Genomic DNA, 144,179 nt, shown 5'->3' with positions numbered 1-144,179 from the left:
CACTCCCCCGATCTTGTTTTAAATACATTAATGAAAAGGACATGAATATTTCAATCTTTTAAATCTTTCAGTAGTAGTATTTAAGTATCATGTTTTCTTTACCATCCTATATATATTTAAAAACATCTTCCTGGGAACGGGTCCACAGATGTCATCAGCGAGACTGATGGCATTTGCACACGCACGAGTGCACACTCATATTGAGAGAACTAGTCTAGAGGTGATCATTGACTTTGGTGCCTGAGATGCAAGACTGAAGTCAGAAAGTCCTTCTGGAGACACGCCCACTCTTGTTTTATAGTGAGGGACAGGGGAAGAATTCTGCTTCCAACTGCTTTTAGAGGATGGCTATTCCCCGAGACCTGGTGGCATTTTGCCCTTGTACCCTGCCCAGCCGCTTTCATCTCTGTCACTGCTACAGGGACAGAGGGGCTTGTCTTAGCTATGGATGTATCCTCATTTTCTAGGACAGGGCCTGACACAGAGCGGGTTCTCGAGAAAGTTTGCAGAGTACATGGAAATATGAACTAGAAATAAATCCTTGTTGAAACAGACACACAAGTAGTGGTGCTGGATGAAGTGGGCTCGTGTGAGGGTGTGTGAGAAAACAGGCCCGGGGATACAGGGACTGTGTTGGGGGGTGTGGGCTGCGGGAAGTGGGGCATTCTTTTTTAAAAGAAATTCAAAACAGACTTCTAGAAGGTCATTTTTTAAGAATCTTGCTGGCAGTGTGAAAACACACCCCCCCCACCCCGCCTATGCCTGGCCCCACCCGGCCTCACGTGGCCACCTCATTCTCCCCCTTTCACGCAGGGCTGGCTCCCGGCATATATGAGTCTCTGTGGAGCTGGGGCAGGAACCAGCAAGGCCCATCCAGACACCTCTCGGCGAGGGGAGAGTGTCTGAAGAGCCTCACCCAGGCTCTGCACTGAGGGCCTCCGAACACATCGCTGCCACCACAGTCCCAAGATGCTAGCAGTCCAGCTGCTACTGCTGGCCTGCCTGGTGGGGGGTGTGGGGGCCAGGACAGCCCAGTTCCAGAAGGCCAACGACCAGAGTGGCCGATGCCAGTACACCTTCCGGGTGGCCAGCCCCACTGAGTCCAGCTGCCCTGTGCAGGACCAGGCCATGTCAGCCATCCAGGAGCTGCAGAGAGACAGCAGCGATCAGCGCGCCACCCTGGAGGCCACCAAGGCCCGCCTCAGCTCCCTAGAGGCCGTCCTCCACCGCCTGACATCCGGCCAGCCCGCTGGGCCCTTGGAGACCCAGCAGGGGCTGCAGAGGGAGCTGGAAGCCCTGAGGAGAGAGCGAGAACAGCTGGAAACCCAAACCCGGGAGCTGGAGTCAGCCTTCAGCAACCTCATCCGTGACAAGTCGGCTCTGGAGGAGGAGAAGAGGCGGCTGCAGGCGGAGAACGAGGATCTGGCCAGGAGGCTGGAAAGCAGCAGCCAGGAGGTTGCAAGCCTGAGGAGGGGCCAGTGTCCCCAGGCCCACAGCAGCTCTCAGGACGTGCCATCAGGCTCCAGGGAAGGTAAAGACGTGGGGTGAAGGTGACAGGATTCATGGTGACCTGTTACAGGTGGCCCAGGCCTATCCTTCCTACCCTATCCTTTCTCCCAGAGACCACACATGTAGCATGAGGCAGACAAATAAAGGAGGGCAAAGCAACTACTTTCACATATTCCTAGTACATTAGTTCCTGAAAATTCTGTTGAGGTTAGTGGTTCTGGGTTCTTGTGCTCACCCGTGACAGTTTTCACTATTCACACCAAAATAAGAAGTAGAAGGACCAGATGAGGTTCAGAGGTTATTGATTCTTGCCTTCTGTTGTTAAAATGACCTCTATTTATGAAATGATTATAGGTGATAGGGTTTTTTTATGTCCTTCCTTAGCAAAATAAAGAGGCAGCAATCCTTTTGTGTGTTCCTTCACTATGTTGTTTTGGAAGTTTTCCTGCTCTTTGGGTAATCTGATAGGGATTGACTATTTAAGTCAATCTGACTATTACAGATTTCTGTAGATTGCTTTGGGTAGTATTGCCATTTTAACAGGACTGATGCTGGAAGTTTTCCTGCTCTTGATTCAGTCTGAGAACCTCTGCCTTTAAGTCACTTTGAGGTGGCTTTTGCTACCTCAGATGCTGTTCTGTTCATCCTGCCCCTGCCAAAAGGTGAGCCCCTGAGTGTCTGGGCTAGGGGCGGGGGCACTCTTCCCAGTAGCTGGGAAGACAGTATCTTTGTTACTTTTTGTGAAATTGTGCTCCCAAATATTTGCTGTTTAATAAATTTTCCAGTCATGAGGAAATAAACAAGCAAATCCAATTATGGGACAACTACCCTAGTGTCTTCAAAGATGTTGACATCAAGAAAGAAAAAAAGGGAGGTGGGGAACTTTGTTTTCGATTAAAGGGGACGTTAGAGATGTGGTGACCAAGTGCAGTGCGTGACCCTGGAGGGGCTCCTGCATCCAGGGACACAAGGCTGCAGAGATCAGGTTTGGGATCCTTGAAGAAATTTGAATATAGACTACTTATCAGATTCAGTTCAGTTCAGGTTCAGTTTCTTGGATGAGAGATGGTAGTGTGGTTATGAAGAATAGCCCTGTTCTAAGGAGATACATACTCAAGGACTTAGGCGTGAGGTGTCAGAATGTCTACAGTTTACTTTAAAATGGTCTGACAAAGATTATGAATATATAGAGAGAGAAAGAAAAAGAATACAAATTGACAAATTCTGAACAATTGGTAAATCTAAGTGAACAGTACATAGGGGTTTATTGTATTAATACTATTCTTTCAACTTTTCTAAAGGTTTGAAAATCTTCAAAATAAGATGACGGGAAACTGTTTTCTAAAGAGAGGCAGGTGTGAGATCAGAAAACCCAAGGGTTGATGCCTGGGTATGATCTCGAGCAAGTCATCTAGTCTCTGCATCGTGGTTTCTCACCTATAACGTGGCAATGAAAAGTCCTATGATAAATAATGATTTTTGTGGGGTTCAAGTGGAATGACTCTAAGGTATAAAGGACTTTAAAAAATTTTATATTGCTAGAGTTGGAAGAGATTCAGTTATAAATTTTCCTTTTAAAAATGTATATTTATTTAGCTACTTTGGGTCCTGTTTGCAGTGCACGGGATCTTTGGTTGTGGCATGTGGGATCTAGTTCCCTGACCAGGGATCGAACCCAGACACCCTGCACTGGGAGTCTTAGCCACTGGACCACCAAGGAAGTCCCCTAAATTTTACAGTGAAGGAAAGTAAGATGCCAAGGGACCCCATGTTGAAGAGCTGATCAGTGATAGAGCTAAGATTTGTTGAACTTGAGACTTTGAGCACTAATGAAAGAATCATTATAAATACAAGTGTTAATGAGGCACTATGTATTTCAGACTGTTTACTGAATGAACAAAAGCAGTGTGTGTTTATGAAAATAGAGGCAACTTTTTTTTATTGTCTTGTGGTCATTTAACAAATCTTTGGAAATTTATTCTATGTTTTCTCTAATTTTATATTTCTTTTTGTCCTTTCCAGTCGCTGTACTTTTGAAATAAAGACAACAGCCTATTAGAGTGAAGTCCAGACTTGGAAGCTCTTTTCTAGCAGTGGGATTTTCGTGAGCAGGAAATTACATTAATACAAGAATGTAGAGCTGGAAAGGGGGCCTCGAGAGCATCTGGCATCTCTGGCTCATTTGAGCAGACGTGGAAACTGAGGCCCACAGAGGTCATTCAGTGGTCCCCAGTTGCCAGCCAACTGGTGGCAGAGCTGGGACTAGAATTCAGCCCTACCTCGAGGTTCAGTGGCTCCTAGGACCCTGACAGGACCTCTAGTTTGTAGAACCTAAAGATGAAAGAGAGAAGGCAATGGCACCCCACTCCACTACTCTTGCCTGGAAAAATCCCCTGGTAGGCTGCAGTCCCTGGGGTCGCTAAGAGTCGGACACGACTGAGCGACTTCACTTTCATTTTTTACTTTCATGCATTGGAGAAGGAAATGGCAACCCACTCCAGTGTTCTTGCCTGGAGAATCCCAGGGACGGGGGAGCCTGGTGGGCTGCTGTCTATGGGGTCGCACAGAGTTGGACACGACTGAAGTGACTTAGCAGTAGCAGCAGCAAAGATGAAAGACAAGGGTTACACTGAAGTGACAGGGAAAGGAACACTTGGAACAGGAGATGTGTTTCATGGTCCTAGATTTGAGAGTAAAGGGCTGCTTTGAGTCCTGGGCCTCAGGTGTGGGTGTACCATATGCAGGGGAGGCAATACCTGGGGAATGGAGGGTGGAGGGGGTGAGAGCTTACTGAGTGAGCAGGGGAAAGGCCTAAGTAGGTGGACTTTTTCTTACTCCACCTATAATTCAAACTCACCACCACTTTATTGGGTAATTGTTACATAGGGAAAAAAGTCTCCATAGAATTACGGAAGACACTTGCTTTTGTGTGTGTGTGTGTGTGTGTGTGTGTGTGTGTGTGTGTGTGAGTTGAAATAAAATACACATATAAAATGTTGTAGTAATAGTTTTGTAGTGAGATGTCTGGAGGGACCTCCGAAGTGGTCCAGTAGTTGAGACTCCCTGCTTCCTACTGCAGGGGGCATGGATTCAATCCCTAGTTAGGGAATTAGATCCCACATGCCTCACAACCCAGCCCAAAAGCTAAAAAAATGTCTAGAAATCTTTTAAATAACCCCTAAGTAGAAAACACAGATTACTAGAGAAAAATTAGAGTTGCTTGTAGAGTCACAAGAGAAGCCCTACTTCCCCCTTTATTTCTCCTCTGCTTTGGACTGGTCGTCTCAAACAGAGTCCAGCATGTGGGCTTGTGGCAGCGTTTGTATGGCCACATCCCAGGGAGGAGCATCGGGGGTGGGGGGAATGTGACAGGGAAGAAAAGAGAACCAACAAGGGGTGGCGATGAGGGGTGTTCTCCAGCGGGTCCCCATGGTGGGCAGCAAAGGTTCGACCCCACAGGAATTGAGGAGCGGAATGCAGCAGAGGAAGGGAGCACTCCTCCCTGGATCCCATGCTCTGTTGGCCAAGGATCATTCTATGGGATGTATTGCATTTCCCTGACCCACAGATGGAGGCACCAGGCTAGTTCTTGCAGAGCCCTCCAGGCTCCTCTGTCCATGGAATTCTCCAGGCAAGAATACTGGAGTGGGTTGCCATGCCCTCCTCCAGGGGATCTTCCCGACCCAGGGATTGAACCCAGGTCTCCTGCATTGCAGGATGCAGAGGATGACCGTCAACTGGAGGTAAAATGGAAAGCACGCACCGAGGTGTCTGGCACACAGTGACCAGCCAGGGGATGGACTCTAACTACGAAGGGCTTCTTTTGCTTGAGTTAAAAATGTCATTTATAGATCAAAACGTCAAAACGTATGTATCGTTTCTGTAACATGCTTTGATTCCAGAGACAATAGGTGTTGGAGCAGCACTCAGGATAGTAGTCTGCTAGCAAATCTTCAGTTTCCTAGAGTATTCATGACAACCTGTGGCTTTGTCAGCACCCTTCTTTTCCTCATCTTCTTCATGACCTAACTTTTTAGGCAGATAGAAAATAGCTACAATAATTATTATAATGTCATTTGCATATACATGTTATGCAACCTTATGTACCATATATATATATATATATATATATATATATATATATATTGCCTGTGTGTATGTGTGTGTGTGTGTGCATGGTATATAAGCAAGTTAATCAATTCAGGTTAAGCTCTCTAGCATGTGTCTATAAAGCAGCGGTGAGGGAGTCAGGACAGAGCATGGAGAAAATATTTCCAAAATTTTGTAACCGATATGAACTTTTCAACCACAGAAAGACTGGATTTTCATAGAAACAACCCCGTAAAATTTTTTAGCTGTCCGATACAATATAGTTCTTAATCTTTTCATAACCTCTTTTTGTTTCCCCCTACACACATTCAGAATGAAATTTGAGTGATTCTGAAACATTCCAGAGAAACTTTAGCTTTTTGTTATGTTTTTTATTGAGGACCATTTCATTTTCAGTTTGAGCTAAGACTTCTGAGGCTCAGAGAGTTTGAGGAACTTGTCCAAAGTCACACAGTTGGTACATGGCTGGACAGAATTAGGAAAGTATGACTTCTGGCCCTGCCAGGCCCCTTCACACAACAGCTTCTCTGCCTTTTGGACTCTGTATCCTCTCCCACAGGCTTCAGTTCTCATGCCCGGCTCTGCTCTGGGAATCTGACTGTTGCCAGATGCTTCTGGCTGACACAGCCACGCAGCAGCCAGCAGGCTTGCAAGCCAGCCATCCCACCTGCCAAGTGAGAACTGGCCTTGCAGTCATTCTGGAAGCTATTCCCTGACATTATGTTTTATTGTGATTCTTGTTTACTCCAAAGAAAGCCATGAGGCGTGGTTCCTGCAAAAAGTGATTAAAGGGGTTGGATTGGGGGGAGGCAGGCAGAAAGGCCCCTGGTCAGAGCCCTGAGAGCCTTGGTGAGACCAGGGAAGGAACTGGGAACCAGTCAGGCACATGTAGGGGGAGAAGAGTTGATGGCAAGATAGCTCTTTGGGTGCACCACCTGGGAGCTGTGTATGTGTGAGTCACCCACTGGAATCTGAGTCAGCTCCAGGAGTGGGTCACTGCCCCTATCCAAAGAGCTAAGCAGCACCTCCCAGGCTCTTGTAGAGCTTCTGGTAGCAGTCTGGGTTCAACCTGGAGTCAGAAACCACACAGCAGACTAAGTCAGGGATGCTTCACATAAGAATAACTGATGAAAGATAAGCAACTATGAGACAAAGTAAACTCCGCGTGGCACCCTAGGTCTGCGTGAGGGGAACCAGAGGGAGCACAGTCTTGGAATGGTCCTGGCTTCATGGAAACCCTGGCGGGTTTCAACCCATGAGACAGCAGAGAGGTTGGCTGGTTAGCCTGAGCTGGAGCTGGAAAGGCCACCTCTTGAGGCTGAGCCAGGCTGCAGGGGCTTGCAGAGGTCCAGAGTAGGGGGGTCCCTGTGCAGGGACTTGGGGTGCCATGTAGCAAGGGCTGTGGAAATGTTATAGTCAATCTTAGGTGGCAAGGTCACAGAGGAACCAAGCCCTGGGCTCGTGCCTGGGCAGGCTCCACCAGCTGTCCTCACCCTGGTGCCCACCAGCCCAGCCCCGGCAGGAGACCCACTCACCTCCTCTGCAGTGTCCCTCCAGCACCCTCTACTGAGAAAGCTCAGCATCGTGCTCACTTTAGAAGAAATGCCTTGTGTTTTAGAGAGCATCTATGAAAGGGTGCATCATCTATGCGTTCAGTGCTGACAGGCAACACATTTGTAACTGACACACAACCCCACCATAGGGTGGAAAGGTTCACAGCTGCCATGACCATGACAGATGTGGGTTCAAGTCCCAGTCCCACCACTTACCAACTGGGTGACCTTGGGCAAGTAACTTAACCTCTCTGAGCCTGTTTCCTCTGCTGCGAAGTGAGGATCATAACATTCCCTTTGAGGACTGCTATGTGGAATACAAGAGCCTAGGATGGTACCTGGCTCATAGGAGACACTGAGTAAGTGGCCATAGTTACATTAGGTGCAGACTGCAGTTCTAAAGCCTTATTCTATTTCTCTAAAACTTGTGAAGGCAACAGATCACATAAATAATTTATATAAAACTGCTTTGAAATGTGGAAAGAGCTATAAATACTTCTTAATCATCTCTTTTCACAAATAAACTGTTTTTCAGTATTTCAGTGCTAGTACTTTAGCTGTCTTCAAGGAAGTTACCTGGGAAAATGCCTGTAACTTTGGGTTCCTCCCCCTTCACATTTCTTTATTCCCTGTGGCTAAAGATGGGGTTTTTCTTTTTTATTTCTCTCTCTCTTTTTTGGCTGAACTACACAGCTTGTGGGATCTAAGTTCCTCAACCAGAGACTGAACCTGAGTCCCCCTTGCATTGAAAGCACAGAGTCTTAACCACTGAACCACCAGGAAAGCCCCCATTTTTCTTAACTTTCTTCTCACTGACTGGCAGGTATATGCCTCTACTTTTCTCACTATACATCTTTTTTTTTTTTTCAGTAAAATTTCTCACTGAATTATATGACCATCCTAGTTACATTCAGAGAGTGAAATAATTTGTATCAGATGCACAGAGGAAGGAGCTGGGTGCAGGGGAGGGCGGGTTCACAGTGACCCTCGATGGATGGCAACTGTGGGTCACGGAGCTGGCGAGCCGGGAGCTAGAGAGGGGCGAGGGAACGCTCTAGCTTTGCACAGATGCCACTGCAATAATATTTCTCACTCACCTGAAACCTCACCTCCACAGCTCTGCAGACAGGGAGGCGATTCAGGGAACAGAATTAATGTCCCAAGACTCCCCAGGAACCATTTGGATCGAATGTTTCAGATTCCCAAAACGAACCCATGTTACTTCTTGGCCAAGAAGATTTGCCAAGACTGTGAATTTCTCTGGGAATTCTGAAGGGAACCAGGAAACCAACTGTATCTTATTCACCCTTTTTCTCCATATCTAGCCTTGCATGTCTGGAGAAGGAAATGGCAATCCACTCCAGTGTTCTTGCCTGGAGTATCCCAGGGATGGCGGAGCCTGGTGGGCTGCCGTCTATGGGGTCGCACAGAGTCGGACACGACTGAAGCCACTTGGCAGCAGCAGCAGCCTTGCACATCAGAGGTGCTCCAGAGGGGCTGGCTGACGGGATGGGTCAACAGCTTGCCCAGGCTGCAGACAAGGAAGACCTTCCACACCCCTAGGGGTGCTCCCAGTTACCCCTGGAGTTTGGGTGTATAACCAGGATGACCTCAGTTGGTTACACATTTTGATTTAGAGCTTTTAACTGCTCAGGCAACCCAGCCTAGGAACATTCCCAGGTGTGAGGATGGCGCCCCCCGACTCCCCCACCCCCCACCCCCCGGCAGTCACACTTTCCAGGAGGTCAGCTGAACAGATGCACTCAAGGCAGGGTGGAGGCTGCGTTGGGGATCAGGATGAGTCAGGGCTGGCTGTGCTGCCGGGCCACACAAAAATACCACCCCCGGAGCCCTGGCCCAGCCCAAGCCTCAGGGCTTCTTAGCTGGGTGCTTTTCCTGCCTCCTTCCAGGGAGAAACATTTCCAGTACTGTAGTTCACCGAAGCTAAACTCCATAGACTGTAGCCCACGGGGCTCCTCTGTCCATGGAATTCTCAGGCAAGAACCCTGGAGTAGGTTTCCATTTCCTTTTCCAGGGGATCTTTCCAATCCAGGTATTGAACTCCTGCATTGCAGGCAGATTCTTTACCATCTGAGACACCAGGAAAGTGCTTCATTGAAGCTAAATACCAATAACCATGAGAGGGCGCCTTGATTCCAGACATGAGAAAATGTGAAAGAATGTGTGGCTTAAGATTACTGAAATGTGGGCACATCCAGGAGGGTTGAGTTCCCTTACCTGAGAGGTCAATTTAGAAGGGTTAAGCTAACAAGTGATGGAAGACAGAGAATGTCTTCCTGACTCTCTGGCCTGTAGCCTCAGGCGTTGCACTGGCCACCCTCCCCCGCCGGCCTGCACACCGGGGAACTCTGGGCTGGGAGCCAGGTCCGACTGCCTGACGTGGTCTGCAAGAGGAAAGGCCGATGATTTAAGCATATCTTTTTTATTCCAATACTTTGACATTTTGGCCTTGCTGCTACAGAAGGGACTGCCTCTCAAAGGGCAGTATTTCTAAAGATAATATATGACTCAACTGTAAGCACATCTCTCAGATGCAAACCAACCAATCCAGAGCCCACAACCTCTCTTCCTTCAAACTCACACTTAGGGCCACTATTCCTCCACCATCAATGGGGGCCAGGTACCAGACAACTGGGGACAACTCCTAGGGACAGCTTCAAAACCTTGCAGAAATTATCCAAAGTAACTAATCCTAAACCTGCTTATCCTGCCTCACTCATTCCTTCCCTTGGAAATCACAGTAAAGTGCTCGCCCATGTTCCCCCTCCCTCCTGACCAATGCTGGTGCTTCCCTGGGTGGCCCCCTGTGGAGTTGTGTGCCCTTCCTCTAGAGATCAGTGAGTCTAACAACTGTCTTTTCAATGGCAACGTCTCCTGATCTGTTGGCCTCACCATTGTCGTTGTTAGTCTGAGTCACTGACTGTAATTGACCCCATGGACTGTTTGTGACCCCATGGACTGTAATCCACCAGGCTCCTCTGTCCATGGGATTTCCCAGGCAAGAATACTGGAGTGGGTTGCCATTTCCTCCTCCAGGGAATCTTCCCAACCCAAGGATCAAACTCTCATCTCCTGTATTGCAGGTGGATTCTTTACCACTGAGCCACCCGGGAAGCCTGTTGACCTCACCATATGTGAACCATAATCCATCCTACATTTTAAAACAGCTGCTCCTGTTATATTCAAGGGCTGCTATATGCCATAATGCTGATCAAAGTAGTAATAGCAGTGACTGAATATCTAACCAATGTCATCCACACCTGTCCCCTTCTCCATGGTTCAAACCCCTACCAAATTCCTATAGGAATCCTTCCTTGTCCAAAGCTAGCTTTGGAAAGGGATCTGACAGAATATGTTACTTCTTACAGACACATCTGTATTGTGATAAGGGGGAAAAAAAGCAAGTCATGCAGGGAATTTGTTCATTGTTGAATTTCAGACATCCCAGAAGATGCTAAGGATCTTCCCAATATCCTAGCATCAGACCTCACCTACTCATAAATCAAACCTTCTAATGGGAACCATCTTAACTGTGTACAAGCTTACTTTACTTTGAATACTATACTCTGTGCTAGGCATGTTGCTATCCAATTTATTATTTGTGAGCTTTTTATTATGGGCTTCCCAGGAGACGCAGGGAATGGGGGTTCAATCCTGAGCCAGGAAGAGCCCCTGGAGAAGGAAATGGCAACCCACTGCAGTATTACTGTCTGGGAAATCCCATGGACAGAAGAGCCTGGCGGGCTACAGTCCGTGGGGTCACAAGAAGTTGGACATGACTTAGCGATTGAGTACACATGCACAGGTTTTTTATTATGGAATTTTTCAAACATTCACAAAAGTAGAGAGAATAACACAAACCCTAACATGCCCATCACCCAGCTCTGACAGCTGTCAGCCCAGCCCAGTCTTGTTTCACTGTCCTTCCCCCTCCCCAACCCCACTTATTATCTTGAAACAAATCTCAAACATGGTCATATCTTTGAAACCCTATTTAAATCCCATCCTCAATATAGTCTAGCTTTAGACCTTCTTCCTCACAGTACAGTGTTGTCTCTTTTTTTAAATACAGTTGCTAAATGGAATCTGGAGAATGTGGACTTCCAGGAACTGAAGTCAGAGTTAACAGAGGTTCCTGCTTCCCAAATCTTGAAGGAGAGCCTGTCCGGTCATCCCAGGAATGAAGAGGAAGGCACTGGTATGGAGTTAAGTTTCTCCTCTTCTGTACCCACATGGTCTAGTTCTGTGCTCAGAGTTGGTCAGTTCACTATGCGGGAGGTGGGTGGACAAGTAACCTCCCTGGGGGCAGAGGTAGGAAAGGGGAAAAAGAACAGAACCCCTTTTCTGCTCCCTTTCCAGGGTATACTGGCAGGGAGTCGGTCTTTCCTAGCATAGCTCTGTATTTTGTCACTTACACTTTTCATGGAGACTGCACTGCCCCAGGGGAAGATGAGAGATGTATCCGTTTTTCCCACTTGGTTGTCATGTAGAATGGATTGTGTCTGAAAAATGACATTTTTCAAGTAGATCCTTTATATCTTTATCTTGGGGCCAGACAGACACCATGTACCATCCCAGCATATTGTTAACTGAAGGTATCCTTCTTTAATTTTGGGTACTGAGGGAAAGGAGCATTGGCCCTCTCCAAGGTGTTCCCTGAAAGCCTGACTTTAAGATGATGAAGACTCTGTCTTTCAGAAACAGGGACTATCGGTGATATTGACAGTTATTGCTAGCACAGAAAGGCATGCAGGAGGATGGGGAGTTTTAAAATATTCAAAATAAGGTTCCTTGAGATATGGGCAACAAAGAGCTTCCACTTTCTCTAAGAAAACTGAGATACCCATTATAATACAGAGATGTGTTGTGATTCAAATAGTTCTCAAACATCTCATTTTAAAAATCATATTCAGATTTTATTGTATTAAAATGATGGCTGAAGTATGTGGTCCATTGGGGCAGGGCTTGAAAAACTTTGTTTTATTGAGATTATTATAATGATTTGATTTTATCTCATTGTTTAAAATAATAAAATAAACCAGACATGAAAATCATAAAGAGTAATATAATGAACGCCATGAGAACTTGCCCAGGTTTAGAAAAATATACAAATATAGTGTGAAGCACTCTGTGCAGCCTTTATCTTTACAACCAATACCAAGTTGAAGTATTTATTGAAAACAATCCACATATAAGTGGACTCATATAATTCAAGCCTGTGTTGTTCAAAGGTCAGCTGTTGTTGGATTCACTTTACATGGTGATCAAATAATATTTCCTGGTCATTTACTTTATACCAAGCACTTAACATGTATAATTACTTGTAAAATTTACAACCCTACTACCCAAAACGTTACTCTTATCTCCCTTTACAAATGAGAATACTGAATCTTAGAGAGTTAAGTAACTTATTGAAAGTCATACAAGTGGCAGATGGCAAAGCCCAGGGTTTTTTTGTGTGTTTTTTTTGGCATTTTATTTACTAGTGTTGAGGCTTCCCTAGTGGCTCAGATGCTAAAGAATGCCTGCAGTGCAGGAGACCTGGGTTCAATCCCTGGGTCAGGAAGCTCCCCTGGAGGAGAGAATGGAACCCACTCCAATATTCTTGCCTGAAGAATTCCATGGACAGAGGAACCTGAAGGGCTACAGTCCATGGGGTCAGAGAGAGTCAGACTAGACTGAGCGACTAACACTTTGACTAACACTTTACGAGTGTTAGCTTTTAATGTCATTCACTAGCCAGGATAAAGTCTGAGGAAAATTTTTGAGGACAGTTTGGAGTATTGTGGAAAATGATATTTCATAATCTGAAACCACCCATTTGTGCTTCTCTGGCCTGGCAAATAGAGGCCTGGGGTGGGGGGCAGTGTGCCTCAGTTTCCTCCCCAACAACTGAATTTTTATAATATCTCAAAATCGAGGGGGCTTCACTGGTGGCTCAGACAGTAAAAAAAATCTGCCTGCAATGCTAGGAGATGTGGGTTTGATCCCTGGGTCAGGAAGATCCCCTGGAGAAGAGAATGGCAACCCAATCCAGTATTCTTGCCTGGAGAATCCCTTGGACAGAAGAGCCTGGCAGGCTGCAGTCAATGGGGTCAGAGAGTTGGACATGACCGAGCCACTGACACACCCACCCACCCACCCCACACACACAGAAAAAAGCTTAGGTTTAAACCTGGACTGCCTGCCTCTGGGGTTCTCACTTGTGCGGGCTCTGCCATGCTCGACATCCTGGAAGGATGGTGAATACACAGCTGTTGCTTTGTTTTCATTCACCAGGATGCGGAGAGCTGGTTTGGGTAGGAGAACCCGTCACTCTGAGAAGGGCTGAAACCATCACCGGCAAGTACGGCGTGTGGATGAGAGACCCGCAGGCCGCCGACCCCTACACCGCGGAGACCACCTGGAGAATCGACACGGTGGGCACGGACATCCGCCAGGTGTTTGAGTACGACCTCCGCAGGCAGTTCGCGCAGGGCTACCCGTCCAAGGTGCACGTGCTGCCCCGGCCGGTGGAGAGCACCGGCGCCGTGGTCTACCGGGGCAGCCTCTACTTCCAGGCGGCCGAGTCCAGGACGCTGCTCCGCTACGACCTGCGCGCCGAGACGCTGAGGGCGGAGAAGGAGATCCCCGGGGCCGGCTACCACGGGCAGTTCCCCTATTCCTGGGGCGGCTACACCGACATCGACCTGGCCGTGGACGAGACAGGCCTCTGGGTCATCTACAGCACCGAGGCGGCCAAAGGCGCCATCGTCCTCTCCAAGCTGAACCCGGAGACGCTGGAGCTCGAACAGACCTGGGAGACCAACATCCGCAAGCAGTCTGTCGCCAACGCCTTCGTCATCTGTGGCACCTTGTACACGGTCAGCAGTTACTCCTCGCCCGACGCCACTGTCAACTTCGCCTACGACACGGGCACGGGGAGCAGCAAGGCCCTGACCGTCCCGTTCAAGAACCGCTACAAGTATAGCAGCATGATCGACTACAACCCCCTGGAGAGGAAGCTCTTTGCCTGGGACAACTTCAACATGGTCACCTATGACATCAAGCTCTCCCGGGTGTGAAAAGCTGCCAAGCTGTCAGAAAAGGCAGGAGATGATGTTCAGGGCTCTTGAAGGGAGAGCCAGTCAGCCAAGGCCCGCACAGCTTTCCTCTGCCCTCCAAGCTTGCATTAACCCAGAAGAACGTGCATGGTCACCAGGTCTGACTGGGCGGGAAGAGCCTTCTGGGGATTGAGACGATTCCATGTTATCATAGATATTCTTTGCCTCTGTCTGCTCTTAAACGGATACTTAATCAAAATAGTGTGACTTTTCTGGTGATTTGAGGCAAAAGCTATAATGTGTAGGGTTTCTTCATGAAACCATAAGACTTCTGATAAATGGGCCTCACTGGCTAAAGAATGTATGTTTGGAGAGGAGGTTGGGAAAAACAGGTTGCCCCACAGGGAACCCAGGGCCAAGGCCTGCCCTTGCATGTTGCCTGGTTACCATGAACTATAATAACAAACAGCACTTCTAAAGGAAAGGGGATAGTTCTTGTGGCAGCATGAACATGCATAAGATGTATTTACCATAGTTGGCTTCTAATGCTTCAGGTGGATCCAGTTGTGTATGACAGAATCTTTGCCCCATGAAATAAAATAATCTTACACAATGTTCTCTTTGAACTTTGTGTGATAATTTGTGGAAGAGAAGAGTACAGATTCTAACCATCAGAAAATTCCTTTGGGTTGGGAATGGTGATTGCAGGATGCTAAAGTTATGTAGTATGTGTGTGTGTGTGTGTGTAACTGAAAGGTTTGTGCCTGGTTTTGAGGTCTTGCCCATGATGACACCAGGCAAACTGAGGAGTTCATTCCTTCCCACCCCCATTCTCCTTTTGCTTTTGGTCCTTCTCAAACAATGTTTCCATCTTTTCTCCAACTTACCCTCTTTCACCCTAGCTGTAATTTGGTTTTTATTTGCTGTCATGGGTATAACTTCCAAAAGTGAAGACCTCAGGTGAGCAGACCTAAGGAATTCAATGACCTCTTTACCTAAATTTAATTCTCTCTTTACAGGTCTGTTTCCAAAGACATCAAAATATGAGGTACTGGGGGCTAAGACTTTAACATATGAATGGGTGGGAATGACAATTCAACCCATATCAACTGGGTATTACCACTCTACTCCACTGGTAGCAAACTCTTAAAGACTAGAAAATCCAGAAGTCAGTGCATGAACTCATTCACCTCTAAGCACCTTTAGCTGCCAGGTGTTTAATAAAAAGTGGAGGGTGAGGAGACCCCTTTGGGCGGTGAGTGATCACAGCACACACACAGGGGAGGCAAACCCTGCTAGCACAGCCCTGTCCATGTCTATTTCCTTCCACCAGCTACTGCTTCCACTTTGGGATGGAAGAGAGTGAAGAAAGGAGAAACAGAAAGGAGAAGGAAAGGGCATTAGACTACTCCTCCACTGTGGACTGTTCCTTCTGGGGTTTTGTTTGTTTTGCTGGTTCCTCCTTCTAGTCTGTATTAGTCAGGGTTCACCAAAGAAATATAACTAATAGGAGATATATAGGTATAAGTACAAATGTAAAAAAGAGATTTATTATGAGGAATTGACTCATGTAACTGGGGAGAAGTCCCACAGTCTGCCACCTGCAAGCTGAAAACCCGAGAAAACTGGTAGTATAATTCCATCCAAGTTCAAAAACCTGGAAATTAGGGGAACCAATGGGGTAAGTCCCAGAGCAAGGGCAGAAGACCAATGGGAGGCCAGCAGGAAGCAAAAGGGGTGAATTCCTCCTTCCTCTGCCTTTTTGTTCTTTTCAGGCCCTACATGGATTGTATGATGCTCACCCTCCCTGGGAAAGGTGATCTACTTTAGTGAATCCACCAATTCAAATGCTAATCTCATTCAGAAACACCCACTCACAAACATACGCAGAAAGGTTTAATCTGGCCACCCCTTGGTCCAGTCAAGTTACATGAAACTGACTATCATAAAGTCCCAACCTCTTGAGACTGCAGCTCCCCAGGCCTTACTTTAGGGTTTATCTACTCATTGCTCTGGTGATCTTACCCAGCCTCATGGTTTTAAATGCCACCTCTATGATGATAATCCTTCAAATTTATATCCTCAGCCCAGACTGCTCCTGAAATCCAGATTCATGTATTAATTAGTGATTAATAATTAGATTATTAGATTTTTAATACATGCATCTGGATTTCAGGAGCAGTCTGGGCTGAGGATATAAATTTGAAGAATCTACCTGCAATGCAGGAGACCCAGGTTTGATCCCTGGGTTTGGAAGATCCCCAGGAGAAAGGAATGGCAACCCACTCCAATATCCTTGCCTGGAAAATTCTATGGACAGAGGAGCCTAGTGGGATACAGTACATGGAACCGCAAAGAGTCAGACACGACTGAATGACTAACACACACCCATACCACCATATTCAAAATTCCACTCACCTGGTGCTTCTATGCCACTTCTATTCTTACTCTTATTATTTTTAAATTTTTAATTGGAGAATAATTACTTTACAATGTTGTGTTGGTTTCTGCCACACAACAGTGCGAATCAGCCATAGGTATACACATATCCAGGAACCTCCCTCCCACCCCCACGCCACCCCACCCCTCTAGCTTGTCATAGGGCACCAGGTTGAGCTCCCGGTGTCATAGAGCAACTTCCCACTAGCTAACTATTTTACACATGGTCGTATGTATGTTTCAGTGCTACTCTTTCAATTCATTCACTCTCTCCTTCCTCCACTGTGTCCACAAGTCTGTTTTCTATATCTGTGTGTCTACTCCTACCCTGAAAATAGGTTCATCAGTGCTATTTTTTTAGATTCCATATATATGCTTTAATACATGACGTTTGCTTTTCTCTTGCTGACTTACTTCACTCTATATAACAGGCTCTGTTTCATCCACCTCACTAGAACTGACTCAAACTTTTTTCCTTTTTATGGCTGAGGAACATTCCATTGTGTATATGTACCACGACTTCTTCATCCATTCATCTGTCAGTGAACGTCAAAGTTGCTTCCATGTCCTGTTGATTGTAAATAGTGCTGAAATCAACACTGGGGTACATGCATCTTTTTGAATTATGAGTTTCTCAGAGTATATGCCCAGTAGTAATTGCCCTGTCTTATCATTTTAACTGTCTCTTTCTTTACATTTATCATCTCCTAACATATAATTCCATTATTTTAAAATATTTTTTTCTGTCTTCTCCCACTGGAACATAAATTCCATGAGGGCAGGTATTGTTTTGTTCAATAATATGTCCCTAGAGCAGTGCTCAGCTCACATAGTAGGTACTTGATATTTTTTGAACAAAGAAACAAACAGAAAAAATATCCTGGAACTTGCTCAGAAAAAAACTGAAAATAAAGCTACCACAAGGGGTACCCCTTCCCACCCTTTCCCCTCCTTGATTCTACTCTTAGCTGGTTGTGTGACCTTAGACAAGTCACTTAATCCCTGTTCCAGAGCTAATAGAACTTTCTGTATTGATAGTCATGCTATCTTAACACCCAATATGGTAGCCACCAGTCACATGAAGCTATTGAACACCTAAAATATGACTAGTGCAAGGAACTGAATTTTATATTTTATGTAATTTTGATGAATTTATGTTTAAGCAGCCACATGTGGCTAAAGGCTACCCTATTGGAGTGTCTAAGTGTGTTCTCTCATCTGACTGAGGATGAGGTGATGTGTGTTGAGTCCCCAGCTGGCGAGGACGGGAGCTCCAGGCATTCTCCCCCCACCCCACGCTGCTACAGCGGACACAAGGGGAGGAAGCTGACTTCCACATCAATAGCAGAGCCCTCTGACTAGGTGGGGGGGTGGGGGGACATGAGCACACTTACAAGGGTGGACTTGGAGAGAGAACACCCATAGGGGCTCTATAAAGAAGTGAATGCAATAAAAGATGGCCTTATTGGGGCTCAGGGCAGTTTCCCCCAAAATGTGACTCAATGGAATATGGATTATCTTGAATTAAAGTTACTTAAAAAGGGGCCAGTGCAAGAGGAGTACTCTGACCCTCCTTTCTGTCTGACCCTAAAAGTAGTTATGAAATAAACCTCTCGTGTAAAAGGACACCCTTATGGTCAGAGAGAGAATTCAGGCTGAGAAGCCTATATAAACAAATCTTGGTGTTTTTTAAAATTTACTACTTGGAGCCCAAACTCCATTTAGATTCATTAATTGAGAACCCAAAACCTAAATTGTTTTATCCTGTCCACTCCTCACAAATGTATTGTTTCTTTGTTTGTCTAAAAAGAATAAAAACTTCTTGCTTTTGTCCCATTTCCATGATGTCCTCACATGCATGAATCAAAATTTGTTTCTCTTTTTTCTGTTCATCTGCCTGGCATCAATTTTATTATTAATCCAGTCACCAGAACTCAAGAGGGATAGAGGAGGGAATTTCCTTTTCCCCAACAGCACCTGAGGATGTTTCTCAGATGTGGACGTGGATGATCACCTCTTTGATGCTTTCAGGCTCTTCACAAGAGCCCTTGGGAGTCCTTAGAGGTGCTTTGGGGTGTCTTGAGCATGGGATCTGAGCAGTATTCTTCTCCTCCCTAACTAGGTCACTTTGCACTTGACTGCTTTTCCAGTTAAGTGTCTTCTGTTAGAGTTTGAAGTTTACTTAAACCTCCGAGAAATAAAATTTGAAAATGTTGTCCATAAATGTGAAATACAGCCCAGTCCCAGCCCAGAAGACAGGACGTAGCTACCAAAGAACACAAAACTATTGTGCCCCAGGCTGAGCTTTGAAAACCCAAACCCCTCAGAGTTCCCTGGAACTCAGACCTTTAAATTCACAGAGGCCTGGCCTTTTCATTCATCCAAATTTATTAACAAGCATTGGAGGCCTGATCACTTTTTTAAAAATTCAAATACAACTGACTACCATAACTGTTCTCTAGCACAACAAAAATTGACTCCTGAATATAAACATCAGAGACTTGGCTTGAGACCAAAGGTTAAGTGCCGGAGGAATGGTAAACGGTGCTCAATGGTGGTTGTAGAAGAAAACTAGGAAAGAAAGAATAAAGATTTTCCAAGACATTCTTCAAAATCAACTCCAATGACTTCGCCGAAACGGTTTTCTGGAGTTTCCTGTCAAAGTCCAGCTCAAAATGACCGATGTTTCAGGTGCTTAGGAAGTCTTCAGCTGGAGAGGGAGGTGGGGCTGGGGGGACTTTGGGGCTAGCTGCACTTGGAAGGGCTTGTCTGGATTCCACATCTGAGGGTATTTCCCCAGCGTCATCAATTTGCTTGGTAAATCCTTCTTCTCTGGGAGGAAAGGGACACTGAATGTCATTTAAATAAAACTGGGATTTTTAAACAGAAGGAAGAAAGAACACCCAGATCCCAGCCCCTGAAGGGAGCATTCAGCATTTGAGATGACATCCTGCCTCCCCTAAAATGACGTACTCTCTATTTACACTTTGCTTGTCATTTCTTCTCAAAGAGAGTCGCACCATCTCCTCTGGTCCCACGGAACCAACGTAGCTGGGGTTCACCCCTACCAGCCAGCTCTCTGTAGTTTCTCTAGGGCAGGCTCTCTCTCTCAAGATTTTATTTGCATCTGGCCACCTGAGTTCGGTCCCTGGGTTGGGAAGATCCCCTGGAGGAGGAAATGGCAACCCATTCCAGTATTCTTGCCTGGAGAATCCCATGGACAGAGGAACCTGGCGGGCTACACAGTCCAAACTGAATGACTTCCATTTTCATTCTCTGGCCAGTTCAGCCTAGGCTCACTTCAGCTCTTCTTTCTGCCTAGACCCTGTATTCACCCCTTCCCTGACCCACACCCAGTCTTCTGGTTCTCCTCCCCTTCTGCTAGAATGCACCATGCATCTCTTCTACTCAGGGCTGGGCAAACCCTGCCTTCAAGGGAATAGGACTAGCCAGTCAAGTGATTCCAGATTCAGATTTAACAGTTCCCGCAGTACCGGCTGTGGGCTAGGACTTGGAAATTAACTAGAAACTAACTACATTCAGATTCTCAATGACAGCTCACCCCTCCCAGTTTTTTTCAGCTGAGGAAGCTGAGACAGAAGGTGATTCACCCAGGTCATGTGGCCAGTAAAAGACAGAACTGGAATCCAAACTCAGATCTCTCCTGACCACAAGTTCAGTGCTGCATCTCCCAGTCAGAGCTGATCCCTAATGTTGCCGAGGGGGTGTGGGGTAATGGGGGAGCGGGTAACAGGGAAGGAAGCCAGGAGAGGCCCCAGAACTGTGAAATCTCTTTCTTCTTGAGTGGATGTTAAAGCACAGTAACCATAGGCCCCTGGAGACAATGCCCACTCTCACAGTCTAATCAGTCACATCAAATTTGCCATGTAACCCCATCAGTAAAATTTAACACCTCCATGATAGGGGTATTGCTCAGTCGTGTCTGACTCTTTGTGACCCCATGGACTATAATCTGCCAGGCTCCTCTGTCCATGGGATTTCCCAGGCAAGAATACTAGAGTGGGTTGCCATTTCCTTCTCCCAGGGATTGAACCCACATCTCCTGCATTGGCAGGTGGATTCTTTTTTTTTTTTTTTTTTTTTCTGAGATAGTGAGGTTTATTTGTTTATTTCCTCAAAAGTGGGTTCAGGAGTTACCTTGGCAGGGGGGCAACTGGGTGGTGTTGGGTCTAAGCCCGGGTCATCCATCCCTGACCCTTAATGTGCTCAAGCTGGAAAATGACCCCAAATGCTGTGGAGTGTGGCCCTGGCCAGCTTCAGGGCACCCCTCCTTGCGTGGAGAACCTGCTTTCCCCAGCAGCGCGTCTTCCTGCCCTACTCCTCAGCAGTAATGCACTAATTGGGGTGCTGGGGAGGAACAGCTAGCCCGTTTCTACCCCTCTCCCCAGTGCAAGCAGGAAAGGAGTCCTCTCACCCAGTTTCCAGGACTTGGAATACTGTGGAGGGTGGGGTAGGGAGTGGGTAACGGGGGCACCGTAAAGCCCAACGGGGCTGAAGTCCTCCCTTCCCTGGAGGAAGGAACTTCCAGGTTACAAGAAGCCAGACAGGCTGATCCTTAAAGTGAGGCTGTCCCTTGCCCTGCTGCTTAACATGGAAGACCCTGACCTCAGTACCTAGAGCGGCTGGTCACACAGCCTCTCCCTTGACAGGCACCTGCACCCATGCTGGCCTTCCCTTGCACCCGTAACCTCAACATGGCTACCCGCCACCCACCCACACACCCAGAGGGCCTTCCTCCACCTGCAGCAGTGCCGGGGAGCAGCTCACCAGCCAGGGGGTCATCTGTCCCCAAGGCCTTGAGACAGCACAGCCCCTAGCACTGCTAGGGCAACTGTTCGGCACTTCTGTCCCACTGCAGAGTGAGAGCAGTTCCACCTTAAATTATTAACATTTAGTGAAGAGCAATGTTTGGGGCGGGATGATGTTAATGCCCTATTCCCCCCCCCCCCCAAGTCTCCCTCCAGCAAACAAAGCTTTTTCTCCAGGTCATGGGAAGTGGGGCTCAGCAGTCTTAACTATGCCTCCTCCGTTCTAAGGCTGCTGGCTGTGGCTTGTGGAACAAAGCCTGGCCTCGGACAGACGGGTAGGGAAGTGTCCTGGGACCCAGACTGGTCAGCACAGACAGGCCCTGCCACCCCTTCTTCAGATGGCCCAACCATATCATCCCTTCTCAGTGTCTGGATAGTCTGGGTTTCAAGTCCTGCTCTTTTTTGGGTGAAGGGCAGTTCTGAAAGCCCTGGGGTGAGGACAGGGAGGGTGGGACCAGAGAAGAGACTGCCAGCTGGGGGAACATGGGGTCCCACCAGTTTCGGTTTCTAAGGATGAAGTTCCAGGCAAGGCCAGTAAACAAGTTAGTCTTTTATTTGCCCAAGGCCAGCTGTTGCAGGCACTGAGGCCCCAAGACTTCCAGAAGGGATGGGGGTGGGGGGAGTCACCCTGCCTCCCAGGTGCTGCCTGCCCCATCCTGCTTCTTGCAGGAGATGGGAGAGTAGATAAAGTGTGCCCTTGCATCATCAAGTATCTCAATTTTGTATGTGTGTCAGTCACTCAGTTGTATCCGACTCTTTCGACCCCATGGACTGTAGCCCACCAGGCTCCTCTGTCCAAGGGATTCTCCAGGCAAGAATACTGGAGAGGGCTGCCATTTCTTTCTTCAGGGGATCTTCCCAACCCAGGGATCGAACCCACATTTTTTGCATTGCAGGTGGATTCTTTACTGTCTGAGCCACCAGGGAAGTCCCCTCAGTTTTCAGATATAAAAATTCTGTTGACGTTGGGGAGGAAACTGAGGCACATAGATTCCCCCCCACCCCAGGCCTCTATTTGCCAGTCCAAGGCCTAGCTACACCCTCCCGCTCTCCACCCCCCCGCGGAATGAGCTGCACACAGGCAGCCCTTTGCCTTGGGGGTGGGGAGGGTCTCAGGAGCCCATCTGGTGGCCTGTGTGGGGGGAGGCTGGCCAGGGTCAAGGGCTGTGGGTGGGGGAGCAGGAGGAGGGGTGTGGTTGGAGGAGCAGCTGCTGTGTGTGTGTGTTGGGGGGGGGGGGGTCGGTGCTGAATAGGGGACCCCAGCTGGGGTTCCATAATGATATCAATGGGGGACAGGCAGAGCCCTCTGCTGTCCAGATGGGGAAACTGAGGCGGAGGCTCCTCCCTGCTTTGAGAGGGGAGGGGCCTGGCAGGTGGATTCTTTACTACTGCACCATCTGAGAAGCCCTTAGTACCTCCATATCTATGATAACTAAGAAATTGTACATGATTTCTAAAATCAATTCACTAAAATCTTACATTCCAATAAACACTGAAATCAAGAAGCACTGTGAACAAACTGGATGGAGGTCCCTATTTCAAATTTTTTACTTTTGGTCAAATTTGTCAGGTTTTATAAAATCACCATTTTTAAGCTATACTATATCCATAGAACTCAAAAGTGTCAACTCTGCTGATTGTTGTTTACCCATATTTGAATTATTAGAATTATTTCAACCCAGGTTTCTTGGCAGAAATTTATGTTAGGCCACTTGTCTCTACTGAGGGCTACATTCATTGAGACTAGATACTATAACTTTAAGACCACAGAAACCACCCAGACAAACTGCAACATGTTAGCGTGTGCTACAAGTGAGTGAAGCAGGCCAATGCAGCTGGACTTCCTCCAGCTTTTTATCTCCCATCCTTCCATCGGAATAGTCTCAGAATGTACACATGACCTCCTGACCCACAGCAAAGGTACAGCATCAAGTCAAGTCAAACAACAATTTCAAAAGAGCTCAGTTTTCATAGAAATTGGAGTCCTAATGTTTTTGTTGTAAACCTTTATATATGAGATGTCTTGGGCATCCTGATGGATCTGAGGATCTCAGACCAGAGAGAAGACAGAGCAGCCCACTGTGGACATTGTAGGCTTGCCAGATTTAGCAAAGTAAAACATAGGTTGTCCAGGTAAATTTCAGATAAACAACTAACATTTTTTACTTTATTTGATGTGTGTGCTCAGTCGTGTCCAACTCTTTGTGACCCCATGGACTATAGCCCACCAGTCTCCTCTGTCCACGGGATTTCCCAGGCAAGAATACTGGAGTGGTTGCCATTTCCTACTCCAGGGGATCTTTCTAACCCAGGAATCGAACCCGTGTCTCCTCCATTGGCAGAAGGACTCTTTTACCACTGAGTCACCTGGGAATTCCCCTCTTTTACTATATCACAAATCACACAGACTAACTTAGACCAAAAAAAACCTCCTTCTGTTGTTCACCTAAAACTCAAATTTAACGAGGCATCCTGTATTTTATCCACTGACCCTACCATCTGGGGAAGGTGTCAGGTGGGGGACTTTTTGAGAACTCCAACATGCAGTTCAGGCAGTTAGCTACTCCAAGGCAGGCAAACTGTCTTCTGTGGGCCAGACAACCTGCTGAGGTCTCCGCTATCTAAGGGCGTGCTAGCCCAGTCCTGAGCATCAGGCATAGAGTGGTGAAGAAGACAAACAGTCCTTGCCTTACAGGGAGCTGACTGTCTACTTTGGAGGGAGGACGAGATTCCGGGCGTCCATGCTCTCCCCAAACCTTGCAGCGTCGTACATTTTTACACTGGGAGGACACATCATAACTTCCATCTGATTGTCAAAGTGATCCTCACGCCTCAGTCAAGAGCCACTGATATGCAGTCCATCCCAGTACCCTTATCGTTGTCTACTGAAGGACCATGTGACAAAAGTCTGCTTCCCACCATGGGTGACAAAGTGTTTTCTCATCCATAACGTCTGCCCTGCTGCAATGGATGGATGCCCTTACATAAACCTGAATCTAGAGGCCGTCCTTGGCCCTTGGTGAGCATCAGCATGTGTGATCCATCCCCATCCCCACCGCAGATCCCGGGAGTACCTCCTGGTCATGGTGATCCTGCGCCTCATCACCTCGGAGGCCAGGTCTCTGTAGCGGAGGTTAATGCTGTAGCCCGTGGAGCCTTTCTCAGCCATGGCTTTGCACTCAGAGGATTGAGATTCCCCAGCACCCGTGAATCTAAAACAAAAGCACCAGCAAACCTGCTTCAGGGGTCGAAATGGCTGTGTCTGGGTCCAGCTTGGCAGGGTTTGCAGAGGATTCTCCCTGCCTGTGTTCTCCGTGGGTTCCCCCACAGCCCACCCCGCTCCCACTCCCTGCCCCACCCCTGTCCTGAGGCAGACGTTTTCTCATTCCAAGGCCTGCCCTGGGGAAGAGCCAGGTCTCCCCACAATGAGATAGAGCCGGTATTATCACCCCAATCTGGTGATATGGAAACCCAGGGCAGTTATGGCCCCCCCCCAGAGAGGAAACAGAGGCCCAGAGAGGTAAACTGTCTTTCCCGGGGTTGCACAGCTGAGCCCTGTCCTGGCTGCCCCCCGCTGTAGCGAGCACCACTCCCTCACAGCCCTTCCCTCACAGGGCTGTTTGGCATCACTGAGGCACACAGAGCCCTCTTCCTGGAACACTTCTAAACAACAGGAAAAGGGGGCTTCTCTGGTGACTCAGTGGCAAAGAATCCGCCTGCCAATGCAGGAGACACGGGTTTGGTCCCTGATCCGGGAGCATCCCACATGCTGCAGAGCAACTAAGTTTGTGCACTACAACTACTGAAGCCGTCAACCCCTAGAGGTGGTGCTCCGCAACAAGAGAAGCCACTGCAATGAGAAGCCCACACACCACAACTAGAGCAGCCCACTCAGCAACGAGGGCCCAGCACAGCCGAAAGAACAGAAGAGGGACGTGGGGTGGACAAGGCTACTTGTTCAAAGGCCCTGGGGGCTTAATACTGAGAAGGGAAACGGCAGCAGTGGGAGCTCTTAAGAGTCAGACGCTGTGGGATATCCTTTTACAGTATCCCACTTGATAACCATAGTAACTGCAATATAAGTTATTATGATCCCTACTGAACCGATTGATGGGGAAACTGAGCAGCAGAGAAGTTAGGCAGCTTCCCCAGGGGGCACAGAGCTACAATCCAAACCTAAGGTCAGTCCAGCTTCAAAGACACCACTGCAGAGCCAGGCGACTCTCCAGTTCTGCCTCAGTGCCAAGCCATTTCCTAAGGAATAAGAGGTGAGTCTCCATTCCTGCACACTCAGTCACACTCTTGAGGGGACATGGCTATTCTCAGAAGAGGAGTTGCAAGGGCCTGAACTCACCAGCCTGATGTTCTGTCTGCAAAAGTTTGTTCTCAGGAGAAAGCCCAACGGGCTCACCTTTGATGTCAGATCAGCTCAGGATATGACCCCTTCCACACCTCAGCTCATGGTCACTAAAGAAACACCCTTACTCTGCACAGACTCTGTTTCCACAGATCAGTTACTCCACAGCCTCCGTGAAGAAAAAGGCCCAAACCAGCTCACTGCTGCCAACTGCCTCCTGGACCTTTTTATCCTCCCGTAGTCAATCTTTCTCAGCAGCTTGTGTTAGTAGATTGATTCGTGCCCTTCGAAGGTAACAGCTGACACAGGTGTTCCCTGTGACCTTGATGAGAAATCCCCAAAGATGTTGCAGGGAGATGATGGGTCTTGAATGCAGAACAGGGGAAGGGATTTCAGCCACATGGGCAATGAGGAAGCACTGAGGCCAGAAAGCATGACATCTTGACCTGTTACCTACTGACATTTTAAAAACTAATTCATGTCCACCCCACTCCCAGCAGCATCATCATGATTGATTCCCCCTCCTTCCTGATGACTCAGCACTTCTGCTGAGGTGGCAGGTGCTTTGGCTTTCAAATAAAAGGGACTGATTGATTTCATGACTCTCACTTTTGAGCCAAAAGATATTAAGTAATTTTAGCTTTTTTATTTTTATTTTTTAAATTTATTTGGGTGCATCAGGCCTTAGTTGTGACACAGGGGCTTAGTTGCCCCATGACACGAGGGATCTTAGTTCCCCGAGCAGGGATTGAACCAGTGTTTTTCTGCATTGGGAGGCAGACTCTTTACCACTGGACTATCTGGGAAGTCCCTAATTTTAGCTTTTATGAGGCTGGGTTTTTCTACCTGTAAAAGAGGAGTAATATTCATAGCACCACTATTCATAATAACCAAGACATGTAAACAACCTAAGGGTCCATCGTGGGGCACACACACACAAACACAATGGAATACTACTCAGCCACAGAAAAGAATGAAATAATGCCATCTGCAGCAACATGGATGGACACAGAGATGGCCACACTAAGTCAGTCAGACAGAGATAGATACCATATGCTATTACTCTAATCTAAAATATGACACAAGCGAACCCATCTACGAAACAGACTCACAGACAGAGAGAACAGACTGTGGTTGCCAAGGGGGAGGTGGATGGGGAGGGAGGGGTCTGGAGTTTGGGGTGAGCAGATACAAAGCACTGTATAATATAAAGAATGGATAAACAATAAAGTCCTATTGTATAGCATATGAAACTATGTTCAATATCCTCTGATAAAACATAATGGAAAAGAATATATAGGTGTATAACTGAACCACTTTGCTGTATTGCAGAAATTAACACTATAAATCAAGTATATTGCAGTTACAAAAAGAAGCAATCTTCTCTCCCAGAGCAGTTGTGAGGATCGAGAAAATATTTGCAAAAATCCCTAATTTAACCCTATTTTGGTTTTAAGTATTTAAATGCATGTTTATATAAACATATCTATCTATATATATATATAAAACCGAGGATGAATATGAACATGTATGTATACTGCCCCTCCTGTACTACCGTGAATGTAAGCTTTTCCTCACAAACCCTCACAAATTCCTCACAAATTTAATGACTTGTTTTCCACTCACAATGTAGAATAAAACGAGAACATGTATTCTCTGTAACGTAATAGAAAAATGTACAACTATCAATATTATTACTAACTTTACAGCAAGGGCACTGAAATTTCTCTCTTAGGCTCCCTTAGTTGTGTGGAACACAGACCAAGGGTATCTCTCAGCCTTGCAAATAGCTGAGAAGAGAAGTGAAAAGCAAAGGGGAACGCAGAGTTCCAAAGACTAGCAGGGAGAAATAAGAAATCCTCCTTAAGTGAACAATGCAAAGAAATAGAGGAAAACAATAGAATGGGAAAGACTAGAGAGCCCTTCAAGAAAATTACAGATATCAAGGGAACATTTCTTGCAAAGATGGGCACAATAAATCACAGAAATGGCAAGGATCTAACAGAAGAAGAGAGTAAGAAGAGATGGAAAGAATATACAGAAAAACTGTACAAAAGAGGTCTTAACGACCTGGATAACCATGATGGTGTGATCACTCATCTAGAGCGTGTGGAGTGTGAAGACCACACACACGCTTCCTGGAGTATGAAGTCAAGCAGGCCTTAGGAAACATCACTATGACGAAAGCTAGTAGAGGTGATGAAATTCCAGCTATTTCAAATCCTAAAAGATGAAGCTGTAAAAGTTCTTCACTCAGTATGCCAGCAAATTTGGAAAACTCAGCGATGGCCACAAGACTGAGGTCAGTTTTCATTGCAATTCCAAAGATAGGCAATGCCAAAGAATGTTCAAACTACCCCCCAATTGTATTCATTTCACATGCTAGCAAAGTAATGCTCAAAATTCTCCAAGCTAGGCTTCAACAGTATGTGAACCGAGAACTTCCAGATGTTCAAGCTGGATTTAGAAAAGGCAGATTTTAGAAAAGAAACCAGAGATCAAATTGCCAAAACTTGTTGGATCATACAAAAAGCAAGATAATTCCAGAAAAACATCTACTTCTGCTTCATTGACTACCCTAAAGCCTTTGTGTGGATCAAAACAAACTGGAAAATTCTTAAAGAGATGGAAATATCAGATCACGTTACTTACCTCCTGAGAAACTTGTATGCAGATCAAGACCCAACAGTTAGAACCGAACATGGAACAAGACTGGTTCAAAATTGGGAAAGTACATCAAGGCTGTATATTGTCACCCTGCTTATTTAACTTAAATGCAGAGAACATCACGCAATATGTCTGGCTGGCTGAAGCACACGCTGGAATCAGGACTGCTGGGAGAAGTATCAACAACCTGATATGCAGATCAGTTCAGTCACTCAGTCATGGCTCTCCTTGCGACCCATGGACTGCAGCACACCAGTCTTCCCTGTCCATCACCAACTCCCGGAACTTGCTCAAACTTAAGTCCATCCAGTCGGTGATGCCATCCAACCATCTCATTCTCTATCATCCCCTTCTCCTACTGCCTTTAACCTTTCCCAGCATTAGGGTCTTTTCCAATGAATCAGTTCTTCACGTCAGGTGGCCAAAATATTGCAGATACTATCCTAATGGTACAAAGTGAAGAGGAATTAAAGAGTGTCTTGATGAAGGTGAAAGAGAAGAGTGAAGAAGCTGACTTAAAACAACATTAAAAATCCATGGCTGATTCATGTCAATGTATGACAAAAACCACTACAATATTGTAATTAGCCTCCAACTAACAAAAATAAATGAAAAAACAAAACAAAACAAAACGAAGATAATGGCATCTGGTTCCATCACTTCATGGCAAATAAATGGGGAAAAAATGGCAACAGTGGCAGACTTTTATTTTCCTGAGCTTACAAAATCACTGCAGATGGTGACTGCAGCCATGAAATTAAAAGATGCTTGCTTCTTGGAAGAAAGCTATGATAAACCTAGAGAGTGTATTAAAAAGCAGAGACATCGCTTTGCCAACAAAGCTATGGTTTTTCCAGTAGTCTTGCATGGATTTAAGAGTTGGACCATAAAGGAGGCTGGGCACCGAAGAATTGATGCTTTTGAATTGTGGTGCTCAAGAACTCTTGAGAGTCCCTTGGACAGCAAGGAGATCAAACTAGTCAATACTAAAGATCAGTCCTGAATATTCATTGAAAGAACTGATGATGATGCTCCAATACTTTCACCACCTGATGGGAAGAGCTGACTCATTGGGAAAGATCCTGATGCTGAAAAAGATTGAAGGCAGAAGTCGGTGACAGAGGAGGAGACCGTTGGATGGCATCACTGACTCAATGGATAGGAGTTTGAGCAACTCAAAGGATAGTGAAGGACAGTGAAGTCAGGCGTGCTGCGGTGCATATGGTCACAGAGTTGGACATGACTTACCGACTGAACAACACTACCAAGACCAAGATATAAAAAGATTGTGACTTCTGCCTTGGGTGCTTTTTTTTTGGATATTCCTGGAATACACAGGAATACCCATGTGCCTTTCCCTATGGCTAAGAAAGTGATTGCTTTGTGGGGGAGGCCTACTTGGCCATTCTATTCTTCCTAATTATACCTCAATGTACCTTTGGCAGGAAGGTTAAAAAAAAACAAAGCACATCATTCTGGGCTGCTGAAGAAAAGTTGGTAATATCTATGAGTAGTTGTTTTTCCCCCGTGAGACTTGAACACTCCCTCTTGGCAAGGGCTTCTCAGGTGGTTTAAGTGGTATAAAGAAACCGCCTGCCAATGCAGGAGACTTGGAAATTGGTTTTGATTCTTGGGTTGGGAAGATCCCCTGGAGTAGGAAATGGCAACTCACTCTAGTATTCTTGCCCGGATAATCCCCTGGACAGGGGATCCTAGCAGGATACAGTCCCTATGAGGCCACAAATAGTTGGACACAACTGAACACATCTCTTGGCAAAGAAGGGCCAGAATACACTGATCCATCCTTTCTGTCCCTCTACATCATCCTTGAACCTAGGATTTTCTCATCTGGAATCTCAAGCCTGATTAACGAAACTTCCTTCCTTTAACTCTCCACTGAATACTAATGCATTTGGGGGCTCCCTTTTCATTTCAGGTGAATAAATTGTTGACTTTGCTTTTTTTGCTCAGAAACCAGTAAGACCAAAATTTACATATAAATCTATTTATTAGCTAGCGTGTCAATAATTGATTAGTACTACCCAAATAATTTTAGAAGGTTTTAATCATACAATCAAGTTAAGCAGTATGGTCATATATAGGCAGGGGGAAGACAGAGTGACTGGAAAATGGTTACAGGAAACAAAGGTCAGGTATCAGTGACCGAAACCTCAAGACTTCAAGCCACCACAAGGCTATGCTCAGGTACGAACTGTCTTCTACATTCTCAGCACCTGACACATATATGAACCTGATCAGCTGACTAAATTATATCAAAGCCTCATCTCTTGCTTAAACTCTAGTTCAGGTAAAATATCCTTCTCCTTTGATATTTCTCTGTCGAGAGAAATGTGTTTTTGACAATAATTCTTTGGAGTAATTCTATGTTGGCATATGGAGTAAATTAGTGAGTTTTACCCAAACTTTACTGAGATTTATTTTGGGTCTTTCCATTTCCAGCCAGAAGAATGGTGATTCTATTGTCTACATTCAGCGGTTTACAACACCAAGATAGATGACTCTCCTCTTCCTTGACAGATTGTTTTCAAATGAACATGGCTACCTCGAGAACAGGGGCCATAAATACTATCCTCAAAAGACAGTCTTTACTTTGACTGAATAAGCTTTATTGTTCTTCAAAGTCAGGAATCAAGTTTTGGGGTGATATTTTTTCCCCCTAGAGTATAATGTACTCTGACTTCAGATTTTAGGAATGGATAGGAAGCGCCAAGACTCATTATTTAGAGAATACTTTATTAGTTTCTGTAATCAAACCCATGTAGATAAGACCTTACATATTTAATACAGTGCGTTACCCCTGTACAAATGGAAAAAATTATGTTTAATGTTTCTAGACCAATATGGCTGTTAATTTCTGTACAATGCCAACCCAACACGGTACAACTGGGATACTTTTTCCAAAGTTGACAGCACAGCTAAAGTTTCCAAAAATTCAAATTATATATATATATGTATATATATATAGATTTATTTATTTATATAAAAAGACCAATAGCAGTATGTTATGCATCAATAGCAGCAACAGCTTTTCCAAGTTCTGCAGTCATCTGAACAAAATTATAGAGACATCCAGCACACTCCATTAAAAAAAAAAAAGGTAAAAAACAAAACCTCAGAAAACAGCAAATTTCTGTTACTGTTGTGGTACCTGGCACCATTTTTTTTAAATTATATTTCTCAATCATCATCTGGAAAGAAAACATTCTAGAATAACGTCATTAAAAACAGATCTGATAAAGCACGGTCACTACTACATATCATAAAGCAGGTACAAGATATTTTACATTCACAGAGGTATGATACAGTACTGTCCTACATCTATAATACTAGAGGATGTAATTAAAAAGGCATTATTTGAGACTTGATTCTACTTTTCCAGCAGAGGGCCCAAAGGATGGTTATGACACAGCTCTGGTACATAAATGCACCTTCTTAGATAGGATTTCCTTTCTTTATTGGCATAGTTCTAGGTACTCACTGCTCTTCATGAACATCAGCTAAAAACCGTTTAAAAAAATAAACAAAAAACCACCACTGGATTCATACAAAGATGACTGAGGAGAGGCAAGTAGGACTCAACTTAAGTAGTATTTGACCAACTCCATCATATCTGAATGGTTAAGAGCTTCATGGAAGAAAGGAGATGCCAAGTAGCACTTCAAAGCTTTGGGCCACAACCAAAACACAGCATCATTTCAAACAGAAGCAGTAGCCAAACACTGCCCACTTGGATATGTTCAAGGATGTTGATGTCAGTATTTCATCATCTGCTCACTCATCCAGGAAGAAGGGGAGATCAGTTACTGTTCTTTGATTGTGTTCAACTCAATCACCATGTTACAAAAATAGCAAGCTGCCATAATAAAAAATAAGGCTCCTCTATCCAGCACCAGTTATCTTCTGTTCTTCACCACCAAGCCCCTAAATGCTATAACCATATCCCAAGAACATGAGGGAGCAAAGAAACCACATCTGATGTCTTAGCTGGGATCATCACATTGTTCAGGCTGAGCTATTACTCTGTGGTGTTATTTCCCTCATATTTCTGGTGTTTCATCTAACCATAAGGATATCAGTTCTACATTATATGCACTCAAGGAATGTGTGCACATATTCATGTACAAATTCTGACTGAAGATGCATGGCCGTCAACAGAGTGCACGTTATACAGTAGGTGCAAGCTGGCAAAGCCTCATTTTACTGGTGTAGCAGCTGTGTGTCAGTGTAAATTGCTCCTATGTCCCTTGTGCACCTCCAAGCTCTGGACAGGATAATGCCAGAGACCACTTTACCCCTTTGGCTGACGGCACTGTCTAACTTCATTCTCCCTCTTTCCCCTCTCCCTTCCCCTACCCCCTGCAATAACCCACAGCCTTTTAAGATTTTGTTTCTTCGGTTTTGATCGCCTGAGGTTTGATTGGTCCAGTTCTAATAGGTTTGGTGGCTATGGTGGGTGCAGGGGGTGGCTTTTCCTCTACTTTTTCCTGGCAGACACCAGGAGGGTCGGTCAGGGTTTCAGGAGGTTTACTTGAGTCACTGTCCACTTTCTGGGCTTTGCCTCCTATCTGTTTGTTCTGTTGCTGTTCAGAGAAGAACCGTTGCGTGGACTGAAGAACCTCTGCTCTCTGCTTTGCCTTAAAAAATGAGAAACAACAACTGAAAATGCTGCAGTATAACCAAAGCCTGTTAATCAATCTCAGTTCAAATTTTTTTACCAATCACAAATCAGTTTTCCCCATGTTGGTTTGGCCCCAAAGTACCTCATTGATCTGTCAGCTTTTAATGGATAGATTTCTTCCTATTTTTGAAAACATTCCATGTGATTAAAAAAAAAAAAAAAAACCAAAAAAAAAAAAAAAACCAACTGAAAAGAATAGGACCACCTCCCACCATCTTTCCAAAGTTTGCCCTTGTAAAAAAAATAATAAAATATAAATTGCTGTTGGTTTATATCTTTTCTGGAAGAAAACTTATTGATATCAAATTTTATTTAGGGAGCCTGCTTGCAAATTTGAAAACATATAAATTTAATACTTAAAACTTCTATTTATCAATATGTGGTCTACAATAAAATGAAAAGGAAGCACTTATATTGTGGCATTACCAACACCTAGGACCAAATGTCTTGTGGCTGAGTCCTCTTCCCACAGCTCTCTTCTGCAGGGGAAGAGCATCAGAAATTAGTAACTACAACTTCACTTGATCACTAAGTTCTGATAGCTCCTACCACATTCTGAGCTGGTAAAATAATTTCCTAGTTTTATTGACGCTGTGCCCCCAAAGAATATACTTACGTCAATCTGTAAATTATATCACCATAACATACACAATTAAGACTAAAAGTTTCTACACCTCTTGCATATAACAAAAGCTCTTCATGTTCCACAGGTAACCTGTACTATTTAAAGATCTGAAGCAATTTCATGACATCTGTATCCTTTTCCACCCCATTATTAAGCTCTAATGTCATTTCCAACATGCGGATGTAGGAAAATCAAGTGGCAAGGAGGCAACAGAACTGGAAACCAAGGCCAAATGGTTTCCAAAGATTTCTACACATATAGTATTTTTAATAGTTATGAATGGATGGAAATCCTAGGTACGCAGCCTTAATAAAAGTAGATAACATTCAACAAGTGTTTCACTGCAGGGCAATCTTTAAATCTGATTATTTAGGATCACAAACAAGGGACATCAACCCAGAAAGAAACTTTACTGAATCAACGGAATTTTCTAACAGGATTGTCCTAAACATGTTTCTAATTCAGAATAAAGCGTGACTATGGACATTTCCCATTTGAGAGCAGTAAGCTTTTCTTTGTTCTCATCTTGCCTGATATATATAGTGACAAAATTGGCAAAAGTACTAAGACTTCAAAAGTCAAGTCTAAGTAAATATAGAAACAGAAATAAATTATTCAGCTAGCTGTACTGGCAGACAGGTTAAGTTTATGCTGCAAGAACTGTCCCCACACAGACTCTTCAAGGCACCCTTCTGCGTTTAGCAAACCTCATGTTTATCAGTGCCTTTTATTATGAAGGATCCCAAAGTGCTTTTTGAGTTCTTCATTTACAACTACACAATCAGTTGTGGAATACAGAAGCCTCAGATGGCAGGCAAAAAAAAAAGTTATGAAACCAGTTTGAGAAGAAAACTATACTTGGATGCTTGGATGACTCATGAAGGAAGAAAAATCAAGATAACATGCCTTACCCATTCCAGAGTTTTCACATAACAATGATTTTTATCTTGGGATGGGGGTGGAGGTGGGAAGGGAAGGAAAAAAAGAAAGAAAACGGGGAATCCTGTAATAATACATATTATTTATTTGCTCTTCCCAAAAAATGTAGCAGCTAAACTCAGATCTCAAATATTTATTCTATAAACAATTCATTTGGCCACAGAGTTTAAAATGTTAACTTCTTTGCTGACTAGAGTTGCAAAAACAAGAAACAAACAAAAAACAAAAATATAAAAAAGAAAAAGAAAAGTGTGTGTGTGTGGGGGGGGGGGTGGGGGGAGTAAGAAGAAAAAAAATTAAATTAAAAAAAGGAGGTGGGGATGAACAAAAGTAGTTAGTCTGGTTAAGTCTGCTAAGACAATGAATGCCTGGATATGCAGTTATGGGTCCAGAGGCATCTTAAGACATGGTTCAGAGACAGATCCGTGCTCTGTTGGCTGTTAACACTGTACTAACCTTCATGTCTTGTTCAGCCTTCAGCGCAGCCTGGGCCTGATTACCTCTGACTCCAGACAGTGATCCACAAGGACCCCTGGCTACATGTGGCAAACGAGCATGGCTCATGAGGCCTGTGGTCAGCGGAGGAGGCATCTGACTGGCCAGTGCCATTGGCGGCCTCTGAACGGGCGCTGGGAAGGTGTTAGTATGTGGGGCTCTTACCAATGGAGGGACCAGGTTAGGTTGAGAGAGAATCTGAGTGAAAAAAACAAAACATACAACATTGAACTGTTAAAAAAAAAAAAAGCCAACTAGACTAGGTTGGCTTATCCCAGAGTAAATCTGTGCCCATTCTGTCAGTGAAAGGAAGTGTATGGGTTTGTGCCATTCTATTACGGGACCAAGAAGAAACATTCTCCATGCTTGGAGACTCTAACAAAAATTAGGCAAAGCTTGCTATGGCACTTCAGTTGGTTCAAGCATTTCAGCTACAAATTCTGAAGGGGAAATAGAAAGGCTATTAAATAGGATATCTTTTAAAAAAGATATAACTGCAGAAAAGGCACATATACCAAATATAATCTGAAGATAAATGAAAATAGTACTAATCAACAAATATATGAGTTCTTATCAACTTTAGTTAGTCCTTCCATACGATTATCAAAGGGAAGAGAAGCCAACACGTTTACATATATATTAGAACAGCTTTTAGAATTTCTACATCAATTGCATATAGTTACCTTTAGAAAACAAAAACCAAACCCCCCTCCCCAACTTTAAAACTAGAAAACGTTAAGCACTGGGACCCTTCTCTGAAAAGTCAGCTTCTTCAAAAGATAAAAGGTTTGGGAGTGAAATAAGTTTTTAGAGCTGTGTGGGGAATCTTTTGACTATATTTCAATTGTCTGCTTTAGAACTATATGGTTACTACTTGTGTCTAGCTAAAAATTGTACAGAATATATTTGAATGTCATAAACTTACTAAAAACTTTCTAAACTGGTTATAATATGGCAGGATTACAAAATCAGAGAATTAGCCAGATTAGCAATCACTTGCAATTAAGTAATACTCATTTCTCATTTATATCTGCCCACCTGGGGTGCAAACTGTGTAGGAAATGGTTGTGTCATTCTCACAGTGGCAGGGGCTGACTGGAACTGCTTCTGATAGACAATGCTGTTCATTTTGCTGGACTGGCTGTTCGGACTTGTGGAAGTAGCCCTTGGAAAGAAGCCATCACTGGTCAGTAACAGTAGTGCCACAAAAGTAATGCTGTTAGATTTTTAGAGACATTGTTTTTGGTAGATTCATCATACTTGGTAGTTGATGAAAATTTACTGGAGTTACCAAACATTATGCTGGGAATGAAAGTGCAGATGTGGGAAAGCATACTAGCTTGATTTTCCCAGGGTTAAAATTCTTTCCCCTCGAAAATATAGTATAACAAATACATTCCTTATTATAATTAAGCTTAAATAATAGCTTAACATTGAGGGTAAAACCATGAGAATGTCTTTTGCTTATATTAAGTAACTAACAGAAACAAGGTACCCAGCTATTTGGAAATTCTGTAAGCAAATTTAAATGCCCATTTTACCTGAAAGGACTAGATGTTGGTGTGGTGCTTCTGCCACTGATTGGAGGAGTGCCTGGTTTTATATCAATGCCACTTCCAAAGGCTTTTAGTTCCATTTCAGACATCTGAGGAAGAGCATAAAGTAAACTTAACATTTTTGCAATTCCATAAATTAAAGTGCTGTGTTTAGTATTTTATCTATGATAATTTCATCTGGCACAGAGCAAAGAACCTTAGAACAAGATTTTATGATTTCTTTGTTATCAGGTAAAAACAGAGGGGCCTAAACACATTAATAGTGAGTAGATTAAAAAATAAGTATACTGAGTCTGATATTTTTTGGGGAGTGGAAGAAGCTGATGGACTTGATTCTTATCGACTACACAGATACATAAATCTAAACTCATGGCCTTAAATTCTCAAAGAAACTACATACGTTTCTCTTCACTTACCTTTCCTGTGGTTGCGATCATGCTATGCTGTGTTCCAGCGGGGATCAACCCCCTGAAAGGCTGGCTTACTTGGGCAGTACGACTCATGCTCTGGGCCTGTGCTTGTGGGGCAGTATGCTGTAATGGGGGCTGAAGAGTCTGAGGCAGAGCAATTAAAGGCTGCCCCGTAGATCCAAAATTAGGCAAAGAAAGCTGGGATGCTGGCAAAGGTACTGTAACCTAGAAAATAAGCAAACAGAAACTGCAGCAATTTGCTTAATCTATTGTACAAATATCTCTTTAACTATATACATGACTCTTCAAATACTTCTGAGTAAGATTTTAAACAGAATACTTCAATCTATTAATATATTTCACAAGTAAATATCTTGATTAGTGACTACTTCCATTATTTTATTAAATGTGCAACAATAAAACAGATTAGCAGCAGTATGAAATAATTATGACTGTCTTTGAATTAATCCACAGTATGTCTTAATAACCCCAGAATACAATAAAATCATGAACATACACTTTAAGAAAGTAGTTACAACTTTCATTTTTACAATAAATGTTTTTTATATTGTTTTACGGTGTGGTCAAAATGAGCTTTGACCAAAAAAAAAAAAAAAACCCTTTCTGTTGTCATACGGTATTTAATTTGAATGTCAATATGGTGATATTTTCTTAATTTTCATCCCCTAAAATACCCACCAAAAATAGCTATGAGAAAATGACTAATGGCTTGCCTCTCTCCTCCAGCCCTCCACCAACCTTTTTAAAGAGTAAGCCAATTTATGAGATTGTCAGGACACAGTTTCATAAAAATATATATTTCATTGAAAATTATTATTACATTCACATACTTCAGAAATGTTTTTGTTATTTTTACCCTATCATACTCTGCTGCACAGTCCTATGTATTATATTAACCAGTGTGGGTGGTCTTTAGGGTCTTCCTTCACCTCTAGCATGAATGGGTAAAGCATTTACCACACTTACATGTAACTGCATGTCCTGGACAATGGTTTTCAAATCTTTAGATTTGAAACAAAAGGTGGAATCTTTTGCTAAAATAATTGATTATATAAAAATCCATTTTAGGGACTTCTCTGGTGAACCAGTGGCTAAGACTCCACGGAACTGAGGCTAAGTTCCCAATGCAGGGGGCCTAGGTTTGACACCTGGTCAGGAAACTAGATCTCACATGCCAAACTACTGATCTTGCATGCCACAATAAAGACCTTGTGTGCCGCAACTGATACGAAATAAATATTTATTAATAAATAAATTTTAAAAAGTCCCCTTTAAAAAGAGGTATTATCTAGGGTGAAACAGATCACCAGTCCAGGCTGGATGCATGAGACAAGTGCTCGGGCCTAGTGCACTGGGAAGACCCAGAGGAATCAGGTGGAGAGGGAGGTGGGAGGGGGGATCGGGATGGGGAATACTTGTAAATCCATGACTGATTCATGTCAATGTATGACAAAAACCACTACAATACTGTAAAGTAATTAGTCTCCAACTAATAAAAATAAATGGGAAAAAAAAAAGAGGTAAAGAGCATTACTGATTTTATGGGAAGTGGGGGTGGGAAGAGGGGTGGTGTAAGACTGAAACATGTCCCACTACCAGTGGACCCCAGAGAATTCCTAAATTCCTCAGAAAAAAAGCCTGAGGCCAGTGCACCATCTCCCCATCTTGGTTCTATTTAAATCCCCCAACAACAACAAAAGCAACAGCAACAACAATAATAATAAAGAAAATTGAGGAAATTTACCATGCCATAGTTTACCTGCTGGAGAGCACTTGGTGACTGGGCAGTGTTATAAAAATTTGTCTGACCAGGCTGTTGTACTTGTCCAGAATAAAGATTTGAAGCCTGGGTAAGATTCGCTCTAGCCTAGAAAATATTTTGTAAGAAGTAAGATTGAAATACTTTCCAATTCAGGTATCAAAGGTTATGACTTCAAAGTAATCTCAAAGAATCTTAGCATTAGACAGAAAGGAAGATCTTGTTTTTTTTCACTGTGTCTTTTAACACTTTTCTTTTTCTTTCAAAACTTTTTCTTAAATAATTTGCTGAACAGGAATACAAAAACAGTGCATGAATCTAGCTCTTGCCTTACCTGGAGAAGATGAGTATCGATCAGTTGAGAACCTCCTAGTCCTGATGCCTGACCCAGCTGATGTTCATACAATATGGGAATAGGTTGAGTATTTGAAGTTTGTTGGAAGGCAAGACCTGACTGTGCTTTAGCAAGTTCCTGGTGTTGGACAGCTGGAAAGTTGTGGATGGCAGTACCAGAAAGGACCATAGATGGCTGGGACAGACTGCTTTGCATAAAGGCTGGCTGAGATCTACAGAAGTATTAAAGAGAAAAGGCATGTTTTAATCTGGACTTTTAAGAATGAGTATCTCAAATGACCAAATACTCTACTTAGCATAACTAAAGAGGCAGAGAATACAGACTGTCTAAAGCACTTGTTTCAAGATTTATTGAGCCCTATATACAGTGAAGCTCCACACGTTAAACTTCTGGGAAAAGGTTTATTATTACTCTTGTTGAGAAAATGCTAAGATTTTTTTCTCTTTAACAATGGGAATAATTCTATTTTCCTGTGTTCATTAGCAAGCTCAGAACCAAATCTGTTGTTTTTCTCTTTGATATTACCAGTCTATTCGAATTTATAGCACCAACAGCTCTGATTTTTAATATCTGTACTTCATTACAGATAATATATACATAGTATACATATATAAACATATAGTACACATATTTCAAGACCTCTATGGAATAAAGCAGAGTAGTAGTTAACAATAGGAGGACCCACAAAATTCTGTTTTGTTAACTGAAGCATAACGGACTCATAACTAGTTTCAGGTGTACAATGTAATGATTTGGTGTTGGCATACATATGCAAAATAATCACCACAATGTGTCTAGTTAACATCAGTCACTATACATAGTTACACATTTTTTTTTCTTATGATGAGAGACTTTTTAAGATCTCTTAGCAATGTTCAAATATTCAAAACAGTATTACCCTTAAAGGGTATAAGACTCCCTTATAAAATAAATCATGGCGATGTAATGTGCAACATGGTGACTATAGTTAATAATACTGTATCGCATATTTGAAGGGTTTTTAAAAACATACAATGCTGAAATCTAACCCCAGACTACCCTATTATTTCTGGGATGGAGGCAGGAACAAAACCCACTAAGCAGGAACATCTTTCTAAGGACGCAATTAATTTTTACATCTACTTGTAATGCTTCAAACATAAAATGTGAAAACGTCAGGATACAGTTAAAACTACCCCATCCTGGCAGAAATTAATTCCAACGATTCCTTGTTAATAAATACTATGTTAATTAGGTTCAGAACATGAAACAGCAGAATGACGTGGAAGGGCTACAAACAACTACTTTCAAAGTTGAAACTGGTGCCTTCCAGGTAGCCATTTGTCACAATTACATATACATTTACACACACACATACACATACGCACTACATATATATACTTAAAAAGTTCATCTTCTAAGGCAATTGTTAAAATGAGAGTTACAAATACAGAATGTCAGTGCATTGCAAATCCATCTCCCATGACTACTGAAGACATTACTAATTACTGAAACTGTTTAACATAGTTCAAAGGTAGCGAACTTTTCAACATTGTTTCAAACAGCCAATTAAAAGGAGATTGGTTTTGATATTAAATCTATTTGCTATTTCTAAATCCACTAAAGCGTTTAATAAACACGTGTTTTCTGGATGTTTGCGCTTGTGGAGTCCGGGATTTTTGTCGCTGCTGTTTTGAGTGCAGTCTTAACCGCTGGAAGTCCCTCTGCTCAACTTTCAAGTTTTACTATAAATTTCAATAAAATCTCAAATTTAACAACATGAGAGACTGCCTATAGTTAGGGTAAATAATTTTACTTGTACTGAGAATTTTTTGGAATAACCAAACTAAATGACAAGAGTAATACCAGAATTATATAATTAGTATTAATTATACAGATGTACTCAATGCTACTGAATAATCTTTAATAAAAAACAAAAGCGAGAGCCACATTTTTTAAGTTTACTAATAATTCTGCTCCTTTGAGAAAGTGTGACTAGCTGAGACCACCTTCTTTAGGAATGAAATGTGATCTGTAGAAATGAGCTGTATCAATTGATGCCAATTTTAATCTATAAAGTATGGAAAGTCTACCTGAATCACTTAAAAGGCAAATCTCTAAAAGGAAATGCCTAATTTTGCAAGCCTATACACTAAATGTCCTGAAAGGGATTTCTTTTCCTTTTTGATGGTTCAGAGCCATTACCATGAGTACTGATGACAGGTGTACCATGATGATGAATGAGTTATGCCATGATCACTGCTATCATTCAACTCTTACCCCACCCTGCCAGTCTCATTAAGTTGGAGATGAGAGACACCTGGGTTAAATCCAGGACCTGCCACTTATTTGTACTGTAACATTAGGATAAAAACAAAACAAAACCAACAACCTCTTCAAATGTCAAATGGGGATGACTTAATCTACTTTATCTGGTTTTGGGAAAACTAAGTTAGTATATGTCAAGGGCTGAGTAATATATATAAAGTTCGATAAAGATCAGTTTTTATTATTTGCTTAATTTCAAAGATAACAGGATGAACCTTTAAAAAGAATGATTTCTTCTATACTATATTCATCACGACTACTTCTGCTTCCTGTTTTAAACACTTTACTTCTCTTGCTTTTATTACACTCCATCCTGGCCTCTGTCTCCTTACACACTGCTATCATCTGCTGTACCTAAGCTCTTACACACAGCAAGTCTGATTTACAGTTGTCAGCAGCGAGGTGGCACTTACACCGTTAGGTCCTTAAGTAGTTTTTCTCTGTGATTTCTAATTTTTATGGGGCTGATGTTAGCCTCTTCTTCAAGAAGCTTTGAAGCTTCACTTTGTTCAATAAAGTCTGAGAGAAATTACCAGAGGCTGAAGTTCATGACATACATGCAACAAAATTATATAATGAAGTTTATAAGAAGGTCATCTTGCTTTTGGGGGGAAGAAGGGGACAGACAGGATATGGCAAGAAGGTCCAGCAATTACATTGTTTCCAACATCATCACAAACATAATTTTAAAGCTTTACCTGTATGGCTGAAGTGAAGAACTGAATAGTTCCTGAGCCTGGGAAACAGCAGGCCCAGCACCCAAACTCAGCTGGGCCTGATGCTGTCCTTGTAGTGGGGCATAAATAGGGATTGGGATCTGCTGAACTGAAGTTGGCTGCAATGCAATGTAAAAACAGTATGTGAACACCATATACACAAGCGACACACTTGGAAAATAAAAATGTGAGACATAAAACAAAACATTAATGCTACATATCACTTCCTTTTGAAAACAAAACAAAATGTAAATATCTAAAATTCCTTTCCAATCCATTACTAGTTCTAAACTGAACCCCCAAATACTATTACACCATAAACATGATTGGGTGAAAGAAGGCTGTGATATTTACCTGAGAGAGACCCGGTTGGAAGCCTTGTTGCTGAGCCAAGGATGGTGGAGCCAGTCGTGCATGTTGGGTATTGAATAGATGACTTGTGTCCATGTAGAAAGCTGGGATCTGAGCTACAGATTAGCAGGAAAAACAAGAAGCAATGAGTGTCTCACCTTCAGAATCTTCCAAACAGTAACCCCAAACCAAACTTTAAAGCAGACTTCATATTAAGTGAGCCTTCTGAAAATTCATATAGCTAAGGAAAAACTAGAAATGTGAAAAGATGCAAAAGGAAAAAGATGCAACACTTCTACCTGACAGGTATATGCAAATTAAAACAATGACACTCTCGTACTTGTGGAAGGTAGGAAAAAAACACTCATATACTGCCACTGGGGTATAAACTAGCAAAATTTTATATAATCCACAAAAATTAAAAATGAACCAGCAAATCCACTCTAATTTTAAATCTACCAATTAGAACTTAGCAAAATATTTCAAAAGAATTATGCCAATTTATACGCTCCTTGGAAGAAAGCTATGACCAACCTAGATGCGTATTAAAAGGCAGAGACATTACTTTGCTGACAAAGGTTCGTCTAGTCAAAGCTATGGTTTTTTTTAGTAGTCATGTATGGATGTGAGAGTTGGATCATAAAGAAAGCTGAGCACCGAAGAATTGATGCTTTTGAACTGTGGAGAAGACTCTTGAGAGTCCCTTGGACTGCAAGAGATCCAACCAGTCAATCCTCAAGGAAGTCAGTCCTGAATATTCATTGGAAGGACTGCTGCTGAAGCTGAAATTCCAATACTTGGGCCACCTAATGCCAAGAACCAACTCACTGGAAAAGACCCTGATGCTGGGAAAGACTGAAGGCAGGAGAAAGGGACGACAGAGGATGAGATGGTTGGATGGCATCACTGACTCAATGGACATGAGTCTGAGCAATCTCCAGGAGCTGGTGATCGACAGGGAAGCCTGGCGTGCTGCAGTCCATGGGGTCGCAAAGAGTAGGACATGACTGAGTGACTGGACTGAACCAACTAGAATTTGGCAAAATATTTCAAAAGAATTATGCCAATTTATATGCTCAATAGCAATGTGCTTTAACAGCCTAATAATTGAAAGAATTTGGTATAGATTCTTAACAGATTTCTTCTCCATGTTGATACTCACTGCTTTGCGTTATGTTGTTTTTATATAACAGTATGTTTGGGAGAACTTTCCATGTTGCTTTCATTATCATTATAAACAGTCCTGCAATGAATGAACACCCTCATACATATATCTCTGATTAACAAGTAGGTTTATCTATATGGTAAGACTCCACGCTGGCTTCCCTGGTGGGCTCAGTGGTAAAGAAACCACCTGCCAAAGCAGGAGACTCGGGTTTGATCCCTGGTCTGGGAAGACCCCACATGCTGCAGAGCAGCTAAGCCTCTGTGTGCCACAACTACTGAGCCCAAGTGCCTAGAGCCTGTGCTCTGCAACAAAGGAAGGCATTGCAATGAGAAGCCTTCAAACCACAGACAGTGATGATGAACACAAAAAACATTCTGAGAGTGATGATGAACACACAAAACATTCTGAGATACTTTCCTAAAAGAATTATGCCAACTTAAACGCTCACTGGCAATGTGCTTTATTAAAGCCTAGGAAAATACCTAGGAAAAATACCTATGGATCCTTACAGATACTGGGTATTAAATATGCTAAGTATTATCAATCATCCTAGTATTTCCCAAATAGAAAGACAAAAAAGAGCCTCACTGTCCTTTATTCTGAACTTAAATCATGAGTGAGCCTGAATATTTTTCATTTATTTACAATTTAACTCTGCTTAACGTGTTCGTTTCTAAGGCAAACCATTCAGTATCACGGTAATGCAAGTTTATGCCCCAACCAGTAAGGCTGAAGAAGCTGAATGGTTCTATGAAGACCTACAAGACCTTCTAGAACTAACACCCCAAAAAATATATCCTTTTCACTATAGGGGACTGGAATGCAAAAGTAGGAAGTCAAGAAACACCTGGAATAACAGGGAAATTTGGCCTTGGAGTACAGAAAGAAGCAGGGCAAAGGCTAATAGAGTTTTGCCAAAAGAATGCACTGGTCAGCTCCGCTTCTGGTGGCAGGGTCTGGGGAAGGGGTGGCAGGCACCATGTCGGGCCGCGAAGGTTGCAAGAAAAGGCCCTGAAGCAGCCCAAGAAGCAAGTCAAGGAGATGGATGAGGAAGATAAGTCATTCAAGCAGAAGCAGAAAGAGGAGCAGAAGAAACTTGAGGAGCTAAAAGCAAAGGCCGTGGGGAAAGGCCCCCTGGCCACTGGTGGAATTAAGAAATCTGGCAAAAAGCAAGCTGTTCCTTGTGCCTGAGGCAATGATGACCCTTAGTTCCATTCCTGTTAAAACACCTGGATTCCCTGCCATGATATCTGATGCTGCCTATAGCTAAAATGAAGTGTTGTCTTGGAACCTATCGTACATTTAAGAATAAACTTCTGTAAAAAAAAAAAAAAAAAGAAAGAAAAAAAAGAACGCACTGGTCATAGCAAACACCCTCTTCCAACAACACAAGAGAAGACTCCACATGTGGACATCACCAGATGGCCAACACCGAATCAGGTTGATTAGACTCTTTGCAGCCAAAGACAGAGAAGCTCTATACAGTCAGCAAAAACGAGACCGGAAGCTGACTGTGGCTCAGATCATGAACTCCTCATTGCCAAATTCAGATTTAAATTGAAGAAAAGTAGGGAAACCACTAGACCATTCAGGTATGACCTAAATCAAATCCCTTATGACTATACAGTGGAAGTTTCAAATAGATTTAAGGGACTAGAACTGATAAGAGTGCCTGATGAACTATGGACGGAGGTTCGTGACACTGTACAGGAGACAGGGATCAAGACATTCCGCAAGAAAAAGAAATGCAAAAAAGCAAAATAGCTATCTGAAGAGGCCTTACCAATAGCTGTGAAAAGAAGAGAAGTGAAATGCAAAGCAGAAAAGATATACCCATTTGAATGCAGAGTTTCAAAGAATAGCACAGAGAGATGAGAAAGCCTTCCTCAGCGATCAGTGCAAAGAAATAAGAGGAAAAATATAGAATGGGAAAGACTAGACATCTCTTCAAGAAAATTAGAGATACCAAGGGAACATTTCATGCAAAGATGGGCTCAATAAAGGACAGAAACGGCATGGACCTAACAGAAGCAGAAGATATTAAGAAGTGGCAAGAATACACAGAAGAACTGTACAAAAAAGATCTTCATGACCCAGATAACCATGATGTTGTGATCACTCACCTAGAGGCAGACATCCTGGAATGTGAAGTCAAGTGGGCCTTAGGAAGCATCACTATGAACAAAGCTAGAAGAGGTGATGGAATTCCAATTGAGCTATTTCAAATCCTAAAAGATGCTGCTGTGGAAGTGCTGCACTCAATATGCCAGCAAATTTGGAAAACTCAGCAGTGGCCACAGGACTGGAAAAGGGCAGTTTTCATTCCAATCCCAAAGAAAGGCAATATCAAAGAATGCTTAAACTACTGCACAATTGCATTCATCTCACATGCTAGTAAGGTAATGCTTAAAATTCTCCAAGCTAGGCTTTAGCAATACGTGAACCATGAACTTCCAGATGTTCAAGCTGGTTTTAGAAAAGGCAGAGGAACCAGAGATCAAATTGCCAGCATCTGCTGGATCATCGAAAAAGCAAGAGAGTTCCAGAAAAACATCTATTTCTGCTTTATTGGCTATGCCAAAGCATTTGACTGTGTAGATCACAATAAACTGTGGAAAATTCTTAAAGAGATGGGAATACCAAACCACTGGACCTGCCTCTTGAGAAACCTGTATGGAGGTCAGGAAGCAACAGTTAGAACTGGACATGGAACAACAGACTGGTTCCAAATAGGAAAAGGAGTATGTCAAGGCTTTATATTGTCACTCTGCTTATTTAACTTATATGCAGAATACATCATGAGAAAGGCTGGGCTGGATGAAGCACAAGCTGGAATCAAGATTGCTGGCAGAAATATCAATAACCTCAGATATGCAGATGACACCACCCTTATGGCAGAAAGTGAAGAGGAAGTAAAGAGCCTCTTGATGAAAGTGAAAGAGGAGAGTGAAAAAATTGGTCTAAAGCTCAACGTTCAGAAAACTAAGATCAAGGCATCTGGTCCCATCACTTCATGGCAAATAGATGGGGAAACAGTGGAAACAGTAGCTGACTTTATTTTTGGGGGCTCCAAAATCACTGCAGATGGTGACTGCAGCCATGAAATTAAAAGACGCTTACTCCTTGGAAGAAAAGTTATGACCAACCTAGACAGCATATTAAAAAGCAGAGACATTACTTTGTCAACAAAGGTCTGTCTAGTCAAGGCTATGGTTTCTCCAGTAGTCAGGTATGGATGTGAGAGCTGGACTATAAAGAAAGCTTAGTGCCGAAGAATTGATGCTTTTGAACTGTGGTGTTGGAGAAGACTCTTGAGAGTCCCTTGGACTTCAAGGAGATCCAACTAGTCCATCCTAAAAGAGATCAGTCCTGGCTGTTCATTGGAAGGACTGATGTTGAAGCTGAAACTCCAATACTTTGGCCACCTGATGCGAAGAGCTGACTCATTTGAAAAGACCCTGATGCTGGCAAAGACTGAGGGCAGGAGGAGAAAGGGACGACAAAGGATGACATGGTTGGATGGCATCACCGACTCAATGGACATGAGTTTGGGTAAACTCCAGGAGTTAGTGATGGACACGAAGGCCTGGCGTGCTGTAGTCCATGGGGTCACAGAGTCAGCACAACTGAGCTCCTGAACTGAATGTTGTGGAATTTAGTAGGATGTTACCCCTCCTAATATATAAATTTCTTTCTTTGTTGTTCTTAGGTCAGATAACAAACTTTGGTTCTCTGTAGAGGGTTGGTTCCAGGATACCACCCTCACTGTCCCTGGCCCAGATACCAAAATCTGCAAATGCTCAAGTCTCTTATGTAAAATTGGGTACATTGTTTGCATATAACCCAAGCATATCCTTTCATATACTTTAAATCTCTAGGTTACTTATAATACCTAATACAATGTAAACACTACATAAATAGTTATCCATACGCAGACAATACAAGCTTTGTTTTTTGGAAATTTGTGAAATTTTTTTCAAATGCTTTCAATCCATAGCTGATTATATCTGCAGACTTGGAATCCACGGGTACACTAATTTGTCTTCTATCTATGTAACATATGTATAAGATAGAACTGTCACAAGCCCCTGAAGATTTACCAAAGAGAGACAGCATTCAATTCTATAAGCAAACAAATTTGCAAAGCAAATAAAAAAAAAACACAAACTTGAAAAGGGAAAGAGAAAAAGCAGAAGCATTAAAACATCTTCATTTTCTAAATTCCTTATATTCAAATCTTAAAAATCTTACCTGCTGCAGACTGAGACACATAGACCTGTGGACTCTGTTGTTGCTGAGCAATAAGGGAAGGCATACAGCTTAACTGTGAAAAATGACTTGCAGAAGGCAGGCTGCTTGTTTGTAATTGTTGGGGTTTCACTTTACAGATATTAGGAGGGTCTGATGTGGTTGTAGATTTTGTACTCAAAGAAGAAGTAGTATATGTACCAGCTCCTACATTGGGGAGAGGGATAAAATGAGAGAAGTGTAATATATTTAAGTAAATTCAAGCAAATTCAGGTAAATTCATCAATTGGAAACTGGAAAATTAATATTTATGCCGAGTAAGTACTTATTATGTACTTATATACTGCATCTCAGACCAAAAGTGGATATGAAGTGGCTTATAATAGGAAGAAACAATTATCAGATGCAACAGGACTACAAAATCTGGAGAAAGATAAATAGAAAATTTAAATATAAACTCATAAAACAAGAAGGCTGAGAGTCTATAACATTGTCATAGCTTAGTGTCAAATTAATACATAGTTTTCAATCATCACAAAGGATAATCAAGAATTTATTCATTTACGGTGAGACATAAATACAAGCACATAAATGGGCCTTGACAGACCACAACTGCTCCCCAAATGTCACAGAAACTTAAGGTTAGATTTTTTTCCTCTTTGTGGCAAAATACCTTAAGGAGCTTTAGAATGTCAAATAGATATTTGAACATCTATTAAAGGCTAGGCATAAACATAAGAAACACAGGAAAAAGTGCTGTACCTTAAGAATAATTATTACTAACGTAATATAAAAATTTAATGTAAACTGCTCCTAGAAAGACACACAAACTTAAGACTATTCTCTCCTTGTATTTAGTAATACTTTAAAAACAAAACTATTAATAATACTACAGTAAATAACAATACAGGTATTTGACTCAAAAGTCAGATGTAATAGTTATTATTATTTTCAGACATCAAATGATGTTCTAAGAGAGGACTAAGATTGAGGTATCTCTTTTCTTCCATTTGGATGACCAGGCAAGAAGGTCCTTGTTAAAAACTTATCCTAGTTGAGGGAAATGTAGGGAAACTAGCCCCAAGGAAAGGAAGTAGTTGGGTTCCAAAGAAAAAAGCAGAAAGTTTCTCAATCTCTTTATTTCTTAATCTTCCTACCGTACTCTCCTCCTGGTTCCTTTACAGCATCATTCCCTATCCCCAAGCAGTCTGGGGCCTAAGCTGTTAATATTTATATAATGAAGATGTCTTGCAAATGGGTCGTGGAAGAAGTACAGTTGGAATACTGTCTTTGATGTGAACCTCTGGGTTTGTCTTAATACATATGTCTGATTCCAGATAATATCAAATGACTGTAGTACAACCTGAAGTATAGTCCTTTTGGTGCTTAAAACTAGCACAGCAACTGGAATACTGAAAATCATTACTGCCATCACTAAATGAAAACTAGTCAGAGAAAGTAAATTCTGTGCTGTATACATTTTACATGTGTTGGAAAAGGACTTTCCCACTGTTTCGGAAATATAGACAGTATTAGGAAAGCTTAAAATGAAACTTCTATTTTCAGAAGAAACATGGTTATGCATATTGTAAAAGGCTGTACCTTCATAGAGTCAAATACTTCATCTCTGGTTCTTTAAGAATGATAAAGCCCCATATGAGATAAAGGATTACACACTAGTGAAACATTTAAGAAAAACAGCTTCTAACTTGGGGTGCTGACAGACTCTCCTTAAAAACAACATAACCCAAAACACCAAAGCCAATGGATATCATTTATTCAAATAACAGACTGGGAAGTCTCTACCCCGAACTCTTCCCCAGAAAATATGTCAAATCAATAGACTCACGCCAAGAGCTCCTTCAAATTAGATACAGATCACAGAAAACTTAAAGGCTTTGTGATTCTGTGTTATTTCTGAATGGGTCTAATTAGCTGTATGAGTTAAATAATAAAAATCAAAAGGTAAAATTTATTAAAAAAATTTAGAGGAAGAAGACAGGAAATTTCCCACCAATTACTTCTAGGTATCTGTATTGACAATTGGGGTGGGAAGAAAAGATTAATTGAAGTACTTTAGTAAGCCATCCTTAAATATTTACCAAACTAAAATTGGGATAGGGTAAAGAGAGGGGAAGAAGGCAAACTGGTAAGTTTATAAAAGAGCTGATAATTATTTCATGTACAATCTTACATCTTTTATAAATATATTTTTGGGGAGAGTAAATAGGAAAAGATCTTAAAGAAATTTTAAATAACTTAAGATAGTTAAAGAAAAGGTACACAAGGATTTCTACCTGATAGTGAAGTTGTGGGAGTGACTGAAGCAACAGGAATCTGAGGCATCGATGCACTTGAGAACGAATTGTAATTAGCAGTGCTTGGTCCACTGGCACTACTGCTGACACCACTTGCAATTGGAGGTGCTGTGGAAGTTACCGGGGATCCTTTTTCCCTTACATTTGGAGAATTCTCCCACGCCTTGCGAGCAGACTCCATCTGGAACAAAAAGAACATTTTTTAAAGCCAAAAAAAAAAAAAAAAAAAAAATCACTATCCTAACACAGAACTAATACACATACATAAACAAATAAATATACACAAGTGTATTCCAAATACAATCTTTCAGATTAGGACCACAAGGCTTTTAAACCTTTCACTTTCTCTCCGCTCTTTTACTCAAACTGCAATGGGTTTTAATTCTGTCTCTATAGAGTTTGTTAAAGGCTCTGGCAAATAGGTCAGTGAAACAGAGAGACAGCTTTAATCATCTAAATATGAGTCCCTATTCCTACCAGTGAATAAGGAAACAGAAATACCATGTCCTTTTGAACTGATTTAAGGATTCTAGTAAGCAAGACACTAAAGGTCCTCCATTAAATATCCATTCTCTCCAATCTTTCTTTTTAAGTCTTTAAGCCAACATTTCTTGAGGCAAGTGAGATGTATCTTCTGTTTGGCTATTTTATGTTCACAGTGTTTTATTTTTATTTATTTATTTTATTTTTTTTTATTTTATTTTATTAGTTGGAGGCCAATTACTTCACAACATTTCAGTGGGTTTTGTCATACATTGACACGAATCAGCCATATAGTTACACGTATTCCCCATCCCTCCCCCCTCCCACCTCCCTCTCCACCGGACTCCTCTGGGTCCTCCCAGTGCACCAGGCCCGAGCACTCGTCTCATGCATCTCACCTGGGCTAGTGTTAGGGTTTAGGGTTAGGGTTAGGTTCACAGTTTTAAAGGCAATGTAACCAGGCAGGCTTTAGGCTTGGTTACAGTAGAAATATTTCTTGCTTCATGTCCAGACCCCATTAAGCATTTCAGGTTCTTACTGCCACCATTTGTATTTGTAGGTGCTGATTTTACCTGTAGTCTTAGTTTCTTAAAAAGTAGAAATGGGTCTTATTTAATCTATTTAGAGCTGTTCAACAGACATAAATGTAAGCCATATGTAATTTTATATTTTCCAGTTGCCACACTTTAAAAAATAAAGAGGTAAAACTAATTCTGGTAACATATGCCATTCAACCCAATATATCTACAATAATAATTAAAACCTATAATCAATATAAAAATTGAGATGTTTTAATTTAAAAAGTAACATTTCAAATCCAGTATCTATTTGCTTTTACACTTACAGCACACACCTCATCTTGGATTAGCCACATTCAAGTGCTCAGTAACTACATGTGGTGTGTGGATAATGAATTGGAGAGCAAAGATGTAGATTCTCAACTATCCTGAGGCTCCTTGAACAGGAAAGGAACAGATAACAGAAATTTTGAAGTTTTTTGTTCTACTAGTCAAAATATTGAGTGGGAAGGAAAAATCCAAGATAATCTACAAAATTCAGCAGCAATGACTTACATGTGTATATGTATACTATGTGTTAGTTGTATCCAACTCTTTGCAACCGAATAGACTGTAGCCCACCAGGCTCATCTGTCCGTGGGATTTTCCAGGTAAGAATACTGGAGTGGATTGCCATTTCCTTCTCCAGGGGATCTTTCTCAACCAGGGATTGAACCTGGGTCTCCCATATTGCAGGCAAATTCTTTACCATCTGAGCCACCAGGTAAGCCCCATGAGAACATTTTTTACAAATAAGATTTTAAAATACCACTGTTGGGAAGTTTGTAGGTCCCTGAAGTATCAACTTTATAAAAAATTCAACCTGATTTTAACTTTAATAATTTGAGAAATATTACATATCTCCCTACTTCCCTATTAAAACACACACTATATACAATTTAACCTTGATGGCTAATATCATTACTACAAATTCAAATTATAAGACACTTTTAGGTTTGCTTCTTTCCTTTTCCTCACAGTCACCTTGGTGATTTCAAATGTGCTTTATTTTAAAATGGAAGTCTTAAGAGGGTAAGAAACAAAAGTAAAAAATCCCCACATACTACCACTTAAGAAGTCCAACAAAATGCAATTTGCGAGTATTGAGATTTTATGATTTAGAGCAATTTTAAAGACTACAATGCCTTTTATAACCAGTTTTGTCATATTGGAAATAAATTATAGCTTACCAATTTTACATGATATTTAAGCCATACACATTGGTTTCATTTCTTAAGCAGCAAGAAAATTTAGAATCTAATTTTAGAAATTCAAAGAACCTAAAAAGTATAATTACTTAACTATATTCATTTTTCCTTTTGACAAATATACTGTCAGTAATACCCATAATATTAATAGAGATTTCCATACTTTATAAATCTCTCAAATAGAGGCATTAAAAAAAAAAGTAAACACAGATAATCAGCAAGGACCTACTGTACTGCACAGAGAACTTTACTCACTATTCTGTAATAACCTATAAGGGAAAAATACCTGAAAAATAATGTATATATGCATATGTAGAACTGAATCACTTCACTGTACATCTGAAACTAACAAAACATTATAAATCGACTATATTTCAGTATAAAATAAAATTACACTAAAAAAATAAAAATAAAGAAACTAGAAAAAGTCTTAAGCTAATACAATTTAAATTTAGTTTAATTCAACTGTATTTTTTGGGGGTATTAAAAACATCCAGTGAAAGGCAATGTGAAGAATCAACACCTAGCCTAAAGAATAACTAATGATATTATATTTGCTTATTTGAGACAGCAAATATAAAAGTATGAAACACAGGTTGAGAGTCATTCAAGGGGAAAAACAACAAAAAAGGCTGAGTATGAGGTTCAGTTCAGTTCAGTGGCTCAGTTGTGCCCGAATTTTGCGACTTCATGGACTGTAGCACACCAGGCCTCCCTATCCATCACCAACTCCTGGAGCCTACTCGAATTCATGTCCATCAAGTCAGTGATGCCATCCAACCATCTCATCCTCTGTTGTCCCCTTCTCCTCCTGCCTTCAATCTTTCCTAGCATCAGGTCTTTTCCAGTGAGTTGGTTCTTCACATCAGTTGGCCAAAGTACTGGAGTTTCAGCTTCAGTATCAGTCCTTCCAATGAATATTCAGGACTAATTTCCTTTAGGATGGACTGGTTGGATCTCCTTGCAGTCCAAGGGACTCTCAAGAGTCTTCTCCAACACCACAGTTCAAAAGCATCAATTCTTCAGCGCTCAACTTTCTTTATAGTCCAACTCTCACATCCATACATGACTACTGGAAAAACCACAGCTTTGACTTTGAGTAGGAGGAACTGGCAGTAAACAGTAAGGACTGGGTAAAGATGGAGATGATACAAAGCAGAATGGCTGTCTTGTAAAAATTTTGTCTCAAACTTATATTTAAGCAGCTTCTCAAAAAGAAGTTGGGGGTATAAAAAAAAGAAGTTGGTGGGGGTCAAGGGGACAAGTGGTCAGGAGGCTGGAGAATCAAACACCAAGAGTCTAGAAACAAACATTGACCACATTATAAAACAACTTAGTTACTTCCTCTCTTGACCATCATCAAAAAGATTCACTGGCAACCAGTGCAGCATCAGAAAGTTCTGCTATAATAGAGGATAAATACTGGCCCAGGTTATAAAACTATAAATACATAGCACCAAAGAGATAAATAAATGCAGTTAAAAATAATCCTCACTTAATTCCATATCTGTGCATCTGTTCTTTTTAACCACTGACTACTCTTGGGGTGAACAACTGATATAAAATACTCTCAAATAACTCAATTGTACAAGAGTATTAGTAACATGTAGCATAGCTCAAAATATTAAGTGTAATAGGAGATGAAAAAAAATAAGACAATTTCTTGACAACAAAAAGCATGTGTTGTGTAAAATCTCTTTTGGACTCTTATTCAAAAATTATCCAACAAAAATCAAATAAAAAATTACTTGTTTTAATCAATTACATCTTCAGAACTACCACTTTGCATTCATTCAATTCACACATGACTTACAGAAAGACAAAAAAACAGCATTCTTAACCATTACTGGTACTTATGATAAAAAAAAAAAAAAATTTAACACCAGGTTAGTTGCTTTCTGCACAACTAATGTTTCCAGTAACTATTACAGTCTCTAAGAGGAACCCAACACAAACCAAATATAAAATGCTCTCTTGTATTTTTAAGACAAAATTCACACGCATAGGCCTCATTTTAAATATGAAGATATCAAGCTACTACTATGTGGTGTTAAAAACTAAGGTGTAATTTGACATCACTCCATTCCCTCAGCTTAGTATTGCTGATTATTGCACAAAACTAGCAAGAATACTGAGAGTATTAACTTATGACCCCTTGCATGCAATAATCAAGGACCTTTAGAGATGGATGTTGTACATACCTTGAAGGTGAGGCTGAAAGTAGTGGGAGGAACTGAAGTTAGGCTGGAGCTCTGCTGTATAGTCTCCCTCTTAGGGAGGGGGAGGGTGTTGGGCAGGGGCACCTGAAAAGGTAGGCAACACATATCACAATCTAACTAAGTCTGCCACAAAAGCCCCATTAAAGATAATGCTCATGTCTTCTAAGGTTATTTTCACTACAGCCAACAGGAATATTTGACTGAAGTTACATTGCACTTATACTAATTGATAACTCCGGACATCTTAGATCAAACTTTTGAAAAGAAACACTATCTGCTTGTTTATACATCACTGACAGAAAAAGAATCTGTCACATATATAAGGTATAAACTTAGAAGCCATGCTCCTATATTTTAATTTATATACAAACACTTGGGGTATTTGTTGAAATGCAGATTCAGACTCACTTGGTCTGGGGAAGGCACAAAATTCTGCCTTTCAACAAGCTCCCAGGTGATGCTGATGCTGCTGGTCCCTGGACCATACATTGTAAAGCAAAGCTCTAGGGAATATAATTTCTACCGTTTACAGAACCCACAGGTTCCATATGAAGCATTTAACATGATAGAGTAAATATAATAAAGTCTCTTTACAGCAACCTAGTCAACTCATAACTAGATTCAAGAACAAAAGTAATGTTGGGAGGAAAGGATATAATTATCACCTCCACCTTGTTACACTAAACAAATTGTGATAGCAATACATAATTGTGGTAAGTACTGTTATTTAATAGAAACTTGAAGATATTGGAAACTTGCTACCTTTATCTCTTTTTTCCTTCTAATTCTCTGGATCTTAAGATTTTATTATGTACTATTACATGACTGATTTTGATGGTTCACTCAGTTTAAATAAAATGAAATGCTGGGGAGGGGTTTAAGATGATCACTTTGTGATACTATGGGTAATCTAACGGAGATTATTTGATAAATCTTTAAAATAGCTGTGCTATAATGATCAAAAAGACCACCTGCATTTAAATCTTCAAGATTTAAATTGGTTTGAATCATTCAAGATTCAAAACAACTGTAATATTAGGTACTACAACCAATAAATCAGTTAAGATCCTTAAAAAAAGTGTGTTAAACCTCAACAAGGGAAATAAGCTATCTTTCAGTTTAATTTTAATTTTTTAGACACACCAAGTGGCTTGTGGGAATCCTAGCTCCCTGACCAGAGATTAAACTCATGCACTCTAGAAGTGCAGAGTCCCAACCACTGGACTGTCAAGGATTTCCCCAGTTTAATTTTTAAAGAGACCACAGTTTTATGTATAAAATGGAACCCCTAGCTTAATGAATAAAAAAGGGACATTTCAAAAAGTCCTAAAAATTTCCCCATATAGAATGTTTGTTTTTAACACTATCTTAAGCTCAGAATCACCACCAAACTTGGCACAAATAAGCAACACTGTGAAATCATTTAAAACTGATGACTTTTTATAAATGCTCCCTGACCCAAACTGAGCTTGTTTTCAAATATATTCCGAATACACTGCTAAAAATCAAACAGACTATTTATTTATACACAAGATTGGGCATCTTCCCTTCAGTAGTCCTTTGTATACAAGTCACTATGTTAATCAGCCTTGCAGATCAGACGGAAACAATTAAAATGTTCATGAGGATATTTTCAATGAGTTTTAAGGGTTTTGAGATTAATGATCTTTCCTTCCATATTCATATTTCATAAATTAAATTTTTAGAAAAGGGTAGTTTGGCAGAAGGCATCATAATACTCTGCAAAAGGTAACATATTCTATATTTTTCTAAAATGAGAAAGACACCACAATTAAAATATAATTAAATCTTACTGATTCAATTTCAGTTATCATTACTTGATAATCCACATAGTGACAATAGGAATTAAACTGACTAAGCCCTTTTGCCCTTCCCCAGTATTCCATTGCTTACTACAGAAAGTTAAATAAACCTTTCCTCACAAAGTCAGGGGAAGAGGAAATTGGACAAATTATATTCATCAGCTCCAAAAGTGCTCTCCTATCACAAAGACAAAATGTGTGACTTCTTCCTTTCTATACCTTTTCCTTCAGCCAGACTACAAAAGTTGGATTCAATGATCCCTAATGCATTTCACCTAAAAGCCTATATACCTGACACTAAAGAGAAAAACAGAAAACACAGCAGCAAAGACATTGTAATAAAACATAATTCAGAGTTTTTATTCTCAAAGTTATATAATTGAAGCCTTTTAAGAGCTCTCTAAATGTATCTGTAAAGGTTATTATTATTATTATTCTTATTTTAAAGAAAAACCTTTGTTTATAGAGGACTATATTTAAAAAAGAGAGCAGATGACCAAATTTCCACCTTTATCTGCTCTCCACAACAAGAGCCACACATGTAACTTCTAAATGCTTTTCTTTTCTTTTTTTTTTTGCTTACCCATTTTCCACCTGTCAGTCTGTGAACTAGGCAAAGTACTGGACTGGACCCATATTTAACAGATTCTTAAATTATAATATGGTTGCTTGGGAGGCGAGAGCTAGATTTGCATAACTTACTGTCATCTTTTAATAACGTATTCAAGGGTTTATGAAAATAAACCCTTCAGTCTTCACAAGAGGAATGAAGTTGTTAATGTTCAGTATCATTTTTCAAATTAAAAAAGAAACACATAAATCTTCAGTAATAATCTAATTGTCTTATTGTTTTAGGTGAACGACCTTTCACAGCATTATAAAAAGGTGTCATTTAAAAACAAAATTACCAACAAAATTAAATGCTGAATCAGTAGAATGTGAAAACTAAGAATAAATTTTTTTTTTTTTTACCAAAACCAGGTTAACAGGATTAGTAGATGTGAAACCAAGCCGAAGCATCACAAGCCTGGATATTAAATATAAAGTGATGACTTTCAGGGGAAAAACAACAACTCAGCTTTGACTATTTCCCCTAATTACATTAGTGTTCCTAAATACAAACTTACTGACAACTCTTACTCTGAGAAGAGTTAAATACTAATCATAAAGTGTGTTTTAGGTACAATAGCCAGGTTTCTATCCAAACCTGCCACGTCTCCAGTTGATTACTTACATTATTAACCAAAGTATCCTCCATCTTTGCATTATTAGTAGCCACAGTGTTAGGCAGAGAGGAAGAAGGTGTAGTATAGTCTGTTACAGACTCCTGTGAAGTGAAAAGAGAAAAAAAAAAAAGTTTTAAACTGGTCACTTTCTAACGACACAGCCTAACAGTCGTAAAGTTATTTTGGAAGAAAGCAGGAGAGGATAGCAAACCTTAACACTCAAATCTTAGAGACCAACAGTGGGATAAAACAAACATGAACCTACCACATTTCAACCACTGCTAGTGTCCTATACATTTAAAATATATACTGCAATATAGGAGGCTGTCAATAGTACCAAATATTTCTGTGGATTTCTAACATAACTCTGTGTGGTTCTTATACTCAAATCTACAGTTTACTTTCAACTATTGATTTTTTGTTTTCTTCAAAATAAAACATGGATAAATGAATGTCAAGATTTAGTTGTCACAATTAGATTTTAGGATAAACCCTGTTTATCATCATGAATCTCTCCTTTAAACATGGTAGAGTTAGATCACATGAGCTTTTCACCTCCATGAACTGAGCTGCATGGCAATTAAAAAGAGAAAATATTCAAGTAACATGAAAGGTTCCATCCACCTTTCTTTTCAGTGAGTACCAAATGGCAGATATAAATTTGCTACTCCCAAAGTGTCAGTCCCCATAAGTCACTCAGTGTTATCTTGCCTTAATGAGTATTTTTAAAGACACGCGTTATTCCATTCAATGTAGACCCTAAATGCAAGTCAGTCATTCCTCTGGTGCTCAACCAATAAAACAAGACTTGTTCCAACTCTGGAAGAAAACTGGCTATACTGGAGTTACTCTGGCTTGTGAAGTCACTCAGTCGTGTCCGACTCTTTGAAACCCCATAGTCTGTAGCTTACCAGGCTCCTCTGTCTATGGAATTTTCCAGGCAAGAGTACTAGAGTGGGCTGCCATTTCCTTTTCCTTCTCTTAGTAACTGGAGTTATGTTATTTCCTGACCTCAGAATCTCATTAGTGTGCAAGATAAGGAGGGGGTCCATTACAACCCCATTAACAAAATAAAAAGAAATATATAGCAATACTTTCAAAGTCTATAAACTCACTGAAAAGCATTCTAATCTTGTGTAAATAAATTTTCACTTTAAACTACCCAATAGTCCAGAATTAGGAGTTAGTTTCCACAGAAAGAAATAATTTACTGTAAGGAATTTTAGATCACATATGCACACCATGAAATAAAACCTCTGTAGAAATAATAACCCACATAAGCTACAGAACTACATGCCTCAACCAAAAAAAAAAAAAAAAAAAAAAAACCAAAACACAAACCTGTACTGCTGATGTTCTCCCCATTCATGGTAGACCTGGCTTGCATCAACTGACTTGGTAATCACTGCCTGTTGCTTACCTTCACATTAGTGCCATATTCTGTGGAGGAAACTGAAATCATTGTTCCTATTTCAGTAGACATTTCTGAAACTGCTTTGGTTTCCTTTGTTGTCACAGGATCTGTACTTCTGACTGTAGCAGGATTTGGTTTCTCTTGTCCTTCCGGCTCCACCTGTTGGGCGTCTTTTACTTTTCTATTTTTTAAAGAACGTTCCTTTCCAATAGGACCAGGTTTATGTTCTTTGTTTTCAACTGGACTCAAATCTGGAAGCTAAATTCAACGTTTATGACAAAAACATGTCATGATCAAAGACATTTCATCAAAAACTAAATCCAATTAAAAACTTTTTTATTCTCCTTATATGTTAGTGGCTTTCATACAATTATATCTGGAACACAAACGGTATTTACCTTCTGGGCTTTGATAGGGCCTGCCCGTGGCTGCTTCTGCCGTTGTTCTTTAGGTTCAGATATTTTGTCGGTAGTTTTTTCCGAAAGCACAGGAACAATTTCATTTTCATTCCCATTTGAAGCTGGAGCACCAAACTGAATTGTGTCAATTCCAATTTCAACTCCACTTTCTTGACTATTCTTTGTTCCCTAGTAAAAGTACATTTAAAAACTTGCTTCAAAGTAGAGTTTAAATTTGACTGAATGATTTATGTAATACTACAGATTTTAAAAAGTACAATAGAAGGTTTGAAGCAATCTACATCTAACTGAGATTAACTGATAATGCATGCATGCTAGTCGCTTCAGTAATGTCCGACTCTTTGCGATCCCATGGACTGTAGCCCACCAGGCTCCTCTGTCCATGGGATTCTCCAGGCAAGAATACTCGAGTGGGTTGCCATGGCCTCCTCCAGGGGATCCTTCCAACCCAGAGATTAAGTCCATGTCTCTCACATCTCCTGCACTGGCAGGCAAGTTCTTTACTATAGCGCCATCTGAAAAGTCCCATAACTGACATTGGTTACATTTTAACAAAGTATTCCTTTAACCACTACTGACCTGTATTAGAAAACAACTGATAAAATAAAAACTAGGGCAAGACTTAAGTTTTAAAGTTTTGGCTTTAATTGCCCTGAACTGTAGGACAAATCACATCTTCAACTTAAATGTAAAAAATCATTTAAAACAAATATAAAACAACAAATACAGCAACAAATAGATGAATGAATTAATGGAGGAGCAGAAAAAAGACAGGAATCCCAGTGTTACCCACTTCGGCTCTGAAAATAAAAATATACATGAAAGCACTTTGTGATTGGTAATGGAGTGCACACACCCTAGGAATTCATCAATTAAACTTCTAATTTATGTAACACCTTGCTTGTGCCAGGTGCTGATCCAGGCAGACACTACCAATCTAACTTGCAGAATTTGCATTATAATGGATAAAGAAAATAAGTAATAAGTTGAGATAAAAGATGTGCAACAATTAAAATATGGTTAAATCACTTAGAAAAAGGTCCCTAAGAGGTCACACTGAAACTGAATCTAAAATACAAGATTAGTGGAAGGTGTTTCTTGCAGAGCAAATATGTAGTCTGAGGATCAGGAATTAAGCTCTCCAGGTGATTCTGATACAGGCCAAAGTGTGAGTAACTGTTTTTAAGAAAACTGCCACAATAACCCCACAAAAGCCATTACTAAATCTGCTCCTACCTCTGATGAAGTAGCTGATCCAAATGATGTTAGGGGCTTATTCCACGCACTGACAGAAGGTGGCTGTGGTGGACTAATGGGACCTACTGAAAAGAAGTCACAGGAAATATGACCATTAAAATTGAGAGGTTAATAATTCATAATCCATTTAACCCTTTCTTTTAATGGTAGCTAGACAGTAAAAGAATGACTTTTCACATGGTATTTAAAGAGATTCTTGCACACCAAAATAAATGATTCCCCCAAAACACTGTACATTGTTTTATCAACAAAAAGTTTTGTCCATAAAATATGGCTGTTAAAAGTGTAACACACTTATCTTAGAAATAAGTTTTAAGAAAGGAAGCTAAAGATTACAGATTACTGTTACTGCTTCCTACCAAGAGAAAAAGAGATGGCTAGTTTATCTAGTTCATAGATAAAATTGAGAACAAACTCTCAACTGCCACACCATTCCCCACCACTCACTTCTCCGCTGCACACTTACACTTCTTAGAAATGTCATTCAGCACGGCTGCTGGGGCCACCTTGTTCTCCCACAATTCGGCCGTAAGAGCACTGTGTGACTGCGAGGGCGGGACGGGTTTTCCTGTGGCTCCATAATCCGTGCCATTAGGCGTCTGAGCGGAAGGGAGTCTGATTGAAGGAGGTGGCTGTTTTGAAGATTGTGTTGTAGTCTGTAGTGAACTCTGGACTGGTTTGTGAGTCTGTCCCTGCGTCTGACCTGGGGCAGTGGGAGCTGGGACTGGGACTTGGACTAGGGTGGGGGTTGAGGTTGGGGCTGGGGCTGGGGTTGGGGCTGTCGGGGCTGAGGCAGGGACAGTTGGGGCTGAGATGGCTGGAGGTGGAGCTGAAGCTGGTGCTAAGGCCGAAGCAAGGATGGGAATTGAGGCTGAGGTAAGGATGGGGACAGAGGTTGGAGAGGAAGCTGAGGCAAGGATTGGGGTTGGAGCCGGAGCTGGAGAAGAGGCAGTGGCTGTAGTTGGGGTGGAGGCTGGAATTGGAGCTGAGGCTGAGGCTAAGGTTGGGAGTGGAGCTGAGGTGGAGGTTAAGACTGGGACTGCAGCGGGGGCTGGAACAGAAGCTGCGGGTGATGCTAGAAGGGGAACTGGGGTCGAGGCCGGAACTGGAGCTGGGGTTGTGGCTGGAACTGGAGCTGAAGCTGACCCTGGACCCGGAGCTGAGGTTAGAGCTGAAGCTGGAGGCTGTACTTGCTGGGTTCCTGTAGCCTGTTTTTTGGCAAATCTTGGTGGGAGCTTAGAAGTCTGATTTCTTCCCTTTTCATTTGCATTCTTTTTATTCCAGACCTTAAAAAATTTGCAGGAATCGTTTGTGTCAATAACATAGTTGAAATGTAATAGTTCATGAACAGATCTTCCAACAAAGTTACCTACTGCTAATTCAGTTCCTTTACTTTACAAAATACCTTCTCAATAGAATAAAAACATCAAGGTTGCTAATGAGATTTTTAAATTATGAGAAGCCAATATGCTATAGAGGAAAAAACATATATTCTTGATACACAGGTCCACAAGCTCTTTTCCCCAATTCTGAAATTAAAGAAATTAAGTAAATTCTCACTAATTTCATTTGGCAGCAAAATCTGATTCTACCTGACAGAAAAATTATTGGTTCCACTCAATTGTTGTTTGCCATAGAAACATTAATTCTGGGAGTGTTGGTGGGTGTTATGTTAAATAGAATGCACACACCAATTTAAACACAGTAACAATAAATGACTTCTGAAGATACCTAGTTCAAGGACTATGCTCAATTAAACTCAGTATTATCACACACATAGGATTTTTACAGGGCTTCCTGTTTTAAAGCCTTCTAATCTATCAGGGCTCTTTATCACTGTGACCCACGTGCTCTATTTTTGTTTATACTGGTTCAGTATTTAGCAAAATGGGTGTTTGGGTTGATAAAAGGAAAAATTTAACTTACTGTTGATTCATACTATGCATTTAAATAAAGTAATTTAGATTATAAGAGAAACTGATATAGGTCAAGAATCTGCAAGTTATTAGAGATCATGGCAGTCGAGTTCATTAGATTTCTAAGATGATTTACAAACTTTAACACTGCAATGAAATAAGATGGGGCAAATAAGTTGCTCTGAAATAAAGTGATCTTCTCTAAGGCAAATAGTGAGATATAGTAATTACATTTTATTTAAAATTGATCTCACTGCAGTTAAAAACAGTTTAAAGTTGTGAAAAATCAGATCATTCTCAGCACTTGAATAATAAATACAGCCCTGACCTTATAGGTGGGAAGAAACCTCAACCATTTCCTAGTATATTTTGGGCAATAATCTAAATAACCAGCAACAAATTGAAACACTAAACCTGTATGATTTGTTCTTCCTTCTTTCGGCGTTCTTCGTCCTGTAAACGCTTCTGCTGTTTTTTGGATACCACTTCAGTAAAACCATCATCATTCAAATTTGACTGGGGGTCTTCAACCACTGTTACTTCAGGATGGTCATCAATTATCACAACACCTACAGGAATAGAATAAGATTTAAAGTGAAATTTTTTTCAACTGAAAAGATAAAACAGAAGTGCTTAATCTAATAGTGATTAAAAATAAAAGAAAAAAGGCAAAAATCTAATACCTATAATTAATAATAACCCATTTTCCACACCATAAAATAGCCAGTACTAAAATTTGAAGATTTCATAGATATATGAAAAAAAGATGTATATAATTCACAACAGGTAGTTTTGGGACTTTATTTTTAACCCTGTTTATGAGATCAAGTCCTAAACTACCTGCTGTGAATGATGTATGTTTTTTTTTTTCTTAAGCAATGAAGTGGTAATGCCTTTTTTTTAAAAAAAGAAAAATCAAAAAAATCTTTTATCTTACAGTCAAATCACTTTCCCTCTCCCAGTCTCAAGATGTGTATAGTGATGTAAAGATCTATGTTAGCACTTTTATCTTATTTGCATCTAACCATTCTAAAAGGTGGGCATTATTATTGTTTCCCCTTTTCAAAGGATGCAATAAGCTCTGAGAGGCTGATTTGCTAACAACATGCTGCTGACAAGCTAAGCTGCTTTTTGAGTCTTAATGCCTTTAGTTTACATAGACTATTGTCTACAGTGTGGAGCAGTTAAAAACATGAAATATATGTTAAAGTTCCATGGGAATGTAAAGTGATATAGACGTACATATATCATAATAACCCAGCAGAAGAATAATTTAAGATATACTTTCAATGCATTGTCTAACAATTATTCTACCTTGTTAAATTATCCTATACATTCTAGTGAGTATAAGAAATTTAGACCCATTAACATGAACTCATGTTCTCTGCATTGGCAGGCAGATTCCTATCCACTGTACCATTAGGAAAGTCCTATACTATGTTGTGATTGGGGAACACATAATTAAAAATTGCTTGGCAATGATATGCACACCATTCAGAATGGTGGTAACTTGCAGGGGTTGGCAAGAGAATATGACTCAGAGTAGATCAAAGGGAACCAACCTGCAAACAGTTCTTTATAAATAGCTAAAAATTCACATTCAGAGAAATACTGACAGGGAAAAAAAAAATACTAAGATTGGCTTTCACTCTTTACAAACCTATTACTGTTAGTCTGGTTACTAAAAATTTGATTTAAAAGGAAAAATATTGATTCTGATTTATCTACAGCACTTCTCCTTGTGTTTTAAATCCTTTAAGACATTAACTGTGTAAAACAGAGCATACGCTTATCTCAACGCAAGGTTTTAGTTCAACATTTTCAAAGGGGATATGCACTCTAAGAGATCTCTTCATAACTCTGAATTTGTCTTGGTTTTTCACTTAAACTAGAAAGTGTGTGTAAAGCTTGTCTTCATAGTCATACCATCACTATTTTCATTTTCTTGCCAAAGAGCTCCTTTAGAAACCTTTTGAATAGGTCACTCAACTACATGAAGCATTTATGGACAAGAGAACAATACTTTGTGATCAACACCCTGTTCTTGTCTGGTGCTATGTAACATTTGGAACTAATTTTAGGAAACTTAGATTATTTTAAAGAACCTAAAGATGACTCAAAATTAATGAAAGGACCTCCCTGGTGGTCTAGTGGCTGAGAGGTTGCCTGCCAAGGCAGGGCACACGTGTTTGACCCTTGGTTCAGGAAGATTCCACATGTTGTGGGGCAACAAAACTAGTGTCCCGCAACTACTGAAGCCCGTGTGCCTAGAGGCCGTGCTCCACAATAAGAGAAGTCATCACAACGAGAAGCTGGTGTCTGTAGCAATGAAGACACAGCACAGCCAAAAACAATTTTTTTAAATGTTGTAAAAAAAGAAATGCAAAACTTGAACAAGTTAAAACTAATAGCTCAATTTTCATTATCAAATCAGAAAAAATACTTATTTTTTATATTGTCTTAATAATACTTTGCAAACGTATTCCAGAAGTTGTTTGGAAAAACTAGTAAACAAATATTTGAGAAGACAAATCTGCCATGTTCTGTGGACTTTGTTATCTTCACTTGTCATTTTCCAACTGTGATGTCTAGATGGATGCTAGTCTCTCTTCTCATGGACCACACTAAGATAAGCATCCAAATTTCCTATGGACTTACTTTAACCACTTTAAATCAAAGCTTTCTAACTTTAGCACTATTAACATTGTGAGTTAGCCGTTCTGTGCACTATAAAACATCTCTGGGCCTAAACCCACGAATATGTCAGTAGGTGACTTTCGTGGAGGTCCAGTGGTTAAAAATTCACCTTCCAGTGCAGGGGGCGTGGTTCAATCTCTGGTCAGGGAACTAACATGCCACATGTCAGGGAGCAACGAAGCCTGTGCAGCACCAGTTACTGAGACCTCGAGCACTAGAGACCGTGCACCACAACCTGAGAGAAGCCCACGTGCTGCAGCGAAGACCTGAGGCTGACAAATATATATAAATATAAATATAAATGTCAGTGGCATCTAGCCACCAGCTGCAACACCAAAAATGTCTCTAGAAACTGTCACATGCCCCTGGGGAACAGAATCATCCCTATTAAGAACTACAGTTCTAAAGAATCTAAAAATTCTTAAAACATACAGCTAAGATTCTTTCTTTTCCATGTGAATCCTAAAATGGTAGTCCAGAATTAGCTCTCAAGTTTGCGTGCATTGGAATTATAATCCTCTGGAGAACTTGTTAAAGCACTGATTGCTTCACATGCCAAGAGTTTCTGATTCAGTAGACCTGGGGTAGGGCTCAAGATTTTGTTTTTCTCACAAACTTCCAGGTGATGTTGATGGTTTGAGGACCCCATTTTGAAAATCGCTGGTCTAGAAATAATAATGTCAAGGTCCTGGGACCAAATCAAATTGAATATGTATAAATAACCATTAAATACTGCTGCTGCTGCTAATTCACTTCAGTCATGTCTGACTCTGTGCGACCCCAAAGACGGCAGCCCACCAGGCTCCCCCGTCCCTGGGATGCTCCAGGCAAGAACACTGGAGTGGGTTGCCATTTCCTTTTCCAATGCATGAAAGTGAAAAGTGAAAGTGAAGTCGGCTTGGTTGTATCCGACTCTTAGCGACCCCATGGACTGCAGCCCACCAGGCGCCTTCATCCATGGGATTTTCCAGGCAACAGTACTGGAGTGGGTTGCTATTGCCTTCTCCGAACCATTAACTAGATGAAAGAAAACTCTCATCTACATCTCTCATACGCAATAACAACAGTACCTAACCAGTTTCCCATTACTACTATCTAGTCTCAACTTAGTAAATCTCTCAATCTTATTCAGTATTTCAAGCTTAAGTCTCATCTGAATGAATGGAAAATACCAATATTCGTCTGTGTTAAGTGTCTACTCTTAGAGATTCCTTGTTAATGTCTTCATCATATATTTCCTTCTGGCTGTGTTATCCTTCACATCTGACATCCTATCACTCCATGACTTTCTGAAAGTATTTATCCACAGCAACACTACCTCCCATCCTATTATTTATTCCCTATTTACCATATCTTAGATACCAATTTTCTCAAGATCATAATTCATTGAAGTTAACACGTCTCTCCTTTCAAACATATATACAAAGCATCTTCATTTGGTTTTCTGTGCGTCCCCCACATCTGTTTAGCAAGGAAGAGTGGTTAATTTACTTTCTTCAGAGAAGTGAAACTGTGGATTATCTTTAACAAGAATTTTATCAAGCACTCACAGGTATGGTAAAAGTTGGTGTTATTTCAGTTAAAGCTCTATCAGTGATTCATAATCAGTCTCTATCTCTACTTAAATCCAACTTTCTTTTTATGATGACTTGTTTATTCATAGTATCTACTTAAATGTAACAGGTGGACAGACAACAGACAGACAGACAGACAGACAGAGATGACCTGAAACCTACTTGCATAGTTGTTGAGATCAAACTGTGACAGCGCATCCACCTTCTCTTTGGGCTTTTTAGGGCCTGGTTTGGGGTCTTCTCTTTTTCTCCCAGTAGAATCTTTGGAGTTCTTCTGTCCTGTACCGTTAGGTGCTCCTTCTTGATGGTGTGCAGAGCTGCCACTGACAGGATCAGCACCACCTGTGCCTGCCGACTGGTCATCAAATGGCCTACAAAATAATAATCTGAGATTTTATTACTAGCTTCACATGTGTGCGTGGCGTGTGGCTTAGCTGCTCAAGTCATATCTGACTCTTTTTTGACTCAACAGACTGTAGCCTGCCAGGCTCATCTGTCAATGGAATTTTCCAGGCAAGAATACTGGAGTGAGTTGCCATTTTCTACTTCAGGGGATCTTCTCAAACCAGGGGTCAAACCTGTGTCTCTTGCATTTCCTGCATTGGCAGGTGAATTCTTTACCACTGAACAACCTGGTAAGCACTGTTTCCATATACTTGATCAAAAGAAAAATGCCCTTAGTAGCCATTTCTAAAGTTCAATCTAAGAATAAATAACAGTGGGATAGAAATGTCTTAGTGATTTTGTTGGGTACAACTTTACTAAGATGGAGCTTTCCAATAAAGGAAATAAGACTAGCTCCTCAGAGTTCTTTCCAGCAATTAAATTCTAGAATTCTAATTATTCCCGGAAGGTTCTTACTGTCTATTCTTACCACGTTCATTATGTTTATAAATGAGCTAATCGACATTGTTCATACCAGAAAATTTCTGTGATCTAAGCTAGTCCCAAGTATTCACTGGTGGATCTTCTCCACAAGAAGGTGGAATATGGAAAAAAAAAAAAAAGTGTAAAAAATTCTATGCTTACAAGTCTTTGTCTTAAAAGTTCAATCAGATTTATACATATACATACATATATATATATAAACATTTTAAAAACTAGTTTTAATATGGAAATGATTCACTTCACAAACCAAAAGTATTTCTACAGGGTTTTGTCCTGTTGACAAATTCTTTTCTTGTGTTCATTTTATAAAAACTTCAAGAACATATACCATGAAAAATGGGCTTATCAATTCATTTTCAGCTCAATCTATAGTATTACTCAAGCTAAAAGCTTATCAAGAGCCTTTCAAAAAGCATGATCTCAAACATGTGAACTATGAATTCATTTCTTCTAAATGTGATACTTAGAAAACATTCATCTATAGCCGGTAACTGCTATGTCTGCAGGTTCAAGTTGCTACCATCTCTATGGTACAAAAGAGCTGCTAAGTAGCTGAAACCTTGAGTATTACTACTTGAAATTCGAATAGCTTGGTTATAGTCAACAACTACATTGTTAATGTAACTATATATATTATCCTACTCTTTTGACTTTAAAAGGGAGGTTTAAATTCTGTGTTAAACTGGTACTCAATAAACACAACTAGTAGTATTAGTTCCTTGGAATCTTTTCTAAATTATCAGGAAGCGAAAGTAGTTTTTACTGACTGATATAGTAACCTGCCATGCTAAATGTAACTAACCAACGCAGATTAAGATAATATTTTGTCTGAATAAATTTTTTATCACCTCAGGCTGCAAATCTGGAGATTTGCTTTTTTAAAAAATGGGCACACCATAATGATAGTTGCTTACTCTACACCAGGTGTTACATTGTTTCAAAATGTGTCACTGAACCTTCACACATTTTTGAAGTTCTACTGCTTTCTCCTCATTTTACTGGTGAGGAAGCAGAGAATTTATAAACAGAAGGACCAGAGCCTAGACTTAAAACTAGAAATAATGCTACTTTATAATTTTCTTAGTATTAAAAAATAGTAATTTGCTATAACCAGCATTTTAATATTTAAAAAGAACAGACCAAATTTAGCACAGTTGAGAAAAAAAAATTTTTTTTTTTTGAGAAAAATTCTTTTATAAACACCAATGACATGCTATTTGTGTTACTGGAGGTGGGGCAAGACTTTGCTTCCTAGGCCTTTCTGTAAGCTAGATGGTTTATTGTAGGTTTGCAACTTGAGAGGGGAATATAATGTATCCTTCCTTAAGTTTCAACATTCACTCTCTAGAAACCAGTACAGAGTGACTGAATATGATTACAACATACTAATTTTAAGTCCCAGAGCACCTGTGAGCACCACAGGTTTCCAGAGAGAAATCAAGAAAGACAGGCTACTCATCATCAGTAAGATGGTCTACCAAACGGAAGACACTGTATATGTCCTGTCCTCCGGGGTGTGTCGATTTTCCCAAAGCTACAAATTTCTAACAGGACTCCTTTGGGAGATGTAACAAAACAATAGGCAAGGACTTCTGTGATCCACTAACCTCTTTCTCAAGCACTCTTACACTTTCAGAATAGAAAAAAAAACCCTACAGGAGAAGAATGTGACTGCTGCCTTTGCACAGTTCAACCAAGAAGTATACTTCTAGTTTCTCTAAAGGTGCAATAGCAGCCACTCACGGTCCAGTGGTTAGGACCCTGTGCTTCCACTGCCAAGAGCCTGGGTTCAATTCCTGGTTGGGGAATTAAGATCCCACAAGCTGAGTCACATGACCCACAACCTCCCCCCCAAAAGATGCAGATGTAATTATATGTAACATAAAATACTCACCCTCGCTTTCCACTTTTTGATGGTGGGCCACTTCTCCTTTCATTCCTAGGACCTGAGAAATTCCTTCCGGATTTGGGTGGACCATTGTTACCACGCCGATTCTGGCGATCTATGCCAGGTCGCTGACTAGAAAAACTTCTCTTTGCTATTTCCCTCTTTGGAGGTACAACATTCTCTCCTGTCTTTACCACCACTTGTGCATTCAAATCAGCATTTTTTTTTTCATCCCTCTCACGCCTCTCATTGAAATCACTGCTTTCAGAGGCTGTTTCCCATTCTTCATTTGCCTGATCTGAAGAGTTCTGGTTAGATAAGTCTGGTGTCTTATTCCCAGAAATATCCCCAGCAGTATTAACTGGTTCCTGAACCACATTATTAACTGTGCCATTTGTGGACACTGCCACCTCATTGGTTTTTGAAGCAGCCTCCCTCTCCCTTAGTCGTCTAAATCGGGGAGGTTTATCTTGCCTTGGTGGTCTCGTAGGACGCTGCCTTCGGGGCCTCTCTCTAGCTGGGTCAAATTTTCGCTCAAATTTTGGAGGCCGTTTATCTGCTGGGATAGGGATAAACTGCTCATGTCTCCTTAGTGGCTCCCCATTGTCTGGTTTAGGAGCTTCTGTCTGCCTTGGGTTCCACTGATTGTCCCGATAAGCAGGTCTTCGTAAGGTAGAAGGGCGTGATGGGCGACCTCCAGGATCTCTTCCACCACGTCTGAACGTTCCCCCTCTGCCTCGCCTTGTAGGCTCTCCTTTAGGAAGGAAGCCTGGTTTAGATTTATCATCATCCCTTACAAAAGGTTTTTCTAGAGGTCTACTATCTATTCGGACATGATTTTCAGACTTGAAAGAAGACTGAAGCTTTATAGGTTTTTTGCTTTCAGGCCGTTCCTCTCTTTTGGGAAGCTTACTTTTGCTTAAACTATCCTTGTCACTTGCACTTTCATGAATTTCACTGTCTGTGTCAGTCTCTGAACCTCGCTGTCTTCTTCTTTTGGGAACAACTTCAAAATCAGAGCTCTCACTTCGTGTTTCACTTTCTTCTCGCTGCCTGAGGGGTCCTGGGGCCACATGCTCTGTTCGTGGCTTATTGTCTCTATACTGAGGATAATCTCGAGTGTGCCCTCTACCACCCCTACCACGTCCTCCATAAGAGCCTCTGTAGCTTCGCCCTCTGGAGTAATATTCACCTCGACCTCGACCTCTGTATCCTTGATCTGGAAACCAATCTCTATCTCTAGCTTCTTTCCAGTAGGTCCTAGGGGGTAAAGTGGATTCTTTTTTAGCTGTTGGTCTTGAATCTGGTCGAGTTCTCTCTGTAACAAGGTCTTTGCTTATGACTTTCTCAGGCTGCTTTTCTTCCTTGACTGTTGGTGCTGTGACAGTTTGTTGGTTCACAGTTTTAACTGCAGGCTCTACCTCAACACTACTTACAGATTCCAAAGGCTTCTCGGTATCTTGAGGTGGCTTTTGTACCAAAGTTGCAGGCGAAGTTTCTACTGAAGGAAGTTTCTCTGGTTCTGGTTGAGGTGGTGGTGGAACTGACTGTGGCTGAACTGGTGCTGTAGATGGTGCGGTTGGTGGAGGAAGAGGTTCTTTCTTTTCTGTCTTTTCAGGTTTCACCATTTTTTCAGTGACCTTTTCTCCTTTTTCTCCCTTTTCTCCTTCTTTCTCCTTCCTTTGCTCCCGTTCTTCTTTCATATCTCTCAGTATAGGTTTCTTAATAGGACCTGATCTTCTCACAGGCCTGTCGTTACCTTCTTCTCTTCTGTTGGAGCTAGGCCTTGGGCCCCAACGAGTTTCCGATTTAGATTTATACAATTTCTCAGGTTTTGGTCCATCAGAAGATCGGATAAAGCCCTCTTTTTTTGGTTTTTCCTCTGGCCTTTCTGCTGGTTCTTTTGAATCAATACCTCTGCTAGTTACTTTAGGAATGCTTGCAGATGGCTCATTCCTCAGCTCCTCTGATTTTTGAGTATGGTTAGATCCATGGCAAACACTTCTTTTCCGGGCAGGCTGACTTTCTCCAGCTGAAATTCGCTCTTCTTGAGGAGTGGCTATAGTCTTTTGATCAGGTACATCAAAACAAGTAGCCTGACTATTTGTGTCAGTATGACGAGGTCTAATGTCTTCCACTGATCTGCTTAAAAACTTCTGTACGTCTGTCTCACTTGATTCTCTGACAAAGTCTGGTTTTGGATGAGCCTCTAACTGACCATGTTCTACGGGATAAGCAGCAGTTATCTGTTCCTGATCCAATGGAGCTTCAGGCCTACGATAATGAGAATTCAAAGAAATAATAGCCATCACAGCAAAAATCTTTTTCACATGTACATGCACAGCAAAATAATCCCTCCAATTTAAAAACAAAAAATGGATCCTAAAGAACCTTATGTCTCTACAAAAAGTTCAGTGCAACACTATTCATCAGAGCCAAGAGACCGCAACAACCTAAATGTCTCCTACAGATGAATGGATCAAGAACATGTATATGCATACAACAGCATGTTGTTTAAAGAAAGAAAATCCTGCTATATGCTACATCAGAGATGAGGAGATTACACTAAGTGAAATAAACCAGTCACAGAAGAATAAATACTATATGATCCCACTATATAATAAAACTAGTCCATAAAGAAGTAATTACCAGGGACTAGAAGGAAGGGGGAAATGAGTTGGAATTAAATGGGTAAAAAATTTTGATTGTGTAAGATGAAAAAAGTTCTAGAGATCTGTTATACAACGTTATGCTTACAGTTAACATTGTACTATACACTTAAAATTCTGACAGGAGGGTAGACATTGTGTTATGTTTCTACTCCCCTCAATTAAAAAGAAATGAAACTAAGTCCTTAAGAAAAAGAAGTTTAGATCATGCTTATGTGAAAGTTATATTCATCAAAACTGGTAATTTTCACTTATAAGCAGAGTACACTAGAGTAGGTCCATCTTTCCCAATGAATCAGAATTTTAAAACATCATAAAACATATTCCTTAAAAGGGCAAAAGCTCTAACTTATCATTATAAATTACTGAAGATCACCAATTGTCTGATACTTCAAAGTAACTGTAAATTAGTGTTTATCCTTAACTTGACCTTAGAAAACTTCCATAAGATATTGATAATTAAATGTCTAACATTTCTCATTAAGTGGAAGAATTATATCAAAACTTTAGTCAGACTATATGTCAAGTACAGGAGAATCTTGACAATTTTGACAGCTACCACTAAATTTCAGTATTTAAATAAGCGTACAGAAAGAACTATGTTACAAAATGCCCTAATCAATCATTACTAAATGCTGGGAAAAGGAAAATACATCCTAAAATGAAATAAGGCATATTAAATAGGAGAAAATCCGATCTGTGGCTCAGCCCTAAGTCAGAATGATCTCCAGGGAGACTATACAGTTTTCGTTTCCCAACAATATTCTGTTGGCTTGCTAATGACTTTAATAATTACCTTACATCCTCAGGCTCTTCTGTTGCCTTGGGAGTGGTGGCCTGCTGAGGCTCAGCATGAGGATAGGGATCTGACCCCCACATCATTCGAGGCTCAGAGAGCGAAATCGCATGATCTCTTGCAGAGCGAGCCAAATGCTCAAATGACTCAGAATTGTTTGGTGACCCTTCCATCTGATCTCTTCTCATTAATGGCTTAGGAGGAATCATTCCTATACAAAAGATCAGAAAAAGATGGGAGTGCAGGGAGAAAACAAAGGAAACAGAATCATTATAGACCAGAATCCAGGTTAATACTTTATTACTATTTGGACATCTCTATATTTAAAGAAACACTTTTGGCAAGTGAAACTGATTAACTCAAAAAAATCATCAATGAAAACTGAATCTTTCTGTGAATGAGATTTTTATTGTTGCTGTTAAATAAACAGATTTAAAAATCCAGGAAGCAACATAAGCAAAACCATAAGAACAGCCTATTTTACTTTAAAGGAAAGAAAAGATAATGCCTATAAAAATCAGATAACAAGTACTATGACTCTGTGCATGTTAAACATTTTGAGAATTACACTAAGTGATGAATTTTCAGAAAAACATCTTCCATAGAAAATTCTATTAATTTAATTAGTTGATCAGTATGCCATAAATTATGTCTCTTAAATTTAAAATTTTCATATATGATAATATACATGTTTCAATGCTAGTCTATATGAAACAGATCGCCAGTTCAGGTTCGATGTATGAGACAGAAGGCTCGGGGGCTGGTGCACTGGGATGACCCAGAGGGATGGGATGGGGAGGGGGGCTCAGGATGGGAAACACATGTAAACTCATGGCTGATTCATATCAATGTATGGCAAAAACCACTACAATACTGTAAAGTAATTAGCCTCCAACTAAAATAAATAAATTAAAAAAAATAAAATTTTCAGTATAAATTTTAAAATCAAAATGTAATTCTTGGTCATATTTTTATCACCTCTAAATTTTCCTCTATACCATCTTGGTACTGGATTATCTGAATTTATTCTGATAAACACAGCTATCTTATTTGCTTTTAGTTAACCTATTAGGAAATTCAGGTGGTAGGCTGGTAAATGACAGAGGAAATAGCTGTAATATATAACATATGGATAAAATTAAAATGCTGAAACACCTGAAAGAATGAAAACAATGCAGTAAACAATAGATATTATAACTAAGATAGTAATTTTCCATTTGAAATTTTTGAAATAATCACAAAACAGAAAGTACAGTATTTCGGTCTTACCACACTGTTGGTACAGTATCTGGAATTTAACTACTCTGTGCTGAAAGAAGATACATCATTTTATGACTAAGAAGTCCTATGTAAGTTCTTACTAGATTTTAACTCTCAAAGGAAGTAAGACCAAAATTGTGGGGAAAATGAAAAACTCTAAACTTGCACAACTGCAAGTAAGCCAGGAGACGATGCCACTCCAACTTACCAGGATGAATGGGCGGGATATCCATAGCAGGTCTACCTGACATCATTCGAGGATCCATGTATGACTGCATCATGAGCCATCTTGGATCAAAACCCATGGAAGCCAAATGCTGGGGGTGAGGTTGCATGGGCTGGTAAAGAGGTCTATGTGGTGGTGGAGGGACGGCACTGCTGGACGGCTGAGAAGGAACCGTCTGTGGAAGCACACCTTGCTGCTGCTGCTGCTGCCACTGCTGCTGCTTCATCTGTTCCTGAAAATATAGGCAGGATCTCACATTTTGAGCCTTTGGTTCCATGTGATAAATTAATACAACCAATCATATCGGAAAACAGGCTTTTTTGAAACCCTGAGGGAAAAGAACTCAAAACACATTTGACAGTGAGAGATGGCAAGACAAGAGAACAAAGGTTCAGTTATGACATTCTGCCTTATACTTCAACAACTAATCACTCATCAATTATACTGCAAGAAACCACTTCCTAGAAAGGAAGATGAGGCAGAAGGAAAAAAGGAATGTATAAAGCCCATATCAACAAACTTTTACTAATTTAAAAGAGGCAAACTTTTCAGAGGAAATCTGCATGTTTTGGGTATTTTGAATTTTATGTTAAATTATTTCTCATACTGAACAACAAACCTTTTAAATCACACGTACAAGATAAAATGTTTTTATTGTTACCTGCTGCCGCTGGAATCGTGGTGGTAAAGACTTCTGAAACTGTTTAAAATAGCCAGATAAAACAGCAGGCCGAGGCTGAGATCCTGATTCCGGTTCTGTTTCATGTGCTATCTGCGTGGTCTCCTTTTCACTGCGATTGCTATCTTGTCTAGTGAAAACTGGGTCATCCTCTGCCCAAAGAAAAGGTGAAAGATAATGATACTCATCTATAACACTTAACATTAATACATGCTGTTCATACTGGAGTGACATAATCAGATATATTTTAAAAGTTAACGAGGAAGAAAGTCTCCTTACTCCAAAACACCATTTTGTATTTTAATACTGGTAACCATCAATGTAATGAGGTAACATTAGTTTAACAAAACCTCAGATTTTCTCAAAGCTGGATTCTTAAGATAGAACTCACATGCCCAGATGCTTTATCATGCAAAAGTCTGTACTCGATATTTTGTGATAATAAACCATTTCAAATTCTATCTATTTTTCACTGTTTCAAGAAATATTAAAACTACTGTCAACATTTACTTGTGGTTCAAAATGGTCTATAAATACTTAAAATAGAACATGTTGGTTTATAAAATTTTTCTGATCAGGGGATTATTATCAATAAAGAAAACTAATGAATCTAAACTATGATCATTCATTTTAATGATCATAAAATGAATGATCATGACAACCGAATGATCACCAGTATCTTCAAATATATAAATCATTGTACTATGTAAAGGGTATCAATTATGATATACAAAGAGCAGAACCATACACATCCCCTCACCCAAAAAAAGTTCTCATCCCAAAGAAAACCAGAGTTATATTCATTCTAGAAAATGCCATTTGTTACAACTACATATAAATTCTTTTCTCAGAGAATCGGAGGTGAATTTTAAGGGGAAAGCTAACGTAAAGACAGTGTAAAACCATGCAGTAAAGAATCAAAAGTCACACTTTGTATTACATTCAATATTAAAAATGTTTTAAAAATGATAAAATATTAGAGGGAAAAGAGAGCCAAGAAGGTGCAATATTTAAAAATGAAATGGGTACACCTTATTGGTAAACCTAGCTAAAGTTAAACTGCCATCAGAGGACATATAAAATGTGAATGAAAATAAAAGTGACACTAAATAATGATCACTAAAAACAAAACCAAAATTAGTTCATGTATAATATATAGTCTCTGTTGACAGTAAATTAATCAGGGTCAATACAAGTATTCGCTTGCAAAACTATGACTAAAATAAATTTCCTTATTTCTAATTCATGGTCTTTTCTCATTAACTGCGAATAAAATTCTCTAAGATTGTTCTTACAGAATTCATCAATTTTAAAGTATAAAAATATTTTTCATTTCTGTGGTGAGAAATTTTGCTTTATCTTTTTTAAGTGTTTTGAGCTAAGTGCTTAGGATACATAATAAAAGGAAAACTTTATAACTTCAAGCAGCATTGTCTTATAGAAATAGCATGGGTTTTACGGTTTAAAAAAATTTCAGTATTTCCATAACAGAAATGTACTGAAATAAAACTATTTCTATCTCAAATCACTGTTTACTAAGACCAAACTTTAAATTTCAAGCATAGTTCTATTAATTACAGTTTATGAGCCAATTTTGGGAAGAACACATCAGCTATTATAGCCAGCAAAGGCTTTTTTTTTGGTGGGAGAAGGGGGGGCCCCCACACATCAACAGGTATGAACCCATGCCTCCTGTGGTGGGTGGAAGCACAGAGAGTATTAACCACTGGACTACTAGGGAAGTCCAGCAAAGTTTTTTTTTTGGGGGGTGGGGTGGGGGCGGGAAGCATTTTGATAAGCATATAGATGACCTATGAAAGCTTTTATATATCTAAGCTGGTAGAAAAACAAATAAGAAATTATGAACAGAGCAGTCATTTAATTATGACAATCCAAAATTCCCACTAAGCTCTATTCAACTTAAATTTTAGAGGTATTAACCCATGTATAAACAAAGGAGATTTCATTTAGTTAGATGCTGTAGAATCAGAAAAGGGTAAAAGAATCAGCATCTAAGTATGAAGCCAATACTATTTTGCTGACAAAATAGAACTGAAGGTCATCTAACTATATGATGTCTACAATAAACTCACTTGAGATCCAAAGATATAAATAAACTGAAAATGAAAAGATATTCCATGGAAATAGTAACCAAAAGAGAGCAGGGTGGTTACACCGAGATAAAACTGACTTTAAATCAAAGTTTTACAAGAGACAAAGGTCATTAAATACTAATAAAAGGTTCAATACAGCAAGATACAACAATTATAAACATTTACACATCTAGTAACAGGACCATCAAAAAAAACCCACTATGCAAAATACTGGGGGATACATTACTTGTACATTTAGAGGCTTCAACAACCCCATCTCAACGATGAATAGAAGAGCCACACAGAAGTAAGGAAAAAGGACTCAATAAACCAACTAGACCAACTTTGGGCTTTCCTCACAGCTCAGTTGGTAAAGAATCTGCCTACAATGCAGGAGGCCCAGGTTTGATTCCCGGGTCGGGAAGATCCCTTAGAGAAGGAAATGGCAACCCACTCCAGTATTCTTGCCTGGAGAATCCCATGGACAGAGGAGTCTGGCAGGCTATAGTCCATGGGGTCACAAGAGTCAGACATGACTTAGTGACTAAACCACCACCAAACCAACTAGATTCACAGACATATATAGAACACTCAACCCCAAAACAGCATATATATTCTTTTCAAGGTCATTTTCAGAATAGACAATGTTAGGACCCAAATTAACTCTCAAGAGAGTTCAAAAGACAGATATAGAAAGTTTTTTCTCTAACGAAAATGGAAAGAAGTTAGAAACCACTAGAGAGGTGAGGAATATTCATAAATTTGTGGAAATTAAATAACTTTTTTTTCCAGTTCTTCCAGTTTATTGCTACCAACCCATTTCTCTCCACCCTCATGCATGCATGCTCAGCCATGTAACCCCATGGACTGCAGCCCGCCAGGCTCCTCTGTCCATGGACTTTTCCAGGCAAGAACATTGGCGTGGGTTGCCATTTCCTTCTCCAGGAAATTAAATAACATTCTTAAACAACCAAAAAATTAAAAAAGAAAGTGCAAGGGAAGTTGGAAAATACCTCAGAGATGAATGAAAACAAAAACACAACATACAAAAACTTACAGGATGCAGGAAAAGCAAAGCGGGGAATTTATAGCTATAAATGGTTACATTAAAGAAAAACAAGGAAAGCTCTCAAAATCAATAACCTAGAGTTATGACTTAAGGAATAAGAATAAGAACCAAACGCAAGGTTACTAGAGGGAAATAAAATTCACAGAAGAGATCAAGAAAATAGAGAACAGAAAAATAGAGAAAAATCAATGAAAACAAAAGCTGGTTCTTTGACAAGCTCTACAAAATTGACAAATATTTAGCTGGGAGAGTAACTAAGGAAAAAAGTCTCAAATTACTAAAATTAGAAATGAAAATGGGACATTACTACCAATTCTACAGAAATAAAAAGGATTATGAGAGAACTATGAACAACTGTACATCAATGAACTGGATAACCTAGATGAAATGTACAAAGTCTCCAGAACAAAAACATCTACCAAGACTAAAAATCACAAAGAAATATAAAATGTGAACAGACTTTTAACTAGTCAGGAGATTGACTTGGCAATCAAAAACCTTGCAGCAAAGAGAAGTCCTGGACCTGATGGCTTCACTGATGAATTCCACCAAACATTTAAAAATCTAACATCAATTCTTCTCAAACTTTTCCAAAACTGAAGAGGAGGGAACACTTCCTAATTAACTTACAAGACCAGCATCACCATGATACCAAAGCCAAACAAGGACACAAGAAAACTGCAGATAAATACAAATATCTCTTATGAACATTGATGCAAAAATTCTCAACAAAATACTAGAAAACAGAATTTAGCAATATACTGAAAGTATACTAATTACCATTACCAAGTGGCATATATTCCTGGGATGCAAGGATGGTTCAATATATGCTGCTGCTGCTGCTGCTAAGTCGCTTCAGTCATGTCCGACTCTATACGACCCCAAAGACGGCAGTCCACCAGGCTCCCCTGTCCCTGGGATTCTCTACGCAAGAACACTGGAGTGGGTTGCCACTTCCTTCTCCAATGAGTGAAAGTAAAAAGTGAAAGTGAACCCACTCAGCCGTGTTCGATTCCTAGCGACCCCATGGACTGCAGCCTACCAGGCTCCTCTGTCCATAGGATTTTCCAGGCAAGAGTACTGGAGTGGGTTGCCATTGCCTCCTCCAGCTTCAATATATACAGATTGATCAATATACTACACATTGACAGAATGAAGGGAAAATAACACAATCATCAAAATTAATACAGAAAAGGATTTTTGACAAAATTCAACACATTTTTATGATAAAAATACTCAAACTAGGAATAGAAGGAAACTACTTCAACATAATAAAATCCACTTATCAGAAACCCACAGCTAACACTACACTCAATGTTGACAAACTGAGAAGTTCTGCAAGATCAGGAAGAAGACAAAGGTGCCTCCTCTTGCTACTTTTATTCAACTTAGTATTGGACAATTTTGAGGTGAGGGGTTCAAGACTGCAGTGGAAAAATAACTGCAGATGTGGTAGCAACAGCAAGAGAGCTAGAATCTGAAGTGGAGCCGAGATACAGCTGAATTGCTGCAATCTTATGATAAAACTTGAATAGATAATAAGCTGCTTTCCAATGGATGAATGAAGAAAAGTAGCTTTATGAGATGGAATCTACTCCTGGGGATGACTATGAAGACTATTAAAAAGACAACAAAAGATTTAGAATATTATTACATAAACTTACTTGGTAAAGCATCAGCAGGGTTTGAGAGGACTGACTCCAATTTTAAAAGATTTTTTTGTGGATAAAAGTTATGAAACAGCATTGATGCTACAGACAAATCATTTGTAAAATAAGAGCCAACTGATGCAGCAAACTTCATTGCTATCTTAAGACATTTGCCACAGCTACCACTCCAACCTTTGGCAACCACCAAACGGATCATCAGCAGCATTAACACTGATGCAATACTCTCCCACACCAGCAAAAAGATCATGACTCACTGAAGGGTTAGTGATGGTTAGCACTTTTAGCAATAAAGTATTATTAAGGTATGTACATACTATATATATACACACACATATACATATCTCTAAACAGAATGCTACTGGACACTTAATAGTCTATCAGTTCAGTTCAGTTGCTCAGTTGTGTCCGACTCTTTGCGACCCCATGAATCGCAGCACACCAGGCCTCCCTGTAGGATAGTGTAAACATAACTTTTACATGCATTGGGAAATCAAAAAAATTTACATGACTCGTTTTACTGCTGTGGTCTGGAACAAACCTGCAACATCTCTGAGGTATGCCTGACTGCAAAGAAATGAAAGTAGGGTCTCAAAGAGATATCTGTACACTCACAGTCACATCAATATTATTCAAAATATGTAAAACATAGAATCAACCCAAGTGTCCATCAACAGATTCAGTAAGCAAAATATTGTGTGTGTGTGTGCATTTATATGATGAATTAGTAGACTTAAAAAGGAACGAAATTCTATCCTTTCTTTTTTTCTTTCACTTATGCTACAACTGATGAAACTTAAGGACATTATGATAAACAAAAATGTCAGTCACAAAAAGACAAACACTGTATGATTTCACCCACATGAGGCACTGACAACAGTCACAATCACACCTATGGGAAGGAAGCAGAATCACCACCCAGTTATTGTTTAATAGATACAGAATTTTGATTTCACAAGATGAAAGGAGTCCTGAGATAGATGGCAGTGATGGTTCATTATGAGTGCTTTTAATACCATTTTAATAAAAAATGGTTAAGATGCTAAATTTTATGTTATATGAATTTTATCATAATAAAAAAAATTTCAGAACAAAACCCACATTTTCAAGTATTCAATTTAAAAAAAGTATCCAATTAAATTCAACCTATAACCAAAAAACATCAATCACTTTTATTTGGATTACATATTTTTAAAAAAACACAAACATTCAACGTTCACAATATAAGCAATAGGAAGCCTTTTGCAAAGCTTATATAAGGACAAACAAGACTATCATACCTTTGTTACAGTTGTTTTCACTTTCTGGTTTTTCTACCATAGGTTCTGAAGTAGGTTCTTTGTGTTCAATTTTTTCGTCCACTTTCTCTCTCTCTCTCTTCTCTAACTCGCATTCCTTTTCCTGTTCTTTTGTCTTTTGCAGTTCTTTTTCCTTTTCTGGCTGCCGTTCTAGCTCCTTCTCTTTTTCTTGCCTTCTTTCCTTCTCCATTTCTCTCTGTTTTTCCTGTTCTCGCTCCAGTTCTTTTTCCTTTTCCTGTTGCCTTTCCCTTTCTTTCTCCCTCTCCTTCTCTCGCTCCTGCTCCTGTTCTTTTTCAAGTTCTTTCTCACGTTCCCGTTCCTTTTCTCGTTCTTTTTCTCGCTCCCTTTCTCTAATTTCCTCTGGAGAGGGTTGTTTGTCCACTATGCCAAGCTTTTCATCCAGTCGTTTAAGTTTCTCTGCACATGCGGCTTTCCTTTGTTCTTCCATTCTTCGCTCTTCCTCTTCACGCCGTTTACGAGCACGTTCCACCGCTGCAGAAAGTTCTGACTGTTGCCTTCTTCTTTGCTTCCATATTTCATCTTCATCTGGGACCTGCTGCTTGGGGGGGAAAGGGCCTGGTCTTCCAGGTACTGCCTGTCGGTCTGGAGGAGGATGCTGAAATTTTAAAATAAATTCTCAGATGAGTATGACAACACAGGATATATCACAGACATATAGCAGGAGCAAAACTCTCCACAGAATATCAGAAATTTCCCTGGAAAATATACACATTAAATGCAAAATCAATGTGGGGAAGATAGTATATCTAGATAAGTTTCTAGAATAGTTAATCCAGCCATCTAATATTTACTGAGCATGTACTTATCTATTGTGCCAGACACTACTGCTCACTCAGTATTTGTTGAGTAAAATTAGAAGCTGCCACAACATGTATTTCAAAATCTAAATTTAGGGACAAAGGAAATTTAGAATAGGAGTGCTTTAGTAGTAACTGCTAGAGACAGAATGCCTAAAGAGGGAGAAAAGTCCATAAAGATGCAACATGGCATCACATGAGCCAAGATCGGGGTACAGTTACAAGCAAAGAGTGCATAGTCAAAGATGCTAAGTGAAGAACATAAGAGACACTGCTGCTGACATGCCAAAGGAGAGGAAATTCCTAGAAAGCAGCCTGGGTAGGAATTCTCTCTTTTTTTTTTTTGAGAAGTCTATGTTTAAACAGAGATTCATATCTAGAGCCCATGGTGGAGAGGTGATCACCTGAGAGACTGAGTTTTACTAATTTAATTTTCAATTAATGTGTTCTAAAACAATTACTACAAAGTCTAAAATCAATGCCAGCAACTATGCAAAGACAAGCAGAATGAATAAAAGCACATGAAGAGCTGAAACACCAAGGAACTTAAAAATGTGCTTTAAAAATACTGATTTTTAATAGCTACTAAGGTGAAGAAACCTTAAAAGCCATTAACTATTCAGAATTCCTACAAAAGAGAAAACAATGATGTGGTGAAAACACTGGACTGAATACTAAAAACAACCAACCAACCCATGACTCCAGACTCTAACATTTACTAACAGTGATATCTTAGAAAAACTGCTTCATCTCTCTGGTATTGTTACTTAATCTATACCTCAAAGACAAGCTGCAAAAACAAAGTAATTATATAAGCACACCTAATTTATACTGTAAACTCACAGGGCAAGCATTTTTTTTGAAAAGCAACTTTACTGAAGTATAATTTACATAAAATGTGATGCATATATTTTAACTGTATAGTTTTATGAGTTTGGACAAATGATAAACTTATGTAATTACTGCCCCATTCAACATATAGAGCATTCTCCTCAGTCCTCTGTATGAATACCTGACCCCATGCAACCAGTAATCTACTTCTGTAGTATAGAGTGGTTCTGCCTTTCCTAAAGTTTCACAAAAATGGATACAATAAGTTATGTTGTTTTGTATCTGGCTTCTGGAGCTCAGGGTAACGGTTTTGGGGTCACTGTGTGCAACAACTGTTTGCTCAGTTCTTTTGCTGAATACCACGGCATCACAGGCATACTGTTTTGTCTGTGGACGGACATACATTCAGATTGCTTCTGGTTTTTTAACTAGGAATACGACAGCTACAGGCATTCCTGCTTAAGTATTTGTGTAAACGCATGTTTTCGTTTCCTTTAGATGAATACCCAGGAATGGAACTGCCAAGTCATATAGCAACTACGTATTTCACTTTATAAGAAACCGCCAAACTGTTTTCCAAAGTGATTACAGGTTTTAAGGCTCCAACAGCAATGTATGAGGGTGTCACCTGCTCTATATCCTTGCCAACATCTGGTACCATCAGCCTTGAAAATTCTGGACGTGTCACAAAATTTCAATGTGGTTTTATTTTTCATTTTGCTGGGAACTAAACATATTGAACATTTTTTCATGTGCTTATTAGCCATCTGTATACCGTCTTTTATGACATCAATGTTCAAATCATTCTGTTGGACTTTTTGGTCTCATTGTTGAATTGCAAGAGTTTTTAAATACACGTACGTGCACCCCCCCGCCCAATATAAGTTCCTTGTCAGATGAATTACTAGTATTTTTCCTGTGATATCTTTTCTTTGCCTTAGAGATGTTTTTCAAAAATCAAAACTGACCAATCTCTTCTTTCTAATTCATGTCTTTTTTGTCTCATCCAAGACATTTTTGTTGGCCCAAGTTCATAAAGACTTTCTTCTACATTTTCTGCTAGATGTTTTAGTTTTAGCTTGTATGTGTAGAGAAATGCTTCAAAGACCATGCAGTGGTTAAAAGGAAAATGACTAGTGGAAATGATGGTGATGGTACGTGCACCTATCATAGCAGAGTGATCAGGGAAAGAAGGCCTGTGAACTGTTAATATCTGTTAGTAACTGTTAATATCTGAGATATCTGTGATATCTCAAAAGCAAAATTTTAGAAGGATGGAGGGATGAAGAGATTACCTATACTAACTGCTGCTGAGATTAAGTAAATGAATACAAGAGAACTGATTGTGGCAAGATGGAACAGTCATTACTAACCTTGATAATAACATTTTCAAAGGTATACTGGGAGATGAAAGTATAATTGGAGAGGGTTAATGAGAAAGTGATGGCAGTAAGTGTAAAGAACTCACTAAAACAATTTTGCCAAGAAGGAGAACAGAGATACAGGGAAGAAACTGGTGGTGGTGATGGGCGGGGCGTGGGGTGTAGTAGAAGTTGAAGAAGGGTTGGTGTTTAAAAAACATTTCTTAAATGTGAGACAATATTACTGGTAACTGACAAAGACGGGATCCAGGGAACAAGTACAAAGGTGGTCCTAAGGAACAAGGACAATAGAAAAAAAGTAAGAACAGGAAAGGTACTTGATTGGGAAGAACAGGTGCTTCTTATTTTCTTAGAAAAATCAGGAGCATGCTAATCAGCTGAGAAGGAAGAGGGACAGGCTAAAGAAAGAGGTGCAGCTACAAGGTAAAGTCGATAACTATCTCATAAAAATTATCAATAAGAAACACAGAACCTTTCCACTATCACAAATAGGGCAAATAATACCTACAGACCACTAACAAGCATTTAGTTAAGATCTACCTGCTGTGCAAGCAACTTTGGAGGTGGTGGCAAGTGTGACGATGGTCCACGTTCCTATTATAAAGAAAAGAATTTTTACAGAATAAGATAAAAAATATCTACTTCAAATATTTCTGACTGCAATGTTTTTCAGTGAGACCAAAAGACTGCAAACAGTAAAACATCATTACTCTTTTCCTTTTTAAATAAAAGTACATCAGTCTCTATAATATAACTACATTCTATAGAATCACTCAGGTATTCCAATAAGGTTACAGTCACAAAATAACTTTGTTAAGAGTAGATTTTTAGTGTAAAAATTCTAGAATTGTAGCCCAAGTAATCCAGCTGTGGAGCACTATGCCTTTAATTTCATATTTTTATTTATACAGGCCCAATTCTTTTTTGGAACTTTTTTTCCTAATGGCAGACTAAACTTTTTAAGTTTATATAAAGAAAAGAAACATCTAAAACACTGGAACCAGATATGAGTAGACTATTCACTTGTTTTTATATATCAGTATCACACACACATATATCAAGATATTGTTTATATTTTTCTGTTCTTTCATCATTCCCTATCATGCTAGTTAAAAGTCACACAAAATACAGGTTTTACTTAAAAATTACTTTAAAAAACCTGCTTTTCAGAATTCACAAATTTATTTTCCAGTGACTCACCAAAAGCTTATGAAATTCAAATTTCTGGTATAGCATATAATACTTAACAACTACTAGTTCTTACACAGGTCTCTTACTCCTCTCTGATATCATACTGCTGGGGACTTCTTCAAGGGCTATGTTTTCTCCATGAAGTTTTCATACTTCTCTACCCTGAAGCAGGAATTGGTCCCTTCCCTTTGTAACTGCTCCCTTCCCTTTTTGTACTGGCTATCTCTTGCTTTAAGTAGCAAGTCTTTTATGAAATCTTTTACACAGAAGTTTCTAAGAACTATGTGCACTCTATCACTGCACTGTTAGCTACTTATTTTTAACCTCCCTGAGGGCACCATTCCTCCATTTGTTTTGTATGAATTCAACAAATTCATGCTGAAAATACCATAAATTACTAAAGTAGGCTTTCTGGAAGATAGCCCCTTTAAATTCTCACATTGTAATGTAGTTCTTACTACATTTTAGAAGCAGGATCAAGTGTATCTATTGCCCATATGCTTCTTTTTAAAAAAAAAAATGTTCTTCAAAATAGCTCAGACTTCATAGATTTCTTTACTCCCGAGAGTGATTTCTCGACTGGGATAACATAATTTCACACATGAATACTAATTAGGATTTACAAAGCATCCAACAAACTGTAGAGCACTTCAGCTATGCTAGTTTGGAAAAACAATTTATCCTTCCACTCTGACCTGACCAAGCTGCTATAAGAAGGAAAAGAGTGAAACTTTAATTTCTACTTGATACTTTTAGCTACTATAGTATTGATAGTTCCTGTTCATATGCAATAAATCTATGGTTTATGTCTCTTTAAGAAAAAATATATAGTTTCCATTTCCTAAGTCTTTTTTCAACTCTATGATTATAAGATTAACTCATCCTTGTCCCTTGTCTGCAGTGACAAGAATCTCATGATTCCAACAAACCTGATTAAATGGCGGTCCTTTCCCATAGGGACCTTTTGCTACTGATGGCTGGGCAGGTATCTGAGATGATGATTTGGTGTTGGAAACTTCATCTGGTTCTTTTCGGTTTTCAGTGTTTTCAGAGGCTTTTGAACCTTGATCCTCACTGAAGAATCAAAACCCAAGTGAAATAATAAGTAGAACGGAAAATATAAATGTTAAGTAAATGCATTTTTTCAACGTTAAAAAGACATTACTTTCATACAGTTTCAGGGGAAAATGCATCAAGGAATGAGGTGGCTTTTTAATTGAGCAGTACTAACTTCAAATACAGACACTCACACTTGACACATGATATGATTCCATCATTTTCTATTATTCTATTATTCCCACCCAAAACTCTCATCTGAATGTAACTAATACTCCAGATAATTAATTAATGTATTCTCATTTACTCTAATTTGTTCTGATTTAATGAAAGAGAGCAATTAAGCTATAGTATTTTAAAAATAATGACAAATCACAAGCATCTCACAGCTGATCATCGAACAGCAATGTATTACAACATTATGGCTGAAAAACTATACCAATGTGTACATGCGAACTCCTGTTTAAGAGCCCAATTTTTATGCTTTATGACCCATATATTCCTGACCTCACTGCCCCTATGTTTAAAAAAAAAAAAAGAGGAAAAGCTCCCATTTCCCAAGAACTTATTGCTCCTTGCTAAGTTTAAAAAAAAAAAATCAAAGACTTGAAGCAGCTGTTCTAATCCAAGTAATTTTTCTCCAATTTTATAAATATGGATCAGGTCAAGGAAGGAACAAGTTTTAAATGATCCCTGATACTGTCTCTCAAAGTATATCCATTAGATGACAAGCATCTATGTAGTTTTTAACTTTTTTATTTTGTATTCAGTTCATTTGCTCAGTCATGTCCGACTCTTTGTGACCCCATGAATCGCAGCACGCTAGGCCTCCCTGTCCATCACCAATTCCCGGAGTTTACTCAAACTCATGCCCATCGAGTCGGTGATGCTATCTAGGCATCTCATCCTCTGTCGTTCCCTTCTCTTCCTGCCCCTAATCCCTTCCAGCATCAGGGTCTTTTCCAATGAGTCAACTCTTCCCATGAGGTGGCCAAAGTATTGGAGTTTCAGCTTCAGCATCAGTCCTTCTGGACTGATCTCCTTTAGGATGGACTGGTTGGATCGCCTTGCAGTCCAAAGGACTCTCAAGAGTCTTCTCCAACACCACAGTTCAAAAGCATCAATTTTTCAGCGCTCAGCTTTCTTCACAGTCCAACTCTAACATCTATACATGACCAGTGGAAAAACCACAGACTTGACCAGATGGACCTTTGTTGACAAAGTAATGTCTCTGCTTTTTAATATGCTATCTAGGTTGGTCATCACTTTCCTTCCAAGAAGTGTCTTTTAATTTCATGGCTGCAGTCACCATCTGCAGTGATTTTGAAGCCCCCAAAAATAAAGTCTGACCCTGTTTCCACTGTCTCCCCATCTATTTCCCATGAGGTGATGGGACCAGATGCCATGATCTTAGTTTTCTGAATGTTAAGTGTTAAGCCAACTTTTTCACTCTCCTCTTTCACTTTCATCAAGAGGCTTTTTAGTTCCTCTTCACTTTCTGCCATAAGGGTGGTGCTATCTGCATATCTGAGGTTATTGATATTTCTCCCGGCAATCTTGATTCCAGCTTGTGCTTCTTCCAGCCCAGCGTTTCTCATGATGTACTCTGCATGTAAGTTAAATAAGCAGGGTGACAATATACAGCGTTGGTGTACTCCTTTTCCTATTTGGAACCAGTCTGTTGCTCCACATCCAGTTCTAACTGTTGCTTCCTGACCTGCATACAGGCTTCGCAGCCAATTAACATACAACGTTGTGACAGTTTCAGGTGAATGGGGTAGGGGCTCAGTCAAGTAAACAGTTTCTTTTTAAAAAATAAGTATTTTCTTTAGAAACATCAGACCCTTAGTTCCTTGATTATTCATACTTTGAAAATTTGGCTCATCAATCAACTTCCCACTCAAATAAAAATCCTCAGAGTAGAACGAAGAAATTCTCTAAACAGGGAGGAAATAACTATTAATGAAAACTCTTTGCATAAATGGCTTATGTGGGACTTCCCTGGTGGTCCAGTGGTTAAGAATCCAACTGCCACTGCAGGGGACATGGACTCACTTCCTGAACTCCCTGGTCCAGGAAGACTCTACATGCCCAGAGGCAACTAAGCCCATAGGCCACAACTACTGAAGCCTGCACTCTCCAGAGCCCGTGCTCCGCAACAGAAGAAGCCACTGCAAAGAGAAGCCTGTGCATGACTAGAGAAAGCCTGTGAGCAGCAACAAAGACCCAGTGTAGGCAAAAATAAAATTAAATAAACGGTCCATGTTACATTAACAAATTCACACTATTATTAGTAACAGATATCACAACTTACCTGCTGTTTTCTTTAGGACTACTACTTCCTTGCTCATCATCATCACTGAAATTCAGCTGTTCTGTATAATCTACTTCCATCTGAGCACCTATTAAATTAAGGAGAATTCAGACTGACTGTTTCAAAGTGTATAAAATCTAAAAATGCTTTATTAATCTTGTCTCCTACCTGCCCAACCTTCATCAGCTTCAGCATCTAGGTTATCAAATTTATCAAGCTCCTTTAGTTCTGACGCACTAAGGATGGAGGGACGTTCAGGCTCAGAGGCCCATGAAGGAGGTGGGCCTCTTCCTCGAAGGCCTCTAAGCAGTGACAGGTTATGAGAGAAAAAGGATACCAAGTTTTAATGATACTAAATTAGGAAAATATTAAAAGCTTGGAAAAAATAAGTAAATAAATAAAAGCTTGGAATTTAGTTAATTTCAATTCAACATTAGTAAACTTTCTACACGGTGATATACAAAGTATTCTGCATCGACATGAAGAGACCGTAAGATTAACACACAAATTTAAGACAATACATAATGATATTTCTTATGCAGATATTTAACAGCAAAATTTTCAAGTATTTAAGATAAATATACATCAGAAGTCTACATGGCTGAGAGTACTACTCATCTCAAAATAAAGAACTTGAAGGAAAATCATCATTCAGGAGGATGCTCAAGGCTTACAAATAAGGGAAAAAAAAGGGGGTTTTATCAATGTCATGGGAGGAAGAAGGAGTAAGCAAGTGCCATCTATTTTGGGGGCCACAATTTTTAGTTTTCAGAATTTTATGTCAAGTGATTTAATGTTTTAGAAGAATAAAGTATTTTTGTTCTATCTTGATGAAAGCTAACCAATTACTTGTTGATGACAAATGTACCCTGAGGACAGAATAATAAATCCCCACAATCTACTCAAGCTCCTGAAAATCTTTATACCCCGAAAACTTTAATCATTTAATAGTCTTACTTGTTTGTTTCAGATAAAGAAGGTGGAAACCTCATGGGACCATGTAGAGGTGGATAGGCCATCCTAGGATACTGCTGAAACATCTGTATAAAGGCAACAAAAATTGGTAAATTTAACTACTAAGTTATTTAAAAAAAAAAGGTTACCCAAGCCTGAAATTATAATATATAGAAATGATTAAAATAAGTAGCACTGTGAATATTGAATTTTATCTACTGGTATAGATTATCATTCACTGTCAATAACAAGCCATTTATAAAACTACTGCCTCTACCAAGTCATTACAAAGATGTAAGAACTAGGACACATCATATTAAGAACTTCTGTTATCTCATTAACAAAGTTACATAAAAATAACTGTGCACTGAATTGAAAATATAACAAACACAACATGCATGCACTTCAGAAAATTTCAATTTTCTCAACCAAGTTTAAGGATGTGAAAGGATACAATGTGAAACCTCATCCTAATGCAAGAGTAGATTAACTGAGAGCAGATCTGTTGGTTAAGAACTCACTTCAGATACAAGGATAGCCCATAACCCAAGAAAGGTGAGGGAGGAAGTGGGCAGGCAGCTAATTGAGAGATTTTCTATGGGTAAGGCGTAAGTGGATTCTGAGTCAAGTTATTACACAGATAAGTAGTTACATACAAAGGCCCAAAGATGATGCTCTTCATGAGAACTTAGCTCTGTGAATCTGACTTTAGGAGAATTTGTAAGATAGATTATGAAGACAACTAGCAATACCAAGGGAATTATCTTATGATTTATAAGGGAAGAAATGTCAAGCAGTGCTTGGTTATTTACTCTGCTTATATCCAGGTTAAACTATGTTTTAAAAAAATGAAATAGTATTACCTTAAATACATAATTTAGATCCTGAAATAGAGTAGTTTTTCTTTAAAAACAAAAAAACCATTAGATGAGGAAATTACTTCATACTTGAAGAGAAGCTATGTTTGTATGATTGTGCTATGTAAAGAAGAAATTTCTAAGCAGGGTTGAAGCAAAAGTTAATTAAGATAAACAACAGCTGAAACTCAACTTGGGAAGCTTTGTGTTTGGGGAATACTCCAGAGAATTTTTGGTTCCATCCCACTTTCACACTGAAATTTGCAAACAGATAACTGGAGGAAAATGGTAATAGGTTAAGTTGCATTAGATCTTTCTGCTGATTACTTAGGCATAGATATTAATTCGTGTGGTGTTAAATGTTTAAAATTTAGGAATTTGCCTCAAAAACAATGTAGAAACAATTGTAAGTTCTCTCTATATAAATATTTTTAAAAATGTTTGTTTAGTGAAACACTTTATTTGAATAAATTCATTGATGAAATTGGTAACAAAGATCACTTGGTCTTCCCTCTTACCTTCCCTTATCCCACCCCCACATCTGGAAATTCAGGGGTCCTTGGAAGCACAACTTGAAAAACATCAGGAGACAAGTATTTGGATGCAAATCATTATTCAAGGTCAGGTTAGCATTTAAGACTGATCTTATCATACACCCCAATTTTTCACAAAAATATTCAACAAGGAATTGTATTATTTCCCTCTATCTTAGAATGGTTAAATAAAATGTAAATTTATTTACTTGAACACATGTAACTCACCATGTAATTTCACAGCAGACTAAGAGCAAACAAAAAGAGGGGATCAAAGTTACAAGCAATATGGGGGTCAGAAGTATATTTAGTAATATATACTTTAAAAATTAAATTTCCCCTGCCATTCTTAGGTTCTTTTTTTTGAGGTGGGGGTGCAATGTGTGGCATGTGGAATCTAATTCGCTGACTAGAGATCGAACCTGTGCCCCCTGCACTGGGAGTCTGGAACCACTGAACTGCCAGGGAAGTCCCCTCAGAAATATATATTAAATGAAATTACAAGGACAGAATCAGCAAAATCCAGACTATGAGAAACTCCATAGGGTAATAAACTGTAACAGATACGCTCCAAAGAAAATAAGAGATGGAGGAAAAGAAGTACCCATAGATAACAAAAGTGCTAAGAAAAATATCAACCAATCTCAAGAATAGGTGGTATCTGGATCATAATTAAGAGATAATCAGGGAAACTGGAACACTGCCTTAGTATTTAAAGATAATTTTTTTTTAGGTGTGATAATGGCACTGTGAGTTTCCCCCTAGTCTTTCTGTTTTAAAATCTAACCTAAAATATATATGGATGAAATGATATGCCTAGGACTTGTTTAGTAATCCTAGGTGGTGAGCAATATAAGTGAAACAAGATGTACCACAAATTGATAACTGTTAAAGATGTATGGCAGATATGGGAGGAAGAAAGTTCATGCTTTCTTTTAATCATTTCTGTTTTTGAATGTTAAAAGTATTTCACATAAGAAGATTTTAAAAACACTTAAAGGTATATTAATAAAAACTTTAGAAGTAAAGTAGGTATTAACCTTTTCTGTGCCATGAACAACCCCTTTAGCAGTCTGATAAATCCTATGGACCTCATCTCATAAAAATGTTTTTAAATGCATAATTGAAAATACAGGATTACTAAGAAATTAATTATACTAAAATTGTCACCATGATACTATAAAAAATTTTTTTTGATACAGTAACATGCATGCTTCAGTAAGTAACACTAATAACTATTTTGAAGTTATGCTGAGTAAAAAAAATATTTGCAGTATCTTAAAACAATGTAATGTTATATGAAAATATCTATGATGCCTATTAAGGGTAAAACTCAGATACTGCTGTGATTGATTCCTAAATTCATAATCAAAGGAAATGTTAATTTTTAGTTAGATGTTAATGAAAATAAAGACCTAAACTTTTCCCATCCCAATTCTTTCCTTGGAATCCAGATCAAAAACCTCTTAACCCCTTGCGGATTCAACAACACTCACATAAGGAGGCATCATAGCTCTGTACTGGGAAGCAAGGGCAGGCTGTTGTCCATTCAGTTTAGCCTGTGGAGGACCACAAGCTATCCTCTTTTCCACCACTTTGAGGATATCACTTTGCTCTGATGTTCCAGCTGTGCTTTCATCCTGGCCAGGCTTTTCATCTTGGTCAGATGTTAAAGATGAACTAGCAGATTTACCACCATCTCTCCAACAAGCAACATCTGGTATGAAGAGAGATAGGAAAATAAGAAAACAAAGGAAATCTCAAAATGGAACAGAGTGAAACTAAGGGAGGCATATTTTAAGAATATTTAAGCAAGTAAGCACAGTGAAGGAATAGTAAAGTCTAATCTAGTCTGTACTAGAAATCAAGTAAGCATAGAAGGTGTTTAGGTAGTCAGAGCAGTGGCTTCCAAAATAGAGAGGATATACCTCAGAGGGAACCTCCAGAAGCAAACACTGGGGTTAGGGAAGAAAATATTAGCAATTCCCAATCAAGCTTCACCAGTTTTTGATACAGAGATTAAAATTACAGTTATACCAGAGCAGTCCTGAGGGAAAGGAGTTCTATAACCCGAAAGGACTGATAGTGACACATGATTCATTTTCTGTCTATTACTTCCTATTACATGTGCCCAAGCGCACAGATTTAGCGTCTGTGTAACCTGATTCAACCACACGTAACCAAATAAAACACATAATCGGTTTTACAAGGAAAACCTGTTTGGTTCAAGTGGTCCCTATCTCCTCGTAGTCACACCCCGTGTAGTCCCCTCTCAACTGTGTGCCAGGATCGGTCTATGTAACCTGCACGGTAAGACAGATGTGTTGGCGGTCTTCTCTGGAAACAGGGTATGAAAAGCCTAGGGGTTTCCATCTTGGGTGAGAGATGTTTGTCTGTCCCTCCCTATTTTTTCTGAGGAAGTCATGTTGTGAGCTGCTCACACATAAATGAGCCACGAGAGCTTGACACGCCAGCCCTAGTCAAGTCAGCATCAGATGAGGGTTTCGCTCTAACTTTGATGAGAGAGAACCAACAAAACTTAGGCAGAATCCCCAGCTAAGTGGCTGCCAGATTCCTAACCCTCAGAGCTGTTTGAAATGTCCAGTTCAATCTGTCATCTTAAGCTGCCAAATACGTTACACAGCAACAGATAACTGGTGACAAGAAACTAAACAAGAAAATTGTGGAGCAGACACTCTGTTCCTAATATAAACTCATCACCACGTAACAATAATTAAAAAAAAAAAAAAAGACCATCTACTCAGACCTGACAAGAAATAAGCCAAAGAAATAACAAAATGTACTCAGGTTATAAAAAAAACATGGATTTGTAACTATTACTGTAAAGAGTAATACCCTGTACAGGGTCCTTTGAGATATCTGGTAACAACACTATGAATCCAACATAACTAATAAGACATTTAAAAATCTCTCAAAGATTTTACATTTCTATTTTTAGTTTCTGCTTTATAATGCACATAATATAAGTATCTCTTACTATCCAAACTGATTAGCTCCTCAGTTTGAATTCAGAAAGCAAGGGATCCCTGAATATTAGCAGAAAGCAAATGAATGGATATAATTTATACACAAACATTTGCATATTGGGGAGGTGTGATAAAAATTTTTACTATTGTAAAAACAACCAAATACTGACATAAGCTCCCTAGTCATTTTGTTAAAATGCTAACTTTTGATTTAGTAGGTTGGGTGTGAGGGCCAAGACACATACTTCCAACAAGTTCTCAAGTTAAACTAATGCTGTTCATGTAAAAACCACACCTGAGTAGCAATCAACTACTGTCACTGTCTGCCTTTTCAAACTACATACAACAGCAGCAAGCAGGTTATATCGAGTAGAACACAAATATAATCTCACTCCATATTTTTATTAAGAGAAAATATTCTTACTTGGTGGGCGTAAACTGGGTCCAGGTCCATAGTTGTCATCATTTGCTTCTTTTTCTTTTTTTTCCTGATCCCCAGCTGCCTGTAGGCTGGGAAATTCTTGTTGAAAATGACTATTCACCTGGATTCCTACAGATTAAGAAAAAAAATACATATAATACTGAAGATAATTCAAAAATCCTCCCAGGATAGAGCTCTCTCCTTTTTTTGGTAATTTATTCCACACTGCAATGGTGACTGTTCATATCCATAAAATTTTCAATTTATCTAGAATTAGAATGCCTTGGAAAGTTAATGAACAGCCATGAGGAGAAAAAAAAATCTGAGAAAGGAATCTGCCAGACTCATTAAAATGGGTGCGGCAAACGAGGAGAGTTTCACTTCTGTCTCTTTTATTATGACTCCTTTCATTTTCAACACAAGTTAAATTTCTTTGCTAATAAATAACACTAAGAATCAGTTCAAACAACATTACTAAAACAGAATTTATGAATCAACACTACAAATATGGTGAGGTTAAGATGTTTTTGTTTAACTAACTGCTAAGATACTGGTGGCACCTCACTATTCACTCATTTGTCCATCTATCTGCCTGCCTATTTATTTTATACTTCCATAAACTAAAAGAATTGACTTTATTAGCTTGAGGGCCTAGATGAGTTTCTCTATATAATGTTTTACAGACATGTTTGCAAGTGGGAAAATTAAATTTTATTGGGGAGTCCATCATTCCTAGTGGGGAGGGAAGTGTTACAGCTACTGTGCTTGATGGCTATTCTCCTAGATCTGTTCTACCGTGGAAACTGTGAGTAGCATGTTTGAAACAGAAAAGATTGAAGGGCACGAATGGAGATTAATATGGTTTACAGCAATCAACATTAATGTCTGGGTATTTTCTGTCTCAGAGCTGAAGGCACAAGATTTTGTCTGGTTACAGAGGGTAAAGATAGAGTAATGTGGGGATTGGGGTATCTTAAAGACTACTTCTTTGATTCCTATTGTTGGCTCATACATAGGTCTTAACACTGAAAGTTAACTAGCCCAAGAGATTTTTTTTAAAAGATCCTTTTTTTAAAGGGTCTAATAATATCTTTTGACAGTGTTCTCTGCCCCTGCCAAAACAGTATAATTTGTCCCTTATCTTCTGTATGGCTGTTCAGTAACTATCAAGCCTAACCAGTTTCCCCAGCTAACGTCTACTTACCATCTCCTTGCCCACCTTGCTTGTTACTGGCCCATGATTTGGGAGCAGGTGCTACTTCTGGGGGAGCTGCAACCCCAGGTTTTGGTTGTGCTGGTGGAACTTCTGGTGCTCTTAAAAAAATATGAATCCATTATTTCAGATATTATATGTTTAAACAAAATAAATATTACATTTAAGCTAAATCTGTATACAAATGATTTTGGCTACATATTTACTCAGATGCACCCCCCCATGCTTTCCCTCTGCAACATTCCTTTAAATGAAGTACAGCTATTTTTGTCCTCTTTTATTTCTACCCTTGAATAGCCCAAGGAGATGACAGCTTTGTTTTTAATTTTGGAAGGAAAGGAAGGGAAGAGAGAAGGAAGAGAGAGAAAAAATAGAAGCGCTCATTATTGAATATAGCTACCAAAAATTACTTTTGAAGAAGTAAACATTTATAATTAGAAATAACATTATAGGCATACATACAGTCTGGATTGGTGGGATTAGCCAGGAGCTAAGGCTAATAAGCAAGCTCTCCATTCAGCAGTCAGTAGGTTCACCACTACATATTACTGTTAATCAAAAGAAGTCACAGCAACCTGCCTGATGTGTCCCCACCAGTAAAAGGTGTTTTACAAGGGTCTACAGTTTCATTCAATCCTTGCAATGAGTTAAGGCTTAAAAATAAAATACTTAACAAACTTAAGAAATGCAATATATTTCTGGTATAGTCAGACCTAAAACTGACTTGCTACTACAAAATAATTCTATTAACTAAGAAGTAGAGAACAATAAGCCTTTGATAAGTTTCACCCAAGTAGTAGCATTTATCATATAAAGCTCCCTAGAATACAGAGCTTTAGTAATAGTTATAGACAAAAAGTATCAAGTACTCATTTTCTAGTCTTATTTTAAAAAATTACCACTACTTGGCTTGGTTGTTCAATAAACCAAGAGCCCCGAATAATTCTTGAAACAGAATACTAAATATTTATTGAATGAATTATGATTAAGAAGGACATTACTAATTCCATGCCAGTTTTCTTGTTAATTCTTTATTCATTCAAATAGTATTACTTGATTACCTATGATGTATATCAGGTAGTTTCAATGAATGAGGCAGACAGAAACTCTTAAGCTTTGTGGAAATTATTTAACAGAATCAACTCTTAAATCATAGAAAGAGAATGCCTGATTTGGTGAGGAATAGGAGGGAGCCTAACACAGTGTACGATAAAAGGAAAGTTGTGATCAGTATCTCTGTCATCTGTTCTACCCTGACACCTGAAAATATTGCCACTAAACCCATTCACAGTAAAAATTACACAAGAGTTGACTATATATAAAACATTTTAAAGGGCATGATATATGTAATACACATAGCATAACACCTAGCACATAGAAGGGACTCAAACATAAAGAATGGGGAACGATTTCATTTTTTAGTAGACTCTGACTTACTTTTCTTCTTCGTGTTGCTCTTGTTTTGATGCCCATCCTGTGCCGTCTTTAGGTACAATGTTCACATTAGGATCATTGCCTTTGTTTTCTGCTTTGAGACTTGGGAGGTTAGCAGGTGGAGGCATACGCCGAGAAATACCAACTTTTCCAAGACTCTGTAATCCATGGCGAGCTGCAACTAAAGATCAGTAACATCAACTTTCTTAGTAACTATTTTATTCTTAAAACAACATAAAAGACAATAGGAATTAATGGAATCTTGAGTTATTATTTTCTAATACTTTAAGAAAAAAAATTTAAACTAAGCCACAAACCTACAACATAACCCAAGGTAGAAGTTATATTCAAATTAACTATCAAGTCACTGAACAGATGCTTGATAAATTCTAACAGTGAACTGACTCTATAAACTACAAAAAAGAAAACACTGACAGTGCTGTTTTGTACTTTTCTCCAAGGAACTGATTTTAAACTCAAAACTTCATACATGAAACAATAAATATGATACAAAACAAACTCACAGACATATGAGACAGACTTGTGGTTGCCCAGGGGAAGTGGGGGAAGGAGGTGAAATGGGGGAGTTTGGGATCAGCAAATGCAAACTAGTATATACAGAATGGATAAACAAAAGTCCTACTGTATTCAATATACTGTGATAAACCATAATGGAAAAAGAATATTAAAAAAGTATATATATATATATGTATAACTGAATCACTTTGCTATACAGCACAAATTAACAAACACTGTACATCAACTACACTTGATTAAAATAATTTTAGCTTTATACCTATTAATCTCATTAACCAAGTCTCCCCTTTGGAACCATATAGTTTAACTTATTTTCTGCTGACAACAAATTGGAAAGAAATAAACATATTTTAATACATTTATACAATTTTAACTTTAAAAAACTTCATAGTCCCTCAAAGATGCGTATGTACATAGAAAGCCCAATGCAAACACAGCTGCTTTAACACAGGTTTGCCTAGATCCTAACAGCAACAGCTCTAGTGTGTCACTTATAGCAATAAAATGAAGCCATGAAAATTATAAAAAACATAAAGCCACTTGATTTTACTCACCTGTGGTTTTCTGAGTTTCTAATGATTTACCCTTGTAAGTATTAAATAAACTGAGTGTCGCATACTTTTTCCCATCCTTTGCTTTTGTGCTCTGGCCTGACTTCTCCGACATTTCGGTGGAAACTCATCGAGTCTAGAACCTTCTGCCACACCCCTTAAAATCAGTCTGTAAGATTAACAGAAGAAAGAGAAATAAGGAGGAACATTTTAGAATTAGTTTACTAAAAATTTAGTAAATTCAAGTGTTCACAGAAATTCTGAAAAATAAAAACGAGAAGTTAAATCAATCTTTAATAGCTCACATTAATAATAATTTCATGAGCCTGTTTAATACTGTAAAAGTCCAACAACCAACATACGACATTAATCAAAATAAACTGCCATGTGTTTGGTGAGTATATTATTTATGGTTTGTAACCACTTAACTATTCTGTAGAGAATAAGGGTTTTAATCCATACTGAGATGAACAGTTGAACTACAGTTAATTGATGGAGACTGTCTTTCTATTTAATAAACAAATATTATTTAACTTAATATAACTGAGATGACTGGCATGATCAGCTTACACATATGGAATCCAAACATGACAGAAGGATAACATCTTTTTCTTATAAACTGCATGCCTGTGTTTTCAGGCAATATGTGTCTAAGAAGAATTTATTTGTTTAACAGTCTAGAATAGAAAGAACATTCTATTTTCTCTGCATTCTGCAAAGGGTAGAACACTCCCTCATACATAAAAACAATATTCTATTTCACTACAGAGTAAGTGTTCAAGAAATAGTGTACACCTGTCAAAAGTCTTTGTATATATGAGAAGTAAACAGTATTTTAATGAACATTCATATAAAAGAGAATGTTCATCTTTGGAATTAATATACCTTAATTAAAAACTAGCCTAATAATACTCAGGGGAGGAGATACAGATTACCTCTCATACTATTTCACTTCAATTTAATAAGGTATACATTATCAATCTTAGGAATTGTTTTTTGTGCGAGTTTGCTTTATTTGTTTTGAGGGTAGAAGTAGGGCAGGAGGTAGTGAATCTAACAAGAAACCAAAAATAGCTAAAAGCATGGGCGCTAAAGACAATACAGAATAGGATATAATGCAAAAAGCATTCAAAGTCAAGGAATGCCTGAGTAGACCCTATCATCATAAAGATCCTTTCATGTATTGGTTTTACATTTGTCAATTACAGAATAAGCATCACATCCAGAGGTATGATTTTACATTCATATCAACTAACATACAGTATTTATGTAGTTCCAAGAAGTTTATCCATAATCTTCACAACTATTATCTCATTTTAGACGAAAAATGTTATGATATAGTTAGTATTCTGGTTTTACAGATGAGGAAACTGATGTTCATAGGTAAACGAGACTGGCTTTGAAATTACGGCTTCTGGGCCAGTCGGTTTATACCATGCTGCCTCCTATAACTTCTCCAAGTATACATTTACAATAGAGCATCTTTCTTTGAAATAAATTGTGTAAACCACTCACCTGCAACCAGAAGAACTACATTAACATATAGATCGCTTGCAATCATAGATGGAAGGAAGTATATAATTAATTTTATCCCAAGGGTGCTGATGATGACAGTGTGAAGACAGCTATACTCAGAGAATCTCTCTTGTTGACACATTTTTACCAATAAGATGGACAAAGATATACAGGAAAAATATTCCTCTCCCAAGGACAAAAAGAGGACAGTGCATATTCACAAGATGACAAAGTTAAGATTCAAGGGGATCTTTCTTCAGATGAAAATAAGGTAACTGGTGTAAAATAAAAACTGTCAACAACTTCTTTCATCCTCATTTGATGGCAATTTAACATCTAAGAATCTGCAAACCTTTCTCAATACCACAACTACTCATGGAGACCCTCACCTGTCTACAACATAAAAAAAGCAGTAACATTAAGAAACTTAAATTTCCTTAGGGCAAACCTACAAGACCACCTGTATCTACATCCATCTTTCTGAAGAGTTGCCTTTCTTTCACCTGTTGTTGAAAGTGTTTCTGAGGATCATCCAGAAACTTGTTAGATATGCAAATTCTCAGGATCCAACTCATACCTACTGAATTAAACTGAGGATAAGACCACTGTGCCTTAGAAAGCCCTCCCAGTGATTGAAAAGAAACACAAAAGTTCAAAATATGATGATTTACTACAAGCACATATATATGGTAGGACATCCCTGGTAGCTCAGCTGGTAAAAGATTCTGACTGCAAGGCAGGAGACCCCCGTTTGACTCCTGGGTCAAAAAGATCCGCTTGAGAAGGGATAGGCTACCCATTCCAGTATTCATGGGCTTCCCTGGTGGCTCAGGTGACATGACTGAGCGACTTTCAACTTCATATATATGCTAAGCAGTGGTCCTTAACCTTTGCTGCAAATTAAAATCACCTGGGGATTTTGAAACATATCAGTTTCTAGAGTTGTGAGGTGGGATCTGATGATCAATTCCTATTTTGAAAATGCTCCTCAGGCAATTCTAAACATGTAAGCAGTCTTCAGAATCACTGCAATAAAGGAGGTGTACCTTTCCTTACATTCCATCAAAGAAAGACCAATCCTTCTTTCTGTGCTACCCATCCTGTCACTACTTTCTTTCTCCTTCTAAATTTGTCTCTGCAGGAAATCTCACCCACTTCTAAGGCTTCAACCACCAACTGCGTATGTCAAACTTATATCTCCAGCCCAGAATTCTGTGTTCCTAAAGAATCCCACTACCTGTTTACATTTCTCCTTTGTTTTGAGCAGTGTTTCAACTTTACCTGGAACACAGGTATCTATTTCACATTAAGGGTTTCAGATGCAGACCAACCGAATGTTTACAAAGCATGTGAGGAACTGTAGAGGGGGGAAGAGAGGATGGGGTGAATTGAGAGAGTAGTACTGAAACATATACAATTACCACAAATTCGCTGTATGATGCAGGGAGCTCAAAACGGGTGCTCTGTGACAACCTAGAGGGTGTTGGATAGGGTGGGGTGTGAGGTGGGAGGGAGGTTTATGAGGGAGGGAACAGATACCTATTCATATGTTGATTCATATGCTGATTCATGTTGATACATGGCAGAAACCACAATAACGTAAAGCAATTATCCTCCAATTAAAAATAAATAAATTAAAAAAAATTAAGTTGAGGGGGCTTCCGTAGTGGTCCAGTGGTTAAGAATTCACCTTCCAATGAAAGGGACAAATGTAAATCTCTTGTCGCAGAACTAAGATCCCACATGACAAAGGACAACTAAGTCCACTCACTGCCCATGTACTACAGAGAAGACCCAGCATAGTTCAACCCCCCAAAAGCTGAGTCAACAGGAAAAATATCTCAACATTTGACAAAATGCAAATATTATACAAGAACTCACAAACTGAAGGAAAAACTTGAAGAAACCCAATTATTAATGCTATGTTAACAGACAATTCACTAGAGAAATAATACCACTAAGCAAAGGTATTGAAATGCTCAGTTTTATAAATAAACAAAACTAACAAGTTAGGACAGTTCAACTCCTCCATATGTTTATACAAGGAAAACAAAGTAACATAACACAATTTAACCATAGAGTGATAGAATATCTAATTCAATTCAGTCATCACAAAACATTTAGAGCTTGGGGGGGGGAATCACAAAATGAACTTTAATTTTTCTACTTAAAAGTAAAATGAAATAAAAAAATGTCTTACAAATTATAAGGAATTTCCAAATACAAAGAAAAAGAAAAATTCCTGAAAATATATATAAAAAATTCTGTTTGAGTAGTTCTTTTTAAGGTTGAAACTTCTGAACAGAGTTTCTCCTTCCACTATTAATAAACTACTGCCTATATGGTACTCAGTGCATGCTCTTTCACCAAACAGATAAACCAAATACATACTGGGTGTATTCTGAGGTAAGAGAAATGGACAGAGTCAGATTCTCAGGCCAACAGAACAGAGAAATTTATTCTTTTATATGCATATGAGTCTCTCTAACATAAACCCCAAGAAAGTACCAACTAACTCTCCCAAAAAGTAAATCGTAAATACACATGATTGAAGCTACTGCAAATGATAATCAAAAGATAATTCCAAGATGAAATTATCACAATGTATCCATTTCTATAAGAGAATATGCATTTCTAAAGACAAAGAATTTGTAGCCATAAACAATGCTGGATACATGAGAAAAGCCAACTGCACCATAATGGTTTGCCAGTTAAGTGTGGGCACTTTTAGCAATCCCACTCCTAGGCATATATGCCATCCCCCCACGACTTCATACCAGCACTATTTACAATAGCCAAGACACCTAAATGTCCATCAACTGATGAATGGATAAAGATGTGGTATATATACACAATGCAACACTACTCAGGTATAAAAAGCAATGAAATAATGCCACTTGCAGCAACATGGGTGGGTGGACCTGGAGACTGTCATACTAAGTGAAGTCAGAAAGAAAAAGACATATACCATATGATGTCACTTATATATAGAATTGTGAACTTCCCAGGTGGCCCAGTGGTCAAGAACCGAACTGCCAATGCAGGGGACGTGAGTTTGATCCTTGGTCTGGAAGATCCCACATGCCACAGGGCAACTAAGCCCTTGCACCACAAGGCTGAGCCCGCGTGCGGCACCTACTGAAGCACTCGTGCCTGAGAGCCCGGGCTCCACAAGAGAAGGCGCCACAATGAGAAACCTGCTCACTGCAACTAGACAAAGTCCATGGGCAGCAATGAAGACCAAGTGCAGCAAAAAACAAATAAAATTTAATTAAAAAAAAAGAAGATGGGTTAAGTTCTGGAGACCTGATGTAGAGCATTATGATTATAGTCAACAATACTGTATATGTATTGCATAGCTGCTAAGATGTTAAATGCTGTCACCACACTTAGAGTAATGATAATTATGCATGTGATTTGTGGAGGGTTTAGCTAATGCTACAGCCATAATCACCATACACCTTAAACTTACACAGTATCATACGTCAATAACTATTAAAAAAAAAAAAAAGAACCACAGACACAATGTAAAACCCGAAACTATAAAACTTTTAGAGAAAACACAGGAGAAAATCTTTGCGACCCTGGATTACATTATATAAAGACTGCTTAGTGCTCTAAAAGCATAATCTATAGCGAATTCCCTGGCAGTCCAGTAGTTAGGAATCTAAACTTTCACTGCTGAGGGCATGGGTTCCATCCACGGTCTGGGAACAAGCCACATTGGGGGGGGTGGGGGTGGGTGGAGGACACAATACATGAAAGGTAAAATTTCTAAATTGGACTTTTGCCTTTTGAAAGTTCTCACTGTTGAGAATGAAAACGCAAGCTACTATCTGGGGAAAAAAACACCTGCAAATCATGTATCTGATGAAAGACTTTTATCTAGAACATGTACAGAACTCTCAGACCTAATAACAGTACAATCCAATTGTTTTTTAAAGGGCACAGGATTTGACACCAGAGATACACAGGTGGCAAATAAACACATGTAAAGATGCTCAGCATTTCAGTATCATTAATATTTGGGAAATTCAAATTTAAACCACAGTAAGATACCTCTATACTTCTACTCTATTGGCTAAAACTACAGATTAAACCAAGTGTTGATAAGGATGTGGAAGAACTGGAACTCTCAAAGTCTGCTCATGGGGGTGTAAAATGTTATAACCACTTGGGAAAACAGTTTGGAGGTCCTTAAAGAAGAAAAAACATCCAACAACCATACAGTCACAATTCCGCTAATAATGTTTATATAAGAGAAATGAAAACGTATGTCCATATGAAGACTTAGACTTGTACTCTGGGTTCATAGTTTTATTTGTAACAGGCAAGCACTGGAAATACCCCAACTGTTCAGCAGGTGACTGGAAAACCACATTGCTGTATATACATAAAAGAAGTGAACACCCAAGCAGTAACAAAGAATGAACCGCTGGTAAATGCAACTACATGGATAAATCTCAACGTGATTATGCTGAAAGAAGCTAGATTTCCAATATACACTATATACAGAATTTAACTCTGGATGAAAAATATTGCCTTCCATTATCAGTAAACAAAGGATGTTACGGCCATCAAGCCAGCAGCTACAGCTGCCAACGCCAACTGTGCACCCTGAGGGGATTCAGTGTGAAGAAAAGGAGGACACTGGCCCAAGATAGTCAAGGTGCACATAAAAGGAATGCTTTCAATGAGCCCAGACCCTTGAATCACACACAGAAAAACACTAAGTTCATTCACTTGAGATGTCTGGTTTTCTTTCAGTTCAGTTCAGTTCAGTCGCTCAGTCGTGTCCAACTCTTTGTGACCCTATGAACCGCAGCACGCCAGTAACAGTGATTTTTTGATGTTCCAACTACCTGGGTTTCTTTGTAAGATTTCTATATATCCTGGCTCCTCCCTTACCTCTTTGGACTGATTTCTAAGAGCCAACTGAGAAGCTAACTTCCAGACTTAAGTCTTCAGTTTTGTCCACCAAATAAAATGCAATTCTCAACTTTCAGGTTGCAGTTGACACTACAAAATGCAAACGTATCTATGGTACAGGGAATGGGTGGGAACAGAAGGAAATTTTGAATGATATGTTCATTACTTGATTGTGGTAAGTTTCATGATGTGTATATGCAACATATCAAATAGTACACTTTAAGTATATACAGTTTATTACTTATAATAAAAAATATTTTTAAAAAGATCAAGACCCTCTAGATTGAAAGCAAACAAGAATATTACCATACAAATCTACCAGGGCAAATTAAGGAAGAGAGGGCTTCCCTGGTGGCTTGGACAGTAAAGAATCCACCTGCAAAGTAGGAGACCTGGGTTTGATTCCTGGCCAGCCCGCCAGTCAGAAGCATGGGTAACAATCTGAACTTTCGACCGGCATTTGAAGTGTTGGGGGAATGAGGGACAGTCCTGTGGGACTGAGCCTGTACTAATCTCTGGGATTTGATGCCATCTCCAGGTACTTAGGTCAGAAATGAGTTAGATATTAAGATACCCAGATAATGGCTGGAGAATCTAACTGCTTGGTGTGGGGACTCTCCCCTTATCCCACAAGGCAACCAGAAATCTCAGAAGTAAATTAGACTATTAAAAGTATAGGAGACATAAAATAGTGTTTTTAATTTGCATAAAGAAAGAAGACGGGGACAGCAGGGAGGGAAATAGGCTGGCAAGATACGAAATTGGAGAAATCAGTAGGCCTGACAAGGAATAATGAGAACAATGTAAAAAATAGGGCTAATACTGTATCATCAAAAAAGCAAGGGAGTTCCAGAAAAACATCTATTTCTGCTTTACTGAATATGCCAAAGCCTTTGACTGTGTGGATCACAATAAACTGTGGGAAATTCTGAAAGAGATGGGAATACCAAACCACCTGACTTGCCTCTTGAGAAACCTGTATGCAGGTCAGGAAGCAACACTTAGAACTGAACATGAAACAACAGACTGGTTCCAAATAGGAAAAGAGTACGTCAACGCTGTATATTGTCACCCTGCTTGTTTAACTTATATGCAGAGTACATTATGAGAAACGGTGGGATGGAGGAAGCACAAGCTGGAATCAAGATTGCCGGGAGAAATATCAATAACCTCAGATATGCAGATGACACCACCCTTATGGCAGAAACTGAAGAGGAACTAAAAAACCTCTTGATGAAAGTGAAAGAGGAGAGTGAAAAAGTTGGCTTAAAGCTCAACATTCAGAAAACTAAGATCATGGCATCTGGTCCCATCACTTCATGGCAAATAGACAGGGAAACAGTGTCAGACTTTATTTTTCTGGGCTCCAAAATGACTGCAGATGGTGACTACAGCCATGAAATTAAAAGACGCTTATTCCTTGGAAGGAAAGTTATGACCAACCTAGACAGCATATTAAAAAGCAAAGACATTACTTTGCCAACAAAGGTCCATCTGGTCAAGGCTATGGTTTTTCCAGTGGTTATGTATAGATGTGACAGTTGGACTATAAACAAAGCTGAGCACCGAAGAATTGATGCTTTTGAACTGTGGTATTGGAGAAGACTCTTGAGAGTCCCTTGGACTGCAAGGAGATCCAACCAGTCCATCCTAAAGGAGATCAGTCCTGAGTGTTCATTGGAAGGACTGATGTTGAAGTTGAAACTACAATACTTTGGCCACCTGATGCAAAGAGCTGACACTTGAAAAGACCCTGATGTTGGGAAAGATTGAGGGCAGGAGGAGAAGGGAATGACAGAGGATGAGATGGCTGGATGGCATCACCGACTTGATGGACATGGGTTTGGGTGGACTCCGGGAGTTGGTGATGGACAGGGAGGCCTGGCATGCTGTGGTTCATGGGGTCGCAAATGAGTCGGACACGACTGAGTGACTGAACTCAACTGAACTGAACTGGAGCAAAACAAAATGTCAGAACATAATAAGCAAGAAATCAACAAACTGCTTTTGTTCCTGGGATTGATAAGAAAGCACTTTAATAAGATTCTTGTGGCTATAAAGTTATAACCAAAGGACAAAATTAGAAACATACAAGAAAATCAACTAGAAATGAAAAATAAACACACCTCTTGTCAAACTATGTTGCATACATCATGTAATTGAAAGGAATGCTCTAAAGTACTTTCGTTACCAGACAAATCATTTTAAGTTACCTCAAAAAGAGCAGAAAAGAAAAATCAATTAAAACAAAAAACAGAATAATAACAACTAATAAATTCAAGAGCTGGCTCTTTTGGAAAAAATAATATAGAAATTAGATGAATCACTCTAATTTTAAGTTAAACACTAAGAAGAATGAGATAAATACAATAAAGTACACACATGAGAATGCTCTGAAGTAAGTATTTTCTAGGAAAACAGAAATTACCAGATTTGGCTCAAAATAAACAGGCAAAAACAATAAGGGAAAAAAAAAAACCAATGTTGTTAAAAAACTGCCCATCCTTAAACAGCGTCTGGCCCAGGTGATTTCACAAGAGAATTCTGACATTAAACAGAGACAATTCACATGCTATTTACAGTGAACTAAACGCAGGCCTTGGCAAACTAAGGCCTATGGCTAAATCCAGTCTGTGGCCTGTTTTGTAAGGCCTGGGAACCAAGAATGTTTTAAGCTGTGCTGCTGGGTTCTAAACCGAAGTCTAAGAATCTGTCCTATGGGGAACACATGTAAATCCATGGCTGATTCATGTCAATGCATGGCAAAAACCACTACAATATTGTAAAGGAATTAGCCTCCAACTAATAAAAATAAATGGGAAAAAAAAATAAAGTGGGAAAAATGGAAAACAAAAGAATCTAGCCTAAAAAAATACTAATGTGCAAAATACACATACACATAAGGATATTCACTATGATATGGTATGTGATAAAATTTATTTATAACCTAAGTCAGTCATTAAGTGATCTGTATTTTGAAACATTTCAGTTCATTTCAGTTCAGTCGCGCAGTGGTGTCCGACTCATTTGCGACCCCATGAACCGCAGCACGCTAGGCCTCCCTGTCCATCACCAACTCCCGGAGTTTACTCAAACTCATGTCCATCGAGTCACTGATGCCATCCAGCCATCTCATCCTCTGTCGTCCCCTTCTCCTCCTGCCCTTAATCCCTCTCAGAATCAGGGTCTTTTCAAATGAGTCAACTCCTTCACATGAGGTGACCAAAGTATTGTAGTTTCAACTTCAACATCAGTACTTTCAATCAGCACCCAGGACTGATCTTCTTTAGGATGGACTGGTTGGATCTCCTTGCAGTCCAAAGGACTCTCAAGAGTCTTCTCCAATACCACAGTTCAAAAGCATCAATTCTTCCATGCTCAGCTTTCTTTATAGTCCAACTCTCACATTCACACATGACCACTGGAAAAACCATACCCTTGACTAGATGGACCTTTGTTGGCTAAGTAATATCTCTGCTTTTTAATATGCTGTCTAGGTTGGTCATAACTTTCCTTCCAAGGAGTAAGCGTCTTTTAATTTCACGGCTGCAGTCACCATCTGCAGTGATTTTGGAGTCCCCCAAAATAAAGTCAGCCCCTGTTTCCAATGTTTCCCCATCTATTTCCCATGAAGTGGTGGGACCAGATGCCATGATCTTAGTTTTCTGAATGTTGAAACATTTACTGAACATCTAATATGTATATTATTTTGTGGCCTGGAGATATAAGAGCTAAGAATCTGCTCTCACAAATCTTTTCAGTTTGATAACTCAAATAACAGGTAAATAAAACCATTTCGCATGGTGACAAATACCATAAATAAAACCAAATAGGACAACATGAGAAAGTACGAAAGGATAGAACTAAAGTACTTTAGATGAGTGGATCATTATCAGCCTCTCTAGAGAGAGAGCTTCTGACTTGAATCTAACAGAGAAGCAGGCAGCTTCAAGGCTTAAGAAAAAACAAATGCAAAGGCCCTCCCACACTGATATGCTTCAGTTCAGTCCAGTCGCTCAGTCGTATCCGACTGTTTGCAACCCCATGAACCACAGCATGCCAGGCCTCCCTGTCCATCACCAACTCTCGGAGTCCACCCAAACCCATGTTCATTGAGTCGGTGAGGCCATCCAGCCATCTCTTCCTCTGTTGTCCCCTTCTCCTCCTGCCCTCAATCCTTCCCAGCATCAGGGTCTTTTCCAATGAATCAGCTCTTCACATTAGGTGGTCAAAATACTGAAGTTTCAGCTTCAGCACCAGTCCTTCCAATGAACACCCAGGACTGATCTCCTTTAGGATGGACTGCTAATCATGTTCAAAAACAAAAAAGTGGTGAAGTGGAAGCTATTAAGAAAGGGAGGGCTGGCTGGATGACCATTAGGATTTAAAAATTTATCTTTGAAGCAAATGAACCCTGAGTAGAGGCTGCCTTTTTGTTTTAAAGATATTCTGGGAGTTCCCCAGTGGTCCTGGTGTTAGGATTCGGCACTGTTAGTGCTGTGGCCCAGGTTCAATCCCTGCTGGGGAAACTAAGATCCCCACAAGCCTCTTCGCATGGCCAATATATATATATATATATATATATATGTGTGTGTGTGTGTGTGTGTGTGTGTGTGTGTGTGTGTGTGTATATGTATGTATCATTCTGGCACCAACATGGAGAATGGACTGCAGGGGTCCATATGTGGAATATGAAGATACCAGACTGTCACAGCCTAGGGATGATAGGCTGTGGCTGAAAAATGGAGACTAGACACAAGAGGGTAAGAAAGAGGAGTCAACATGGAGAATGGACTGCAGGGGTCCATATGTGGAATATGAAGATACCAGACTGTCACAGCCTAGGGATGATAGGCTGTGGCTGAAAAATGGAGACTAGACACAAGAGGGTAGGAAAGAGGAGTCAAGGACAAGGAGTCAATGAGTCAAATTTTACGTTAACACTAAGAAGAATGAAAAAGATAAGCATGAAAAACTAGACATTAAGTAAGTAAGGTGGAAAGACTAGATTTTTTTTTTTTTTAAAGACTAGATTTAGAGACGGGGAAAGAAAGAAGCTTCCCAGGTGATGCTAATGGTAAAGAACCTGCCTAAGAGATGTGAGTTCAATCCCTGGGTTGGGAAGATCCCATGGAGGAGAACATGGCCACCCACTCCAGTATTCCTGCCTGGAGAAATCATGGACAGAGGACCCTGGTGGAGAGTTGGACATGACTGAAGCGACTTACCATCCATGCACAGGGGAAGAAAGCAAAAGAAGCTGGTGAGTTTGTTTGACTTCTCCTGATATGCCTTGTAGTTTACACAACAAATAAAAACCAGAAAAAAGTAATATCCAAATACATGTATGTAAATACTTTGTGCATTGTCATTATTCCTCCCTATATCGTAAAAGGTGTTTTCAAGTGTGGTAATGAAAAATGCCTCTACCTTTTAAGCGCTGGCATGAGAACCTAACCCACATCAACAACACTGTATCCAAGGGACAACATATCTTCTCTCTTGTGTGCACTTGCCCTTGGATACTAAAACCTGAAATAATGAAACCTATGTTCTCTTAAAGCCTGCTGGAGTAATTAGTATAGTCTGAAATATAATTTAGCAAAGCAACCCTCTACAGGTTACCCAGAAACAAGTCTTCTGAAGTACCTCCCGATTGCTGCAGTGACAATACTCATTGAACAACATTTATATAACAAAGGTGCTGAGAACTAAGAAACTGCCAAATGTTTTAAATGCCCAGTTACTCAGTTGTGTCCAACTATTTGTGACCCCATGGACTGCAGCATGCCAGGCTTCCCTGTCCATTACCAACTCCCCATGATGCCCCTGTGTTCATGGAACTTGTAACAATAAACAAGTAAATGAAAACAAGGAAATTAAAAAAACTGGGTAAAAGGATAGCAGAGAGGAAAGAGATTTTACACAGGATGATGAAGGTTTGAAAGACCTCTCTGCACAAGGTGACATGAGTTAAGAAAACCCACCTGTGGTTCTCATTATCCAGGAAGATTTTGAAAGATAATATATGTCCAGGCCTCAGTGCTAGACCAGTTAAATCAGAATTTCTGGGGCTAGGTCTGACAATGGCATTCCTTAAAAAGCTCCCCAAGTGTCTCTAAAGGATAGTTATGATTGGGAACCACCAGAAAAACAAAGCAATTCTGATCTTGAAAACAAGGCAGGAGAGGAAGTCAAGTAGACAGAGGTCAAATTTTGCAGAATATTTTAGGCTAAGATAAACAGTATTGCCCATGTGTTTGTTCTAAATGCCATGAAGAAAGAAAGAAAGTGAAGTTGCTCAGTTGTGTCCAACTCTTTGCGACCCTATGGACTGTAGCTCACCAGGCTCTTCTGTCCATGTGGATTCTCCAGGCAAGAATACTGGAGTGGGCTGCCATTTCCTTCTCCAATTGAGGAGAAAATAATCCAAAAAAAAAAAATCTCAATTTCTGAGTAAATGCACGGCTGCATTCAGCAGACCCACATCTTGAGTAACAAAAGGGTACAATTTACACAAATTAGTAATTATGGAAAAAAAAACTTTGAAGCTGTCTGCTCAAGAGGAATACTCTCTTCAAATTTGCTATCTTCTAATTTCAAAAAAACACATGGACAGTTATGAGAGACCAAAGAACTATATCCTCTACTTGTATCCCTTTTAATTTTGAAAGCTTTTTGTCATTTGTATACTATAAAGAATAGTTTTTAGTTCCATGGTGGCCCAGGTTCAATCCCTGGTCAGAGAACTGAGATTCCCATAAGCTGCACAGTGAGGCCAAAATACAAATATACATACATATTTATATTTAATATATACATATTTCATATGGTTTATACATCATAAACCATGAATATCTGCATTTTCGGGACTTAAAACTGATCTTTAAAATTTACATATATATAAAAATAATATTACTACCCTGTCTAGTATGTACTTAAAAGTCTAATCATTATGATTTGAGGGTCAGTCTGCAAAAACAAAGCTTGTGTGAATAATATATCCTCTTTCTCTGTTTTAAGGAAAGAAAAAGTAAACATCTAAATTCAAAGTTCTATGACTCTGAGCAAAGCTGGTAAGAAACTAGTTGTTTTTCCCACTGAGATTAGATGTAGCAAACCATGCACCTACATTTTCTAAATTTTGAACAGTGAGTATGTTACCTTTTTTGAACAAAAACAAAAAAAAAAGTTAAAATGAAAGGAAGAAATGGAGGAGAGTGGGGAAAAAAAGGAAGCCAGTGCTTTCAAAGCAAACAGTTTGTATTCAAAAGGTCTTAAGGGAAATTTGAAAGGCAGCAGTTTACCATCATATAAACAACAACTTTTTGAAATGAAAGAATGGAACAATGGTAACACAAAGATGGTTTTCATGAAAGGACAGGTATTGCAGGCTGAATATTTGTGGGAAAAAAATCTTAAGGGCTATCCACACATCAAGAGATTAGGTACCATTTCTAAAATTTCTTCAGTGCCAAAAATCGTAAGGTTCTAAGGTGACTTGATTTATAATTACAAAAAGATTTATAAGTATTTATACCAAAAATATTAAGTGATATTTAACATCTTGTATATTGGGGGGGGTACCTCATATTTTTGTAAATCACCAACCTGCAAAATTCAATTAAATGACAGAATTATAATCTTTCTGGCCTCCACGAGCTTCTAGGTAGCCAAGATCTGTTTACCTCTCTTCCCTCATTGTTCTTATGGTGATTGGTTTCTCTAGGAAACACAGCACAACGTCCCACTCATTTAAATTGTTTAACATTAAAAAGAAACTGCAAACATTTCCAGAGACTTTTTGGAAATTCTTTGTTCTGTTTTTTAAAATATTTATTATTTATTTTACTGTGCCAGGTACTAGCTGCAGTGTGTGGGATCTTTGAGATCTTCACTGTGGCACCGAGGATCTTTATGTCGCATGTAAACTCCTAGCTAAGGCATGGAGGATCTAGTTCTCTAACCAGGAATCAAACCCAGACCTCCTGAATTAGGAACACACCAGGAATCAAACCCAGACCTCCTGAATTGGGAACAAGGAGTCTTAGTCAGGGAAGTCCCTCCTGGAAATGTTTTTACACATTTTTGGGAGATTAAGATTATTCCCCCTCCCCTAAAAAAAGTTTTCAAAACAAGTTTATCTGCTTTCCAAAACATATTCTTCTCCCTGATTTTACCATAACCATTTCCCCTAACCTCTAGTTTAAAACCCTGAGTAATCTTTGATATTTATGTCTCCCATTTCTAACATAAAGAGGGATACAAGTTCTATACATTCTAACTTGGTAATGTCTCTTGAAGCCAAATTGTTACTTAAATCTGAGCTATAGAGATGCAGAATATAAAAATATCAGGTTGGATATAAGAACTCAAAACCTAAGTCACCAAAACTTACTGATAAAGGAACAACTTTAATAAAACTCATAATGTAGGAAGTGATGACTTGATGTCAAAGCCAGTAACCAAGGCAAACTCACCATATGAAAATAAGAACTCAATTTTCATTACAGAAGAAATAAACATCAAACATGTAATAATAAATACCATTTAAAATATGTAATAATAAATACTATTTGATGTTAAGAGATTTTAAAAGACTCAAGTTTTTATTATCAAAACTTACTCTATTACAATAGAGTTGAATATCAAGGATAAAAAGTTAAAGCAACAAGACAGTGATATCTCAATCAACAAATGTATTTCAACTGTTGTAGAAACATAATTTTGAAGTATATTAATGCAAAAAGCCTAAGAATCAATGCACTATAGACTGTAAAAGGAGGGGTGACTACCAACTGAATTGTGTCTCCCCAAAATTCACATGGTGAAGCCCTAAACACCAATTAATATAAGGTATTTGGAGCTGGTACCTTTGGGAGAAAACTAGGGTTAACTGAGGTGATGAGAGTGGGTCTCATATGGAATTAGTACTCTTATAAGTACTATAGAATGGGAACATATATATACGTGGGTTAGAATGGGACAAATGTAGAATGGGGAAGACTAGAGATCTCTTCAAGAAAATTAGATACTAAGGGAACATTTCATGCAAAGATGGGCACAATAAAGAACAGAAATGGTATGGCCCTAACAGAAGCAGAAGATACTAAGAAGAGGTGGCAAGAATACACAGAAGAACTGTATAAAAAAGATCTTCACGACCCAGATAATCACAATGGTGTGATCACTCATCTAGAGCCAGACATCCTGGAATGAGAAGTCAAGCGGACCTTTGGAAGCATCACTACGAACAAAACTAGCGGAAGTGATGGAATTTCAGCTGAGATATTTCAAATCCTAAAAGATGACACTGTGAAAGTGCTGCACTCAATATGCCAGCAAATTTGGAAAACTCAGCAGTGGCCACAGGACTGGAAAAGGTCAGTTTCCATTTCAATCCCAAAGAAAGGCAATGTCAAATGTTCAAACTACTCCACAACTGCAATCATCTCACATACTAACAAAGTAATGCTCAAAATTCTCCAAGCCAGGCTTCAGCAATACATGAACTGAGAACTTCCAGATGTTCAAGATGGATTTAGAAAAGGTAGAGGAACCAGAGATCAAATTGCCAACATCTGTTGGATCATACAAAAAGCAAGAAAACTCCAGAAAAACATCTACTTCTACTTCATTGACTACCCTAAAGCCTTTGACTATGTGGATCTCAACAAACTGGAGAATTCTTAAAGAGAAGGGAATTCCAGACCACCCTACCTGCTTCCTGAGAAATCTATATGCAGGTTGAGAAGTAATAGAACCATACATGGAACAACGGATTGGTTTCCAATTGGGAAAGGAGTACATCAAGGCTGTATATTGTCACCATGCTTATTCAACTTACATGCAGAGTACATATTGAGAAATGCCAGGCTGAATGAAGCACAAGCTGGAATCAAGATTGCCTGAAGAAGTATTAATAACCTCAGAGATGTGGATGACACCACCCTTAAGACAGAAAGCAGAGAGGAACTAAAGAGGCTCCTGATGAAAGGGAAAGAGGAGAGTGAAAAAGCTGGCTTAAAACTGAACATTCAAAAAACAAAGATCCTGACATCGAGTCCCATCACTTCATGGCCTATAGATGGGGAAACAATGGAAAGAGTGACACTTTATTTTCCTGGGCTCCAAAAATCACTGCAGTCATGAAATTAAAAGACGCTTACTCCCTGGAAGAAAAGCTATGACAAACAAACCTACACAGCATGAGTAAAGAGACGTTACTTTACCAACAAAGTCAAAGTCTAGTCAAAGCTATGGTTTTTCCAGTAGTCATGTGTGAATGTGAGAGCTGGACCACAAACAAGGCTGAACACTGGAGAATTCATGTTTTTGAGCTGTGGTATTGGAGGAATCTCTTGAGAGTCCGTGGACTGCAAGGAGATCAAACCAGTCAATCCCAAAGGAAATCAGTCCTGAATATTTATTGGAAGGATTGAATTTGAAGCTCCAATATTTTGGCCACCTGATGCAAAGAACTGATTCACTGGAAAAGACCCTGATGCTGGGAAAAATTGAAGGCAGAAGAAGGGGGCGAGAAAGGATGAGATGGTTGGATGGCATCATCGACTCGATGGATATGAGTTTCAGCAAGCTCCAGGAGTGAGTGATAAACAGGGAAGCCTGGCATGCTGCAGTCCATGGGGTCAAAAAGAGTCAGACATGATTGAGCGACTGAACTGAACTCTTATAAGAGGAAGAAACATTAGAGCAAACATTAGAGCTCTCTCTTAGTCATGTGAGGACTCAGCTAGAAGGCATTCAGCCAAGTGCAAGCCAGGGAGACTTCACCAGAACCCAGGTATGCTGGCATCCTGGCCTTGGACCTCCAGCCTCCAGAACTGTGGTCAACACATTTCTGTTGTTTAAGCCACCTTGCTTATGGTATTTTTCTTATGGTAGCTGGAGATAACAAAGATAGAGAAAATTGATATAGAACTTCAGAAAACAGCATTCATCACTCAAATTTTAACTAGATCTTCTATTTAAAGTAAAGGAGTCAAGACATTCACCACACTCTTGAGTTCCAGATCAACTAGCATTCACAAAATTCTACCTTTCTTTTTAAAATTAACTTTTATTAGAATATAGTTGATTTACAATGTTGTAAAATACTATCTTTCTAAAAAGCTTACTTTTGATTAATCCCTCCTCCAGTTACTTGACTTTAAACACACTAATCAATGTACGAATCTTTATGTACTCCTTAAATATAAGACAAATGAGACTCACAGAATATTTGAGGCTGGAAATTATTTTATATTTGAACAGTCAATATGAATTAATGGGACCAGAAATATGAATATATTGGACCCTGTCCTTTCTTTTCTTATTTGTCAAAAACCTCAGTAAAGATCTGGAAAGTAGATACCACATGTGACACATACATCTGAAAGAGTAACAATGCATTAAATGACTTTCTTAAGATTTAAAAAGATCTTCAAATGTTGAGTAGAACTAAACTGAATCTAATAAACAGCTATACAGTCATAGTTCAAGAACTGACTTTCATAAATACACAATACAGATCTAGTCTGTTCATATAAAAAAGGACAATTAGTGACAGCTAGCAGTGTGATACTACTGTTTTATAAAAAATGCTACTTAAAAAAAAAAAACTGCTACTCTAACAGAAATCTAATGCACAACTCTGGAACTGTGACAGTTTTACTGAATCTTGTGCTTATCACACTGTTTATAGATTATTTCCTCAAATCTTGTCTTAAGATAAGCAATAAAAACAAACTAAACTGGATACAAAAGAAAAACTTTCTGTTCAGTTTATCCACAGGTGGAACAAGTTATAACTTAAATTCATTCTCTACTTCCACCATTAGCCAAGCAACCCAGAAAGCTGTGAAATAAAGTGATACGTATTTTCGTTGAGGCACAAAATGTGCATCCAATATCATAAGGTACGTGAGAGAAGGGTGCTTCTAGGAAATAAACCTAAGATATTCTCTATCTCCCCTGTTGTTTAATGCCCATGGTTTGTTTTGGTTTTCAGAGAAACAGTAACTCTTGTGAAGAGATACATAACTGTTTGGGTTTGGGGGAGGGAGGGGAAGAAGAGGTCTGAAAAGAAAGCCAAATCCTGGTGCAGATGATGGAAGCCAAGAGAAAGTGAAGAGGTCTGAATGCTATTACCGTGTTCAAATATTTGGAAACTTTGATCTTAAAATATGAATGTTAAAGGTCGACCACAGCATCTTCGTGGGCACCAGATACATTCAAGCGGAAGCAAGATAAGCCTTTATCAAAAATATTTTAAAAGGTAACTTCTGCTTTGAATGAGAGGTTGAACTGGTTAAGTTCTATGGTCACTTTCATTTTTAATTATTATAATCACTTTGTTGTTGTTTAGTCACTAAATCGTACCCAACTCTTTTGTGACCCCGTGAACTGTAGCCCACCAGGCTCTTCTTGGTCATAGGATTTCTCAGGCAAGAAACTGAAGTGGCTTGCCATTTTCATCTCTAGGGGATCTTCCTGACCCAGGGATCGAACTCACATCTCCTGAAATGCGGACAGATTCTTCACCACTGAGCCAACCAGGGAGGCTCATAATCAGTAATTCTAAAGTCGGAATGACATAATGCTATCTGCAGCAACATGGATGGGCCTAGAGATCATCATACTAAGTAACTCAGGTAAGAAAGACAAGGATATGATACTGCTTATATGTGGAATCTAGGGAAATAACAAATGAACTGACTTACCCAACAGAAATAGATTCACAGACAAAAGAAAACAAACATGATTCCCAATGAGAAAAGTTTGGGGGTGGGGATAAATTAGAAGTTTGGGATTAACAAATACATACTACTATATATAAAAGAAATAAACAAGGATCTACTGTATAGCACAGGCAACTATATTCACCATCTTGTAATAACTTATAATAGGAAAGAATATATGTATAACTGAGTCACTGAGCTGCACACCTGCAACTAATATTGTAAATCAACATTTTGATAGAAAATAAATTAAAAAAAATAAAGCAAAGAGTGACAGCCAATATTTCTTAAGATCATCTGCTTCTATAATAGTAAAGCTAAGAATATCGCCATATGTTGAATGCCTCTACTACAATATCACTACAGCAAAAGCATTAAAAACTGTCATTTTAAAAAACAAAGTGTAATATAAATAGATCTGTTGGCATTCTAATCAAAATGGTAGACGCACTCAGGCTGTTCTTAGTAACTGAAACGTGAAATTAAGACTCTGGGGCCAAGAAAGCCTTAACAATCAGAAAAGAAATGTAGCTATCAAATCCTCTGTACTATAAACTACTACAAACCAGCAAAATGAAGCTGTGTGCCTATCACTTCCTTGTTAGGTGACTGTCAGGGCACTCTTGGACAACCTGAAATATTTTAAAATTGTTCCTATTACACAATTACTTCTCTTAAAATCAGATTCAGTTTAAATCTCAGCTGTAACATTTAGTAGCTGGGTGATATTTTTATAGCATAATTGTGGCATATACATATTATGGCATAAGCAGTTTCTGTCATTAAATGTAATTCTGAATTTTTCTTTCCCCATCTGTGGGCTACATCTTCTGGCCTGTATAGTGTGTATAGAGCTGTTAAATGGTGTCTAGTACTTAATAATGAGCTTGATAAATGGTAATTTAACACTTTCAAACTTATATGTAATAAATAAAAACACACAAATAATTTCTTAGTCGATTTTCTTTTTTGCAAGGCTAAGTATGTTTGGTATTATGGAAGAAAAAGAGAAGCACTCTCTTAAGATGGTCATTCAACATCATTAATTATTCAAAACTTTTCATATGTCTAAAAAGCTGTCTTTAAGGGTTGGAATTTAAAGTTTAAATTTTTAAGTGTAGAAAACTGGTTAGCATCCCTCCCCATCAAGCACTGGCTCTATTCCCCCACCATTAAAACGATCTGTCTTTGAGACATGTTAACTTACCCAGCTCTTTCTACTTCCATTTTTGTATTATGTTTTCAGGTTTGTGACAAATACAACCAAAGAAAAAAAATTGGGGGGGGGGGGGGGCAGGGCGGTGGTGGTGATGGTGAGGTCAGGATGTCAAGCAATCAGCACAAGTCAGCTGTTCCTGACTTTTCAATCCATATTCAACAGTTCTTTCTTCATCAAGAGAGAGAATTTGTCTGTCTCCAAAACGTCAGAAGCCTCTGATTCTACAGCTGGGAGATATCTCACCTTTCTACATTCTGTATTGTGTGGCTACACGTAACTCCACATATCAAAACTTACAGAACTGTACACTGAAAAATCCAATTTTTCTTAATCTAAATTTTAACACTTACACAGCAATATAACCAACCTTCCATATCTCTGTCAAAAGCTTTATTTCAATAACATCCTTTCCCTGCTTTTGATCTGTCCCATTTCAGAAGCAATTTTTCATGTAATATTCTTCAGTTAAGATCTACAAAATTTAAACCAAACATTAAGTTACTTAAAAGTACAGGTCAAGCAACAATAATCATATTGCCAAAATATTTAGCTTTTTTTTTTTTAAGATTAAATAGTAACTACAGTTTTACTCATGTATGCTCTTTCCTCTCTGAAAGCTGATGATCTATGCATATTTTAATATACTGTTCCCAAATTACTGCAAATATTTAATAAGCTACAGTGCCCATCTTTAAAATATACTAGATGAACTGGAATTCTGTACTTGCTGTTGCACAACTACTTAACTCATCTTGGTAATAAGTTCTAAGCTTTCTGTTCCTAGAGACCATTTCTCCAGTCTCCCAGTTGTTTTTGATGTTGTTCTAAACGCATCCTTAACATCTCTCCTTAAGGAGCCTTTCAGAGCACTGACCTTTACAGGGCCTTTGGGCAAACAGAAAAACACACCCTCTGGGAAGAAACAGGTGCTCCCTCTTGGTGAGGGGGTCGCTGCCTTGGGAGGGAGAAGAGGAGGCACAACTTCCCCTAGGAGGCCTACACGGGGCACAGGACTCTGCAAGCAGATGGTGGGATGGACTTCAGCCCTTGCTACCTCCCTCAGCCTGGCATCTCTGTGCAGCACACAAATGGTAGAACCACATACAGCAGCCCTGCACTTTCAGATTATACATCAGGAAAGAATGACGACGGAAGATCAATTTTAACTTCTGTAAACACCCATTCTCTAACAACACATACATCCATGAGGAGCTCTTCCAGTCTCATTGAGAATATCCTCAGTGGAAGACTTCAAATTTCTATTTTTCATGTTTTTCTGCTTTACATGTGGTTAAGACTCATGTTAGTCATTCAGTCGTGTCTGACTCTGCGATCCCATTGACTGCAGCCCACCAAGCTCTTCTGTCCATGGAATTCTCCAGGCAAGAATACTGGAGTGGGTAGCCATTCCCTTCTCCAGGGAATCTTTCCAACCTGGATCTCCAGCAGGTGGATTCTTTACCGTCTGAGCCATCAGGGAAGACTGATGTAGTATCAGAGAATATTACATTCAAAAAGCAAAGGAAACACATTTAATGTGATCTTTCTAACAATACTCTAAGATAGGGAAAAACAGGTATTATCTTTATTTTCCAGATGAATACAGTGTATCTACAATTTGAAGAAGCCAAGTCATTTGCCCCAAAAGTTTAACAGCTTTTGGCACAAAGTGACAAAAAGACTAACCCTAGGTTTTAAAACTCCTAGTCCAGAGCTTATTTGAATATTCAACCCACCTAAAAATTAAGAAGTCTCACTACTAATTCCTCCAGGCTTAACCTTTCAACCTCATTACCTGACCTATATTCTCTTAGGGTCCACCATTAATCACTCAAGCCAAAGCCAAGAGTCAGTTTCCACATATTTTTCTGAACTTGGCTACATTTGGCTCTAACAAAACCTAATTTTCAGACTTTTCTCTTCCACTTTGATTTCTGTAGTGACAAGTCACTCATTAGTGTTCTTCTCTTGCTATAGACTGTCTTAGACATCCTATTACATTTCTCTGTCTAAATAACCCCATTCCACCTTGCAGTTTATCCTGGTCATGGCTGACCCAAGTATGTAGTTAAGGTTCTAATTTATATCTCTACTCCTGCAATGCTACTATTTCCTGCTTGATGCATCTATTTCTAGACTTTCATCACTTCTGGCCTTCATTAAGTTCTAGCTGCTGCCTGATTCTATGCAGTATTTATTTCTTACAGCAGTTTTGTTCCAAAGGGTGGAATACAAATGACTACTGATGGTATATCACATGATTATAAGTGGTTCACAGAGGGATATTTAAAATTACATGTTTACTTCAACACATATTGAGGGAAAACTAACACCAAATAATCATGTAAATTTTTCTTTCAAATTTATTTAATTAAAAGACAGTAAGCTGAATTAAAGAAAAATGTTGACAGATGGTTTGAAGATAAAGCAAAAATTGTAAATGACTAAAGTTTGGGAAATACTGACCACTGGGAAATTCATGTGGTATACAAGTTAAGCACTGATGCCCTGAGTCAATGATTCAAATCTCACTTACTAGCTAAGTAACTTTGAAGAAATTACTAAATCTCTTTAAATCCCAGTTTTCTACTTGTGTCATGTTTATAAAATAATCCACATTGTAGGCTTACTGTATGGAATGAGAGAACCCTCAAAGTGTTCTTAGTTCGGTGCCTGGCATGGAAAGTGCTCACTGAGTATTAGTAATTACAGTTAGTCTCTTCTGGCCATCATGCCTTTACTTGTAATCAACTGGACACTTGACCTACACCATAGAGAGTTTTCCATATATGAATTTTCGGCTCAAATTTTCACTGCCTGCCTGTATATTTTTAATTTTCTAGTATGAATCCAAAGATCACACAGTAATTAATATTGAAGACTGTGAGCATCTTGGTAGTAGGAACCAAAAGCCATTTGCCTCTGATGCACTGTGCCTTACAAAATTAAAAGAATCTGTAATGTTGGTTGAATAAATCTAAAAATTAGGAAGGATAATCTGATGCAAGTAAATCTCACAACGTACAGTACAGAAACGCAAACCACCTGAAAGCATTTGATTCCTAGGTAAATAAAGGGGGGGGGATGACGGGGTATTCTTTTGCCCCACTATTTGTCAGTTGAACCTTAGTTGTGGGTCTAATCTTTGTTTCCTAATCTCATTTATTAACATATACTAAACTCCAGGAATATGCCAACTATTGTACAAAGTGATTAAGAACACAGAAACTGTCTAGTAAAGGAAAACAGACTAGTATCAGAACAGACAAGTAAACAGAGTACTACTAGATAATGTTATGTAAATAATACCCAATAATGTTTTTTAAAACTAGAAGTGCTCCACAAATGCTGATGATGTCTGACTCTTCTTTAATGTAGAACACCTAGCACCACCACATATGGATCAGTATACTACACTGACAGAAATAATTTCATTGCTATCTTGTGTTCAACTCTAGGTACAGACTAACCACATACAAGTTTTTGTCTGCCAACCAGACAACTGTTGAAACTCAATAACAGCCTTTCTTCTGATTTGCCAGCAAATATGTTCACACACAGGCCCCAAAATGTGATAGGCATTCTGTCAATCAAGAGCAAAATAATGACTAGAAATATAACTGGCAAAAAGGTCAAACTATATTTAGCCTGGGGGGAGGGTGGTGGTGGTGGTGGACACACAATAAAAAGTTTACTGAAGTTGGCCTCCCCAGAGAACACTTTTACCCCAAAAGATGTACTGACTGATGCATGGCATTATTGAGAATTTTTAAATGTTATGACTCAAAACTAACATATCAATTCTCAAGACTTGTTTAACAGTTAACACAGGCTGATAGAAATTTTCACGGGGCTAGCCAGTTCATAAAGTTCCAAGTTTTGCTTTACTGAAGGTATATTAGTCATAACTCAAGCAGACACAACTTTTGGATCTCCTTCATGGTAAGAATAGTGTTCTATACCAATTTGTGTTAACATTTTATCAGTGATCAATCCTTGCCTTAACACAAATATGGCATAAATAGAATCTGAAACACAAGTTACTCAAGTGACTTACATACTGAAGTGGTGTTTGGGGGATGACAGAGGGAGGAAACCACTTGGAGGTTTAATATAGTCTTGGAGGACATAATATAGTCTTCAAAGATACCAGTAAAGACAGAGGGGTAAGGCTAGAGGAGAGACAGGAATTGGGATGAGTCAGAACTTCTGTACTTTCAGCCATGCCCAACATACTGATACCAGGTGTACTGATTCCAGAACATGAAGAAATCTTTAAGAAAAAAACCCTAACACACAAGTGTTTTGTAAGAAAGATATTTAGGCCTAAAAATATCTTTGGGGGGGGGGGGGGGAGACTATTAAGTTCTCAAAGAAGGTATACCCTATTCTGAAAATATACAGGTTACCCTCTGCTGAGAATTGTTTTCTTCTACCATTATCCTGCCATTCTCCTTCCACTGCTAGTTACCTCTTAGTCCTTTACATACATTATCTATGATAATCCTATAGCAAGACTTTGAAGGAGTTATTATCATCATCTCCAGTTTACAGATGAGAAAATATTTTATCTATAAAGGTCAGATATCAGAATTTAAAACTCATGTTATACCATAGTTTTACTCAATTGGCCTTTAAAACATACCAAGTACAAAAATTAGCTTCTACCCAATCCCCAGAATAGCTGTAATCTATTTTTTACATCTTGCAACACTTTAACCTTCACATGCAACAATGTTTCTATACTGACTCAAGCATGGCAAAAACTAGGCTAATAATATTGTATCTTATTTAGTTACTATAGTTTACAAAATTACAAAGAACTGGGAGACAGCCTGACAGTTCACAGCATCCCCTTTCTGTTTAGACAATCTGGGTTTGAATCTATGCAGCACCAACAAAAACTGCGGTGTGACCTTGGTCAAACCACTTTAATTTCTCAAATTTCATTTCCTCATCTGTAAAATGGGGATGATGATAGTACCTCCCTAGAAGTCTTGTTGTGAGATTAACAAAGAGAATGTCTGTAAAGAGCATATTTCTGTGCTCAGTAAAGGTCAACTAGTGGAGGTGGGAAAACAGCCATATATAGAACTCACTCGACCAAAATAAAAAAGTAAAATTAAAAGTCTATATTCTGAAAATTCCACTACAGAAAAGGAGAGAATTATTAGTTGACTATATGCTAGAAACTCAAATTCCATCTATTCTTCCTCTTTTTGGGAGATCAATGTATCTGAGGTGGGCCAGAAAAGATGCTGCAGTGCATCTGATGGCACACACCTAAAAATGGCTCCAGTCAAAGCAGCATCTTAATTACCAACAGGGGCGGTTAAACCTACTTTTAACAAAAGCTGGAGTTGAACTTGGTGGGCGCTTAAGTTATTATCCTATCATTCCTATCTGCAGGAGTAAGCTATTAAGCCCTCAAATCGAGAATCCTGATTCTTCTGAGGGCATTTTTATTCCAAATGAAAATCCCACAGCACAGAAGCCTACTGTACAGTTCCAAGTACCCTGGCGAGAAATGAATCTATGGACCTAGGCTGAAGATCTGTCAATGCGGAAATCCGGGTAGCCTTAGAAGCCAGCAAACACCAGGCATGTCAGAAACCCCACAAGAATCTCAGATCTGGTCAAAATAAATATACACCCCTACACCCCTTAAAGGAATTAGACACATTCCCCTCGAGGAAAGGAAGAATTTAACAGGATTCCTATTGCCTGCTCCCCCCGCCATGCCTTTTTCTTCAAGTCCTAAAGTGGGGCCTTTACCGTAACACCAATACCAACGCTATCTCAAACACAGGAAGCTGCAGGGTGGGATTCACCCTGCAGGTTAGGGGATGGAGGCCTAAGGGGAGAAAAGGCTATCCCAACCCGCCTCTGAAGTAGGGGCGGCACGTCCCTAGCGGAAGTAGGAATGGTGCCGATTCCCTCAAGAGCCCCTGATCGAGCCGATCTTTAACCCGGTCTCTCCCGCACCCGACTCATTGCAAATTTCACCCTCACTGAACGCGGAGAAGAGGCAGGCATTAAAGGGCCTACAGTCTGGGGGACGCGTGCCCACACTACGAAAAGAGACCGCGCACCCGTCTATCCCGCGGGAAGGAAAACTCCCTTCCCTTAACCGGCAACACGCGTAATCCCCCTGCAGGGCCTGAGCTAAGGCCTGAGTGGGAGGAGACCGACGGGTCCGGAACTCCCGCTGCAGACCACATGGGGCGGATCCGACTCCGGTTTCCCGCTCCCCGAGCAGGAGGCCGAGGCTCCCCCAGAAGCAGAGACGATGGTAGTACACGAGAAAAAAGGGGATGCCCGACCCCAAGGCCCCACTGCAAGCGGCTTCCCCTAAGCTGGGCACCGGGGTCGGGGTGCGCTCCCATGCCCCGGGCCGCCCCACGCCAGCCCTCCTCGATGGGGCCCGCTTTGATCGCAGCTCCTACGCCTTCGCTTTCCTTACCCGCCAGGGTGAGTGTCAAGCTGAGTGGGTTTGCGCACTTCGAGGGGTTCCGCCGAGTTCTGATACGGGGAAAGGGGAGGGGGAAATAGGGGTAGGGGGCGGCTGGAAGGACCACGGGACCCGGAAAGCCGAAGCAACAGGATGGACAAACCGCCAAAGCACTTTCGCTGCCGCCCGAGAGGGAGATAGCGAGCGAGAAAAAGAAGCAAGATGGCGGCTAGCCAGCCCCTACGTACGACGTCATGCGGCGGCGTGCGTGAGGCGAATCCCCGCAAGACCGCCCCCACGGCGCGGAGACGGCCGGATCACGTGAAGACTCCGTGGCGGCCCATCCCCGGCGGAAGCCTGCGGCGCCTCTTGCTGGACGGAGGGAGTTCCTACGATTAGAGTTCGCGCTGCAGGGTAAAGATTTTGTCTGAGATCTCTCCAAGAACTCAAGAGATCTCAATTACCGGTTGTTAGACCTCAGAGAAGTGAGCACTCTTGGTAGGTGCTGGATAGTTGTGTGACTTGGTTCAAACAACAGTTTGGCAGTTTAATTAAAATTAAAGTATGCATAAATATTTAACCTTGATATTTGGCAATATGTTGGTATTTTCTAGAAAGGTGCAAACACAACACTCAGTACTCAAAACACCAAAACCTGTGTATTGATAAAGGTATAGAGATAAATGCATTATGATGTATTTATTTTATGGAATATTTGGAAGCCATTAAATTTTGAGTAATGTCTAAAGATAAGGAAAATGCTTATGCCGTAATATGCTTATGCCGTAAATATGCTATAAAAACACACATATTTAAAAAACACATATGATGTTGTGAAGTAATTAGCCTCCAACTAATAAAATAAAATTTAAAAAAAAAAAAGAAAAAAACCACATATGCATATTTATAGAAAAAAGCTTTAAAATGTATTCTGAACTATTTGTAATGGCAAACACATTAATAGTTTTTAGAGCCATCAGATTTTTAAAAAAATGTTATGTTCACCTTTCTATAGTACCCAGATTTTACAGTCAGAAAAATGGTTTGGTTTTTTTTGTTTTAAAATTTTTGGCTGCACCCACGGCCGTGTGGGACTCCATCAAGGACTGAATCCTTACCCCTACGTTGGAAGGCATAGTCTTAATCTCTGAACCACAGTCGAGAAGTCTCAGAAAGAGTTTCAATGTGCAATGAAAAAAATTCATGACTCATAAAATTGTTATGAGAAACAAATGATAAATGTGTGAGTACATATATGCAGTGCATATATATGTATATATAGTGTGCATGCATGTGTAACTACGTAGCATTGTGTTTCCGGTTTTAAAAGATTCCATTTTTTAGGCTTTAAATAAAGCTCAAACAGGTTAGCTGTCTTCTACACCATTATGATTATGAAATTGTCACTGTAGCAGTGTTGGAACAAATAAAATAATGAGAGGTAAACCACAGGCATTCAGCCCCCACACCATTGATATCAATGATCTTCTGAAATGAAAGTGCTTGGCTGGTGTAGCCAGGGAAAGGCCTGTTGGCTGCCTTCAAGCAGACAAGAAGCCTTACTTCGGTGAATTTTCCAGAATACTCTAGAATGTTGTCTGAAGTATGTTAGAACGGAAGTATCTTTCATTAGCAATATAAAACAGCTCCAGCAATCAGACGAACTTACCTTAACCAAGATCAGGAGATTGGCATGTGCAGCCAGAACAGATATTCATTTCCAAGAGCTGTAATTTGTATACCTGAATACTCATGATGGAAAGCCAGTGCATTTTCTATGTAGACAAACTTACTCAGGAAACCAAAGACATTATCAGAAGGTTGCTTGATCGAGCACAAATTCAGAACAAGCTGAGTTGTTTGTATAGACTGTTCTTGATTCATCTATCTCCATGACAGGACAGTTTTGTCCCCAAAATAGAAATACTCAGTTTCCAATAGTTGCAGCTTTATATATTGATCTCCAGTACAGTAGAGACATTTTGCTGCTCTGTTGATTTGGGCTTCTTCTCTCCTGACAGCATTTGGATGGACACTGGCCCTCAAGTGCCTCTGTATGCTCTTTTCTCTGTTTCCATGGCTACCCAAACCTTTTAGCAATATTCTTCAATAAAAATCAAGTCACAATCAAGTCAGGCAAGTTTGCATTTTAAAGGTGACTTTGCCTACTTCTGCTTGTATCCATTGTATATAATCTTAAAGTTTAACTTTCAGGAAGCGGTCTTATTATCCCTGTTTCAAATATCTTGGGGAAAATCTGACTGCCATCACTAGGTATTGGTACAATGTCCAAAGCCAAGTAGTACTCTTTAAAAAGTTTTATTTTGTTTTGGATTATTTGCAAATCTCCCCTAACACCCTTTTGGTGTGTAGATAAATTTGTCATAGCAAAAATGTTTTCGTGACAGTTTGAATGAAAACATACATTTAATTTTCTGTTCTGCTTTTTAAACATTAAGATAACATTATCAAATTGCCAATTGATATATGAAATAAGGGCAGTCTAGTTTTTTACTGAAAACAAATTGATTCTCCAAACAATATGACCTACTTTGTTTGTGATTGTCCAGCCTTATTTGCTAATGGTTTCATTGAGTTTCTACCCTTCTCATTGGGATTGAATCTGTACACCTGTAGATACTGAAAATTTATGAGGCATGAGATGAAAAATAAAAGAACCAATGAAGGTTTCATGCTTCATTAGTAATGGTGTTTCTTAAATGTTTGCTTGCACCTGAAAATTTTAGTTTCCTTTCACCAATAGATCAGCAAATCATATTTAGTAAATTGTGAAATAGTATGAGCCTGATGTAATGAAAACTATAATTCCCAAATACTGAATGAAATTGTAAGCTCATTTTATAAACCTCAACAGATATTGTAATTTTGCCAATAAAGAAAATATATTGCCAGTGCTTTGAAAAATTACTTTTGTGAACTTCTAAGAAGTTATATACTAAATATATTGAATGTTATATAAAAATATTCCATTATGTATAAAATAATGGAATATTACTTTAAAGATTTTCATTATTTATCAGACTATTATTAAATTTGCTTAGCAGGCCCTTTCTTATAATGGAATAAAAGGTACATTTTGGCTAAAAGCATTGTTCATTTATTGCAAGTTGTGTGTCAAAGAAATTTGAATAACTGGGATTTACTGTCCACCCCCCAGAATTTTCTTAGCTGAGAAGGGAAACTAAGTTCTTGGAGCAGTGAATTTAAGTCAAGAGGGTATGTCATTAATGAACTGAGAATATCATGGAGAAAAAAGGAGGGGAAGAGGAAGGAGATGGAGAAAACAGATTTAACTGGTTTACAGTTTTGCCTCAGGTTGGAAGTTACTCACCGATGTCAGGAAGTGAGTAATGTTATAGGGCAAGGATCCAGAGGCCAAAAGGAAAGGGAGAGATTTAGGGAATGCAAAGTAGAAATGATTACAAAGAAGCTAGGCAGGTGGTAATTGAAAACACAGAAAAGGTGATTTCTAAATGTTTTAGGCCAGATAAGAGAAACTTGAGATGTTGCTAATAAACATAAATACAGTACTCAGTTATCATGTCTAAAATTTTAACTTTGGTTGCTACCTGAAGCATTTCTGAAAGTATAAGTCACTTTTAACTTTTTTGTTGCCCAACCAGTTGTATATAAAATGTGTAAATGAAACCACGAATTCAAATCATTTATTGCCACATAGTAATGAAAAGAAGTAAGGTTGATAATACATTTCTTTTTTTTAATTGACATATATGCATCTGTGTTCTCAGATTCTTTTCCATTATAAGTTATTATAAGATATAGTTCATTTATCTATTTTATATAAAGTAGTATGTATCTGTTAATCCCAAACTCCAAATTTATCCCTCCCCCACCCCTTCCACTGTGGTAATCATGTTTGTTTTGTCTTAAGTCTGTTTCTGCTTTGAAAATGAGTTAACTTGCATCTTTTTTTTTAGCTTCCACATATAAGTGATATCATATGATATTTGTCTTTCTCTGACTTATTTCTCTTGGTATGGTAATCTCTAATTCCATCCACAGTTGCTGCAAATGGCATTGTTTCATGATAGTACATTTCTTTGTTAGCACTAGAACTAGATATTTTGAATAACCTTTAGGCTTCTATGGAAGAAGAGAATTTCATGTGGTACAAAATTTCATGCCCAGTTCAGATTCTGTTTCTTTGTATTCTCCATTCTTATTTCTGCTGGGGTTAATTAAACAGTTATTTCAGAAATAGTTCTTTGTGTTGCTGTGAGTATCAGTGAGTTAATTGCTTCAAATGGGAATTAATAGTAAGCACAATACTCGAAGGATTGGACCATTGTTAACTTTATAAAGAAAAGAGGAATAGTGATTCAAAGAGAATTGAGAAAAAACTTCTCAAAGTTTTTAACAGCCTGGGTAAATTGCAATGAAATGAAACTCCTCATTTCAATGTTCATTATTACCTACATGAGAGTTTTAATTGGAAAGTCTTAATCATTATAATATTAATAAAATTTATTGTTGTTGTTGTTCAATCACTTAAGTTATGTCTGACTCTTTGCAACCTCATGGACTGTAGCATGCCAGGCTCTTCTGTCCTCCACTATCTCCTGGAGTTTGCTCAAATTCATGTTCATTTAGTCAGTGATGCTGTCTAACCATCCCACCATCTGTTAGGCTACATATTATCAGGCCACCTGCCCGACCTTGGAAAATGCCAGGATGATGAGTCATCTCAATTTGCATGAGACTGTCATGGTGTTAGTACTGAAGGTCCCATGATCCAGGAAACAGTCCAGGGCAGAATGGGGCAGTTAGTTACCCTATGCTGGCCACAATGAAGCAGAGACATAGATCTTAGTTCTAAAGTTCTTCTACATTAAAGTCTCCTTTTGATCTCTGTGATCTGCTGAGAAGATGCCCTCTCTGGAGAACACTAACTCACCTGCCAAGACATAAGAGACACGGGTTTGATCCCTGGGTCTGGAAGATCCCCTGGAGCAGGACATGGCAGCCCACTCCAGTATTCTTGCCTGGAGAATCCTGTGGACAGAGGCGGGCTACAGCCCGCTGGGTCTCAAAAAGTCAAACATGACTGAAGCGACTTAGCATGTATACATATAAAAGGAAGGGAACCATGTCTGATAAACAGAGAAGGCTCTTTTAATCTTGAGGAGTTAGCCAGGTTGCAGAAAACCAAGAAGTTTGGCCTAAGGAGCCCCTGGCAGTAACTGAACACATCAGTGCTGTTTCTCACTTGGCTGTTAGTGCTGCATTAACTACTGCATGTAACCCTGTTATAGCTGCAAATTATTGCATGCTGGGACTTCCCTGGTGGCCCAGTGGTTAAGACTTCACCTTCTAATGCAGGGGGTGCAGGTTTGATCCTTGGTCAGGATCCCACATCCTTCCTGACCAAAAAGCAAAACATAAAATAGAAGCAATATTGTAACAAATTCAGTAAAAACTTAAAAAAAATTATCACATGCTTAATGGTGGCCAGCACTATTCTGAATCCTTTCAATTCAGTTCAGTTCAGTCACTCAGTCGTGTCCGACTCTTTGCGACCCCATGGACTGCAGCATGCCAGCCTTCCCTGTCCATCGTCAACTCCTGGAGCTTACTCAAACTCATGTCCATTAAGTCAATAATGCCATCCAACCATCTCATCCTCTGTCGTCCCCTTCTCCTCCTGCCTTCATTTTTTCCCAGTGCCAGGGTCTTTTCCAATGAGTCAGTTCTTTGCATCAGGTAGCCAAAGTATTGGAGTTTCAGCTTCAGCATCAGTCCCTCCAATGAAGATTCAGGACTGATTTCCTTTAGGATGTACTGGTTGGATCTCCTTGCAGTTCAAGGGACTCTCAAGACTCTTTTCCAACACCACCATTCAAAAGCATCAGTTCTTTGGCGCTCAGCTTTCTTTATAGTCCAACTCTCATATCCATACATGACTATTGGAAAAACCATGGCTTTGACTAGACAGACCTTTGTTGGCAAAGTGATGTCTTTCCTTTTTAATATGCTGTCTAGGTTGGCTGTAACTTTTCTTCCAGGGAGCAAGCGTCTTTTAATTTCATGGCTGCAGTCAACATCTGCATTGATTTTGGAGCCCCCCAAAATAGTCTGTCACTGTTTCCATTGTTTCCCCATCTATGCCATGAAGTGATGGGACCAGATGCCATAATCTTAGTTTTCTGAATGTTGAATTTTAAGCCAGCTTTTTTACTCTCCTCTTTCACTTTCATTAAGAGGCTCTTTAGTTCTTCTCTTTCTGCCAAAAGTGTGGTGTCATCTGCATATCTGAGGTTGTTGATATTTCTCCTGGCAATCTTGATTCTAGCCTGTGCTTCATTCAGTCCAGCATTTCTCATGATGTGCTCTGCATATAAGTTAAATAAGCAGGGTGACAATATACAGCCTTGATGTACTCCTTTCCTGATTTGGAAACAGACTGTTGTATGTCCAGTTCTAACTGTTGCTTCTTGACCTACATAGGAGGTCTCTCAGGAGGCAGGTCAGGTGGTCTGGTATTCTCATCTCTTTCAGAATTTTCCACAGTTTGTTGAGATTCACACAGTCAAAGGCTTTGGCATAGTCAATAAAGCAGAAGTAGATGTTTTTCTGGAACTCCTTTGCTTTTTCGATGATCCAATGGATGTTGGCAATTTGATCTCTGGTTTCTCTGCCTTTTCTAAATCCAGCTTGAATATGTGGAAGTTCACCATTCACATACTGTTGAAGCCTGGCTTGGAGAATTCTGAGGATTACTTTGCTAGTGTGTGAGATGAGTGCAATTATGCGGTAGTTTATACATAACATTTTATGTGGCAATGCAGTTGATAAAACTGTGCTCAAAAGGATCTGGGGCTTACTTTGAGCTCACAGTGCTGATCGATGCTAGAGCTGGTGTTTGAACTTAGGTCTAGCTTCAAGCAAGACTAATGCCATCATTCTCCCAGCTTGTCTGGAAGGTTCTTTGCATACTTTCTCTGACCCTTCACTCAAGGACTGTATCTCTTCATCACTTGCTGTCTAACCTGGAGGGACAGTGATGATGCTATTGACTAGATTAGGCTCTTTTCTTACCAGTAGAGCATTATGCCACCTGACCATTACTAGTGAAATGTCCCTCAACTCAATGACAGGACGTGATTTAAAGTGATTATATAAAAAGCACAGAAAGAATAATCATGAACAAATACTATTCATTGTTAAAAGGTCAACACCAAAAGCAAAAAATACTGTTGCTTAAAATCGTTAAGTAATACATCATCAGTAATTGGGTCTGATACAAATAAAAACACTGAAGGAACTAGCTTATTGATTTAGAGAGTGAAATCCCCAGTCATTCTCCTTAAAATTCAAGTTGAATCAACAATTCAGCAATGATTAATTATCCAGCTTTACCAGTGTTATGAAATGAGGAGGTAATGAGAGAGTATTTATGCTTATTTGGTACCATGCAAATATAAGTTCTAGTTATTTGCTTGACATTTTGACTTTTTTTTTTTTTTGGCCAGGCTACATAACATTCCCTGACCAGGGAGTGAACCTGTGCCCTTGCAGTGGAAGTGAGGCGTTCTAACCACTGGAGCACCAGGAAAGCTTCTTGACCTTCATCTAAGATCAAAGTATGAAAGAAAATTTGGGCTCAAGATTATCGTTATTACTTTTTGTTCACTCAAATTTGCATAAGGTAAGTTTTTTTCAGGTACAGTGGAGAAAATAACAAGGAGCAACAACTTGTTGCCTGTTCTCTAGCAATGTGACTTCTGGGCTGGCCAGCCAGCCCCTGGTAATAGTTGAGGGTTTAAGAGCTTATTAAGATGAAGTGGATTGTTAACAAATCATAACTAACTAATGTCACCTTGTATTAGAAGAAAGTTTCCCTAAATCAGCCTAGAGGGAATTTTGCTTTAAAGAATTGACATCAATCTTGCAAGTAAGTGTTGCATAGAACTTCATTAAGTCAATGAGATGACCTCATGTCATGGGAAGAATTCACCTTTTTGGAGTGGATAGCAGAAAATAAATGGAATGGGAATTCTTAATACATTACTCAAATGGCATATTTGCTATTTGTCTGTTTGTAAATGTCATGATGTGTATCATGAATCTGTATTATTTGCTTTGATTTTAATATGTAACTTTTAATATATGTTATGCTTTCTTTTTCCTTCAACAAATATTTATTAAGAACTTAACAAGTGGCACACTGGTGCAGAATCCGCTTGCCAATGCAGGAGATGCAGGTTTGATCACTGAATTGGGAAGATCCTCTAGAGAAGGAAATGGGACCCCACTCCAGTATTCTTGCCTGGGAAATCCCATGGACAGAGGAGCCTGATGGGCTACAGTCCCTGGGATCAAAAAGAGTTGGACATGACTGAGCATGCATGATATTCTAGGCACTGTGCCAGCCCCAAAGGAGATAAAAATGAACAAGACAGTCTAAAATCCTGCTCTCAGGGAGAGTATAATCAAGTGGGGTGAGAAAGGGGTGAGGTTCAAAAATTACAACAGTTATAACTAATGGTGATAAATGCTCTGATGAGGGAATCAAAAGGTAGCATGTGAGCTGAAAGAATGGGCTCCTAAACCAGATTTGCAGAGAGGGCTGGTCAGAGAAGATGAAGCTTAACATTGTATAGGAATTAGCTACATATGTGGGTGTATGCTAAGAGAGAGTGTGTGTCTGTGATGGGGGAGGTATGGCAATATTTGGTTGGGACAGTGTTTAGGGAAAGAGAGGCAGTTGGCTTGTATATAGAGAAGGGTGAAGAATGGTCCAGGCAGAGGAAACATCATGTGGAAACACACCCCTAAACCAAAGGGAACATGGCATGTTTGAGGACTCCTTGAGGGCTTAAGGAGAAAGAGGAGAGGTATGAGTAAAAAGCAAAACTGCAGAGGTGATCAGAGACTATCCTGCCAAGAGCCGTATAAACTGGGTCAGATTCTACCCCAGGGGCAAGAGGAGCCTTTGGATGAATTTACACTGGGATATTATTTAGTCTAGGTGAAATTCATGAATTTTAGTGGCATTACACATTGAATACAGTGTAATGTATATTATTCCTTAGTCATTTTTTTCTTTCAATAAGTATTAATTGAGCAGGTATTATGCACCAGGTACTGTGCTAGCTGCTGGTTAGTAGTTAGTATAAATGGTTAGTATTTGAAATGTAGAGAACAGGTTGGCTGGGCATAGGAGCAACAGATTTAGGAGGCTAGAATGATAATCAAAGGAGTAGTCAGGGCTTGGGGTGGGGAGGTGGGTTTGAATCCTACAGTGTAGATGGAGAGAAATAGAGAAATAGGCAGAGTCAGTCTTCTTAGATTGTTTTTATTTCCAAAGAAACTTCATCATTATCATCTTAACAAATTGGAGAGTTTTTCCTGCAGTGGTATGATTTCAGAAAGTAAGGCTTCTTAAAACCCTTTTGTAACCATCAGATTTAGACTTTGTTATGAAACTATTTATAGAATCCTCCTGGAGTGCTGTTTGGGCCTTCATTATATGTAAAGTTGTTGTCAGTCTAAGAACTAAGTGTCCTGTGTCTCTCAGTGAGAGGACCCCAACAGTGGAGGACCCTGATAGATGCTGCCCAGATCTCCCTTTAGAAAGGAATGACTTCTGTTTCCAGTTCCTGAGAGATGTCTGGCTGGCTGTGGCCTGCAGATACGAGTCCTCTTTGGGGATTGCCTCATCTGAAGAGAACTGCTTTGCCCAAGGCTGCTCCTCTTTCCTCTAGTCCCATTGGTGTGATGGTGTAAAGGTCTGACCTTTCCACCTCCTCTGTGGACTGTTTGAAGGGCCATCTCTGTTCCAGAGCTCCCCAAAGGGCTAGCTAATTCTCAGTCTAATTCTGCTTTCTTCTCCCTCTTTCACTGGTGTTGATCCCAAGAGCAGTCTAGTTAAATTTCTGCATGCTAGTTTTTGTTTCTTCTCTAGGGAACTTAACTTGCAATACCACCATCTACCTAAATTGCTCAAACTAGTAATCTGGAAAACCCCCAAATTCTTCTCTTTCAGACTTTATCCTTCATACCCTCCATATCCAATCAAGAATCAAGATTTTTTCTCCATTCCAGTTGCCACCATCATAATCAAAGCCCTCACCATCCGTCATCTAAGTATTTTGGCCACTGCTAATTTGTCTTCCTATCTTTGATAAAAATTGCTTATTTTTTAAGAAAATAATTTATTATATTTAATCCCTTTCATTGATCACAACCTTGTCATGGCGAAGGGGCTTGCGTAACTCAATGAAGATATGTGCAGGGCCCCCCAAAATGGACGAATCTTAGAGGAGTCTTGATAAAACATGGTCCGCTGAAGTTCATGGCAACCTGCTCAAGTATTCTTGCCATGAGAACCCCATGAACAGTATGAAAGGGCAAAAAGATCATGACACTGGAAGATGAGCCCCCCAGGTGAGAAGGTGTCCAATATGCTACTGGGGAGAGCGGAGGGCAATTACTAATAGCTCCAGAAAGCTGGGTCAAAGTGAAAATTATGTTTGACATAAAATATACTGCGTATTCTTCCCAGGTGGTGCCAGTGGTAAAGAACACACCTGTCAATGCAGGAGACATACGAGACATGGGTTCGATCCCTTGGTAGGGAAGATCCCCTGGAGAAGGTCATGGCAACCCATTCCATTATTCTTGCCTGGAGAATCCCATGGACAGAGGAGGCTGGCAAGCTACAGTCCATAGGGTCGCAAAGAGTCAGATACGGCTAAAGTGACTTAGCACACATGGACATATGGCATATATTTAAAGTGTAAAAGTTGATAAAATTTGACTTATGTATATACCTGTGACACTATTACCACAATCAAGGTAATACATTCATCACTGAAATTACTAAAGCTTCGTATGCAAACTAATTGGAAATTATTACACACACACATGCATATATAGTTGTTGTTCAATTGCTAAGACTTGTCTCACTCTTTGTGACCTCACAGACTGTAGCCCACCAGATAGCCTCCTCTGTCCATGGGATTTCCCAGGCAAGAATACTTCAGTGGGTTGCCATTTCCTTCTCCAGGGTAATCTTCCTGGACCAGGGATAGCATCTGAGTCTCTTGCATTGGCAGGCAGATTCTTTACCACTGAGCCACCAGGGAAGCCTATATGTATATATGCAATGAAACAGAAATTCTCTTTACCTTCCCTTGGAGTTGCCTTTTAAAATTTGAATCTCAACAAGTCTCTTCTTGTCTTAAATTCCTCTAGGTGCTTCAGTTGCCTTTATACAAAGATAAACATCTTTACCTGAAGGCTTGATGTGGTCCCCACCTGCCTGTCCCGCTTTCTCTGGCAGAGCTCTCTACAGCAGGGGACCCCAGCTTCTGGGATCTAAGGCCTGGTGATCTGAGGTAGAGCTGATGTAATAATAATAGAAATAAAGTGCATAATAAATGTAATGCACTTGAATAATCCTGAAACCATTCCCCTTCCCTAGGCCTGTAGAAGAATTGTCTTCCATGAAACCGGTCCCTGCTGCCAAAAAGGTTGGGGACCTGCTCCAGGACTGGATCTTAAAGTTCTGTGATACTTTGCCCCTCTTGCCTTAGAGCCTTTGCCCTGCGTTTTCCTTCTCCTACTGCTCTTTTCTCTGTTTTACCCCTGCTTTTGTGTATTCTTAAATATGAATGAAAATTTTAAATAGCTGTTAATTAATGATTATTGAGTGGTTACTTTTTGTCTGGTTCTGTGCTTTACATACACTGTATTTCTTAACCTTCACAAAATCTGTAACTGGTGTTATTGTCATTATTTTGCAAATAAGGAAGTGTAATTTTCCCCAGATCCTGCAGCTGGGAAGTGAAGTTCCTGACTTTAGAAGGATTTGGCTACTTCCTGAATCCTTAGACCAAAATAAGTTCCTGGTTATCCGCTCCTGAATAACATCCTGTAGTTCTCCCTTATAATAGGATTTACTGCATTTACTGCATTTACTGTTAAATACCTCCTTTTCCAGTTAATCTAGAAACTGTATGAGGACAGAGATCCTGTGTATCTGCCTCTATGCCAGGACCTGGTATATAGTAAATGCTTATTACATACTTCTGGAGTGGATAACATGGAATGGATAGTAATCTCCACTGAACAATATATAGTAGTTTAGAGTCTATAACTTCAATTCTAGATTCAGAAAGAAGAGAAATTCAAATACAAATGCTCTCAGTAAATAATTGTGAGATGGTATTTAACCTCCTTAAGCCTCAACTTCTTTACCTGTAACCTAGAGATGATAATACTTTTCTCCCCCATAGAATTGCTCTGAGGAATGAATAAGATGATATCAAAAGGCTCCCAGCACAGGATGTGACACATTCTTCTGTCTTATCAACTTGAATATTCAAGGTTAAGTATCAAGTCTTGTAATCATTCTGTATCCTCTACTGTGCCTGCCACATATACAGTCTATAGTGGATAGCCAGTAAGTTCAGTTCAGTCTCTCAGTCGTGTCTGACTCTTTGCGACCCCATGAATGGCAGCACACCAGGCCTCCCTGTCCATCACCAACTCCCGGAGTTTACTCAAATTCATGCCCATCGAGTCGGTGATGCCATCCAGCCATCTCATCCTCTGTCATCCCCTTCTCCTCCTGTCCCCAATCACTCCAAGCATCAGGGTCTTTTCCAATGAGTCAGCTCTTCACATGAGGTGGCCAAAGTATTGGAGTTTCAGCTTCAGCATCAGTCCTTCCAATGAACACATAGGACTGATCTCCTTCAGGATGGACTGGTTGGATCTCCTTGCAGTCCAAGGGACTCTCAAGAGTCTTTTCCAACACCACAGTTCAAAAGCATCAATTTTTTGGCGCTCAGCTTTCTTCACAGTCCAAAGCTCACATCCATACATGACCACTGGAAAAACGATAGCCTTGACCAGACGGACCTTTGTTGGCAAAGTAATGTCTCTGCTTTTTAATATGCTATCTAGGTTGGTCATAACTTTCCTTCCAAGGAGTAAGCGTCTTTTAATTTCATGGCTTCAGTCACCATCTGCAGTGATTTTAGAGCCCAGAAAAATAAAGTCTTGACACTGTTTCCACTGTCTCCCCATCTATTTCCAATGAGGTGATGGGACCAGATGCCATGATCTTAGTTTTCTGAATGTTGAGCTTTAAGCCAACTTTTTCACTCTCCTCTTTGACTTTCATCAAGAAGCTTTTTAGTTCCTCTTCACTTTCTGCCATAAGTGTGGTGTCATCTGCATATCTGAGGTTATTGATATTTCTCCCGGCAATCTTGATTCCAGCTTGTGCTTCTTCCAGCCCAGCGTTTCTCATGATGTACTCTCCACATAAGTTAAATAAGCAGGGTGACAATATACAGCCTTGACATACTCCTTTTCCTATTTGGCACCAGTCTGTTGGTCCATGTCCAGTTCTAACTGTTGCTTCCTGACCTGCATACAGGTTTCTCAAGGGGCAGATCAGGTGGTCTGGTATTCCCATCTCCTTCAGAATTTTCCACAGTTTATTGTGATCCACACAGTCGAAGGCTTTGGTGTAGTCAATAAAACAGATGTTTTTATGGAACTCTCTTTTTTTGATGATCCAGCAGATATTGGCAATTTGATCTCTGGTTCCTCTGCCTTTTCTAAAACCAGCTTGAACATCTGGAAGTTCACGGTTCACATATTGCTGAAGTCTGGCTTGGAGAATTTTGAGCATTACTTTACTAGCGTGTGAGATGAGTGCAATTGTGCAGTAGTTTGAGCATTCTTTGGGATTGCCTTTCTTAGGGGTTGGAATGAAAACGGACCTTTTCCAGTCCTGTGGCCACTGCTGAGTTTTCCAAATTTGCTGGCATATTGAGTGCAGCACTTTCACAGCATCATCTTTCAGGATTTGAAATAGCTCAACTGGAATTCCATCACATCCACTAGCTTTGTTCCTAGTGATGCTTCCTAAGGCCCACTTGACTTCACATTCCAGGATGTCTGGCTCTAGGTGAGTGATCACACCATTGTGATTATCTGGGTCATGAAGATCTTTTGTTGACTATCAGGAGGTATTTCTGTGAGGCCAGGGTTTATGATTTCAGTCTATTTACTTTACCATTCGAGGGGTAAAAATAAAGCAGTTTTCTTATCGCTGTTTTTTGACTGAATAGGATTGTTGCTGGCTGTTTGGGGTGGAATGGGGTGAGGTCACACAGATCAGAATTCAATCAGCATCTGTCTAGGTCAGACAATACAAGTTGCAAGATAGAAGAGACTAGACCTTATCTGTACAAGAGGGATGAGATCAAAGGTTCTTTAGGAAAATTAAATGAAGTCATACATGTAAAAAAAAAAAAATAGACTAGACCAGTAGATCTTGGGTGTGGTTAGAACTCAGAGAGTTGATGATTTCCACAATCCTGACTTATTCATTCATCAAATACCTGTCTGTGTGTGTGTGTGTGTATAAAACATTTGTAGGGTGTTTATAGCCCTGGTGGTCCAGTGGCTAAGACTCCACCCTCACAAAAATGCAGGGAACCTGCAACCTGGGACCTGGGTTTGATCCCTAGTCAGGGAACTAGATACCACATGCCACAATTAAGACCCAGCATAGCCAAATAAATGTTAAAAAATAATTATATAAAGTAACTGTATATAGAGTGATATTCTGGGCCGTGATTCTCACACACTCTTGGTGCTGGTCACAAAAAAAGCATCTGAGGAACTTAAGATCACAAATTCTTGGGTCTCACACTTTGGGATTTGTGATAATGGGCTGGGGGTTCCTGGGGATTCATGTTTTTAAAAAATTCTTTCTGTGATTCTGATGTAGTGTTCTAAGAAAGCAAATATACCGAAGGCATTATTCCTATTCACAAAGATGACTGAGAAAGGAGCATAGCTAATAAGAAAACCTTAGTCAAGCCACATCAGTTTTTTTAAAAAATTTATTCAGTTGTTTTTGGCTGTGCTGGGCCTTTGTTGCTGTGTGCAGACTTTTTCTAGTTGCAGCGAGCGAGGGCTAGTCTTCATCGTGGTGGTTTCTCTTATTGCAGAGCACAGGCTCTAGAGTTCATGGCTTCAGTAGTTGCAGCTCCTGGACTCTATAGAGCACAGTCTCAGTAGTTGTGGCACATGGGCTGAGTTGCTCCACAGCATGTGAGAGCTCCCCACCAGGGAAGCCCAAGCCACATCAGTTTTTGTTGGTTGGTTGGTTGGTGTGATTTTGGCTCTGGGTAATATAAATTGTTTTGCCCATATAATCCCTCCTGTAAAATTCAGCCTACAGCTTCAGAGAGAGGCCAAGTGCTATTATTGTTTTATTCATGTTACTGTTGGGAGTAAAGGTGTGCTGCCAGACTGATATGTGGGCTGATGGAATCTGTTTATATATAAGCTGGTATGTGATTAGAAGCATACATGATAATGTAAAGTCTACTTAGGTCTAGTGAATTCTAGGTCAGGAAAAGATGAAGCAGAATTGTCTGGAGAAGTCTGACGTTCTTACTGAGTAGACTTTCTATCCAGAAGAATTAGTGTAAAAATAAATGTTGACAAGTACCTTCGTATCAGTGTCCAGAAAATGGCCCCATTATCACCTACCCCGTGGACAGTCCTCTGACTTTCCTGAAATTTGGGAGTGGGGTTGAAGTAGAGATGCTTCAGTCTCCATCCACACAGATGCAAATTCAGCATGAACCCTGAATATGAATGTATACACTGGGGACAGCAGAAAAAGTGCTGAGTGCAGAGCAAAACAGGTATGAGAAAAAACTTTTCTCCTACTCGGCTCCAGAATGTGAAGTAACACATATCCGTTGCGTTTTCCATAATCAGGAATTTAATAGTTACTATGTTGAAAAAGTTTGGTTCCAGTGTTAAACCCAGTCAGCAGGTATTCTTGAGCACCTTCTGTGGATGGAGGGGTCTTCCAATGGAAGTAAAACGCTGGTACTTTGGCTCTAAAGTTTACTCAGAGCCAAAGTTTTTTCTTTTACAAGCTATCTCAAAATTTCTGTTATTAGCTCTGCTTTTAGTATGGAAGGTATTGTGACCTCTCACCCAATTACCATTAATTTTTTGTGGCATTTTTACATTTCTAGGTGTGAATGTTTTGAGGGTGTTTTGTGCTCTCTATCTGAGGCAGATAGTTGAGTCATAGGACAGATTATTAATACAAGACTTTCCAAGTGACTAAGTAACACTTCATCCAAGGTCCTGGATACAGAGTCTGACAACCACCCTGATTTAGCTTTCAGTGTATCTTTTGGTCAGAATTTTCCACCTCAACCTAAAATATTTTTTCCCTGAAATAAAAGTGTGATTAAACATATTAAACTGATTTTGAGTTAAAATATCAGGAAGAAGCATAACTAAAAATAACAGGATATGATTAATGGTTTTGATTCATAGACTATTTTTATCTTCTTCTGGAATCTGAGTGTCCAGATTTATATTTGCAGAGCAGTACAAGAAAAAAAAAATGAGATTGCAGTCTTTAGTTTTGAAGTTCTTTTCTTCTGAATTCTTAGCCTTATTGAAAGCTTATCAAGCCTTATTGAAAGACCTGCAATCTTGATTCATTCTTGAAAACTTTCATACAGCTAAATTTCTCCTCAACTAGCCTTTTAAGGGTTTATTGTTAATTTTAAGGGGTATGATAATATTACTGTGAAACCATGCAATTCAAATTGGGACCTGAACCCATGGTTTTTTAACTGAGATCACACACCTGGTTTCATGACTTAAAGCTCAGTTGATGTCTCATTGCAGAAAGAATTCAGTGAGAGACTAAGTGATAAGTAAGAAATGGATTCATTTAGAGAGAAACACACTCCATAGAGTGTGGGCCATCTCAGAAAGTGAGAGGTCTCGAAATATGGCTTTGTTAGTTTTTATGGACTGGGTAATTTCATAGGTTAATGATGGGAGGGTTATTCCAACTGGTTTGGGGAAGGGGCAGAGATTTACAGGAATTGGGCTGCCATGCATTTTTTTTTTTTAATCACCCATTTTTTGATCTCTGATGGTTATACTTGGAATGTCTTGGCAATGGTGGGTGTGTCACTTAACTCATGCTAATGTATTATCATGAGTTTATAATGAGGCTCAAGGTCCACTGCAAGTCAGATTTTCTGCCATTTTGGACCTAGTTGGTTCTAACCAGTTTTTTTCATGTCCTGTGTTTATGTCGGGCTTCCCTGGTGGCTCAGGGGTAATGAATCTGCCTGTAGTGCAGGAACCACAGGACATTCCAGTTTGATTCCTCGGTTGGGAAGATTCCCCGGAGGAGGGCATGGCAGCCCACTTAAGTATTCTTGCCTGGAGAATCCCACAGACTGAGGAGTCTGGCAGGCTGTAGCCCATAGGGTTGCAAAGAGTCCGACATGACTGAAGTGACTTAGCCCGCATGCATGTATTTTTATGTCATTCTTTTAAAGGTTGTTCCTTGCCCTCTTCTCTCCTGTTTCTTTACTTAAAAAAAAAAATTATTTATTTATTTTTGGCTGCACTGGGTCTTCATTGCTTCAAGGGCTTTTCTCTAGTTGCAGAGTGGGGGCTGCTCTCTAGTTGCTATATGAGGGCTTCTCATTGCAGTGGCTTCTCTTTTTGCAGAGTATGGGCTCTAGGGCACATGGGCTTCAGTAGTTGCAGCTCCTGGACTCTAGAGCCCAGACCCAGTAGTTGTGGCACAGGGGCTTAGTTGCCCTGTGGCATATGGGATCTTCCCAGACTGGGGATCAAACCCGTGTCTCCTGCGTTGGCAGGTAGATTCTTTAACAATGAGCCACCAAGGAAGCCACCTTCTGTTTCAGTTGTGGTTATGTTGTTCAAAAATCCTCATCTGTTATCAATACATATAGAAATACTTATAAATAGAATAATACAGTGTTTCAGTTTTGCTTTAAAAATATTCTAGCCAAACAAAGCAAAAGAAAAAAAAATACATATTGTAATAAGAATGGCAGAATGTCAATAATTATTTAAGGTGGTGATGGATACATAGACATACATTGTATTCTCTTTTCATTAATTTTTTAAAATTTCCACAATAAAAAATTTTTAAGGTTTTTCTCAGTGACATATTCTATGTCATATTCTTGCTTTTCCCTATTTTAGAAATCTTTCTTTTGGCAAACCTTCTTCCAAAAGAACAGCTAGAATATAAACATCATGAGAATGACCCTTCCCATCCTTTTTTCATGAGTATAAATTTAGCACATTTACTGGATAACTTATGCTTGGTGCAGTTGCTGCTGAGGTTAGGGGATTCAAAAGGAGCACGTGATCTGGCTACTGAGAGCAAGTCACATTTCTGATCTTCAGTTTCATTTTTGGAAAACGAGCAAACTAAACTGGATGATCTCAGTAATCCCCTTCCAGTTCTAAGTGTCTTTGAATCTAGCTTCTTGGGAATAATGACCCTAATGATCTTTTGGTTGAGACATTGGAAACAATTA

General features: G+C 39.5%; 2 protein-coding genes and 1 pseudogene across 13 annotated transcripts; 2 read left to right on the top strand and 1 right to left on the bottom strand.

Annotated features, from left to right (window-relative positions):
* The first annotated feature begins 826 nt into the window (after nt 1-826).
* On the top strand, nt 827-14,867 carry MYOC (myocilin). The gene is made up of 3 exons (XM_065935702.1): nt 827-1,531; nt 11,266-11,391; nt 13,473-14,867. The coding sequence occupies exons 1-3, from the start codon at nt 970-972 to the stop codon at nt 14,255-14,257; spliced, it is 1,473 nt and encodes a 490-aa protein (XP_065791774.1). The 5' UTR covers nt 827-969; the 3' UTR covers nt 14,258-14,867.
* Nucleotides 14,868-30,727: 15,860 nt separating this feature from the next.
* Nucleotides 30,728-128,651, bottom strand: PRRC2C (proline rich coiled-coil 2C). Of its 12 annotated transcripts, XM_065935695.1 has the most exons (36): nt 125,767-128,651; nt 98,904-99,069; nt 97,816-97,993; nt 96,370-96,479; nt 95,169-95,294; nt 93,254-93,474; nt 90,371-90,453; nt 89,582-89,715; nt 89,414-89,501; nt 86,973-87,117; nt 85,393-85,446; nt 81,804-82,437; nt 75,677-75,846; nt 74,998-75,247; nt 73,530-73,740; nt 70,071-72,338; nt 67,451-67,659; nt 63,432-63,586; nt 61,568-62,387; nt 61,081-61,166; nt 59,824-60,012; nt 59,432-59,683; nt 58,020-58,112; nt 54,945-55,046; nt 50,475-50,676; nt 48,181-48,384; nt 42,765-42,877; nt 42,393-42,529; nt 39,367-39,598; nt 39,018-39,140; nt 37,259-37,477; nt 36,828-36,931; nt 36,325-36,451; nt 35,248-35,484; nt 33,654-33,706; nt 32,977-33,183 (listed from the first exon to the last, which is right to left on the bottom strand). In XM_065935695.1, exons 2-36 carry the CDS (start codon nt 99,013-99,015, stop codon nt 33,111-33,113), a joined length of 8,514 nt encoding a protein of 2,837 aa, XP_065791767.1. In that variant the 5' UTR covers nt 99,016-99,069; nt 125,767-128,651; the 3' UTR covers nt 32,977-33,110. The 12 variants fall into 12 exon arrangements, with proteins under 12 accessions (XP_065791762.1, XP_065791765.1, XP_065791761.1 ...); XM_065935690.1 differs by lacking the exon at nt 33,654-33,706 and having other exon boundaries at nt 30,728-33,183; nt 61,081-61,163; XM_065935693.1 differs by lacking the exon at nt 33,654-33,706 and having other exon boundaries at nt 30,728-33,183; nt 96,385-96,479.
* On the top strand, nt 44,909-45,120 carry LOC136168701 (translation machinery-associated protein 7-like; annotated as a pseudogene).
* Nucleotides 128,652-144,179: the final 15,528 nt, after the last annotated feature.

Source organism: Muntiacus reevesi, chromosome 5 (assembly GCF_963930625.1).
Source record: "Muntiacus reevesi chromosome 5, mMunRee1.1, whole genome shotgun sequence".
Classification (NCBI taxonomy): Eukaryota; Metazoa; Chordata; class Mammalia; order Artiodactyla; family Cervidae; genus Muntiacus; species Muntiacus reevesi.
Note: the sequence above shows the minus strand (reverse complement) of the source record. Positions and strands in the feature narration are given on the sequence as shown.

Excerpts from the sequence above, each read along its gene's own strand:
- MYOC (XM_065935702.1), top strand. The coding sequence starts at position 970 with ATGCTAGCAGTCCAGCTGCTACTGCTGGCCTGCCTGGTGGGGGGTGTG. Across the intron at positions 1,532-11,265 it reads GCCATCAGGCTCCAGGGAAG|TTGCTAAATGGAATCTGGAG; the intron begins GTAAAGACGTGG and ends TTTTAAATACAG. Across the intron at positions 11,392-13,472 it reads GAATGAAGAGGAAGGCACTG|GATGCGGAGAGCTGGTTTGG; the intron begins GTATGGAGTTAA and ends TTCATTCACCAG.
- PRRC2C (XM_065935688.1), bottom strand. The coding sequence starts at position 99,015 with ATGTCGGAGAAGTCAGGCCAGAGCACAAAAGCAAAGGATGGGAAAAAG. Across the intron at positions 58,113-59,431 it reads AATATGGCACTAATGTGAAG|GAGTCTGTAACAGACTATAC; the intron begins GTAAGCAACAGG and ends TTCACTTCACAG. Across the intron at positions 48,385-50,474 it reads TCCCACAACTTCACTATCAG|GAGCTGGTACATATACTACT; the intron begins GTAGAAATCCTT and ends TCCCCAATGTAG.